The sequence below is a fragment of the Amblyomma mixtum genome, chromosome 10, assembly GCF_055824585.1.
Source record: "Amblyomma mixtum isolate Tamu chromosome 10, ASM5582458v1, whole genome shotgun sequence".
Classification (NCBI taxonomy): domain Eukaryota; kingdom Metazoa; phylum Arthropoda; class Arachnida; order Ixodida; family Ixodidae; genus Amblyomma; species Amblyomma mixtum.
The window spans coordinates 13902116-14046294 of NC_143021.1; the positions used below are offsets into that span (position 1 = coordinate 13902116).

The 144179-nt window shown below is 47.4% G+C and overlaps 1 protein-coding gene and 1 pseudogene across 1 annotated transcript; one reads left to right on the forward strand and one right to left on the reverse strand.

The window, feature by feature from the left end:
* Nucleotides 1-47320: 47320 nt before the first annotated feature.
* Nucleotides 47321-96717, reverse strand: LOC149325176 (uncharacterized). The gene is made up of 5 exons (XM_089562471.1): nucleotides 96601-96717; nucleotides 86034-86185; nucleotides 84778-84845; nucleotides 65299-65385; nucleotides 47321-47720 (listed from the first exon to the last, which is right to left on the reverse strand). Exons 1-5 carry the CDS (start codon nucleotides 96715-96717, stop codon nucleotides 47584-47586), a joined length of 561 nt encoding a protein of 186 aa, XP_089418597.1. The 3' UTR covers nucleotides 47321-47583.
* Nucleotides 96718-100150: 3433 nt separating this feature from the next.
* LOC149325177 (uncharacterized) lies at nucleotides 100151-101070 on the forward strand (annotated as a pseudogene).
* The last annotated feature ends 43109 nt before the right edge of the window (nucleotides 101071-144179 follow it).

Here is a 144179-nt window from a genome sequence, read left to right on the forward strand (position 1 = left end):
TGTAACAAGTGAAGGCGGGATAGTTGGTGGTTGACAATGGGGTGCATATTGCAACCGCGCAAAACGACGAGGGACGAAGACAGGAAAGCACAGGACAAGACGCGGAGAAAGGAAGGTAGAGCAGGGCCCATTAAACTAGAAATTAGGACATGTAACAAGTGAAGGCGGGCTAGTTGGTGGTTGACAATGAAGTGCATATTGCAACCGCGCAAAACGACAAGGGACGAAGACAGGAAAGCACAGGACAAGACGCGGAGAAAGGAAGGTAGAGCAGGGCCTATTAAACTAGAAATTAGGACATGTAACAAGTGAAGGCGGGCTAGTTGGTGGTTGACAATGAAGTGCATATTGCAACCGCGCAAAACGACGAGGGACGAAGACAGGAAAGCACAGGACAAGACGCGGAGAAAGGAAGGTAGAGCAGGGCCCATTAAACTAGAAATTAGGACATGTAACAAGTGAAGGCGGGATAGTTGGTGGTTGACAATGGAGTGCATATTGCAACCGCGCAAAACGACGAGGGACGAAGACAGGAAAGCACAGGACAAGACGCGGAGAAAGGAAGGTAGAGCAGGGCCCATTAAACTAGAAATTAGGACATGTAACAAGTGAAGGCGGGATAGTTGGTGGTTGACAATGGAGTGCATATTGCAACCGCGCAAAACGACGAGGGACGAAGACAGGAAAGCACAGGACAAGACGCGGAGAAAGGAAGGTAGATCAGGGCCCATTAAACTAGAAATTAGGACATGTAACAAGTGAAGGCGGGATAGTTGGTGGTTGACAATGGAGTGCATATTGCAACCGCGCAAAACGACGAGGGACGTAGAGAGAAAAGCAAAGGACAAGACGCGCAGAAGGGAAGGTAGAGCAGGACCCATTAAACTAGAAATTAGGACATGTAACAAGTGAAGGCGGGCTAGTTGGTGGTTGACAATGGAGTGCATATTGCAACCGCGCAAAACGACGAGGGACGAAGACAGGAAAGCACAGGACAAGACGCGGAGAAAGGAAGGTAGAGCAGGGCCCATTAAACTAGAAATTAGGACATGTAACAAGTGAAGGCGGGATAGTTGGTGGTTGACAATGGAGTACATATTGCAACCGCGCAAAACGACGAGGGACGAAGAGAGGAAAGCAAAGGACAAGACGCGGAGAAAGGAAGGTAGAGCAGGACCCATTAAACTAGAAATTAGGACATGTAACAAGTGAAGGCGGGCTAGTTGGTGGTTGACAATGGAGTGCATACTGCAACCGCGCAAAACGACGAGGGACGAAGAGAGGAAAGCAAAGGACAAGACGCGGAGAAAGGAAGGTAGAGCAGGGCCCATTAAACTAGAAATTAGGACATGTAACAAGTGAAGGCGGGCTAGTTGGTGGTTGACAAAGGAGTGCATATTGCAACCGCGCAAAACGACGAGGGACGAAGACAGGAAAGCACAGGACAAGACGCGGAGAAAGGGAGGTAGACAAGGGCCCATTAAACTAGAAATTAGGACATGTAACAAGTGAAGGCGGGATAGTTGGTGGTTGACAATGGAGTGCATATTGCAACCGCGCAAAACGACGAGGGACGAAGACAGGAAACCACAGGACAAGACGCGGAGAAAGGAAGGTAGAGCAGGGCCCATTAAACTAGAAATTAGGACATGTAACAAGTGAAGGCGGGCTAGTTGGTGGTTGACAATGGAGTGCATATTGCAACCGCGGAAAACGACGAGGGACGAAGACAGGAAAGCACAGGACAAGACGCGGAGAAAGGAAGGTAGAGCAGGGCCCATTAAACTAGAAATTAGGACATGTAACAAGTGAAGGCGGGATAGTTGGTGGTTGACAATGGGGTGCATATTGCAACCGCGCAAAACGACGACGGACGAAGAGAGGAAAGTGCAGGACAAGACGCGGAGAAAGGAAGGCAGAGCAGGGCCCATTAAACTAGATATTAGCACATGTAACAAGTGAAGGCGGGCTAGTTGGTGGTTGACAATGGAGTGCATATTGCAACCGCGCAAAACGACGAGGGACGAAGAGAGGAAAGCACAGGACAAGACGCGGAGAAAGGAAGGTAGAGCACGGCCCATTAAACTAGAAATTAGCACATGTAACAAGTGAAAGCGGGATAGTTGGTGGGTGACAATGGAGTGCATATTGCAACCGCGCAAAACGACGAGGGACGAAGAGAGGAAAGCACAGGACAAGACGCGGAGAAAGGAAGGTAGAGCAGGACCCATTAAACTAGAAATTAGCACATGTAACAAGTGAAGGTGCGCTAGTTGGTGGTTGACAATGGAGGGCGTATTATAACCGCGCAAAACGATCAGGGACGAAGAGAGGAAAGCACAGGACAAGACGCGGAGAAAGGAAGTTAGAGCAGGGCCCATTAAACTAGAAATTAGCACATGTAACAAGAGAAGGCGGGCTAGTTGGTGGTTGACAATGGAGTGCATATAGCAACTACGCAAAACTACGAGGGACGAAGAGAGGAAAGCACAGGACAAGACGCGGAGGAAGGAAAGTAGAACAGGGCCCATTAAACTAGAATTTAGCACATGTAACAAGTGAAGGCGGGATAGTTGGTGGTTGACAATGGAGTGCATATTGCAACCGCGCAAAACTACGAGGGACGAAGAGAGGAAAGCAAAGGACAAGACGCGGAGAAAGGAAGGTAGAGCAGGACCAATTAAACTAGAAATTAAGACATGTAACAAGTGAAGGCGGGCTAGTTGGTGGTTGACAATGGAGTGCATATTGCAACCGCGCAAAACGACGAGGGACGAAGAGAGGAAAGCAAAGGACAAGACGCGGAGAAAGGAAGGTAGAGCAGGACCCATTAAACTAGAAATTAGCACATGTAACAAGTGAAGGCGGGCTAGTTGGTGGTTGACAATGGAGGCCATATTGCAACCACGCAAAACTACGAGGGACGAAGAGAGGAAAGCACAGGACAAGACGCGGAGAAAGGAAGGTAGAGCAGGACCCATTAAACTAGAAATTAGCACATGTAACAAGTGAAGGTGCGCTAGTTGGTGGTTGACAATGGAGGGCGTATTATAACCGCGCAAAACGATCAGGGACGAAGAGAGGAAAGCACAGGACAAGACGCGGAGAAAGGAAGGTAGAGCAGAGCCCATTAAACTAGAAATTAGGACATGTAACAAGTGAAGGCGGGCTAGTTGGTGGTTGACAAAGGAGTGCATATTGCAACCGCGCAAAACGACGAGGGACGAAGACAGGAAAGCACAGGACAAGACGCGGAGAAAGGAAGGTAGAGCAGGGCCCATTAAACTAGAAATTAGGACATGTAACAAGTGAAGGCGGGATAGTTGGTGGTTCACAATGGAGTGCATATTGCAACCACGGAAAACGACGAGGGACGAAGACAGGAAAGCACAGGACAAGACGCGGAGAAAGGAAGGTAGAGCAGGGCCCATTAAACTAGAAATTAGGACATGTAACAAGTGAAGGCGGGATAGTTGGTGGTTGACAATGGGGTGCATATTGCAACCGCGCAAAACGACGACGGACGAAGAGAGGAAAGCACAGGAGAAGACGCGGAGAAAGGAAGGCAGAGCAGGGCCCATTAAACTAGAAATTAGCACATGTAACAAGTGAAGGCGGCCTAGTTGGTGGTTGACAATGGAGTGCGTATTGCAACCGCGCAAAACGACGAGGGACGAAGAGAGGAAAGCACAGGACAAGACGCGGAGAAAGGAAGGTAGAGCACGGCCCATTAAACTAGAAATTAGCACATGTAACAAGTGAAAGCGGGATAGTTGGTGGTTGACAATGGAGTGCATATTGCAACCGCGCAAAACGACGAGGGACGAAGAGAGGAAAGCAAAGGACAAGACGCGGAGAAAGGAAGGTAGAGCAGGACCCATTAAACTAGAAATTAGCACATGTAACAAGTGAAGGCGGGCTAGTTGGTGGTTGACAATGGAGGACATATTGCAACCACGCAAAACTACGAGGGACGAAGAGAGGAAAGCACAGGACAAGACGCGGAGAAAGGAAGGTAGAGCAGGACCCATTAAACTAGAAATTAGCACATGTAACAAGTGAAGGTGCGCTAGTTGGTGGTTGACAATGGAGGGTGTATTATAACCGCGCAAAACGATCAGGGACGAAGAGAGGAAAGCACAGGACAAGACGCGGAGAAAGGAAGTTAGAGCAGGGCCCATTAAACTAGAAATTAGCACATGTAACAAGAGAAGGCGGGCTAGTTGGTGGTTGACAATGGAGTGCATATAGCAACTACGCAAAACTACGAGGGACGAAGAGAGGAAAGCACAGGACAAGACGCGGAGAAAGAAAAGTAGAACAGGGCCCATTAAACTAGAATTTAGCACATGTAACAAGTGAAGGCGGGATAGTTGGTGGTTGACAATGGAGTGCATATTGCAACCGCGCAAAACTACGAGGGACGAAGAGAGGAAAGCAAAGGACAAGACGCGGAGAAAGGAAGGTAGAGCAGGACCCATTAAACTAGAAATTAAGACATGTAACAAGTGAAGGCGGGCTAGTTGGTGGTTGACAATGGAGTGCATATTGCAACCGCGCAAAACGACGAGGGACGAAGAGAGGAAAGCAAAGGACAAGACGCGGAGAAAGGAAGGTAGAGCAGGGCCCATTAAACTAGAAATTAGGACATGTAACAAGTGAAAGCGGGCTAGTTGGTGGTTGACTATGGAGTGCATATTGCAACCGCGCAAAACGACGAGGGACGAAGACAGGAAAGCACATGACAAGACGCGGAGAAAGGAAGGTAGAGCAGGGCCCATTAAAATAGAAATTAGGACATGTAACAAGTGAAAGCGGGATAGTTGGTGGTTGACAATGGAGTACATATTGCAACCGCGCAAAACGATGAGGGACGAAGACAGGAAAGCACAGGACAAGACGCGGAGAAAGGAAGGTAGAGCAGGGCCCATTAAACTAGAAATTAGGACATGTAACAAGTGAAGGCGGGATATTTGGTGGTTGACAATGGAGTGCATATTGCAACCGCGCAAAACGACGAGGGACGAAGACAGGACAGCACAGGACAAGACGCGGAGAAAGGAATGTAGAGCAGGGCCCATTAAACTAGAAATTAGGACATGTAACAAGTGAAGGCGGGATAGTTGGTGGTTGACAATGGAGTGCATATTGCAACCGCGCAAAACGACGAGGGACGAAGAGAGGAAAGCACAGGACAAGACGCGGAGAAAGGAAGGTAGAGCAGGGCCCATTAAACTAGAAATTAGGACATGTAACAAGTGAAGGCGGGATAGTTGGTGGTTGACAATGGAGTGCATATTGCAACCGCGCAAAAAGACGAGGGACGAAGAGAGGAAAGCAAAGGACAAGACGCGGAGAAGGGAAGGTAGAGCAGGACCCATTAAACTAGAAATTAGGACATGTAACAAGTGAAGGCGGGCTAGTTGGTGGCTGACAATGGAGTGCATATTGCAACCGCGCAAAACGACGAGGGACGAAGAGAGGAAAGCAAAGGACAAGACGCGGAGAAAGGAAGGTAGAGCAGGGCCCATTAAACTAGAAATTAGGACATGTAACAAGTGAAGGCGGGCTAGTTGGTGGTTGACAATGGAGTGCATATTGCAACCGCGCAAAACGACGAGGGAAGAAGAGAGGAAAGCACAGGACAAGACGCGGAGAAAGGAAGGTAGAGCACGGCCCATTAAACTAGAAATTAGCACATGTAACAAGTGAAAGCGGGATAGTTGGTGGTTGACAATGGAGTGCATATTGCAACTGCGCAAAACGACGAGGGACGAAGAGAGGAAAGCACAGGACAAGACGCGGAGAAAGGAAGGTAGAACAGGGCCCATTAAACTAGAATTTAGCACATGTAACAAGTGAAGGCGGGCTAGTTGGGGGTTTACAATGGAGTGCATATTGCAACCACGCAAAGCTACGAGGGACGAAGAGAGGAAAGCACATGACAAGACGCGGAGAAAGGAACGTAGAGCAAGACCCATTAAACTAGAAATTATCACATGTAACAAGTGAAGGCGGGCTAGTTGGTGGTTGACAATGGAGGGCGTATTATAACCGCGCAAAACTACGAGGGACGAAGAGAGGAAACCACAGGACAAGACGCGGAGAAAGGAAGGTAGAGCAGGGTCCATTAAACTAGAAATTAGCACATGTAACAAGAGAAGGCGGGCTAGTTGCTGGTTGACAATGGAGTGCATATTGCAACCACGCAAAACTAAGAGCGTCTTGTCCTGTGCTCTCCTCTCTTCCTCCCTCATCATCTTGCGCGGCTGCAATATGCAGTCCATTGGTAACTTCCTGCGACGTTCTCTCAGATTCTCATTTATATACCTTCCGGCCTGGCGGATGTAGCAGGCAGCACACATTAAGGGAATTTGTTAACAATGCCTTCAGAACAGGCTGCGAGCTTGTTGTCGTGGTTGATTGTGCATCTCGAAAAAAAAAAGTTGGCTTGACTTTCTTGACAGCAAAAGAGTGCTTGCAGAGGGTTGATGGCTTGGCGGGATCCGAAGATACCACTCTGACGCTCGCGCGTGCACCTCTCTTCGTTAGGTTGTGCGAAACCGTGTGAGCATATGCAATCACAGCTACCTTGCTTTCTTGGCCCGGCCTGGTCGTTAGCATGTCTGGCTTGTAACCGAAGGGTCGTGGCTTCGAATCCCGTCTAATATAATGAAAACTGATGTTTAGTCCAAATTGATCTGCTTCATAAAATTAAATCATTTAGGATTGCCGGCGACCTTTAATACTATTTACATGTTATATATTGAACATCACTTTCATTCTACTCTTTACCTCACGTTTTATGGGAGCGTTGTAGTTAGTTTGAAATGCCTGCGTTAGGTAATGTAACTTACTGTGACTTCATGACCCTTTGCGATTCCCCACGCCACCGACGCCGCCTTCTCTGCGGCACAAGCTCCTTAACGCTATGCGGTTAGCAGCGCACGAATCGTACACAGTGTGCTAATTTACCATATTTCACTGGACTCGTTTATCATATTTTCTTAGCTATCGTCTTGTGAAAACAAAAATAACGAACCGGCAGTACATCTACTACAGTTGTTACCGCTGTAACCGTGACCTAACCAGCCAGTCATTTCCCAGTGCTCCTGAAACTAGTCGCGAAATAAACAATGCCTGAATTTACATAATTAGTATTGAGGCATTTTACGGGCTTCGTCGATTTGTTATAATCTAATAACCATATACTTTATCCGCCTGTTGGCATTCATTACCAACACCACTAGCAGTGCTCTTCTCAAAAGCACCATTTAGGATTAAGAAGCCTTTATGTCAACTGCTGCGTTTACGTCTTTCTTTGTTGTTCTGCTGTTACAGGTTCCTTTTGGAATAACTAACTACGGGTACTGAAGACACCAGAATGAAATCCCCCACTGCGGTGGAAACGGCAAGCGTTGCAGAGAAATCGTGACGGCGCAAGCCTGGTTCTGCGATATTTATTACTGGCTGTTCATGAGTGGTGGGTTTAGAGAATTAATGGCCACGCATTAGTAACAGAGAACATTCACGGGGCGTATAGTTACTCTGCATTCAAATAAAGCGCCGTAGATCTCACCACATGGGCTTATGCCAAAAACTGAATTGTTTCTGTTAAACGCTCGTTAAAACTCAGTAGTATTAACAAATAAGATTAAGGGGCTTCCTGAATACGTATTGTGATCCTTGGTTTCAAAACTATGGGATATTACAACAGCTGCCCGCTATTACAAGCATGTCGTGAGCAGTTGCACAAAAAAGAACAGGGTGTTTGACCACCGTCTTCTCGAAGCTGATGAAAACAATTTTGCAATGCGGAACCAAAGAAATGTGTTATCAGATTTTTTTTTGTACTACATTTTTGTACTACAGCACCGTATAACAGCTCTTACAGCTTCCTTCGTATTATATGCTACTTTGTTTTCCTAAACTTTCAATCTAAAGCTTAAAAGATGAAAATAAAACGAGGTGGCCCTTATTAAGCCTTTTATTTTACATTAGAAGCTTTTGATGCTCTCTCAATAGAGGCCTAATGCATAGACAAACAACACACACGATATTAAAATCATGGATGAAATAAGACACTGCACTCAAAAATTATTCTGTTGGATCTCAGCGGAGGTGTAAAATTGAAAGCAGGAAAGTTATAGACTCTCGGCAAAAACGAGAAGTATCTTCTTAGCCACATTCTCAGAAGTTCTGATTTTTCTGGAAAAAATCTACATTTTTAACAAGAGGGAAAGTGAGAGAGGCTGAAATACAGATATAGTGACACCGATTATTAAGTAATTATTTTGCAGAGGCAATAATTATACAAGTCAGCACTTCACGCCTTGTGGCCAACAGCTTCATCCGTGTTTGATTTTTTTTTTAAGCGGTGAAGGGATAGCTACTAAATCACGTGTCTTATATACGTTAATACAGTCGTTATCCTTTCTCACGTGCCCACCGGCCACGTTTCCTTAGTTTAGTGAAGTGATGTAATGTACTTGAAACTGCGCCACTATTTCGCCGACTCTATCTTTCCTGTGTTATGATGGGCTGTCGCGGGGCGCAGCCTCCGAGTGATCGAAAATGAAGCGCCGGTGGGCCTTATTCCTTGGTGTTGGCGAGACCGGCGCGGCAAGCAGCGATGGACAAACGTAACTGCTCTCTTATGTAGCGACCACAAATCTTTGGAACTGTCGAAGGAAAGTATTCGAAGGTAACCCCTTCACGACAGCCTGACAACTCCCTTTACTTGAGACGCAACCTTGCTACCCGTTTTATTTATGTTTTTGTTTTTTGCAAGAAGCTTTACCGTAGACCAGAGATGTTTTGGTTTTGGTCAAGGGCAAAATTAAAACTGTCGATAAACCACAGTGATCATCACCATGGTCATCATCAACAATGTAACTATACCAGAGCAGGAAAAGGTCTCTTCTATTAATGTATGATAATCTCCGTACCAGCTACAGCTATTCAATCCGCGAAAAATTCTTCTAATCTCCTCTGCGTACCCGAGACTCTGCCCTCCCTTTATACGTCTGTCTTACCTTTGTAATCCGCCTCGTTAACCTACAGGACCATCAGGTATCTGCTGTCTGGATGCCCCGCCCGTGTAAAATTAAGCCGGAAAATAAAATAGCAGATTAAGGGACGTGCGCCTAGGAACACGAGGGCATGGACTTGGTCGTAATACCCGCTCTACATTGTGTAATAAGTCTCCCAAGTAAGCTGGAACGTGAGCCGGCAAGTGCAATGCAAAATACAGGACGTATGATAATGGCGAAAGAAAGCAGCGCTCTCTGACTGCTTCGAAATTTGACGCTTCGTTTCCGTCTGCTTGCACGCTTATCGCAGCACCAGCAACTACAGAGATCTGCAGCCGCAGCCACTTTCCGCGAGGAGTTAGCGGCACAAATGCCCTCGAGAAACAGAACTATGCTGATCAGGGAACGGTTTAGTTTACGCGGCGGTTTGCATATGCGGAACCTCATCTACGCAATAGGGATGCAATCCTGGCACAGGTTCAGGGCTTCGCCTAGTAGTTTTCTTGCGCTGGAACGCAAGCTAAAGTACGGATAACTGAAGCAGACTCTGGATAACCACAGCATCCCACTCTGGAAATCGGCCTCAGGTGGCTCACTTCCATGACAACATTATTTCCTGTGGTTCGCTGTGCCATAAGAACTTAGAATAAACTATAGATTTTCGGAACTCTGTGTTGAGCGAGTACTTTGGCTGACATTGAACATAAAAGCCTCGCAAAGTCCTTGGTGAGAAATGTCAGAAATAAGAACAGAGATAAGTTGGGATGCCAGTGAAGATGGTCTCTATAATACTAAGGTAATAGAGCAATGTATAGAAATATCGAATTCCTGTATTTATAGATACCAGGAATCATTTCACTGATTTCAAAACCTCGTCAGCCAAAAAACCATTACGGAGGAAGGTTACTCAGGTGCCTTATATAAAACTACAGGAAGATATCTACAGCGGCTCCACAGTCAGCTTAGTCCTTCATGAAGAAAGTACTGAAATCCCAAAAAGGAAAGGTGTCAGGCAGGGAAGTGCGATCTCTGCAGTTCTATTCACCGCTGTTTTACAGCAGGTATTCACAGATCCGGATTCGGAACAATTGTAGATAATAGACAACGGAGAGTACCTTAATAATCTGCGGCTCGCTGATGATAATGTCTTGCTAAATCACCCTGGGACACTGCATGGTCCACGGCACGCTATCGCTTTCGCGTGCCTCAGACCACTCGGCTAGAAAACGAGTGCGGAGTAACACGCTATCTTTTATTTTATCCGTGCGGACTGTTTCCGCACCTTTTACGGCGTCGCACCTGATGTATAAAACGAAGTGTAGAAGAAGAAAATTGCAGTGGCGAGCTTTTCTTTTCTTCCAATTAACACAGCGCTAACTTTTCAGACGAATACACAGATAGACATGAGAAGACGGGCGCTGACTCCAACTATGTTTATTGACACGTATTTTCGTTGCAAATGTTTTATTCCCCAAATGATTCCTGTTGAAGGCCCTTTTTATTTTTATTTTTTTATTATTTTTCTTGTGTTTACCTACTTACTCGCTTGTTTTTCTTTTGAAGTGTTCACAGCTGTATCTACATGTGTCTAAGTTTATGTTCCAACTTTCTTCTTTGTGACTTGATTACTGTTCCCCCCCCTCCCCCTTTATGTAATGCCCCCTGGGGCCCTTAAGGGTAAATAAATGATGGTGATGATAATGAAGAAAGACGACGGTGAGAGCATACGCATCTACGACTGACCTCAGAAGGAAAGGTCCATTAAACGGGAGGGGGAGGAAGGGGGTTAGAGGAGCAAAGTAAGGTCGCTTTTTTTTGTACAAGTAGATTAAGGTAGATTAAGCAAAAGTTGATTAAGGTGAGCAGACTGCATTTCGTGCCTTATTTATAAGCAATGTGAATTCGCTGGTATGCACGGAGACAGAGGAGGGGCTTACACACATGTCGCCTCTCGCCTTGATAAAAAAGGCTTCGGATATTTCCCGAGCTGATCTATCTTTGCTGTTGGTAAGAATTTTGATCTTGTCAAGCCGTGGCTTACAGTTCTGACCGTTTAGATCCTTGCAAGAACGGCAATGGGCGGGTAGATATATGCATGAGCCTGATGTGTTTCCCTAGGTTCGTTCCTGTAATGTCTATCTGTGTATTCGTTTGCAAAGTTAGCTCTGTTTAAATTTGAAGAAAAGAAAATGCATCACCAACTAGCCCCGCAGCATGTTTTACTAAGCGATCTCAGGTCATGCATGGCAGTTTACAAACATCCCTAAACAGAAAAGTGTATCATCGCTGTATTCCACAGGTGCTTCCGTATAGGGCAGAAAGTGAAGACTAAGGAAAATTGATCAATATTTAATATAGTTAGAGAAACATCATATTACGAATCAATTTTAGAGTGAGCCCCACGAAGAATATATTACTAGAGTACTATGCCGTGCTCCTTTGCAAATTAGTATTTTTTTCTGAGAAAAATTAACCGATAGAAATTAAATGCGGAAAGTATCCCTAATATGCCCGGATTCGCAGTAACTATGTTCGATTGGTGAACAGGGCCTGTCATTCGCACCATAAAAGCACGATAAACAGCAGCCGATATTGCAGCATATGGAATGTTAATTATAGCACAGTCTTTTAGGTGCACAAGCACTACCTTTCTCATGGTAATGTGATTGAAGAAATCTTTAATGTCAGAAGTATTTTATTTTTGTATTGCATGCCGCTCTCGTCTTAACAGGATCTTCCTCTTCCTTATGCTCTTCTGCCATAAACTTTTTTTTAACCACAGTGGGAGATCCGTTGGAAAATTCCTATTCAGCAAGATTTAGTTCATGTAACCCGTATGGAACGCAACTGCGCTGAAAATGTTTAATGAAGGATGTTCTGTAAGCTAGTTACGGTTTGAGTTCTGTCTTCAAGTAAATCAATGGTGACAGAGGTAAAAACCCCAAGAGTAAGCTTTTGTATTCATCTGCGAGCAGCGAGAACTGCTCTGTAAATACAAAGGCGGCTGGAGCAAAGCGGAACTATAAGACTTAGAGTTGCATCTGGTATTGATAACGCCGGCGGGGCTCTTGGAGAGAGTGGCTGATACGGGATCCTGACCTCTGCGCAATAGCGAAACTTCCAACGAAAGGCCCTCTCTATTTAAGCTGGAGTACGGCCGAGAAATTGCAGTCGTCTTACACATTCGCCACAGTGCAAGCACGCTACAGAAAAGACGAGCAGATATGAAGGCCCTCGCATGTTACACAATGCTCTTTTTGCTGCCGCTATTCGCGATGGGTGAGTTCTACTCCGCTCTCTAAAATCTTTCTTTTTCCAAAAACAAAACATTTGCATTCAGGATGCAAGATTCTTGTGATTACGGCAATTGTGACAAAGGTAAAGTAATATGCGCGACACAAACGTGTTCTAGTCTTGCATGTTTTTCCTTATTTTCCTTGGTTACTTTCGTCAAAATCCGCACCAGTGTCATTACAACACTCTATACGAACATAGCCTTCCAAATGTGAGCCTAATGGAAGGAAATAGTTTTAGCCTGAGCGGCCCATCTATTGTTGATAATCTTCACAAGTCTTCATGATCATCAGAAATTGGTCACCTGCGTCTTTTTTGCTTGTTCACGTTGCTCCTGCCCCAATGTTATATAGAAATTTTAAGTTCTCTCTTCACCTGTAATAGCTGATGTTTCCTTCTCAAGCTCTGTGTAAATTTCTATTATTTTGCCACAGATTAAAAGTTGTGAGATACTCTGATCACATATTTTTATTGTAAGCAATATTAGCGATTTGCTATGGATTGAGTGGGTCCATGAAGTCGTATTTTCATATTAGTTTCACACAAGTGATGCGGGCTTAAGTTTAAGGAAATATCACGCATAATTTCGCATTTTTCCTGATATTTCCAGCCCATCCGAAAGTGAATTCGACAAAATAAGCTGCGCTGCTTGTCTCTTTTTAAGATGTCGCCAATGCATCCATTTTTGCCTCCCACTCGAAATTTTTGCATACTTATTGCGTACAGAACTGCAAAGAAGATTGCAAGGACAGCACAGATTGCGCAAAAATTAATAATTATCGTATCTCAATGGTCGATATCAGTCATATAGGTGAAGCAATCAGCTGGAAAAAAGAGGCCTTTGTCCTGTATTAGTTGTAATTAAGCTGATAGGAAGCGTGAATTAAATGTAGTGTTGGATTGAGAAAACAAGATATATTGCATTCCATTGTTTTTTAAATCAGTATAGATGAGCAGTGCAAGCAAACCAACTGCGGCAGCGCTGTTTACAGTTATACTTAAGTGGTTCTTACATCCCAGCCTTTCATGCCGACAAAGCGCATCGCTACGGTAAAAAAAGTATCTCACCTGAGGTTCTGCTTGTTGATGATGATGGTTTAGTTATTTAGTTACCTTAGTGCACCATATGTTTATTGCTGGCTTTTTAGAAATGTGACTATTGAAATAAACTATATGGAATGCAGCGGTGCGCACAATTTTTCTTATAAAAAGGGGTCTCGAATGCACTGTTAAGAAACAGAATGACAAGGGTTGAAGAAAAATTGAAGGGCTCAGGAAAGGAGAAGAAAGCCCATTTCTACTTTCTGTCGCTAATAAAACACAGTTGAATCGGTATTGTTTCGTTTTGCAGCGTTCAACAATGATGCGTGTCACAACGACATCGTCCCTGTTCGTGAATGCAACGGAGCATTTGCGGTACCACGATTCGGCTACAACGCCAACACACAGAAGTGTGAGAAATTCATGTCGTGTCCTGGTGGCAATGCGAATAGCTTTGCTACACGGAAAAGCTGCCTGCAAACCTGCAATCGTGAGTTTCTCTTTGTGACATTTTCCGAGAACTACCAGGGAACATCAGGTGACCAGAGAGAAGCTCTGAATATCAAATAATCAAATAACACTGGAGAAATCAGAATCATTCCCAGTTCTCTACATAACAAGTATTGTCAGGAAATTAAACACAATTTCAAAAAGGCAACTGTGTGCACTGCGCAGACCAAGCACTGATGTACGGTTAGTCTTCAAGCTGTGCGTGTATTGGCTAGTAATTCTCGAAACCTCGACAGTGGTAATTATAAGTATTGTTCATTGATAAAGGTGATGCTAGGCAGAATATTATATATGTACGTGCTTGTTTTATCTCTACCTAAAACTGGCCCTAATGGAGACTGCATTACGCCACAGAATGCAGGCCAGAGCCAGTAGTATAAAGAACACAGGCAGCTTTTGAGAGTTCGTGCAGAGGGTGCCCGATAAAATGCAGCCGCTTCTAATGGGGATAGACGCATGTAATTTGTGTTCATAATTCTAAACACATCTGAGCAAGAAAAGATACTAAAGTTTACAGCTCCTTGAAAGGGAAGGTGGCTACATGAAGAAGCAGTTCGTTCCGTCTCTACATCTTCTGAAAATGATCACCGTCACATATGCCAAGCAGCTGTTTTTCCAATGAGTAATTGAATGAGCACGCGTAACACCAACCGATGAAAAAATGTAGGCATTGATTGGGCCATTGGACCTCGTTTTCCCTCTGGTGTTTTCTCTCGTTTTGCCACAAAAGAGACATCAGTGTTTCGAAATGACACGGAAAAATACGAGTGCTGTGCACCGTGCCACAGACTTCATTTGATGTTCGCGCTGCACGTTTTGAAGTATTTTGCAGCAGAAGCTTCCGCTAGCTTGTTCTGACGTACGTAGCTCACCTCTCCGTTTTATTGGAGGAGCATATTGGCTGTGAAATTAAGGCAGAATGCAAAACATTGCGCGAGCGTAATTTTGAGCTTCGACTTGGAGTGCTTCTGCAGTGTCATGGTTTACCATTTCTTACCGTAGTAATTTAGACCCGGTTGTTCCGAGGAAAACGGAATTTATACATGGATTTCGCTGCATTTATCATTGTTTCTCTCTTGCAGCGAGGTCAGCATGCTTGAAGGAAACAGAACACCACCGATTCAGGATCCACATTTCCTTCTTTTATGACGCCGACGAAGATGAATGCAAGAGAACGGAAACATTTTTTCGAAAGAAGACTTTTTGGCCGTTCAAGAACAGATTTTACTCTCAACAGCATTGCGAAGAGGAATGCATGCCTCGTTTGCGGAACTATGCGTCGTTTGGTCGTAGATTTTATTACTGACAGCAGATTCGCTAAACATTTTTAAAAAATAAAATCTTACTGCGATTGCATCGGCTTAATTATTGAGCCATAGAACAAACTTCCTTTCGAGAACTTGCTCTAGAGATCTTTGAATTGAGGATACATGCCAGTGTACATAAAGGTAGAAAATTTACCGTGAAATCAACTAAATCATATTGCGTATTTTACTACCTACTGCTCAGACGCATTTGGGGAGATTCTCTCTATATAACTCATGATATATTTCCTAATTCTGGTATAATAAAAGCCTGTAAAATGAAGTGATAATGGCTTGTGTTCTTATTTGCCGAGGCAGCGTAGTTATTCGAGCAAATTTGTAATTGTATTTGTAAATTCTTTTTTTTTTGCACTTTACTTCGGATCTTCTGTCCAGCAGAAGAAATGAATGATTCAACTTTGGTCACGACAGTCCAGCGTAATAATGCAATAACAGCGCTTTAAGGAAATTTTGCACACATAAATAAATAACTGGTTCCTTTTCACTTTTTTATACAAGTGTGCCTTAAAAGTGATATTTAACCTGTAGACGAACCACAGATGAAAGTACTACCATCGCATTTCAACAACTACTAATTCATGTCCTGGCCTGGTGGCAATGCGAATAGCTTTGCTACACGGAAAAGGTGCCTGCAAACCTGCAATCGGGAGTTTCTCTTTTTGACATTTTCCGAGATGTACCAGGGAACATACAGGTGACCCGTGAAAAGGTGTGAATATTAAATAATCGAATAAAACTAGAGAAAAGCCGAATCATCGCAGTTCTTTACGTAAGTAAAATATTGGCGGCAAACTAAATATAATAGCAAAAAGAGAGCTGTGTGCACTACCCAGACCAAACCCTGATGTACGAACCCCAGAAGAAAGTACTACCATCGCATTTCAACAACTACTAATCAGGTCAAACAATATTTAGAGTGAGATTTGCATTTACACAAATTTAAAAAAAGAGGGCCACAAAATTCCGGAAACTTAATACTTGCGTCAGTTGACATTCAAAACAACCTATTGACAGCGCCGCAGCTGTGGCCTAGTCGTTCGAGCACTCGCCTCACACGCGGGAGCTGCGGAGTTCGTACCCCAGCGTCGCCAGGTACCCATCGGTGATAAAATAGGTGCAAGCTTTCCCCTGCCTGGTGTTCGCCTTCTTGGTGAAATACTAGGGAAATAGACGTTGACCACACCTTGAGTGGAAGAAACGTTCGTGCCACGACTTGTGGAGCCAATGCCGAGACAGCGCGCCCACTGCGGCACTCCTATTTCTTCTAGCAGGACCCAAGCAGCCAGCGTTGCAACTGTGCCCACATTCCTGTCGCCGTAAGGGCAGTGCCGGTGTCTCCAAAAACACCACTCATTACACGGTACATATTTATTTATTTATATATTTATTTAGTTATACAAATACCTCACAGGTTCCACACTTGGAACATTGTGTGAGGGGAGGGGTTACAATATTTAGCAGACAAAAGATGGTACAAAGTGGAAAGAACAAAAGTAAACAATATTAAATACATTGGACTGCAAACAATTATTATACCGTACTTAAAAAAACCGTAATATATTGACACAGAGGAAAAAACAGCAAACATATTAAATGGCAGAGCAGCTTTTCCACTCAAACTTTACCGTGACACGCCGGTTTAACTGCGTGATCACATGCTGTGTTTTAAAACTCTTTTGCGGCGACTTTATTTGATGTAAATAATCTACATTTCATTACCTGTGTCAGGAAATGTAGCCTGAGAGGAAAATCTTAGCATTTCCTTTCCGACGGCAAGACCTATTAATTCCAAATATTACTTAATATCAATTGTATTCAAACCGGTATTAAATCAAGAATAGTAGCAAAAATATTTCTCACTTACGGCACATCCGTTACCAACTTCCTTTCGCGTGCATCGCTAATTCGTTTCGAAGACTTGATCGAAGAATATCTTGTACCGTTAAGTGAGCGGTCACGTAGGGCAAGATTGTAACACCCAAAAAGTTAGAGAGACACAGGCACACAGAGACAGGAAGCCGTTAGCTTGATGACACTAGGCCACCAAAACCAAAATGCGCTTCTAGTCCTTGTATTCATCCCAGCTCGCGGAGTCGTCGCCGTCATATCTCTACCACTTTCCGCCCCCGCAGGCAAATGCCTATGAGAGAGCCAGGCACACTCAAAACAATGGCAGGGCTTCAACCGTGCAACATGCGTGACTTCAGTTGTTTCGAAACTGAGACCACTGGCAGTAAGGCGCGCAATGCGGTAGTTTAGATCACTGGGTTAGTTCACGATGACAGAACGACCAGTGTAGTGTGGCAGCATATTCTGATGCAACCCGCATTCTATTATGGTTCGCTGAAACCAGACGAATTCGCCAGGAGTGCAGGTGATATGGCGATGGTGGCCATCGTAGCGAGCTTCCAGCAGTGTTGGGATGCCAGAGTCTGCAGGCGGGCAATTCGGCGAGCATCTTCAGCCAGGCAGAGAGTCTCCACTAAGCACGGATCGTCATCGGTGAAGAAAGGGAGGACGCTGTCGAAGGTCTGACGGGGGGAACACGCATAAAAGAGGAACAGTGGATTGTAGAGTGTTGTTTCATGTCTGGCAGTGTTGAAAGAGCAGGTGGTTAACGGTAACGTAGAGTCCCAGTTGTTGGGATTCCAAGCGACGCACGCTGAAATCATATTGGTTATTGCTCTGTTGGTGCGCTCCGTTAACCAGTTTGTTTGAGGATGGCAAGAGGTCGAAGGGGGGAAGTGAAGTGCGCACAAGTGGATGAGTTACTTGATGACGTCGGCGGTGAACAGGCGGCCTCTATCACTTACCACCACTTCTGGTGGTCCATGTTGCAAGATAATAGAATGCAGCATGACAAAAGACACACGGTACGCTGTAGGCGCGGCGAGGGCAGCCGTCTCACAGTAACGCGTGAGGAAATCCAGGCAGACGATGATCCAGCGGTTCCTATAGTGCGACTTGGGAAAAGGGTTCAGCGGGTCGATTCCGACTTTCTTAACACGATTTTAAGGCGGAAGCCTTTAGTGGCTCATACTGTCATCCGTTAACAAAGCGAGTCAGACGCGTTTAACTCGGTAAATGAAAAAGATAAAAGACAACCAATGGTTTCATCAGATAGAAGAGGAAAAAATAAACCTGGAACCCAAGTTTGATGACTCTAGGTTAATTAGTTGAATAATTATCGGAAAAATGGCGAAATTGCGTCGTAATAGCGCATACGTCGATATAACTACGGAAATGGTGTGACGTCCCATCCCCCAGAAGTCGCAACGGCATAGTGAAAATTGTCACAGAATGGCCGGAAAAACATCGCATTTGTGTCAAATTAGATGGAGAAACGTGTAATTAAGCGCAATTAACACTTAAGATCCCCGTAAGATGTACACTTTCGGTATCGATATAGACGGGAACGGCGTGACGTCGCATCCACCGGAAATCATCAGGGCATAGTGTTCTCGGCTTTCGTCTATCAACACTTTAGTCGCCAAAGGGTCCACGCAATTTTCGGAGGCGCCACAGGGCGAAGCTTACTAGTGTACCTGTATATGCTCCCGCAGGGCGCTTAGTTGCGCGAAGGTGTGCCATCATGTTCCAAGCTGTGCCAGAAAGCCACTACTCGCGCGTACAGGGGCTGTGTTCATGAGGTCGCTGTGTTGAGCGCTTGCGTTTTTTTTTTCATTTAATTGCGTAAAAATTGTACTCGATACCAAGTTTCTACACGTAACGCTGAAAACTAATCTGTGCTGTGCCGAGGGTTTGCATACAGCATGAAAAAATATCGCCAAAGATAAACAGCAAATCGTAATCATGATAAACTGACGAAAAAAGACTAGAAAAGGCCTGCGAGTTTTTTTTTTTCTTTCTAGAATAAGTAATTTGAGAAGAACAAGAAGTCCCGTTCCGGATCAGACAGCATCTGTCACGCTGTTCTTAAGGGCACTTTTACTAAGAACAATACTTTATAGCATTGTAAAGGACTGCATACGTGAGGCCTATGCATTGTTCAAATGAACTTACTGCATTGCCTAGTGCCAGAGACATTGTGCCTATCTCCAGAATTACCGGCGAAGACATGTTTTCGAAGGCGTCGCTGTGGAATGCGGCGGGCGCTACAGAGGACAGACGACCACAAACAGCCAGAGGAGAGAAGACGAGAGCCCACGTCGAGTGCTAGACGCTCACCACAATTCTCTGAGGTTTGTTGGGTGGTTGTGCTGCCCTCCCGCCCCCCCCCCCCCCCCTCCCGGACCCCCTCTTTCGGGCGCGGGCAGACAAGCGCATTTGTGTGTGCGTGCGGCCGGCAAGCGGCTTTACCTGCAGCAGACTCAACAGACTGCGTAACGGCTCGAAGTGGCGAAGGAATTCGGCGGCTGGCAGCGGAAGGGCTGCCAGCAGAGGAAGCGTTGGCTGCAGGAGAGCGCACCCCTACGTGGGACACCTGATCCCCCGACACATCCCCAACAGGCCGTCGTCTTTTCCGTCGTAATGGCGGCGGCTTCGTGGAAATTCGGCGCACGCCCCTGGCCGGCTGTAGGAGCAACGAAGGCGAAAGCCCGTTGGGAGAGGAGGACACCGAGAGAGAAGGAGAATACGAGAAGCCGGAGAGATGCGGTGGTCGCGGGCAGAAGACAACGGACAGAGGAGAGATGAGAGCCGGGCGCCTTGAAGAGAGGTGACCATGGGAGCGCTGAAGAAGCCGTGGCCCGCTGAAGCAAGATTAGCGGAGTGAAGCCCCGACCTGCCGGACGGACAAGCAGTTCTCCTAGAAGCCAGCAGTGAGCGGACTCCCAGTTTCGCCTTCAGGCAGAGAAATAAATAATGTTTTGCCACGATACCACCTTGTGGGCTCAATTCTATTCGCGTCAGCAGGGCCCGTAGACAGGAACAGGTTGGGTTGCTTTGTGACAGACCCCCGATAGGCCGGAACGTCACAGCATAGGCAAACTAATGGTTTAGGGTGGTTTAATGTCCCACTGCGACTCAGGCTATGACGGACGCCATAGTGAAGGGCTCTGGAACTTTCGACCACTTAACACGCACTGACATTCCACACTACACGGGCCTCAAGAATTTCGCCTCCATCGAAATGCAACTGCCGCAGCCGGGATCGAACCCACGTCTTTAGGGTCAGCAGCCGAGCGCCATAACCACTGAGCCACGTTGGCGCTGATGCCACAGGTGTGCATGGAAAACGTATGAAGTGTAGCCGACAGCGCTGACTCGCATGCGGCGTCGAGCTGACAAGGGTTTGCTCGGCACTGCGCCTGTGTAGTCGGCTTCTCCGCGGACTGTCGAAAACTTGACGTCACGAAAACCACGTGATCGTCTCTCAGCGAACGGCGGTCGGAGCGCCGAGCGAAAACAGACGCGAAACTCTGCTCCCTGCGGTGGCATATACAGGGACACTAAAGCATACAAGGTGTAGCACCTCTCGGATGTTTGTGACTCTAACATTGGGTATAATTGGCTACATACTTCCTCATATTTGCGCGGATCCGGGCCATACAAAGGTGCCTGAGTGCGGTGAAGTGTCCTCGCGGATTCTAGATGTCCAGCAGTTGGGTCATCATGCAAAATACGCTGTGGAGGAGCTGAGACTCTCGGGGACCACCACGACAAAGCGAAGACCGGTGGCCGGGTAGGTCTTCTTGTGTAGGAGACCACCAAGTAGACATTAAGTGCTGGCACGGGTATAGGGTCCTGCGCAGTGGTAAGGAACTGCTCGTGGCGACGGTCATGTGCTGCTCAGTGTGGAAAGTGCGAGCATCGAGAAACTCGTTGGTAATGTAATGACCGAAATCATCGGCATCACATTGTTTGGTTTGGTTTATGGGGTTTAATGTCCCAAAGCGACTCAGGCTATGAGGAGCCGTAGTCAAGGGCTCCTGTACAGACATCGCACAGTACACGGGCCTCTAGAATTTTGCCTCCATCGAAATTCTGGAGGCCCGTGTACTGTGCGATGTCAGTGCACGTTAAAGAACCCCAGGTAGTCGAAATTTCCGGATCCCTTCACTACGGCGTCCCTCATAGCCTTACCAATACATTACTTCTGTACCACTGAGCCCCGCCGCGGTGGCACAGTGGTTACGGTGCTCGGCTGCTGACCCGAAAGGCGCGTGTTCGATCCCGGCCACGGTGGCTGAATTTCGATGAAGGCGAAATTCTAGAGGCCCGTGTACTGTGCGATGTCAGTGCACGTTAAAGAACCCCAGGTGGTCGAAATTTCCGGAGCCCTTTACTACGGCGTCCCTCATAGGGTGAGTTGCTTTGGGACGTTAAACCCCAAGAAACCAATGAACCTGTACCACCGAGTTTCCCGATGCTCGCACCTTCACATTGTGTCGTAGGAAGTCGAAACCAGGAGAGGCAGTCGGCATCGGCATCTCGTCGACCAGACGAGATGGTGTAGTCGTATTCTTGCAGACGGAGGGCCCAGTGAGCAAGACGATGGATCTCGAAGATTGAGCAGCTACCATAGGGCATGGTCGGTTATGATTTTGAATGGCCGTCCGTACAGGTAAGAGCGAAAGCGCTGCAGGGCAAAAATAACCACAGGGCATTCTTGCTCGGTAATAGTGCAGTTTTGTTCACCCTTGCTCAGACTCCGACTGACGTAAGGAAATACATGTTCTCGCTGATCATATCACTGGACCAGCACCGCACCGATGCGAACACCACTTGCGTCAGTATTGACCTCCGTCGGAGCTCACGGGTTGTAATGCCGGAGAATGAGATGCGACTTTAGCGGGAATTGGAGTGGTGGAATGGCGAGTCGCACGCTGATGTCTACTCGTAGGCAGCGTTTTTCTGCAGCAGGTGCGTGAACGGGGTACGGCAGGAAAAAGACGGACAAACCAACGGAAATATCAGCCCAGTAAAATGAAACGGCGAAGCTCGTTCACAATCCAGGGTTGTGAAAACGCTGCAATGGCCGCAGTCTTCCGAGTATCCGGCCACGCGCCGTCTAGGTCGACGACGTGGTCGAGCACCAATGCTTCACGCCCGCCAAAACGGCATTTCTTAGAATTTAGAACAAGGCCAACTTAGTGCAAGAAGTTCAGGACCAGCTAAAAGTGCTCGTTGTGCGCTTCGAATGTCCGGCCAAAGAAAACATAATCTAAATAGCATATGCAGATTTGCCATTTGAGGGCCCGTAGTATGGCATCTATGAATCACTGAAATGCTGCGGGCGCATTGCACAGTCCGAATGGCATAACACTGAATTCAAGGAAACCGTTTGGTGCACTCAAGGCAGTCTCTTCCTTGTCCGCTGGGTGCATTGGTATCTGGTAGACGAGCTGATAGAGGCACACCTGAGGGCGCAGGTGGTACGGCTCTCCACTATTCGGACTGGCCGACAAGTCCTAACTGATCTAAACTTCAATTGCCCCCGAGAGCTAGACAGCAAAACCGACATCCCAGCCTCACGGAGAGGACAATTCAAGGCAGCTGCACTACACAGGAATATGCACCCCGATTTTCACCAGACCAGACGACAAGCACGAGCCGAAGCCATGAAAAGGCACTACGGCGGGCGCGAGGGCGTGTTCTATGTCGATGCTGCGGGTCCCGCGCAGGCAATGACGGCCGTCGCGGTAGTGCGCCAAAATAAAAAAAAATGGACGAACTGGAGGTCCTGGCTAGCCAGGACCTACTGGCTGCGGAAGAAGTAGTGATTGCTCTAGCTGCAACACACATTAGCTAGGAATACATTCTCACAGATTCACAGACAGCGTATCGCAATTACCTCAGGGGCAGGCTCCAACAGCTAGCAGCTAAAATTCTGCAAGGTACACCCAAAGCTACCAACCCACACAAGAACACTTAATATGGGTACCAGGTCACCAGGGTATTCAAGGGAACGAGAGCGCACATGCCTCAGCCCGAGCATTTCTCCCCCGGACATCCACTACGGATGCCGAGGAACCTCCTACCCTACTACTAACACCGACATATTTCAGCACTTAAGAGTATTCCGTTGGGTCTACCCTCCGCCGGCTAAAACACTAGACAAAGGGGAGGAAGAACACCCCCGAAAGCTACAGACCAACGCTTAAAACAACGCAGGAAGACTACACGCAATAGACAGGGATTCAGTTCACGAAAAATGCAAATTCTGCGGTCAGAAGACGCACCTGTACCATATGCTGTGGGCCTGCCAACAAAACCAGGCGGTCACTGTTAATAACCAGCCAACGCAGGAGGGATGCGAGGAAGCTCTGACCAGATCGGACGAAACCAGTGAAAAGAAACTCATCGAAAGAGCGCGGACAGCAGCCGGCGCCAACGGGATTCCGGACTGAGAGCTCCAACCGCCGCTTCAACCTCCTAAACTATTTCATTAAAATCTCATCGCCACCTTGGACTTTGACCGCTATGCTGCTGCTGTATTTTATGCTGTGCGCTTTTAGGCTGTTTGTTATTTTTGAACAAACAGCTCTTTTTTATAGCTAGCCAGTGTATCACTCGTCGGGTGAGGACATTTATCCGAGACCTCACTCCCCAAAAAGCGTGATCTCTGCTTCGTAAATGTGCAGGTGGTCTTTGAACCGGTAGCTTCACTACTAGAAGTCTCGGGCTGAGATCGCCGTGCGTTTCCGTTGACCTTCAAGGTTCAGCCAAGGTCAAACCTTCAGTTTATAAGTTTGCAGAACCGGTGGATGGCCAATAGTCAGTCCAGTGGTCAAGATATTCGATAGGGCGAGGGTCAAGAATAAAGGCCATCTCAAGGTCGTCAATGGTCAAGCTGAAGACGTCAAGGTAACGTCAAGGTCAACCAAACTTTGATCACGCGATCGACTTTGGGCTCGCCAAGGAGCCTAAAAACGGCGTTTATGTGATAGGGCGTGAGGTTACGCCATATTGAACCAATTACATGATGGAAGGAGCGCCGGCGCGCCTAGGAATAAGTCGACATGCGGCGTTCATGTGCTAAGCCGTGACGTCACCTACTCCTACACCGAGTACATAACGAAAGTAGCACCGGCGCGCCTGCCACGAAGTGCACATGTGGTATTCGCGTGCTGGGCCGTAACGTCACGCGTTCAGGCCAGCATAAATAGCAGCTCTGGAGTCTTCTAGCAGTAAGGTCATGGAGTCCGGTGCTCAACAAAGATGTCTATGCACTAGACAAGGCTGCATTGCCTTCCAAGCCTATCGAATCTACCACGATTGTGCACTGTATACAGACCCCACACAGCGTTACCTTATATGGGCTCTGCTCATCAGGGGTTGGCAGGAAACGAGGCAGCAGGCGCAGCCGCCCGCGCGCTCTCTCACCGGGCTGATCTCTCCTCCCCACCCGATAAGAAAACCGATTTTAAGTCGGTCTATACGAGGTCTGTTAGAAAAGTATCCGACCTTTGGACGTAGAAAAAAAACTTGCATAAGGGAGCGCTGCAAACCTAGTCATCTTCAAAGTAGTCTACTTGGGACTCCACACACTTCTCCCAGCGGTGCTGCCATTGTGGGAGGTATTCCGAAAAGGCCCCTTTCGGAATGGAGTTTAGCTCAGCTGTCGTTGCAGCCATAATGTTCTTCCTTGTCAGAAATCGCGCTCCTTTCAATGGCCTTTTGATTTTGGGAACCAGTCAGAAATCGCAGGGGCCATATCAGGAGAGTAAGGAGTCTGGAACTACAGGCGTCTGGTTTTTAACCAAAAAATCTGAATCAAGTGGGAGGAATGTGCAGGAGCATTTTCGCGATGGGTGCGCCAATTTCCTGTTGACTTCAGCTCCGGGTTCTTTCGCCGCACAGCATCACGTAGGCAACTGAGGACATCCCTGTAGTACTCTTGGTCATTGTTTGTCCCTGTGGGGTGCGTACTCGTGGTCTGCCACACAGAGGGCGTCAAAGAAAGCAGTCAGCATCACTTTCACATTGCTGCGCACTTGGCGGGCCTTCTTAAGTCTTGGTGACGTGGAATGCTTCCACTGTGACGACTGGAATCTGATTTCCGGGTCGTACTTGTACACCCAAGACTCATCACCAGTGATTTTGATGTTGATGAAGTCGGGGTCACTGTTTGCGGAATCCAGCATGTCTTGTGAGACTTCAACACGAAGCTGCTTTTGCTCCACCGTGAGCAGCTTCGGCCCAAATTTCGCCGCAACTCTCTCCATGGCCAAATCTTCGGTGCTATTGGAATGTACGGAGAAATTTCTCATGTCCACCTCTTCCTCACTTTCTCGGATAGTCACGCAACGGTCCCGCATCACCACAGCGTTCAGTTCGGCAATGACCTAGTCATTTTGGCATGTTGATGGCCGATAGGAGCGTGGCTCGTTCTCCACCGATGTGCGGCCATCTTTAAATCAATTGTACCACTGCTTAATCTGTGTGCTGCTCATAGAATCGTCACTGAAAGCCGTCTGAATATTTCGAATGGTTTCCACTGGGCTGTCTCCCAATTTATGGCAAAATTTGATGCAGTAGCGCTGCTCCTTTCACTCCGCCATTTTCCTTGCAGTAAAAAACCGACGAGAGCACTGCGCACTGCCTCACTCAAATGCTGCTTCCCAGAAACTGACGCTATCGGCAGGCGGGAAAAAATTCGTGCATACGCATGAAGGTTCAAGGTCGCCTGATGCAAGCGCGCTTGTTTCATATTCATCAGGTGGTCGCAAAAAAAAAATAGTCGGATACTTTTCTAAGAGACCTCGTACTTTCGGTCTATAAGCAGCCCCGGCTCGCACGCTCTGCAGGAGATAAAGATACCTGGTAGAGGCGACGATAAGACGGCACGTGAACTATTAGAAGCCTTTTACATCAGGAAGAGGGGGCATGACTGTGTGAGTGAGACGTCTGTTAATCTTTTGAACGCAGAGTACAGGTATATTGAGCACGCATTGTGAACTGACGATGTGTTTCTTTACTGCGCATGTCTCCATTTATGTATATATTTGTCTCTCTTACCTGCGAATAAATCAGATGAAGTTAGCTCCTGTCCTTTGTGCTTCCTCTCTTGTGTGCGTGTTCTTGTGCGCTTGAATTTATTTCAATATACCTGAGGTTCCACAGCTAAAAGGACAGATAACGCCGCTGGAAAATAAGGCGTTGAGTGGAACACCGTACACGAAAGCAGCATTGCCTGTGGTGGTTGCAGAAATAGGGGACCGTCCTATATTGGTGCTTAGAGATAGCGGTGCCAAAACAGTTTTGATTCGGAGAAGCCCGGTGAAGGACGAGGATCTTACAGGGGAAGCGTCAGCCGTCACTCTTGCAGATAGGACAGTCAGGTACCTTCCTGAAGCCAGGATTCTAGTGTCCCTGCCATATTTTACTGGACAGGTAGAGGCAAAATGTGTCGAACAACCAATCCACGATCTCATCTTGGAAACAGTAGTAATATTAGTAAAAGACTTTTATTCGACCATAATTTATAGGCCGAGCATGTCGACCGCCTGGGCGAACAGAAGCCGCTGTTCTTCTTCCCCTTTAGCGCCAAGCCAGTCGAGCCAGGTGGTGATGGATAGAGAGGGTGGGAGGAAGGAACCCGACTGCTTAGCAGCCGGGCAATAGAAGAGGCAATGGTCCAGGTCCGCATAGATACAGGGACAGTTGGGACAGGAAGGGTCCGATCGATAGCGATAGAGGAAAAGGCGGGACGGGGTGATAACTGCATTCATCTGAATGTGCCGAAGAAGGCGAGACTCCGGCACCGTCAATGATGGATGACGGGGAGGGTAAAGGCGTTTGTCGAGGCGGAGCTCAAGGTAGACCTCTTTAATGGTGCGGCGAAGGGTGTCTCCCACCGTCCTCCGAGGGCTTGGGCCAGGGGATCAACGGTGCCCGGAAAAGTGTGTCGCGGGCGAGCTGATGGGCCAGCTCATTGCCGTCAATCCCTGAATGCCCAGGGATCCAGCGGAGGAAAACGATGGAAGGCTGCAGTGCGGAGACCGCTCGTTCGACCTCCTGTTGGAGAGAAGGGGTCAGGGTGCGTTTCTGTATGCGGTGTATAGCGGCTTGTGAGTCTGAATAGACTGTGTACTCTTGGAGAGAGGGAAGGAGGGCAAATGACTGGAGGGCATGCGCAATGGCGAGAACCTCGAGGGACAATGTGTCTGGAGGGTGTAGATACGGCCCGCTGGTGTGGATTTCAGGAGCAGGGAGGTGTGGATGGTACAGGGCGTAGCCGCAGGAACCTCGAGGATCCACGAAGGAGGCATCCGTGTAAGCTACACCCTGGGTATCAAAGAGAGGCGAATGGTGCTGTGCGGCCGCATGACGACGTCCGGCGTGCAGGACGGGGGACATGTTGGTCGGGAGGGGAAGGATGCGAAGACTGGGAGCGGGGGTGGGAATAGGAGAGGTAAATGGGGTGGTGGTGCTGAAAAACATTTATAGTGCAATAAATATTTACAGAGAGGTGATTGGGGTAGGCCCTATTGGCCCTTTCTCCTAACAATACTAGGTGGAGCCCCTATTCCGGGGCCCCATTGGCAAGCAACGCCGCCCGCGTCCGGTGAACCAAGGCCTTTTGGGTCTTTAGATCCTGACAGCCGAGCAGGGCCGCCTCCCAGTCCTCTCTGGTGGGGTTGGGGTTGGGGGGGATAGATGGGTTGGATTGACACGCCCAAACCATGTGGAAGGTGTCAGCCACCTCCCCACAGAACTGGCACGTGCCATCAAAGGATTCGTTGAAATGTTTAAGTACCGCCGGGCACAGTACAGTGTTATTAAGAATTTTGATGAGGAGGCGCAAGTCAGCGCGATCCAGTCCCTTACAAGGGGCCGGGTAGCACCGGTGCTCCTCCTTGTAGTAATCGGTGATGTGTTTGAATGTAAGGGCCAGATTGTCTGATTGGGAGTAGGCTTCCAAGGACAGGGAGATAGCCAGGGGAGAGAGTGCGCGGGCGGCCTGATCGGCCTGTTCGTTTCCTTGTAGGCCCTGATGACCGGGGGCCCAAATCAGGTTGCGTGGAGTTGGATCTTCAGATCGACAGCTATATTCCACTATGCGCCAGGCAAGCGGGGGAGCCCAGCCCAACTCGTAGTTCCGACAGGCCCCTCGCGAGTCGGTGATGATGTGTTTCGACTTGGGAGTAGTGAGAGCAAGAGCAATGGCAATCTCCTCCGCCTGTGTTGCGCTGTAGGCTTTGAAAGTTTCTGACTGGTTCCCAAAATCAAAAGGCCATTGAAAGGAGCGCGATTTCTGACAAGGAAGAACATTATGGCTGCAACGACAGCTGAGCTAAACTCCATTCCGAAAGGGGCCTTTTCGGAATACCTCCCACAATGGCAGCACCGCTGGGAGAAGTGTGTGGAGTCCCAAGTAGACTACTTTGAAGATGACTAGGTTTGCAGCGTTCCAGTTATGCAAGTTTTTTTTCTACGGCCAAAGGTCGGATACTTTTCTAACAGACCTCGTATAGACCGACTTAAAATCGGTTTTCTTATCGGGTGGGGAGGAGAGATCAGCCCGGTGAGAGAGCGCGCGGGCGGCTGCGTCTGCTGCCTCGTTTCCTGCCAACCCCTGATGAGCAGAGCCCATATAAGGTAACGCTGTGTGGGGTCCGTATACAGTGCACAATCGTGGTAGATTCGATAGGCTTGGAAGGCAATGCAGCCTTGTCTAGTGCATAGACATCTTTGTTGAGCACCGGACTCCATGACCTTACTGCTAGAAGACTCCAGAGCTGCTATTTATGCTGGCCTGAACGCGTGACGTTACGGCCCAGCACGCGAATACCACATGTGCACTTCGTGGCAGGCGCGCCGGTGCTACTTTCGTTATGTACTCGGTGTAGGAGTAGGTGACGTCACGGCTTAGCACATGAACGCCGCATGTCGACTTATTCCTAGGCGCGCCGGCGCTCCTTCCATCATGTAATTGGTTCAAGATGGCGTAACCTCACGCCCTATCACATAAACGCCGTTTTTAGGCTCCTTGGCGAGCCCAAAGTCGATCGCGTGATCAAAGTTTGGTTGACCTTGACGTTACCTTGACGTCTTCAGCTTGACCATTGACGACCTTGAGATGGCCTTTATTCTTGACCCTCGCCCTATCGAATATCTTGACCACTGGACTGACTATTGGCCATCCACCGGTTCTGCAAACTTATAAACTGAAGGTTTGACCTTGGCTGAACCTTGAAGGTCAACGGAAACGCACGGCGATCTCAGCCCGAGACTTCTAGTAGTGAAGCTACCGGTTCAAAGACCACCTGCACATTTACGAAGCAGAGATCACGCTTTTTGGGGAGTGAGGTCTCGGATAAATGTCCTCACCCGACGAGTGATACACTGGCTAGCTATAAAAAAGAGCTGTTTGTTCAAAAATAACAAACAGCCTAAAAGCGCACAGCATAAAATACAGCAGCAGCATAGCGGTCAAAGTCCAAGGTGGCGATGAGATTTTAATGAAATAGTTTAGGAGGTTGAAGCGGCGGTTGGAGCTCTCAGTCCGGAATCCCGTTGGCGCCGGCTGCTGTCCGCGCTCTTTCGATGAGTTTCTTTTCACTGGTTTCGTCCGATCTGGTCAGAGCTTCCTCGCATCCCTCTTGCGTTGGCTGGTTATTAACAGTGACCGCCTGGTTTTGTTGGCAGGCCCACAGCATATGGTACAGGTGCGTCTTCTGACCGCAGAATTTGCATTTTTCGTGAACTGAATCCCTGTCTATTGCGTGTAGTCTTCCTGCGTTGTTTTAAGCGTCGGTCTGTAGCTTTCGGGGGTGTTCTTCCTCCCCTTTGTCTAGTGTTTTAGCCGGCGGAGGGTAGACCCAACGGAATACTCTTAAGTGCTGAAATATGTCGGTGTTAGTAGTAGGGTAGGAGGTTCCGCGGCATCCGTAGTGGATGTCCGGGGGAGAAATGCTCGGGCTGAGGCATGTGCGCTCTCGTTCCCTTGAATACCCTGGTGACCTGGTACCCATATTAAGTGTTCTTGTGTGGGTTGGTAGCTTTGGGTGTACCTTGCAGAATTTTAGCTGCTAGCTGTTGGAGCCTGCCCCTGAGGTAATTGCGATACGCTGTCTGTGAATCTGTGAGAATGTATTCCTAGCTAATGTGTGTTGCAGCTAGAGCAATCACTACTTCTTCCGCAGCCAGTAGGTTCTGGCTAGCCAGGACCTCCAGTTCGTCCATTTTTTTTTTATTTTGGCGCACTACCGCGACGCCCGTCATTGCCTGCGCGGGACCCGCAGCATCGACATAGAACACGCCCTCGCGCCCGCCGTAGTGCCTTTTCATGGCTTCGGCTCGTGCTTGTCGTCTGGTCTGGTGAAAATCGGGGTGCATATTCCTGTGTAGTGCAGCTGCCTTGAATTGTCCTCTCCGTGAGGCTGGGATGTCGGTTTTGGTGTCTAGCTCTCGGGGGCAATTGAAGTTTAAATCAGTGAGGACTTGTCGGCCAGTCCGAGTAGTGGAGAGCCGTACCACCTGCGCCCTCAGGTGTGCCTCTATCAGCTCGTCTATCGTGTTGCGCTCACCCAGTCGTAAGAGCCGGTCCGTCGATGTCGCAAGAGGGAGGCCCAGGGCCTTCTTGTAGGCTGTTCTGATTATGACGTCGAGGTTTTTGATGACACACTTCTTGATGCGGAGGTAGGGCGCTGCGTAACCGACGCGGCTTACGACGAAAGCCTGCACCAGTCGCAGAGTATCTTCATCTCGCATCCCTGATTTTCGTGCCGTTATCCTAGCGATCATTCTGGCGACTTGCTCGCTCACGAGCCGTAGTTTCTGGAGGGTGAAGAGATTGTTGCCGCTGTTATTTATGTACAGACCCAGTATCTTGAGGGTCTGAACTTCCTTGATGGGTGAGTTGTCAACGCGGATGTCGATGGTGTCCTGATTCTTGCGTTGACGGAAGACTATGAGTTCAGATTTTTCGGGTGAGCACGTCAGTCCACACGCCGCTGCAAAATTTTGAACTGTTGTTGCCACTGTTTGTAGTGGTTATCATTCCCATACTTCCCGTGGTTGTTCAGATGGATATAATGTCAGCATACAGAGCGTGGCGTATCCTCTGTAACTGATTGAGAAGAAGTGGGAGATTTAGGAGTGCAATGTTGAAGAGAAGTGGGGACAGTACTGCCCCTCGCGGAGTGCCTGTCGTGCTCATCTTCATTTGCGTTGTTTGTTTTGTGCCAGTGCTGATGTTGACGGTTCTGTCCGTAAGGAAATCGCAAATGTACGAGTAGTCTCGGTGGCCACAGTTCGTGCTGTGGATGTTGTTGAGGATTGTGGAGTGCTTGTACTTGACATTGTCAAACGCTCCCTTGAGGTCGAGGGTTGGAAGCACTCGGTTACTGTTTATGCGTGCGGGATCAGTGATTTCGCGTTTGAGTGCAGAATGGCAACCTGGGTGGACAAGTGTGCCCTGAATCCAAACATCGTGTGTGGCAGTAGCCCGTTGTCCTGAAGATAGTTGGAGAGAATTAAGCGCATGGACTGCCTTTTCGATTAGTTTATCAGCATCGAAAACTGCGCCCGGTATCCCTTACGTCGTGCGCACAAAGTCCAAACCTTTTCGCAAACGTAACGCAGTGTTAACAGCAGCTAGCGGGGAGCAACCATCTGAGCGCTGCACAAATACGTGTTCGACACGGTACTAGAAACGGGGCTACAAACCATGCTGCCGCTGGCATCAAAATACGACTTCCTTCCACGACTCGCTGCGTGTGCGACGTCGCTGTACTACCGGGAAAGGCGCAAGTTCCTCGAACAAGAATATCTCTTTGTCAGCCGACCCAGCCAGATCATGCCCCAGCAGTGTTACTGGAGGAATCTCCCACTTTGACACTTGTGCCGCCCTTCGTGTAAGAGCCACAATTCGCTACTAAGTGCTCAGTGATATGCGCTGATAAGCACCAACCAATGAGACTAAGATTGCGGGAAAAGAGCTCTCGCGCGAAGCGACCGCAGTTTGCATGGGTGAAAGCCCGTACAACCCCACAAAACAAGGGATTAAATCACGCCAGGTTAAAACAATTAGCTGCGGTTCAACTGCTGCTGAACCTGGTTAGAGACCGAAAGCTATTGCGGATCGGGTGTATAGGCGGCTTGGCGTCTGTACCGTTCAGTGTGTTCAGGACACTGGAGAGGCAGCGCGCCCACCCTGCCTCCCTGGCAGTTGGCAGTTAATGGTTGACCGCGAGAGTTTGCTTGTCTAATGAACACTGCAGCCTATTTTTTTTCTTTATTTGTTCCTCAGACAGTGTCTAAGAGGAGGCCAAGGCTAAAGGCTAAGAGCCTGACGAGGCCTTGGCCCCTTGTACAAATTTTTGCATCAACGAACAGAACTCAGGCCTAATACTTCGGCTAGTTGCAGAGAAAAAATGTAAAAAAATCTTTAAAAGGCAAAATTTTACCGTCCTGTACATCAGTCTCAAGCGATCCAAAGTTGTAAGAAAACGCGGATTCTGTAAACATATCCAGGTTTGCATACAAAGGGCACAGGCAATAGGAAACATCAAGTGCAAAACCGGCACTACAAATATCAAAACCAATACACAAGAAGAGCAAAGCCGAAAGTTGGAGGAATTAGATAACGTCATGATGAAAAGATAGCGCAGAAGGAACACGTGCCGTTCCTTTTCCGTTCCTCGTGCTCCCCACCGCGCCATCTCCCCATCATGAAGAAAAGAAAAGAAAAATAGAACACCAAAACAATTTTGTATCCAATGGCAAGCGTTAGGTACCACATTCCACGTGCAAACCGCGGAACACGTATTGACGATTAAATCGATTTGATGAGGCTCTACTAGAAACACATATCATTCAGTTGTGTATGAAATTGCTGAATTAACCAAGAAGTGTCTGCATTCACATTTAAAAACAGTAAAAGGTTTGTTGAAATCCATGTGCATCCCAAAGCTGTTTAACAGTTTAGTAGACTGAAAAGTTAGCGTTTGGCTACCATAATTAGTTCATATCATAGGCACTCTTCGTTTAGGCTCGCGGATCGGGTATGTACTGATATATTGTCCTAGATGGATATGTAGTTTGTTTCGATGGACCCACTGCGGCAGTTTAAAGTAATAGACCTGGTTTGCTTTTAGCATGTTGTACTTAACAAAAAGCGGCCCGGTCCGTAAGTTGCGCCTATCGCCTTATAGTTCTCACATAAGCGTAGTACCTTCTTTTGTGCAACAATTAATTTATTATAATTATAGGCTGTCGTCGTCCCCCAGACCAATATTCCATAACTTAATCTTGAGTAAAAAAGAGAATAATATAACACCTGTTTTAAGGACGTGGGTATCAGATTCCTGATTGTGTAGATGCTCCCAGTTATTAGCACCAAATCAGCTTTTAATTTATTAACATGCGTAGTCCAGGAAAGCTCCTCACTGAACCGAACACCCGAAAATTTTTGTTCTTTTTCTTGTTCTATCAGAGTTCCATCATAGGTTACATTTATGGTTGAATAGTCTCTCCTATTTATGGGCTTGAATATAATGCACTTTGTCTTACTTGTATTTAGACACAATTTGTTATTTAAAAGCGATCCTGATAATTTAAGCAAGTATTCATTAGCAGCTTTTTCCAAGCTTGCTTTGTTTGCTCCAGTGAAGAAGACATTGGTGTCATCCGCATATAAAACTATGTCGGTAAAGCCAGTGACTGAGGTAATATCATTGATGTACACCAGGACTAAAAACGGTCCTAGAATGGATCCCTGGGGCACCCCACACAGAATTCGCATTTTACTGGATGCTATACCATTAATGTCAACATACTGGTAGCGATCACATAAATAACTTTTAATTAAATTCAGTGCTATTCCTCGTACACCATACATATCCAGCTTTTTTATCAGAATGCGTGCTGTACAGTGTCAAATGCTTTCTTTAGGTCCAAAAATAACCCAAGGGGCAAAAGTTTCTGTTCAATGTTTTCCACTATTTTTTCTCTAATATGAATCAAAGCCATTTCCGTTGATTTTCTCTTTTGGAACCCGTACTGGGCAGAGGTAATAATCTGATGCTTTTCAAAAAACGACACAAGCCGATCACTTATAGCTCTTTCAAATATCTTCGAAAAAACTGGGAGGACGGAAATTGGCCGATAGTTATTGATATCTAATGCACAACCACCTTTATACACGGGCGTGACTTTAGCAATTTTTAATTCTTCAGGATAATCTCCAGACTGAAGCATCGCATTAATGATAAGTGCCAGTATTGGGCTAATAATAGGCGCAGTGTATTTAAGTGGCAATGCTCTTATTCCATCGTCTCCAGCTGCTGCATCGTTCTTTAGTTGCGCTATTATTGTCTCAATTTCAGCAGGAGTAGATGGCCAAAGCATAACAGATTGCGGCAGCCTATGTCCTTGTGGACAGTTATCCGTGCACGTATTTTGCCCAGCGTACTGACCAATGTTAACAAAGTGACAATTCATTTCATCTGCCAGTTTCTGCCCTTTTACATGCTGGTTGTCTTTTATTATTTCTTGCACAGCATCACAATTATGCTTTCTGTTCATAAGGTGGTTAATCATGTCCCACATTTTTTTCTGGTCTCCGTTGATCTGGCTAAACTTATTCTGATAAAATTCAGTTTTGGCTTTTTTCAGGTCCGAGTTCAGTTTATTCCTGATCTTTTTGTACTCAACAAGCAAAGCTGGATCACGATTTTTTAAAAAGCATGATACATGTTGTCCCTTTCTTGAATTCTTTTGTATAGATGCTTGGTTACCCATGGTTTTCTTATTTTTCCATTTTTGGTCTTACTTTCTCGCAGAGGGAAAGCTGTATTATAGCAGGAAAGAAACTGATGAAGAAATTTTTGATAAGCTGTTTTGGGGTTGGTGTCTTTAAATACATTATCCCAGTCTGCTTGCTGTAAAAGAAAACGAAAGTTTTCCAATGTCTGTTCGTTGATCGTGCGGACCTGTGACTTAATATGCTTCTTCTTACATGGTTTTTTGTTGCGACAGAGTCCAGACAGAGGATTGGCATGTGGTCACTGATATTGCTTGTCATCACACCAGCAATTAGATTTTCGGATTTATTGCTCCAGTGCCGCGTGTCTGCCACAAAGGTGTCAGCACTAACGCATGATATCTCTCTCAGAGCCGCACGTACTTCAAAGCGCGATTCAGGCGTGCACTGTCCCATGGAGCTAGTTATGCACCCATATTTCCTTAAAATCATCGGAGTCGAAAATGTTGCCAACGCCAAAGCCAATGAACGCAACGCCGACATCCTATGGCTTCAGTGCCGCGTTTCTGCCACAACGTTGTCAAGGCCAACGCATGCAGCGCGCATCTGTCGCTACCGCCACGTAGGTTAAAGCACAACTGAGGTGTCCACCCTCCCAGGGGGCCAGTTATGAACCTTTCCTTCAGCTGCCGCTCTTCATCGGTTCCGTAGCTTAAAGCGCGTCTAAGGGGTCCATTAATCCAGGGGGCAGTTATGCACCTTTTTTTGCTTTCGAAGCACCTGTTCTTCATCGATTTGCTATCTTAAAGCGCGACTATGTCCACTGTGGCAGGGGGACAGTTATGCACATTTCCTTTGCTTTATCTGACGGCCAAATGAAGGTGAAATCTCCACGCACAGTGACCTTTGCATTTCCTAGCATAGTGAAGCTTTCACTTCAAAAATTAGAACTATAAGCTTGCCGACTTAGCGCAATATTCAATGAAAGTTAGTTGCTCGAGACTGTCCAGTGGGGTCCAGCGACCTCCGACAGGCGTACCTTGGGTTCACTGCCCACTCTCGCAAACGGCCCAGCGTTCGACACGAGACATATCACAGCACTGCCGCGGGGATCTCCCCCTGCAGCGGCGTGCTAGCGACCCTCATTACTCTATACGCTTCATGCGTGCAGCGGAGGCTTGCTCCTTGCGCGCCCCCGGGACGGGGTCACTGTTGAGTGTGTGTATCTGCTGGAGGACGACGTCAATAAACGTCTCCTTTGTGAACTTGGAGGTTTCTTTGCGGTCAGTCGCTGACGCTCTACTCTCTACGGAGGATGAGTGCTCCGCAGCGATGCCCCAGGGTGCGTGCGTGTGGTAACGACTGATCGGGGCCCTTGGCTCGCGCAAAGCCCGAACCCGTGGTTTTTGGTGGCCTGGGCCCACTGAGAAACCCACACCACGAGCCTCATTTTCTGCTGCCCTATCTTATGCTGAAGCCATGGCATGGCCTCCGCACCCTGCACGTTTTTCTTCCTACGACTCGCCCCTGCGTGCGTTTCCCTCCTAGCGCCGTGTGCCACTCCCTGTGAACCCTTCACGCAGCTCTGACAACCGGCCCATTTGCTTCACATGTGGCCTCGCTGGCCACGTTGCATGGTTGCGGAGCCGTCGGACGCCCCCGTGCGTGTGCGACCGAAACCCGGCCGCCTATGCCGAGCCACCGACCCTCCCCATACACCACATACTGCACTCGTCGCCTCTCGACCGTCAGTTCTCGCCTGTGCACCACTCGCCCTTTCCGCATCGTCACTTGCCGTCGCCGACGCGACGGCGAACTACCTCTCCACCGCTGGAAAACCACTAGGCGCAGTTCCGGGCAGGAACTGCGCTTTCGTCAACTTCCGAAAAAAGTCCTGCCTCATTCCCTCGAAATTTAATCTAACTATCCATTGAATACTTCGCTACCCTTGCGCTTGTAGATACTGAATGCTAGAGTCTGCCGTTTGCTTCGAAAAGTTCTCTTGTCGCTTTCTGGCGTTTAACTCCGCACCGCAAATGCACAATACATGGAGCCGCTCGGTACCTGCCAGGCCCGAGTCACGATCCAGGAGGTTCTCTACGCGATCAGTTTTATTTTTTGGCATCCCTGCTCTCACGTCATTATATTTTTAGGGAGGGGGGGACTTCTTATCTCGTCATCAAGCCGTAATTAATCGCGCCCGTGTTGAAGTCGAGCTTTCTTCCCTCTGCCACGCACCGATGGCCACCAAACTTCTCCCGGGGCCAAATGACATGTTCGCAAGATACCATCATCCCGCCTTCGTCTTGTGCCCTTGTTTCCGCCACCTGTGCTTCTTTTTCTGAATGTAAGTTCTCTTCAACCTGTCTTCTCTTTTCGTTTCGCGAAGATGTCTTTCTCTCCCCTTCTTCCTCCTTACTGTACGAAGCGGCCGCACCGGTATAGCCATCAGCAATGACTCTTTCTGCCCACTGACTTTGCGCCGTGGTGAATGCTTTCGACTCGCCGAGCCTGTTCTTCCCGATCACATCGATCTAGTGGCGCCTCTATCCCCCAGTGCCGCCGCCGTCCCCGAAAGGTTCAATGTCATCAGCCTGCCTCGTTTCTTGCCCGGCTCATCGCTACCGTCTGCCTTCACTACCGCTTTCAACAGCGCCCTTTCGCCTGATCAACGCGCCCAGCTCCTAGACTTGCTGCACAGATTCCGCACTTATTTTGACGCCCAGCAACTATCGTTGAGTCGGACCTCGATTGTGGCACATCGCATCTACAGTGGTGAGCATGCGCCTTTGCGCCAACGTCTCTATCGTGTTTCGACCCCAGAGTGCCGCATTATTGAGCAAGTCAATTACATGCTCCGCAGGGGTGTGATTCTGCCTTCTATGAGCAACTTGGCTTCGCCGGTCGTCTTAGTACAAAAGAAAGACGGATCTGTTCGGTTCTGCGTCGACTACCGACGCTTGAATGCAATCATACGCAAGGACGTCTACCTCCTGCCACGCATAAACGACGGTATTGACTGCCTACATGAAGCCGAATTTTCCTCCTCTCTCGATTTACGGCTTGGCTACTACAAGTTCCCATGGCAGAGGTTGATCGAGCCAAGAAGGCTTTCGTCACTCCCGATGGACTCTATGAGTTCAACGTCTTGCTAATCGGCCTATGAACGCACCCGCTACCTCCTTTGAACGCATGATGGACATTATCCTTCGTGGTTTGAAGTGGAACACATGTATTTGCTACTTGGATGGCATCGTGGTGTTTCCTCTGACTTCGCTACCTATTTGACTCACTTTGAGACAACCTTGAAGTGCCCTACCGACGTCGCTACGCAGTGCAATCTGAAGTTGCATTTCGCCGCGCGCCAACTCACCATTGTAAGGCATTCCGTGTCAAATGATGGCATCATTCCTGAATGAGCTATACTCCGAGATGTCGCTGCACTCACGAAATCAAGCAAATCAAGTGATATCATGCAAATCAGCCGCTCTATTCGCCTCTGCACGTACTTTCGTCGCTTCGTCCCCAACTTTAGGCCCATCACTGCCACTTTTACACACCTTCTGGGCGGCCAGAACGACCTTTCTGCCTGGTCGCCGGATTGCGACGGTGCGTTTATGAAATTACGCCGCATACTTCCCTCGCCTACCATTTTACAACACTTTGACCCGGCTGCGCGTACTGAAATCTACACCGACGCCAGTGACGCCAGCCTCGGCACAGTTCTAGCCCAAAGAAACCCGGGCGCTGAAGATTACGTCGTGGCGTACGCGAGTCGGACTCTAACCAAGGTAGAGACCAATTATTCCATCACCAAAACGGAATGTATGGCCATCCTGTGGGCGCTTCAGAAATTTCGACCGCACTTCTACGGGAGTCAATGCGATGTGGTTAAGGACGACCACGCTCTTTGCTGCTTATCTTTGCTGAAAGACCCCACCGGTCGTCTCGCCCGCAGGTCGCTCGACTGCAGGAATATGATATCCGCATCGTTTACCGGACTGGGCGCAAGCACTCTGATGCCGACGCTTTATCCCGCTGGCCGGTGCCGCCTGATGTGTGGCCGCCTGCCTCCAGCTCCGCCTTGACTTCTCTGCCTGTTTACTACATGCCTGCAGAACAACGCAAAGACCCATGGCTGGCGTCACACGTCGATCTCCTCACCAACATGTCGCCCCCGTCGGCCGCTCGTGCTCTTCGTCGTCAAGCGCAGCACTTCGCTCTTCGTGACAGTCTCGTCTACAGACGCAACTATATTCCAGACGGCCGCAACTGGCTGCTTGTCGGACCTCGTCACCTCTGTAGCGGTACCTCCGCATCTTACCACAACGACCCCACGTGTGGACATGAGGGAGTGTTCAAGACTTAAGAATGGTTACGACAGTGCTTTGACTAGCGTGGTATGCATACCTTTGCCGACAGGTATGTGTGCTCGTGTACCGACTGCTAGCGTCACAAGCCTCCTCCTCCCTATCCGCCTGCTTCACTGCAGTCTCTCCCTTGCTCAGACCGCCCATCTCATCGTGTCGGCATCGATCTGTATATGACTCTGCCATAGACACCAGAGGGGAATCACTAGATAATTGTGGCCGTCGATCACCTGACTCGCTACGCGGAATGTTCAGCACTTCCGGCCACCACCTCAACCGATATAGCCTCCTTCCTTGTTGGCCACATCATTTTAAAGCGCGGCGTCTCGTGAACTTAGCGATAGGGGCAAGTCCTTCTTATCTGAGGATGTTGGAGCGCTGCTCCATAAATGACACGCAGTCCACCACACCACCAGCTCTTACCAACCGCATATCAATGAGCTCACGGAATACTTCAATCACACACTGGGTGATATGCTGTTAATATACATCACCTCCGATCGCTCCACATGGGACCGGATTCTAACATTTGATACATATGCCCAGAACACCGCTGTTCGAGCCACCACCGGATTCTGTCGTCTTTCTCCTTTACGGTCGCGAGATTTTGTCTGCGCTGGACACCATACTGCCTTCAATGCGGACATTTCAGACTACACCTCGGTTTCCGAAGCTGCCAGGCACACTGAAGAGTGCCGCCAGCTGGCCCGTTCGACGAACATCGCAAGATCAGTGCCACAGGAAACCCCACATCAACAAGTCACTCAGCCCACACCTTCTTCCCTGTGATCGCGTCTGCCTGTGGGTCCCTTGGACGCCAGCAGGCCTGTTCAGCAAGCTGGTAGCCAACTATCCCGGTCCCTATCATATCATTCAGCAGACTTCTCCTGTCAACTACCTCGTTGAACCTTTGGCCCACTCCAGCGACCTTCGCTACCGTGGTAGTGAGGTCGTCCACGTCGGCTGCCTGAACCCATATTATGGCTCAGCTACCATTTCGTCGCCTTGAGTCGCCAGGATGGCTTCTCCTTTCTTGCAGTCGCCAGATTGCAGTGAAAGAGTCGCGATGAAAGGCTAGCCGTAGAGGAAGACAAGATGTGTGGCCGCCCAATAGACCACTAGCTCCAAAACCATAAAATCCCTGCTGCGTTTCTGACGGCTACCAGAGTGTTAAATCCCGCCGTACGGTACGTATGTACACGCGCGGACAAAAGTAAACGGAGCACGCAACTGTCTTCGAATATTTTTCGTGCGTCACCTAATTGAAATTTCCAGAAGTGGTGCACGCATGCTGGTAGCGTAGGTTGATGGGCTTTCTTGTAGATAAACAATGCTACTACATTACCAATGGAGAAGGCGTGCTTGCAGTTCGAACGCAGTAGCGCGCTCCGTTTACTTATGGCCTCGCCTGTATACACGTTCCCACTGCCACTGCCAACTTCATCTTCATACATATATATTCTTGATCCGTAAATTGTTTCTATCTGCGAACTCCACAAATAACTCTCCGCTGCTGTTCCTAAAACCTATGCCATAGTCACCTACCGCCTGGTCTCCAGCTTTCTTCTTGCCTACCTTCGCATTGAAGTAGCCCGTCAGTACAGTGTACTGTGCTTTTACTTTGGTCATCGCCGATTCCACGTCTTTATAGAAGGTTTCAACGATCTGGTCATCATGGCTTGATGTAAGGCACGTTGACGGGATAGTTGGTTTTGCATCTTGAAACTTGGAAAAAACCACCTAGGCGCAATTATTTCACAAGGACAAAAAGAGACGTGGAGACAACGGACAGCCGCCTATGATATATGGGACACTCACATTAGTTATCTATGCAAGAAACTATCTTCAATTGCCGGAGTTTTGTCACGCTATCGCAGCATTCTTTCCCAGAAGATAAAACTTCAGAGCTAACAAGGAATGTTTAACTACCATTTATTTTATTGTCCCTTAGTTTCGTGTGAGCAAAATAGAACTGCGCGAAGACGACGGGACAAAAGTAGGCACGAGTACACACAGACAAAGCGCAGACTCATGACTGGCACGTTGACAGTGCGATGAGGTTAACATAGGTGGTTGCCGCTTGTCACTTGTTCATAGGAAGAGTGGTAGAGCCCAGAGTAGAAGAAATGTATTGAAGTAAGACATGATGTTGGGCTATTCCGTTCATGGTGACGGCAAAATAGAAGTGCGCGGACACGAAGGGACAAAAAAAGGCACGAGCACGGCCTTCGGCCTTACGCTGTTTCAATCATATCATGCATAACCAACTCGCCCATCAGTTCGTGCTTTCAAGCACACACACTTCGCGCAGTTCTATTTTGTTGTAACCATGAACCGACTAGCCCAACATCATTTCTTACTTAGTTTGGTGTACAACCATAAAAGGAAATTTAAAAAGGCTTCTCACGATTCAGAAAAAAATGATCGCCACATTGGAAATATGGAACCCATGGCCCCTACAATAAATGCTTCTAGGTTGTTCGAAATCGTAATCATCAGACTGATTACGCGTGCTGCAGAACAAAGGCCTCTCCCATGTCTCTCCGCCTAAGCCTGTCCTTTTCCAGTTGCGCCCAAAGTATACCCGCCAACTTCTTAATCTCATCCTCCAACCTAACTTTCTGCCGGCCGCTGCTACGTTTGCCTTTTCTCGGAATCCACTCCGTTACCGTCAAGGAGCAGCGGTTATCTTGCCTTCTCATTACATGCCCTGCCCAAGCCCATTTCTTCCTCTTGATTTCGTCTAGGACGTCAATAACCCGTGTTGTTCCCTCACCCACTACGCCCGCTTCCCACCTCTTAACGTTGCAGCTAATAGTTTCTTTTCCATAGCTCGTTGCATTGTCCTTAACTTAAGCTGAACCCTCTTTGTTAGCCTCCGTGTTTCTGCCCCACAGGTGAGTACCGGTAAGATACAGCTGTTGTATACTTTTCTCTTGAGGGATATTCGTAAACTGCCATTCATGATGTGAGAGAACCTGCCATATGCGCTCCAGCCCATTCTTATTCTTCTAGTTATTTCCCTCTCATGATCCGGATCAGCTGTCACTACCTGCCCTAAATAGACATATTCTCTTAATACTTCCAGCACCTCGCTACGAATGGCGAACTGCTGTTCCCTTGTTAGAGTGTTGACAATTCCTTTGGTTTTTAAGGCGGAAGCCTTTAATGTCTCATCGTTGTAAGCAGCAGTTGTCGACAGAAAATGTCACGCTTTTCAATTGGTGGAAACGGTCGTGACGTCACAGTGCGGGAATTTCAAACGGGGCCAATTGTACTTTGGCTAGTAACCATGCAACCAATTGAAGGGATCGTATAGTGATGCTCCAAGTAAGTGGGACTGAGCTTAGTTAATTGCTTAATTACCCAATTAGCCTAATAAGCTTTACTAGTCAAGCCATATAAATAAATAAAACCGATTATGAAATTGGTCGAGCTCAGGAATCGAACCCCGGTCTTCGGCGTGAGAGACGAGGATGCTATCCACTCCGCCATGCCAGCTCGATGGTTTGGAATGAACAAAGGCGCGTCTAGTGAATACGGTGTCTTCACTCACTCTCATTCTCCTCCATTCCCTTCCGGCGAGGTTTAGGTGTCCACCGACAAATGAGAGACAGATACATTTCCTTTCCTCAAAAACCAATTTACCGACCAGCGAGGCGTAGAACCGAATGGGCGATGGCGTTCTATGGACTCCTCGGCAGCGTTGCAAGACGCTGTCGCGTTCCACTCTTAGGGGCGAAGCTTAACGTCTTAACCACGCATCAGTGACCACACTTTAGGTCAAAAAAGTGCCCCCCTGAATTTTGTGAGACAGTTACTGCGTAATTTCCTTTCCTCAAATACAATTTTCATTTTCTTCATTACGGCTCCTCTTTATCTATCTTCTTTCACTCCCACTTCCTCCCTTCCTCTACGGTGCGGTTCAGGTGTCCACCGAGATGACAGAGAATTACTGCGCCATTTCCTTTCCTCAAAAAGCGTTGCGTTCAAAGGGCAAGGCATCCGCCGAAACGGGTGGTGGGGTTCCGTGGACTCCCTGGCAGCGCTACAACACGCTGTCGCGTTCCACTCCTAAAGGCGAAGCTTAAGCGTCATTAGTTAGCAGCTAATTAGTATTCAGGCATTAATCAGTAATTAACCATTAATTAGTGATTTGTCATCACTTAGTAATTAGTACTCAATTATATGTGACGCCACCAGTGCCACAGAAACAGCGAAGGTGGTGCGGAAAAGGCTTCCGCCTCTACCCACTTTAGACAGTCAAAGTGCCCCCTGAATTTTTTTGCACGTTAATTTTCAGCCCCGCCGTTCTGCTCTGCCTGTCTAATTCATTGCTCATGCATTGCAGTTCATGTCCTGAGTGACTTAGCAAGGCAATGACATCAGCGAATCGCAAATTACTCAGGTATTCTCCATTAACTCTTGTCCCTAACTCTTCCCAATTTAGGCCTCGGAATACCTCCTGTAAACAGGCGGTGAATAGTAATGGCGAGATTGTGTCTGCGTGACTGACACTCTTCCTCATTGGAATATTATTGCTGACATTATGGAAAACTACGGTAGCTTTGCAGTCGCTACAGATATCTTCTAAGATTTGCACACCAAGATTCTGCAATTCCTGCATGACAGCTGAGCTTTCCACTCAGTCAAATGCTTTCTCGTTATCAATGCAAGCTATATATAGGGTTTGGTTATAATTTGCACAATTTTCTATTACATGATTGATAGCGTTAATTGTCGAGCATGTTTTACGAAAGTCTGTCGAATCATTTGGTCGATTGAAATCTAAGGTTGTCCTGGCTGTATTAGCGAGTACCTTAGTGACTACCTAGCAGGCAATGGACACTAAGCTGATCGGCCTGTAACTGTTCATACCCTCTGTCTCCTTTCTTAGGAATTAATATGATGCTAGCGTTCTTCTAAGCTCCTGGTACGCTTGAAGCCACATGGCTTTGCGTATACAGGGTGTCTAGTTTTTCTAGCTCAAACGTTCCTCCATCCTTCAACAAATCTGCTGTTACCTGATACTCACCACCTGCTTTCCCCCTTTGCATTGCTCCTAAATCTTTCTTTACTTCCTCTTTCGTTACTGTCGGTACATCCCATTGCTGTGCTCTACTGCCTCTCTCAGTAGCGTTCTGATTACATTCGCTACAGTATAGATTTGTGTAGAGCTCTTCGGCTACTTTAACTATCTGATCGATACAAGTAATGACATTGCCCTCTTTGTCTCAGCGCACACAGCTGGCTTTTACCTATGCCTAGTTTCCTGTTCACAACTTTTAGGATACTTCCGTTTTTTAGAGCATGCTCGATTTTCTCCATGTTAAGCTTCCTTGTGTCGGCTATCTTGCGTTTATTTGTTAACTTCGATAGCTCTGCTAGTTCTATTCTGTCTGTGGAGTTAGACGTCGTCATGCTTTTGCATTTCTTAATCAGATCTTTACTCTCCTGAGATAGCTTCCTGGTTCCTGTCGAACCACCCTACCAACTACTTCTGCGGCGCACTCCGCAACGATAGCTCTGAGATTATCGTTCACTGTTTACACGTTACGGTGGTCTTCTTCAGTTAAAGAGAAAAATCTGTTCTGCAGTGAAATCCTGAATTCCTCTACTTTCCCCTTTAACTCTAACTTGTTAATAGCCTTCCGCTTCACCATTTTCCTCCGTTCCCTGTTCAAACCTAAGCTAACATGACACCTTACCTTTCTGTGGTCGCTACAACGGACCTATCCGACGACCTCCGCATCCTCTACGATGCCAGGGTGAGCGCACAGTATAAAGTCTATTTCATATTTAGTCCCACAATTGGGGTCTTCTACGCCCACTTCCTGTTTGCTCGTTGCCGGAAGAAGGTATTCATGATCTGTACATTATTTCTTTCCGCGAACTCTACCAATAACTCTTCCTTGCTATTCCTAGAATCTCAGCCATTGCACCTATCGCCTGATCTCCAGTCTGCTTCTTGTCTACCTTTGCATTGAAGTCGCCCAGTTCAGTGCACTGTGATTTTACTTTGGTCATTGCCAATATCACATCTTCATAGAAGCTTTCAACAATCTGCTCATCATGGCTGGATGTAGGCGCGTAGGCCAACACCTTCTACAGCTGGTACCTCTTATTAATCCTAATTACGATAGCTGCCACTCTCTCGTCAATACCATGAAACTCATCTGCGTTGCTAGCTATATCTTGATTGATGAGGAATCCCACACCTAGTTCTCGTCTGTTTGATAATCCACGGTAGCTCAGTACGTGCCCACCCTTTAGTACTGTATACGGCTCATCTGTCTTCCTAACCCTACTAAATCCTCTCACATCCCATTTAATACCCGCTAATTTCTCTAACAGCACTGCGAAGCTAGCCTCAGTGGATAAGGTTCTATCGTTAAACGTTGCCAGGTTCAGTTTCCAGTATGGGCCTGTCCGGAGCCAGTTTACCTAAAACACATTTATGAATTCCGTTTGGTGAAGATATTCTACTTTTCCTCTCCTGTAGTTACTAACCACATAGCCTCATTGGCTGGTTTACTGCGCCGAAGCACTAATGTACCCGCTAAAAACCTGGATGTATGGGAAATTCCTAGTTTCCGTACGTTTTACGAACGCCAAGTTTTGGCTCACAATCTTCTAACATTGCTTAACAAATTCATGCACATAGCACGCTTGCACCGAAGAATGCTCAGATATATATTTTTGGAACTGTAGAAAGGGATATGTTGTCTTATGTGTGGTCACTGTTAATAATTAGGAAACTTGATTTTTATTCAGTTACTTCTTTTATAATGATCATTGTTAATCAGGTTTTTTGGAGCTCAAATAATTAGCATGTGGTCGCATGTGTTCACTGTTTTAAGATGTAATTATTAGTTTTTTGATCCAGTTATTTCCTTTTGCACAGTACAATGTTTTTTTTCCCGTTTTGAATTGTTTTTCAACTCATTATTTGATGATTATTGGTTCTATATCTTTTGGTGCTATAGCTGCGCCTTCTATTCGACTGCTCCTGTCTTTAATTGGTCTCTTGGCCCTTAGTCGAGCCTCTTGAGTAGCTTTTAGCCCAGGAGGCCATCCAGCTTCTTGCTGGAAAAATAGAATTGATTGATTGATTGATTGATTGATTGATTGATTGATTGATTGATTGATTGATTGATTGATTGATGGACGGATGGATGGATGGATGGGCGGGTGGGTGGGTGGGTGGGTGGATCGATCGATCGATTGATTGATTGATTGATTAATTGATTGATTAATTGATTCATTGATTGATTGATTGATTGATTGATTGATTGATTGATTGATTGATTGATTGATTGATTGATTGATTGATGGATGGATGGATGGATGGATGGATGGATGGATGGATGGATGGATGGATGGATGGATGGATGGATGGATGGATGGATGGATGGATGGATGGATGGATGGATGGGTGGGTGAGTGGGTGGGCGGGTGGGTGTGTGGGTGGGTGGGTGGGTGGATGGATGGATGGATGGATGGATGGATGGATGGATCATCTTCTTCTTAGACTTTCAACAAAGCGAAAAGAGGCGCAGTATTTTAATCACTTCGTTTTGTATTCAGTCAAATTATATCCACTGGCAAGAATAATGAAGTGTTCTCTCAACATCATTTCGCCGCTCGAGCTGGAACGTTACCGCAGCATTGAAGGAAGACAAGAGGCATTTCTACTAATGTGCAAAAATAATTATTAATAAAAGAGTAAAAATGAAGAAATCTTAGGAAACGAATGAGATTAGAATCGAAAGGCTCAGCGCTTTTGATTTTCTAAAAAAAAGGGGAGGCCTCGTCTACTCAAGGGACGTGAACACCAGTCTTGTGTGGGAGCGCAGTAGATAAATGATACATTATAGCGAGCGATATTCTTGGCTACCTATTCCCTTCTGTGTCGGGAGCTTTTGGCAATGAGCAAACGTTGCCATAATTAAGTTCAGCTACCTATTTCGTTTTTGTAGTGAGATAACAGTAATGACGAATTTTCTTCTAACGTGAAGATTGTCTTTTGCTGCCTAGGTGCACCGGGATCAGATGGCATAACGATTGTTTGCATTTCAAAGCAACTTTTTGAATGCAAAATAAGAAAAAAATGTATAAAATGAAAATCACGCGAGCAAGATATGTAGAGTCTGCGGACAGCGCTACATCGCCACGCTTCAGAACACGAATCACTGAACATACAGCCCTAGAAAGGTTCGCAATATCTGTGTTAGTTTTTGACGACGACGTAGCAGAATATGTCCTGTATCCTTAAGCAAGTGTAGCTCTCCAAGCTGGAAATAAACAGGTGTGACTACCATGGTCTTCACTCTGATCCTGTGTATTCGCCAGACTGACACTGTGGTTCAGTAAAGCGGTATAATTCGGCGTAAAGCCTACTCCTCCTTCTTGTCATTAGAGCAAAGGTCCCGGCGGTACATGTTGACGGCAACCCCGCAAATGTCACTGAACTTCTTTCTGCATTCCGCTGGCACGTCGTCTTCTACTCCCTTGGATACGAGAAGGACGCAATCTGGAAAGAGTGATCACACCAACTAATTAAAATAAGGCGGAAGTCCATTGCCTATGCTGAAGAGCATGTGACGTGGCCACAGTATGAGCCTTCTTTTAAAGATAAAATATTGAGTCCACGCCTAAAACACAACGACTGGCTCCGACGGACGCGTTTAAAGCCAAATTGTCGTCTCCGTAACAGGTTCATCTTTCTCCAATTATGTGCGATGCTTCAAAATATTGCGTATTAGGAGATCGGCTAATATGTGACTTTTCAAAAGAGGAGAATTTTCTGAGTGCGTAATTCCAGGGTGTCTTCAAAGTATGCTGAAACCTAGTGCTCCTCGTAATGTGCCCGTAATTTTCTCCATCCCCACCCCTATGACTATACTCTGCTTTTGTAATGAGTACTGTGGTTACTGTGATTATTGTACACTGGGTCATGCGCACTCTAATAAACAGTTTGCATAGCATCGCTTCTGCTCTTCCTCAAAGTATCGCGGACTGCAGCAGGTTCAAGATAATGTCAGAGAGCCGAGGAGCCGAAAATATACCTTGCTAAGTAAGTAAAAACATTTGGCTTAAAAAAAATTTCTCAGAACCCTCTACAAGTTCTTGAAGGATGTAATAAATGCTCGCACTGCTCGCGGCAAAACCTCCCTGTGTGCGAGTAAATTATCTATCACGCTTTCACGAAATAAACACTATCCTCGTGAAGAGTTGTACTAGAGGAGAAGTGATTTTATGCCCATCTGGTAATCACTTCAGTAGGTACGGGTTTATTGCGTGGGAAGCCAGGTAAAGAGGTTGTGCTTCGTCTTGCATCGACATGGGGTGCCTTGAACTTTTGCACCCAGGTAGGAGAATACGCTCCATTGAAAACACGAAATAAATCTTTGTTAGCACAATTTTGAACAATGATTTCGTGCCCTTACTGTTCCTAAAAAATCCCTCGCTAACCCCTAACATTGCATTCTTCGGCACATCCACACAAATACGCTCCCCACCAACGACTGTTCTTTATTCTTCTGTCTTTGAATTTTCCCGGCATGCCCATTTGAACCGAACCAAGTCAAGTCAAGTCAACTTTATTCCAGACATGTAAAGCAAATCACATGGCTGAGGAGGAGGGAATAAAAGCCGCAATATTGCGGCTTGACAACGTTCCCTTCCCCTAAACTACATCAGCGGCAGGGATAATGAAAGCATATAAAGCATACATACAAACATACAAAGCACTTAGTTCACAATCTGAACATAACAAAAAAGAAATCGAAAAAATAAGAATGTACGGTTTATCCGCAACCGGAAAAGCAATAAACATAATATATCTTACATCACATACAAAAAGAAAAGGCATTTCAAAGCAAACACATTCCAACACAAAGAGCAATCAAGGCATCGCAAAGGCAAGGCTAGCAAATATTATAAAAATAAAGTTTCCATCTGTTGGTTCGCAGGTAAACCAACGGAATAGCTGGGTAGGTTAAATTGATTAAGCAAAGTAGGTAAGGCGTAATTTAGTGTCTGAAATCCGTAATTAGTGCGAGGACGTGGAACATACCAAACTTCATGATGGCGAGTTAGATGAAAGGGTGTATTTTAGCGTAAATTGATAGTTTCTTCTAAGAACGGCATTCGACGTTCGGACAAGGCTTTGTACAGTTGGAGGAGGCGAAAATCATAAAACGAGGAAACTTTAATTATATTATATTTTGAGTATAAAGGCCCAGAAGACGAAAAAGAAGGCACATTTGCTATTGCTTTCAGCGCGGTTTTTTGTACCGTTAACAGCTTGTATCTATTGGTGCTGTAGTGCTGCCCCAGATTAAGTTACAATATCTTATATTGGATTCAAACAGCGCGATATACAAAAGAAGCTTGGTTCTCTCAGGTAGCATATATTGCAGTTTTCTAAGAATTCCGACTGTACGAGACAACTTGGTCTGTAGATGCTCAATATCAGCATCCCACAGCATGTATTCATTAAAATAAACACCCAGGGATTTGACTACCTTAGCTATTTCTATGTCATTCACCCCCCATCTCAGAGGATTTTCTGTGTTATAATTCGTGTTTTTGGCTCTGAAAAATTGAGCTTTTGTTTTACTTGAGTTAACTAAGAGAAAATTTTTGATAGACCACAGATGCAGTTTAGCTAAGACTTCATTTCCTTTTGCCACTAAGCCATTTACGTCTGAGCCTGTTAAAAAGAAAGTGGTGTCGTCTGCATACATTACATATTCAACTTCTTTATCTATATTTCTTAGATCGTTAATATATATATTGAATAGCAGCGGACCCAGTAAGCTTCCCTGGGGAACTCCATGTTTAAGAGGCCTGTAAGCAGAGTGAAAATTATCATCAGTGACAAACTGCTCGCGGTTGCTGAGGTAATTGGAAATTAAATAAAGCATCTTATCCCTAATACCGTATGCAGAAAGTTTTAAGAGAACGGTAGTATGGTTTATTCTGTCAAAGGCTTTTGAGAAGTCTACAAATATTCCTAAAGTGATCATTTTGTTCTCGATGTTCGCGAGAATGAATTCTTTTTGTCGGAGCAGTGCCAGTTCTGTAGATGAGTGCTGCCTAAATCCGAACTGTTTCATTGTAATGACATTATATTTTTGAAGGAAATCAGACAGGCGTACAAAAATTATTCGCTCTAAGCCCTTGGAAAATATTGGCAAAATAGATATAGGCCTGCAATTATTGAGGACACCTTTAGAACGGCCTTTGTGTAAGACAATCACTTTTGCCTTCTTCATTTCAAAAGGAAATACACCTGTATCTAGAGCTAAGTTATAAATGTGAGCTAAAATTGGAAAAATATTATCTATAACATGCATAACTGGTTGCATTTTAATTCAAAATGGGTCTTCACATTTACTAACTTTCATACGCCTGAAAGCTGACAAGACCTCCGTGTCGTCACACGAAGTAAGGAAGAGAGTATTGGACTTATAATTGTCTATGTAATCAATAGCACTAGGATCATGTCCAGAATCTACAAGCGAAACGAAGTAGTCATTGAATTTGTCAGCTAGGTCTTTACAGGTAAATGTAAACCCTAGGCTAATCCTGAACATCTACTTTTTCTAGGGTCCCGTCGCCTTAAACTCATCACGTATCGTGAACAAAATCACCCTTTTCTTTTTTCTGATTAGCCTTGGCTTCCTTTCTTTTCATCTTCCCTGAGAACTGTAACTATAGGTAATGCTTTTTTGTGTCGTTTGTTTTGTTTTCTCTTCTGTTGTATAATTGTGCATAAACTCAGTATAATTGTTTACCGTAGTTGAATGCATTGTATCATATTATGTTATTAGCCACTGTATGCCGCCAATTGTTGAGTTCGGATGCCCGTGGCGTATTCAAGCAGTGCGAAGACAGTTTTAGTATGGACACCCTGCGATGATGTACTGTACGGTGGCAAATCAACATTAATATTATTATTGTCACTGCCCCCTATCCACAGCCCTCGCCCTCCCCATAGCGGGCCATGATATACGCTCCTACCAGCTGAGGGACCAGCTGGCACTGGTGACCGCGCAGCAGGACTGGCTCAACGCCTAATTCTGAGTCGTAAGAAAGACTACACACGTATAAAAGCAGCCATGTCCCACCAACACAAGTGCCCCAGCGCAGCCTGTATAATGATTGCGAAATGCCTCGGCAACTGTGGGGACCGGGTAGGTTCGTCTTCGTTAATGAGATGACCTACCACAACACTCGAGAGCCATGGAGTCCGTCAGGAGTAGAGATTCTTCACTGATTACGTAAAGTTCCCCCTTTTCTTGCTAATCCCGGCGCGCTCGCCGGCAGGAGGTTGAAATGGCACCCACAGGATGAATGCAGTGTTTATGTGCTCTTTGCTCTGGGGTGAGTTCAAATAAATGAGGCATATATGTTCGAGACCTGTGCTTAGTTCTATCAGTCAGCCCGTGTCGTACAGCCGCCAGCTCGGGTTGTTGAAATAGATGTCACACGCATAGCCAAGCGCTCAGGTGGGGTAGTGGTGCAGCCACCACCCCTAATCATCTAAAGCACGCTAAGTCTGTCCCGTACATTTACTCTGTCCGACCTTTCCGGGAGCTTTCTTGCGGAGCGGCGCGGCACGTGAAACCGAAAACATATTCCGTAAGAGAATTAAAAAACTCCCGCACGTGTTTAAGCTTGTTTGGGTACACATTTGTGTGCGAGAGACACGAAACTTCCCGTCTGTCCACATGACGCTGGCATCCAGCCAGGAAACTGCAGCTACCTGAAAACTAAGAGTACACTGATGCTCCGCCTTAAAAGTATGACCTGAAAGCTTAAATGTTTATTTTTTTTTAATGCAAAAGCATTTCTAGGCTATGTCGGTGGGGCGTGTCACCAAAACGTGCCCACAAAACGTGTCAGCAGGAGTTGTGACATTCTCAGAAGAGGTAGCATTAAATGAGTGGCTCTAATCGAAACAGGATGATGTGAGGATGCTGCGCAATAAAGCAATATACCGATAGTATGATTAGTTATAGAGCCAAAACTGTTGATAAAACGTCCGACTAGCGCGAACGTCGATATGAGTGGACGGGAAAGCAACCGTAGATGGCAAGATGATACAAAAACAACCAAAGGAGTGAAAATAAATTTTTAGATAAGTTTAAAGGGACACTGAGGAGAGCTCTATTCATAGTTTTTTATAGCAAAATCCGATAGTTCGGCATTTCGTGGCTTTGTTGCCACTTGGCCGGCAGCGAAAGATGCCTTTATTTCTAAGAAATTTGGATTCGAAGTTGAAAAAGTTTTTCCCGCCGCTCTGACTCAAACTTGGGATTCTCCTATGACGACACAGGACTAAGTGACGTGCACATGACGTAACGCAGACTCCGTGATTTCTGCAAGCCAGCAGTGCGGCCCAGCAGCAGCCGAAAAGAAAGCTACCGCCGGCCGCACGTTGAAGGCATCTATCGGCTATTGCGGCTGTCGCTTCGTTTACGTTTGCACCGGCGTTTTGCCAGTGTTCCAATGGACCCCGTTCTCGAAGTGGTCAACGAAGTTCTCGCAAATAGACACCTTTAGCATACCGTGTACTTTGTTACCGTTAGCGGAATACCGGGAGCCCGCATACCGCTGTGAGCATGCAGGCGCTGATTGGTCCCGGCGCTGCAGGAGCGCGCGTAGCTGTCGGGTACGTGGCGCCATCTGGCGACGTCAAGAAGATTTGCGCATGCATTTGCATGGCCGGGCTAGAGGGGTGACGCCCCTCTAGCCCGGCCATGGCATTTGCTGCGCCTCAGTGATTCGTGGCTTCTCGTGGCCTAGTGTTGCTAGAACTATTGGTTCTAGCAACACTGTTTTGTCCTATGACGTCATGAAGCTTGTACTTGCGAGTTTGGCCTGTGGCGGCGATGCCTGTATTTTGGTTCTTGCTCTTTTATACGTTACAAGAGCTTTGTTGTCAGTATGAATGGCGTTTTTGTAATCAGGAGCTGGTATTCTGTCGATACAAGTCCACTTCAATTTCTCCTCAGTGTCCCTTTAAATGTATTTTATGGGCAATAATTATTCCAACAAAAAATTTCATTGACACAGAATAATTAGCTAATTATTAACCAGCGAAAACCATTGAATGGTTTAATAGGCTCGACGGGGATACAGTAAGTGGACGCGAAATCAGCCATGGCGCCAAATTTGAAAAACTAAAATTATTGATTAAGATAAAAGGTAAAATCAAAATCAATAAATCGATCTTTAATTAAAGCGTAAAGTAATTACGCTAATTCAGTAGTTAAATTAACAAAAAAAAATATAATGAGATACAAAGAGAGGAGGTGAGTGCAAAGGAGGCACCAATGCTTTCGCATTCTCCCAATTGGGGTCGCAGTAGTGGTCTCTAATTTTATCTTTTTTAATTCTTACCTTTTTATAATTACACTCAGGCAGTAACATACATCAGTAGGCATACTGATTTAATTTGAAAGAACGTACCTCAAAGGCCTATAAGCAACTTGTTTGACTCGCAACCCATTAGCCTGATTTAAATAAAACCATTTTTTTGAACATCAGTGATTCTGGGGGGCAGAGTCAAAAAGCCAGTTAGTGGCTTGACGGGGACTGTGCCCCCCTTACAATGTCAAGTCAAGTGAAGTCAGTTTTATTTACATCATTATGATGTGGGCAGGCTCAGGCAAAAAGCGAAAGATTTTCGCTTGAGGGAGCCCAAGCCCCCCTACATGGCGTGCAGCAAGGGCAAAAAATTTAAAAAAAGTACAAATCCACACACGCTACCAAACAGAATATAATACAGGAATTTCAGAACAATCGATATAAACTCTTGGTACATGCTCATTAATACGCAATACATTGGTGTTAACATAGATGCAAAAGTCATTCGTGTCACACTTTTCACACAAAGGGAATACAGCGGCTTACAAAAAATGATTTATTTCTTAGAGTTTGTGTACTAGATGTTTCAAGAGAAAAACGTTCAAAGATGAATTTGTTTAGTGACCTTGGGACTGCATGACGCATCATCTGTCGGCCGTGTTCTGTACGGCAAAAGGGAATGGTCCAACGTTCGTGTTTTCGAAACGAGTATGGCGTTGAGTTTGTTTCGAGGGATGACAATGCTCTCAAGAAGTTGTCACAGTGAGAAATGGATTTTTTATATCTTATGGCTTTAGAAGTTGCAAACAGGGGCTCTAAAAGAACCAGTTCAAGAATGTAACAGTAATACGCACATCAAATACCTTGTTGTTTACTCATTTTAAAAACAAAATGGAATACATTCTTCAAAAACATTTAGAAGTTGCAAACAGGGCCTGTAAAAGAATCAGTTCCAAAAGAAAACATCACAATAAATATAAAAAAGAGAAAAAAAATAAGCGAAATGCAATCATCAAAGGCTGACGCCATTTTGATTCGGCACCCATCATCCCGGGTAACTCTACTCGGGGACTTTATTATTCGTCAATAAACTGGGCATCAGCATCGCCATGCTGCACTCCGTATTTTTCGCATTACCAAGTTAATACCCCTGCCACACGGCAAATTTAATGTCATTCCCATCGAATGACATTTGTTCCACTTAATCTCATTTTTTATGCGCGCTGCTACACGGCAAAAACTAATGTCATTTGCAAATGATGGCGATTGCGATGGAAAGAGAGTACAGCATACAAAAATTTCGATGTATGCTTCAATACGTTGCAAAAAGTATTGCTTTGCTAATGGAAACCGATTTTAAAATCTTCATAATAACGTGTTGATCACTGCTGTCCACCACGAATCCAAGCCAAGCCAAACCTCAGCCAGCGGCGGCAGGCAAATGGCGGACGTCATTTTGTGAAATGCTCTCTATGGTGAAATTAGACAGTATTAGCTGTGCGTCTGCAAAAGCTTTGCGCATGCTACGGGTGCACCTTGCGCGCACTGCCGCCCATCCCGAGGTTGGGAGTGACTCGCGCAGCGCGCGAGAAGCATAACATACTGTGGCGCCATCTAGATGACAGCAAGTCAAACCTCCTAAACTGAGTGCCGAAGAAACGTTTTTCTCTTTTATTAATGGCGGTAATGAATGCATTCGAAGGCTTTGTTTCTTTTTAAATGTAAATCAATTGAATGAAATGAAAATGTAGATTCTAGTGCAAAGCTGAAGAAATACTTCACTCGGGGTCGTTGCTATGACGACATTGTACGCCGTATATAGTTAAGCCTAGCATCAAGAAATTCTGAAAGTTATCTCACAAGCGACTAATATTTCTAACCTATATTGTTATGGAGGGATGAGAATGCACAAAATAAAAGCGAATACAATCGTTTAGAGCAAGCTATCGCGTCGAAAACTGCAGCGGCGACGCAGTATTCGGTCCGAAGCGGGCGAGCTGGGCGTCGCCATGTTGTGAATGTTAACCATGCAAGGCTGGTAGCGAGAGTGAGTTTTATTTTTTCCAATTCTTTTCGGCATTTTTATGTACATAAATGAACGACCGCACAATCATACGGACGCGGAAATATTACAGTGCTTGTGACGTTTTTGTAATCGTGTCCTTCGGTGTATATTCTCACCAAGTCTCTGGTGTCCAGGGAACACATTAGCTCGGAGATCGCTAGCTAATGAGTTCTGTAAACTCATTCGGTACCTAATGTCGTTTTCATCGAATGACATTATATTTTCTCGTGTGGCAGTAAACTAATGTCAATTTGAACGAACTTCATTCGATGGGAATGACATTAAATTTGCCGTGTGGCATGGGTATAAGTCTTACCCATGCCGTTAATAGTCCAACGCGAATGCCACTCATTTCACATGGACCACCCTTCTAAAGTAAACATTATCAGTTGTAAAACCAATGCATTTTATCATTTCTTTCTTCCTCATACCCTGGCTGAGTGGAATGGCCTTCTGTACGAAGTCACCCTGACATTTTTCCCTTGTAATACTCAGTTATCTTCTTTCCACTTCATTTTGTTCTGTGTGTATTTGCTACGCTTGTGGCTGTGCCACCTACTGTCTCTTTATTTTAGTCGTTTATTCTAGCATTCAGCTTGTTCTTCTTCTACATATGTTTGTTTTTTTTTTCTGCGCTTGTATGAGGCGTTTTGTATTTATCTTGTTTTGATGTAGGTTTTAGTTTGCATTGCTTATTCTCGCTGTATGTTATGTCCCTCTCCCCTCTTTAAAGCTTCTGCGGTTGAGTGTCATAAAATGAAATGAAATAAGGTTACGCTGTGTGATAAACTGCGTACTGTATGATGTCAATATGGCGAATCTCTGATGCTCTGGTTTAAGATGTGGAGAATACGATATCAGAGCAACTAATTACGGTGATTAGTACGAGTACAGGTTATGTACACGATACGCGATTCGTTCGGAGTGAGGATTAGTTCTCATTGTTAGTTCATTGGCATCATCAGCCTGACTATGCCCACTGCAGGGCAAAGGCCTGTTGTGCCGGTACACAAGAAAGGAGACCACCAAACTGTTTCAAATTACCGTCCTATATCTATTACTAGCACGTGTTGTAAGCTATTGGAACATATTGTCGCTGGTTTCATACAAGAGTTTTTGAAAGACCATAGCATACTATCACCTTTTCAGCATGGTTTCAGGAAAGGTATCTCAACTGTGACTCAACTCGTTACAACTGTACATGAGCTATCCCACATACTTGATTTATGTGGACAAACAGATGTGCTCTTTCTGGACTTCAGCAAAGCTTTTGATAAAGTTCCCGATGCAAAGTTAATATATAAATTAGATAAAATTGGACTCCGATTTGGTATCATACAGTGGATTTGTGCTTATCTCAAAAACAGAGAACAGTTTGTTGATGTTAGAAATTGTACTACCAGTGCTCGTCAGGTCACCTCAGGAGTGCCTCAAGGCAGTGTGCTAGGACCATTGTTATTTTTAATTTATGTTAACGACTTGATTGATGTTATTCCTGGTAATGTGTCCATTCGGTTATACAGGGATGATTGTGATATCTTTAAGAAAATTGTATCCCGTGATGATCATTATGTGTTTCAGAGATGCCTTGCAGAAATTACTGACTGGTGTTCCAATTGGCGAATGGAGCTCAATGCGGAAAAAACTGCACTTTTACGCGTAACAAGAAAAAAAATCTGCTAGCAGTTTTTCGTGCCAACTTGGATATAGAACTGTTCTCGACGTCGACAAATACAAATACCTTGGCGTTACTCTTGATAGTAAGGTTACATGGTCAATACATATCTCGGATGTTTGCTCAGCTCCGCTAAAGAAATTGTGGTTCATAAAGAGAAAGCTTAAAAACGCGCCTGTAAGGACTAAAATGTTAGCCTACAATGCAATAGTGAGATCGAAGTTAGAATATGCTTCCGAACTCTGGGACCCGCATACCATGAGGGACACTAAAGAACTCGAGCGAGTCCAGAGCAAAGCAGTGAGATTTATTTACGGGAAATATGCCAGGAAGGATTCACCGTCCTCAATAATGTTACAAAAATAGAATACAGACACTCGAAATACGCAGAAAAATTAATCGTCTTGTACTACTACACAACACTCTTTCAGGAAAAACTAATATGACGCCACCAGCTTCCGTATGTCGGCCTTGTACGAGGAGAACACGACACAGTCATGAGTATTTCCTTGCACCGATCTTCGAGAAAACAAACGCTTACAAGTACAGTTTTTTTCCTCGAACGGTGAACGAGTAGAATTCACTTCCCATTAGAGTATTTAACTCTAGCGATTTCATGGCTGCATTGCAAAATCATTTTTGTGCAAATTAGCGATGTTGACGTTCTCATTTTTGCTTCTTTTTGTGCATTATGTTCATTTCATGTCACATTGTATACGATTTTCTGTGCTTTCTTTTTTGTTTGTGATATGCCTCTCCTGCTTGGGCCAAAGTATTGGCCTGCAGTATTACTAAATAAATAAAAAGAAATCTAATAAACCCTGTTTTTTGCCAGCTGCGGCCAGCATATCTCAACAGACTTCTGAATTTCATCAACCCACCTAAATTTCTGCCACCCCCTTCTACTCTTGCCTTCTCTTAAAATCCAATATGTTTTCCCTAATGACTGTCAGTTATTTTGTCTGCGTATTACATAGCCTGGCAGAGTCCATTGCTTCTTCGTAATTTCCGCTAGGATCTAATTAGAAAGCGTTTGGTGCCTGACCCACTCTGCCGTCTTCCGATCTCTTAACTTTACACCGACAATTGTTCTTTCCATAACTACCTGCGTTGCCTTTAACTTAAGTTTTGCCCTTTTCGTTTCCCTCCACGTTTCTGACAGATAGGTATGTACCTAGATAGGTATGTACCTGTAAGATACAGCTGTTATATACTTTTCTCTTGGGGGATATTAGCAAACTGCCATTCATGATCATAGAGAATATCCCAAATGCGCTCCATCTCATTATTATTCTTCCATTTACTTTAGTCTTGTGATCCGGATCTGCTGTCACTATCTCCCATATTGCCACGTATCATTGTAGTGTTTGTTCGTTCACGCTCAAGGCTGCAGGAAAGGGTTGCTATCACTTTTGTTCGTGGCGCGAGAAGCGACCAGACTAATCTCGATTGATCGCAGCCATGAAGGGCTGCATCTAGGTTTTTCTAGATTACTGTAGATGATCTTGTCCTGTTATCTGGAAGTTTCCTTGCCGCCTTTAAATTGAGCGATGCCGCGAGCGGCGGACATTCGTAGTTCGACGACCGCCGAGCACGCGTGTTGCTTACGCCGCCGCCGAGTGATTCAGTTCTTTTGAGGGCGCAAGTCAGCCCAAATAAAGAGCTTCGTTTGCAAGTATTTCTGGTGTCTTCCTGACCGCTGGACTGCCGTCACTACAACGTGACATCTGGTGGAGGTGCGGGGTAGCCTCCCATGTTCCGGACACCCCCTACAAGTCGAGACGCCAGCCCTTTGAGTCATCTACCGCAGGACCTGAGTCCAGTCCACCGCGCAAGCCGACGCCTGCAAGGGGACGCACCTGAGTTCGGGACCCTGCTGGACCCTACCCGGATGCGAAAGCAAGTACCAACGTCCATCATGACCTTGCCCCAGACGACCACACCAATCATTCTGCAGCAGCCCCGGGTGCCACCAACCTTCGACGCTTCGCCTGGCGCCGACCCCGAGGAATGGCTGGAGCAGTTCGACCGTGTGGCTGTCTTCAACAACTTGGACGACGCCATGAAATTTAGGTACGTCTTCTTCGCCCTGGAGGGACCAGCAAGAGTCTGGTTCGAGAATGAGGAAGCCAGCCTTGCCAACTGGGAAACCTTCAAGGAACAGCTTCTGAAGACCTTCACAAACGTCGTGCGAAAGGAGAGAGCCCAGCAGCTGCTACAGTCTCGCATACAACACCCAAACGAGACCGTTGCAGTGTATACTGAGGAGATGAAGCGTCTCTTCCGGCGTGCTGACATGAACTTGAAGGAAGAAGAGAAGGTGAAGTTGCTTATGCGAGGAGTTAAAGAGCAACTATTTGCCGGCCTCGTTCGCAACCCACCGAAAACCGTCGCTGAATTCGTAGAAGAGGCATCCACAATGGAGAAAACTCTCGACGCCCGAGCCCGCCAGTATGACCGCCAGCAGCGCTTTTTGTCAGCAAGCTGCATGGACACCGCTAACAATGATAACCTGCGGGAGGTTATACGTGAATTTGTGCGAGAGGAGCTCCGACGGTTGCTGCCAACGGGAACGCAGCCGCAACTTTCATCGCTCACTGACGTCATCCGGGACGAGGTTCAACAGGCCTTGGGTGTGACGCCGACACCCACGCAGCCTCTGCAGCCCCCAGCCATGACTTACGCCGCAGCTGTGTGCCGTCCTGCACCTCGACGACGGGACCCAAGCCCCTATCGCCCTCAGCCAGCTACGTTGGACCGCCGCCCACTCGCCCCAACCCGCCCGTCCTACGAGCGACGCGCGCAGCCGAGGAAATGCGACGAGTGGAGAACTCCCGACCAGCGCCGCCCACTATGCTTCCACTGCGGCGAAGCCGGTCACGTCCTCCGGCACTTCCCATACAGAAGACTGGGCATCCGAGGGTTCTCTTACGACGCTCCACGACCCCGACCCGGCCAGCGACCAGCCGAAATCGAGGAGTTTTTACGTCGGGAAGAATACTCATCGCCGAGCCGCCTATCACGTTCCCCGTCGCCATCGTCCCCGCGCTTTGTTTCTCCTAGCCGAGGTTACGCCGTGCGTGGACGCTCCCCCAGCCCACGAAGGTTAAACTAAATAAAGCAGCCTCTGGAGGTGAGGTTGCTTCTAAGCGCAATGACAAAGATCCTCCATCGACGAGTACTCAAGACGATGCCTCAACTACGACGACAACACCGACGACGACAACACCGACGACGACAACACCGACGACGACAACAGCGACGACGACAACGCCGACGACGACGACACCGACGACGACGCGGCCAGACTTGAAGCTTTTACCGCTGCCCAGTGAAGTAACGTCGCAGTACGCCCACCGCCGCCTCACTACTCGACGAAGCCGAGATCGGACACCGAAGACAACGTACAATACGAGAACGCGAACAAGTGACCTTCAAGTTACGGTCGACGGTCACGCGGTTACTGCCTTGGTGGACACGGGAGCTGACTACTCTGTCATGAGTGGCCCACTCGCTGTCCGACTCAGGAAGGTGACAACAACCTGGGATGGCCCGCTGATCCGCACCGCAGGTGGCAACCTGATTACGCCGTCAGGACGCTGCACCGCGAGAGTTACTGTAAATGGGAGAACCTATGCGACAACCTTCCTGATCCTACAGCAATGCTCGAGAGACGTGATTTTGGGAATGGACTTCCTGAACGAACATCGCGCGATCATCGACCTTCGATCTAAGTCGATCAAGCTTTCCACGGAAAAAGCCATACCTGTTGCGACGAGCGCGACTCATCACGTTGCCTTAAACGTCCTTGATGAAGCATTGAGCGTGCCGCCCCGATCAAGTGTTCTCGTCGGCATAGGTACTGGAGACATCGAAAATGCCGAAGGTGTTATCGAGGGGAACACCCAGTTACTCCTGGATCGAGGATTGGGCGTCGCGAGGGGAGTCGCCGAAATCCGAAATGGCCGAGCCCAGGTGTTGCTAACCAACTTCACCGAAGAATACCGGCATCTAAACAAAGGTACGACGATCGCTTTCCTCGACGAGCTGGCAGACATCAGAGACGTATTTGCCCTACCCGACCAACCTGCAGAACTATCTGAACAAGGCCATCAACCCACGTTCGACATCAGCCCAGCATTACCCCGGAGCAGACAAGACCAAATACGCAGTCTTCTTCAAAGGTACACCGATTGCTTCTCATCAGCATCGAATGTGCGACGAACCCGGCTTGCCAAGCACCGCATTGTCACAGACGAACACGCACGACCACTGCGACAGAGCCCCTACCGCGTATCGCCGTTAGAACGCCAAGCTATCCGCAAGCAAGTTGAGGAAATGCTTCGTGACGACGTCATCCAGCCATCGAGGAGCCCCTGGGCAGCACCGGTCGTCCTAGTGAAAAAGAAAGACGGCACCCTTCGCTTTTGCGTCGATTACCGCCGCCTGAACAACATTACGAAGAAGGATGTCTACCCCCTCCCCCGCATCGACGATACACTGGACCGGCTGTGCAACGCTAAGTACTTCTCATCGATGGACCTGAAGAGCGGCTACTGGCAAATTGAAGTCCACGAAAGAGATCGCGAGAAGACTGCGTTCATCACGCCAGACGGACTCTTCGAGTTCAAGGTGATGCCATTCGGCCTCTGCTCTGCCCCAGCGACGTTCCAGCGAGTAATGGATACGGTGCTCGCAGGCTTGAAATGGCAGATTTGCCTAGTCTACTTAGATGACGTTGTTGTCTTCTCCTCAAGCTTTGAAGACCACCTCAGAAGGCTTCGGATAGTGCTGTAAACGATCAAGTCTTCAGTCCTGACACTGAAACGAGAGAAGTGCCACTTCGCTTACGAGGAGCTGCTGTTCCTTGGTCACGTCGTAAGCAAGGATGGAGTTCGCCCAGACCCCAAGAAGACGGCTGCGATCGCAGAGTTTCCACAGCCTAATGACAAGAAGGCTATACGCAAATTCCTTGGATTATGCGCTTATTACCGGCGATTCGTCAAGAACTTTTCGCGCATCGCTGAACCTTTGACCGAACTTACCAAGGCTGACGTGCCTTTTAAATGGGAAAGGCCGCAAGAGGAAGCTTTCAACGAACTGAAGCGCCGCTTACAGTCCCCTCCTGTGCTCGGGCACTTTGATGAAAACGCCGAAACCGAAGTTCATACCGATGCAAGCAGTGTGGGCTTAGGAGCGGTCCTCGTTCAGAAAAATGGCAGACAGGAGAAGGTTATCGCGTACGCCAGCCGTTCACTGTCGAAAGCCGAGGCCAACTACTCGACCACCGAGAAAGAATGTCTCGCCATTATTTGGGCCACGTCGAAATTTCGCCCCTACCTGTACGGACGACCATTCAAGGTTGTGAGCGATCACCATGCTCTGTGCTGGCTAGCCAATTTGAAAGATCCCTCCGGCCGCCTTGCTCGTTGGAGCCTGCGCCTTCAAGAATTCGACATAACTGTAGTCTACAAATCTGGCCGCAAGCATTCCGACGCAGACTGCTTGTCGCGAGCCCCCGTCGACGCAGCACCGGAAGAGGAAGACGACGACGCTTTCTTAGGACCGGTAAGCGCGAGCAGTTTCGCGCAGCAGCAGCGCTCGGATCCTGAGTTGCAAAGCCTGGTTGATTATCTGCAAGGCAAGACCGCATCGCCTCCCCGAGGGTTCAAGCGCCAACTGTCGTCCTTCGTCCTTCACAATAATGTCCTTCTGAAGAAGAACTTCGCGCCCAACAGGACAGTGCATCTTCTTGTCGTGCCCAAAAATCTCAGGCAAGAAATTATGCAGGCATGTCATGATGAGCCGACTGCAGGGCATCTCGGGATTGCTCGCACGTTGCACCGCATCCAGAAGTACTATTGGCCGCGGCTAGCTACCGACGTTTCGCATTACGTGAAAACGTGCCGTGAGTGTCAACGACGCAAAACGCCTCCGACTAGACCAGCCGGACTCCTGAACCCCATACCACCGCCAACTAAGCCCTTTCAGCAAATCGGGATGGACCTACTCGGCCCCTTTCCTACTTCATCATCAGGTAACAAGTGGATCATCGTGGCCACCGACTACATGACCCGCTACGCCGAAGCAAAAGCGTTGCCTAGTGGTACCGCAACAGAAGTTGCAAAATTTTTTGTCGAACAAATTCTCCTCCGACACGGCGCACCCGAAGTACTCATCACAGACAGAGGAACAGCATTTACAGCGGAACTGACGCAAGCCATTTTAAAGTACAGCCAGACAAGTCATCGGAGGACAACTGCCTATCATCCGCAAACCAACGGACTCACAGAGCGCCTGAACAAGACCATCGCAGACATGCTCTCCATGTTCATCGACGCCGAACACAAGACGTGGGACTCTATTCTGCCCTACGTGATCTTCGCCTATAATACTGCCACCCAGGACACAACCAGGTTTACTCCATTCCAGCTGGTATGCGGCAGGAAGCCCACAACAACACTCGACGCAATGCTCCCGCACGTTTCCGACGAAGACAACCTCGACGTCGCCGCCTACCTTCATCGCGCCGAGGAAGCCCTTAGACTTGCACGGCTTCGCATTCAAGACCAGCAGCACACCGACGCCCGACGCTACAATCTGCGCCGACGAGACAAGCATTACAAGCCAGGTGATCGGGTTTGGATATGGACGCCAGTTCGCCGCCGCGGATTGAGCGAAAAGTTGCTGCGACGCTACTTTGGCCCGTACAGGGTTCTCCGTGGCATCGGTGACCTCGACTATGAAGTCATCCCCGACGGCACAACAGCATCTCAGCGACGCCGCCCACGCCCGGAAGTCGTACATGTCGTACGCCTGAAGCCATATTATGAACGCTGAAGGACTCGAAGTTTCATTTGCCGTGTTTATTTTCATTTTAAAGCATCGAGACGATGCTTCTTTGGAAGGGGGGTAATGCCACGTATCATTGTAGTGTTTGTTCGTTCACGCTCAAGGCTGCAGGAAAGGGTTGTTATCACTTTTGTTCGTGGCGCGAGAAGCGACCAGACTAATCTCGATTGATCGCAGCCATGAAGGGCTGCATCTAGGTTTTTCTAGATTACTGTAGATGATCTTGTCCTGTTATCTGGAAGTTTCCTTGCCGCCTTTAAATTGAGCGATGCCGCGAGCGGCGGACATTCTTAGTTCGACGACCGCCGAGCACGCCTGTTGCTTACGCCGCCGCCGAGTGATTCAGTTCTTTTGAGGGCGCAAGTCAGCCCAAATAAAGAGCTTCGTTTGCAAGTATTTCTGGTGTCTTCCTGACCGCTGGACTGCCGTCACTACAACGTGACAATATGAAGACGCATTTCCTTGCCACTTCCACCATCTCACTACCAGTTGCAAAGTTCTGTTCGCTTTTGAGGCTATTGTACATTAGTTTGGTTTTCTGCGTATTGATATTTAGACCTACCGCTATGCTCTTTCTGATTGATTATCCGTTGCAGTTCATCTTCTGAGTGACTTAGAAAGCAAATGTTATCAGTGAAACGTAGATTATTCAGGTAGTCTTGATTAACTGTTATCGCAAACTATTCCCACTCCTGGCGTCATTCTTTTAAGATTTGGGAATACCGTTCCTGAACTAATACGCACACCGGCTCCTTTTGTGTTTGTTCTACCAGCTAGCTCAATCATCTTTCATGTGACCAAATGTGGTGTGTAAATAAAGATGTTTTTTTTTTCAACCATGTAGCCACCTTCTGTAGCGCTCTCTGGGTATGTGGGCGGGGGGGGGGGGGGGGGGTTGTGGCACCATTGAATAAAGAATAAAAATTGCAAAATAATACGTTAACAGGCGTACCCTAGTTCTTACGAACCATAATGCATTAACGAGAATATCTGGCTATTATATACTTCATTTGCAAACCCATGAAGAACATTGGTTTCATCGAGCCCACTGGCATGCATTTTGTTTAACTTTATCATGTTTTCAACTGGCTCAGTGCTGTGCCACTCATCCAAAAGATTTTTAAAGATGTCACTCACGCTCCCCGGTGTGGTAAGGGCCGTCCACGACGTAGCAGTTTTTGTGGTCCGTGTAGAGAATTATTCCAACATCTTTTCTTGCTACGTCTAGAATGCAAAACAGGAAAAGGAAGTCGTACAAGTAAGAAAAGTACGCTGCTTTTATATTTCACTCGAGAACAAGGTACAATCGCCAGATGAAACTGAAATTTTATTAACCGCAGGAAGCAAATTACACAGTTCGATATATTAATCAGACTCTTCCAAGAAACTAATTGCTAACTAATTGCACATGCGACCAGTTGGGGTTCGGGATTGTTTTCTTTTTGTGCAAAGGTTTCAGGGGTTGTCGAATGAAGATGGCTACGGCAAGGTTTATTTTGATGTCAAACCGTTGCTCACCTGCTTTTGAGTTAATTTCACTATGCAGTTCGGCAAAGAAGTACTTCAAATAGGCACCACGTTGTCTCCAAGGGCGACATTCAACCGGACGACCTATACCGCTTGTGGACATTTTGCCTCCATAAAAAGTACTTCATTTTCAATCGCCACTTCTACAGGTAACGATTCAGCGCAGAAACTGGATCCTGTTCCGTGATCTGCGCTAACCTCGCATTAGAAGCCAATCAGAGAGCAGCTGCCCCTACGTTTAATCTGGACGCGAAGTTGTTCCGCTTTGATGTCACATGCAGTCTGTCCTGTGGCGCCTGAATATATCAAGCGTGTACAGGGTAATTTTCTGTGGGAGAAGAAATGAATAGGCAATTTCATTTTCAAGATATCATCGGCGAGAGAACAAAAAACGTCACAGTCATAACACAACGTACTCTGACAGAAAAAGGAAAATACTTCATCTTTCAGTCGGCGCACCGTATTGGATCCAACTTTCCTGTTACAAAGTTGCTCTCTGCGAGCGCCTTAAGTTCTTGCTTGAGCACGAAAAAGTGTCGTTACAATATTGACAAGGGAAAATAAAACCTATAGACGACGAATTTCCCGCCAAGGTAGTGAAAAGGTATGAGTGCTACCTAAGAGGTTATACACAAGAACTTGCGGCAACGAAGCGGCGCTCATAGAGTGACCCTGGCATCCGCCATTTTGCAAGGAATTAAACCTGTGTCGCACTGAAGGTAATGATGAGATAGCATTTAAGTCACTGTGGCGAGAAAAAAACGGTGTCCACCAGGCCATGTCAGGAAAAAGGGAGTGGCCCATCTGCCTACCTTGGCAAGTGAAAATTGTAGCAATTGAAATTAATTTAATTACATTGCGACCTGCTCATCGTGACAGTGAGCATAGACAGCTTTCCGCAGAGACAGACAACTTTCAGCAAAACAATCTGTGCAGAAATTATTACCATACTTGGCGCGGTGGCTCGGTGGTAAAGGCGCTCGCCTCCCGAGCCGGAGCACCTGGGCTCGATCCCGACCGCGGGGGCCGCGCTTCGATGGAGGCGCAACGCAGAAGGTGCCCGTGTTCTGTGCGATATCAGTGCGCGTTGAAGAACCCCAGGTGACCTCCACTACGGCACCTCTTTCTTTCTCTCTTCTTTCGCTTCCACTTTCCTTCCTTCCCTTAAGGCGCGGTTCAGGTGTCTATCTAGATATATGAGACAGATACTTCGCCATTTCTTTCCTCAGAAACCAATTTACCAATTTTACTTGTAGTGCGCTTAGTGATGCTGCGTTGCAGAACGGTCATTACTCATGGCTATGACTCCGCGTCATATTCAAGACTCCTTTCTGTAAGCTCTATGCACCTTACATTACATGTGGGGCGTTTGGAACTTGGTAAGAAAAGTTCAGTTGCAAGTGGCGGGGGCTCACATGTACCGTCTTTGTCAAAAGTAACCAGGCTGCATGGTTTGCTTCTAGCTTGTATAGTGGAGCCCTTGTGGCTTTCCTAAAGATCAAAAGGTGCTCGAAGGTAAGCAGACCCCCAGTCCTTACCTTTAACGAGAATTACAGCTTCAGGGAAGCTTCAAGGACTGCACTGCACGAGCTAGAAGTAACCCATGCAGCCTGGTTACTTTTGAGAAAGACTGTACAATATCGTTATTGAGGGGCCCGGCCGGCAGCAAAAAGACAGAAAACAAACAAGGCACAATGCCCCCTTTTCACGCATGGTGTGCACAAAGAGAGAGAGAAAAGGCGTTTTAGAAACGTAAAGGATTAAACAAGCTGGTCAGACGTGTTAAAGAATGGCGCAGCATCAAGTAACTAAAACAGCAAAAGAGCGCAGAAATGCACAAACGCCAACTTTAAAGGTTATTGTTTCGCTGTCACTACGCCGAACTTATAATAGGCAACACGCTACAAAAAATAAACGAAAACAATCATGCACTTGGACGCGATATGCGAAGCAACACATCATGAAAATGCGCACAGGACACAACATGACAACCACACTATGCTGAAACGCAGCATGCGCACAACCATGTTGCGAATGACAAACTAGACAAAACATGAGGTAAAATACGAGAAGAAGCAGGCTAAAATTTACAGGAATCACGAGCATACCATCGAAAGATCCTAACGGAAATCCACATCGTAAAAAAAAATGAAGCGAGTGATGAAAAACTACTAAAAGCGCTAAAAATTATGAGAATGAAACCTAAAACGCCAACAGAACACTGCTAAAGAAATCTAAAACTCACTGAATAACAGGACTCATAAAACAAAACTACAAAGCCAAGAATAACACGGCTAAAATTTGATGCCAGGCGAATGAAAGAAAACTTGGCGCTAAAGCACAAAAGCATGCTGAACGAGCTGGGGGCCCCGGCATGAAAAAAAGAACAAAAACAAAAAAACACACCTTTGTTAGGTCTCCAGACACGAGGGCGCTCATATTAGTTGAGGAAGGTTGACTTTTTTTCATTAGGCAGATTGATCCTACACCGGACTTCTCAGCTCGCACTATTTCTTGCGCCTCTATAATTTCACGTGTAAGCTGACTTAGTGCATGTAAATAACAGAGCACTTCTTCAGCAGCACCCTGCAGTTGCAAGATCTGCAGTGCTCTGCTAGATGGCCGTAAGTTGCCGTTTGCAAATTCCTGCGATGTTCTGTCCGACGCTTATTGACAGCCCTTCTTTTAAAGAGAGAGAAAGAGAGACTTTAATGAAATAAAGAGAATTTAGCCGGCGTTTAAAAATCGCTGGCATGCTACTTCCCGTAGGGATGGGAATTTGGGAGATAAAGACAGAAGGAGAGCAGTGTGGAAGACGTAAAAAAAAACGAAGAGAAAATGCGGCCACGAAATGGGTACTAAGGATGCAATGGCGAGTATTGATGTAACCTATGGAATGATGGAGTGCATAGTCCGACAAATGGGCTGACGAAGTTCACTGCATGAAGAACGCATGAAGGTAACGTGCAAGTGAACTTAAAGCTTATCGAGATGTCCAATGTCTTTTAAATATCTAAATATAAAGTTCATTGCAAGTCTCTGTTGCCTAAGGCAGGCTAAGGGACCTAACACTTTGTCCATTGTTAGGGGCACTGGGCAGAGCTTCTGCATGCAATGTTCATAGTGCCCACGCTCGTTAGCATATGCAGGGCACTCAAGCAAGATATGTTCCACTGTTTCTATCGAGGCACAGTTCTCACAATGCGGACTGTCGATTTCTCCAAAACGGTATCGCAAGCCGTTTTTACATGCAGCATTCAGGCTAAGTCGATGATAAAGTGTTTCCAGATGTCGAGCAATTCTGGGTGAGAGTCTTTATCTAAGATGTTGGTCGATTGAGTGGAGAAATGGGTAGTGATGTATCGGCAAACTCCAAAGCCGATGCGTTTCTTCGGAAGCAAAACTTTTAGCCATTTGGGACGCATCAGATTTCGTGAAAAAAAATCGAATGTATCTCCGATGTTGATGGCCCTTACGGGCCCCTTAATCTGCTTTTTCATTAGCCTGAATGCCACAGTGAGCAGGTACCCATTTAAATGTTATGCAGTGGCCTGCGGCAATAGCTAAATAATGTAGATACCCGGTGTCCAGGGAAACTGGCTGGTGATTCGTTTTCTTCAGCAGGTTGGCCAGGATCTGCAGAGATGCTTTTGAATCGGTGAAGATAAGCCAACGGCCGGGGGTTCGGCGCATGACGTAAGAAACAGCTTCCTTAATGCCGTGAAGCTCAGCTGCCGTAGAGGACGTCCTCCGCTGCAGCCGGTAAGAAAGGGCATGGCCTGTTGAGGGCACATAAAGGCCACAAGAAGAGGTTTCTTTAGTAGTTGAACCATGCCTATATTCCTCCGTTAAATAGGCGAGAGTAGCTTGCAGAAGCGCTGCCTGTGGCATGCGGCGCTTTGCATTCACACTTGGAACAAACTTCTTCACCTTCAGAGGAGAGAGTGTCCATGGAGGAAAGGCCAGAGATAGTAGTTTCTGAGGCTGATTAATAGTAGGAAGGGGCAGGAGCTGCACTGCCTGGCCAAAGCTAGAGTTGCTGTGAGTTAGGTGGACACGGTGCAGGAAGTGCTTCTTCCCTTGCAGGACATCGCGGAGATAGGTACGCATAGTATCCTGGGCGGCAATCACCTCTAGTGAGAGACATCCTGCCTCCGCTACTGCTCCTGATGAAGATGAACCCTTTGGGAGGCCAAGGCATATCCGTAGGCAGTTGTTCCGTGCGGCAAAGAGAGTCTTATTGCTTGATGTAGATAATCTTTGAAGCACTGGTAGAGAGTAGCGCAAGGTTCCTTCAACGTAGGCTTTTTCAAGCAGAAGCATTGATCGGCAGTTGCTACTGCACCTTGTTCCCGCTAAGAACCTGAATACTTGCGATGCTGCAGTGATCCTCTCGCGGAGTTTTTTTTTATCTGAGGTGACCAGGACAGATTATAGTCAATTACAACACCCAGGAATCGCTGAGACCGTACATATGGTAGCGATCGTCCGCCTAGGAGCAGCGGATATCGGGTCATCGTTTTTCTTGTAAACGCCATTGCAACACACTTTTCTGGCGAGAGACGAAGACCTCTGGAAGCCAGGTACATCGAAATGTGCAATAGCGCTCTCTGAAGACGTTGCTGGGTGATATAGCGCGAACGTGATGCGGTCCAGATGCAGATATCATCAGCATAAATTGTTATGCGGACCCCTCGCGGAAGGTTTCGTCTTATGTGTATAAGGACAATATTGAACAGAAGAGGGCTGAGCACCGCTCCCTGTGGTACGCCCCTTTCCACTGCGTGAAAGCGTGTTGGACCGTTCGGTGTGGTCGTAAAAATTTGTCGTTCTTTTAAATAATGCCCAATCCATTTGTATAGCTTTCCTCTAAGGCAAAGGCTGCGAGAATTGCATGGTGAAAGGCAGATTCAAAGGCGGCCTTGATGTCTAGGAAAACGGCTGTCGGAATGTACCCAGCAGGAAGGTACTCCTCAAGTGATGAGACGAGGGCGATCATATTGTCAGTCGCAGACCTGTTTTGACGGAACCGTTAATTTCTGGGGGAACTCATTTCGGCTTTCTAGGAACCAAGTTATGCGTTTGCAGATCATGCGCTCCTTGAGTTTACCTACGCAGCTCAGTAGGGCAACGGACCGGAATGATGCGTAGCTTGTTGGCTGCTTACAGGGTTTCGAAACGGGCACAACTTTCGTCAGCTTCCATTCCGTGGGGACCTCACCAGTCATCCAGGAAGCATTGTAATACTCCAGGAGTCGAAGACGGGAGGTGTGGGGTAGCTTTGCAATGGCGTCATAGGTCACTTCATCATTACCTGGAGACGTGTGTCTGTTTGTCTCCGCAATAGCTGTGGATAGTTCTTTCATCGTGAAAGCAGGTCTAACGCTGGCACTGCCGCCTTTAGGATGCCTGTTTGATCATCTGCGGAGAGTGTCCAATGCCCCGACACTGCCGACAGTAGCCTGCAGTATTCTTCTGAGACTTCTTTTCTAGATTTTTGTTCGTGAAGGGAGAGTGCAGCGAAGGGGTGGAGTTGTTGAAGTGGCGTGCGCATACCTCTAACTATCCGCCAAATATTGGTTACTGGTTGGCGCACATCCAGCGTAGAACAAAAGCCACGCCACTTTTGCCGACTGAGTTTATCCATGTAACGTCGAATGTGACTTTGTGCCCGTCGGCATGCACGTAGGTCATCGAGGCTTTTTGTGCGCAGAGCTTTCCTTTCAGCTCGCCTGCGTATAACGCAGAGCCTTTGAATTGTGTCATCATTTGAAGGTAGGCTATCATTTTTAGCTATAATTTGTGTACTCGCTCTCAGCCAATACGCCATTGTCGATACTAATTCCTCATTGCGAGTTGCCGCAGTAACTCCTCTGCTTACAGCGTCCTTGTATGCGTCCCAGTCTGTACATTTTATAAGGAATTTCTTTTGGTCCCTCTGCGCATGAAAACACGATATGAGGATTGGGTAATGGTCGCTTCCGCGTGTCTCCAAATCAGTGCACCAGCCAAAGTTGTGGGTGAATGAACTTGTGACAAATGTCACGTCGATGCTGCTGGTAGTCCTTCCTGGTAGTCCCTTCCTTTCTTGCCTATGTTGCAGGCACCACATGTTAGAGAAATATTGTGAACGACGCCTTCTGTACAAGTTACGAATTTGTTCTCACGGTTAATCATGCATTTGGGCTTCGCTTTCTTGACTTGCCAGGATTGATAACAAAGGGCAGAAAGTTTTACAGGAGCGGAACATACCACGCGCGCTACTTTCATGGGTGCTCCGATCTTTTTCCGGTTGTGTGAAACAACATGAAGGCATGAAATCACAGCAAACTTGCTTTTCTTGAGCTCCTCCTTTCCTAGGCCTTGAGTCGATCCTTTTTTTCATTACTCAGACGGGTCTCTACTTTATGTTTATTCTGCAGGCCTTCAGAGACTAATACAAATAAAAGATCCGGATAGACCACAGTCTATCTGAATCTCCACAGTCTATGTGGAGAAATAAACTTTCATTTTCAATATCTTTAGGCGCCTGACCTGCCTACTGAAGCTCCTGTTCATTGAATAATGACATGATTTCCTGACAGCGTCCGTGAAGCAGTGTAGTCAGCAGTGTAGCCCTACTTAATAGCATGGATAGGGCTGACTGTTACGGCAGGAGACCTTTGTTTGCTATGGGTTCAGAACAACAACAGGTGTGGTTCCCCTTGAAAGTGAGACGCAGGTCCAAAAACCTCATAGAACCTTCAGCTGGAAGTTCATTAATCAGTAGAAGTTGTTCTCAGCCTGTCGCGAACTTACTCAGCATCATTTTGCGCTTCCGAAATCACTAAGTAATCATCCACATAGAGAAACGCTTTCATCATGCCCGAGCCAAGTTGCTTCGCCCGAGCGGAGTCCCGACGGGTCAAAACCAGGTCACGAAGAACCGGGGCAATACACGAGCGAGCCAATGCACATACCTCTTTTTTGCAAGTAGATCGATTTGTCATGATCGACGAAAGTGGAGGTGAGATAGAATTGCAGGAGTTCTAAAAAGGCAGGTTTGTTCACACCAGCGGCGTTTTGGATTCTTTCCGTGCCATGGCGGTGTATGCACTCTTCTTCTCCTGTCTTCTTCTTTCTCGCCTTCGTCGGCGCTAGCTGCTGGGGCACCAAACCCCAACTCTCTTTCTTACACAGCCAATTTCTTCGGCTTCTCATTCAACATGAGTTGTTTATATGTATCCTTGAGATCCAGTGTAGTGAAAAAGAATAAAGCGACGCGAAAATGTCCTCAATGTTTGCAGTGGGCGCTGCTCAGTTATACAAGAAGGAATTATTGTAGTCTTGAAACCGCTGCAGATGCGAAGGGACGGTCTCTCTTGCGTAGCGGAACGATTGGCGGTGCCCACTCATATTGTGAAACTGGTCATAGTATGCCTTCATTCACTTCAGCTCTGTTTCAGCTTTCTCACGAAGCGCGTACGGTATTGGCCGTGCTTTGTGGAACTTAGGATGCGCGTTTTCTCTTAGGTGGAATTTCCCAGGTGGCCCCTGAATGTTTCCAAGCCCTGGTTGTATTAAATGAATTTCGCAAAGGCTAGGACCTGAGCAGCTTATAACAGTCAGGGTAGCAGGAACAGTCTACGCCGCGAAATATGCTTGGAGGCGCAATTGACCAAGGATAGGCAGCTTAACAAAACACGTTGCGGGGCTAGTTGGTACTCCATGGTTTCTTGAGGAAGTTTTTTTTCGGCACTACAAAAACGAGGACACAGAAAGAAAGCAACACAGAGGAATACTCCCACTAACTTTAATGAAGTTCACACATTCAACATTTGTCTACAACAAAGGACCAGAGCTCATGCGGGTGGGAAATCTCGGGTAGATTAGGGAAAGTGGACAGCAGCTATTGCGACTCTTTCCCTGGAATCCACCCTCCTGAAGTCGTTCCCTCCCATGATGCAGGCGAGCTTTCGGGGCGAGGTAGCTAAACTGCGCAAAGCAGGGTGCCCTGACTACGTATTAAGGCGAAAGCCTTTAATGTCTCATCGTTGTAAGCAGCAGTTGTCGACAGAAATGTCACGCTTTTCAGTGGGTCGAAACGGTCGTGACATCACAGTGCGCGAATTTCAAACGGGGCCAATTGTACTTTGGCTAGTAAGCAGGCAACCAATTGAAGGGATCGTATAGTGATGCTCGAAGTAAGTGGGACTGAGCTTAGTTAATTGCTAAATTACTTAATTAGACCAATTAACTTTTCTAGTCAGGCCATATAAATAAATAAAACCGAGTAAGAAATTGGTCAAGCTCGGGAATCGAACCCCGGTCTTCGGAGTGTGAGACGAGCATGCTATCCACTCCGCCATGCCAGCTCGATGGTTTGGGAAGATCAAAGGTGCGTCTAGTGAATACGGTGTCTTCGCTCACTCCCATCCTCCTCCCTTCCCTTCCGGCGAGGTTTAGGTCTCCACCGAGATATGAGAGACAGATACATTTCCTTTCCTCAAAAACAAATTTACCGACGAGCGAGGCATAGAACCGAATGGGCGATTGCGTTCTATGGACTCCCGGAAGCGTTTCAAGACGCTGTCGCGTTCCACTCTTAGAGGCGAAGCTTAACATCTTAACCACACATTAGTGACCGCACTTTAGGTAAAAAAAGTGCCCCCCTGAATTTTGAAGGGTGTCCACCGAGATATGTGAGACAGTTACTGCGTAATTTCCTTTCCTCAAATACAATTTTCATTTTCTTCATTACGGGCCATCTTTGTCTTTCTTCTTCCACTCCCACTTCCTCCCTTCCTCTACGGTGAGGTTCAGGTGTCCACCGAGATGACAGAGAATTACTGCGCCCTTTCCTTTCCTCAAAAAGCGTTTAAAGGGAAAGGCAACGCGCCGAACGGGTGGTGGCGTTCCGTGGACTCCCTGGCAGCGCTACAACACGCTGTCGCGTTCCACTCCTAAAGGCGAAGCTTAAGCGTCATTAATTAGCAGTTAATTAGTATTCAGGCAAAAATCAGTAATTAACCATTAATTAGTGTTTTGTCGTCACTTAGTAATTAGTACTCAATTACATGTGACGCCACCAGTGCCACAGAAGCAGACAAAATGGTGCGAAAAACGCCTTCGCCTCTACGCACTTTAGAAAGTCAAAGTGCCCCCTGAATTATTGACAGAGGTGACCGAGACACTCTTCCAGAAGGTTAAAGGGAGACCGAAAGAGAGCGAGGAGATAACAAAGTAGCAGCGCCAAGCCATTTGTTGTCCCCTGCATTCATGGGGTGTCTCACAACTTGAAGAGGGTTGACAAGAAGTACGGCGTGCCGCTGGTCTTCTCTGCGTCAAGTAAACTGGCCAAGGTGTGTCCCAATGCCAGCAGTTGCGGCCCTGACAGTTCTGGCTGCGCGACGAAGCACACAAAGCCATACGTGGGCTGTGACACGGGTGTGGTATATGAAATCCCTCTTAAATGTGGCAAAGTATATATGTCCGGCAGACTGGCCGCTGCGTGAACGAACGTGCCAGTGAACATAAACATGAACAGGGGTAACGTTTCGGACTCGTTTTAAAATCTACCCGCCCGCTGCCGCTCCTGCAAAGATGAGAACGATCAAAACTGTGAACCACGACTGGAGCGTATTAAGATTCTTAGAAGAAGTCAGGAGAGATTACCACGCCAGTTGTCCAAAGCGTTTTTTATCAAACAAAAGGGCTGCGCGTGCATCAGCACCACATCAGTCTCCCTGCGATAGAGCGAATTCAGATGATTAAATAGACAATAGCATGTAGTCGGCTCTCCGTAATCTACCGGAAACTTCCCACCCGCATGCGCACTGGACCTTCATTGTGGATAAATCTTGAATGTGTCAGCTTCATTAAAGGTAGCCGGAGTCAGCGCCGGTCCTGTGTGCTTCTTTTTCTCTGTGTCCTCGTTTTTGTAGTGCTGAAAAAAAAACTTCACCAAGAAAGCAATAGGCAGCTTGTCAAGGTAGCAGCAAAGCTTTTGTTTGCACTCCGATAACCCGGGCCAGCTTAGGCGATGCTTGAGATACACTTCCTGCGGAATGATACAGAACAGTGATCCCGTGTCAATGATCACATTGAGCGAAACACCACCCCCGGAAATGACCCTGGGGAATGATTGGGGAAGACTTGGCTTTTCCTGTGTTTCCTGCAGTGTCAAGACGGTTAAAATATCACCTTCCTCAGTTTCAGGCGCTGTTCTGTTGGACTCAACAGCGTAAGCATCCCCATCACGCCTGCGAGAGATCCGAACACAGGGTTGTGAGCGGCATTTTCTTGCCGAATGGCCGGTGTTTTCACACCGAAAGCACTGCTCTCTTTTATAGGGGCATTCTTTTGCCTGATGATCACGGTTTTGCGCAGCGTGCGCAATCAATACATCTTTGAGTTTCAGCTTTGGTACGGTTGTGATAGTGGCGTGACTGGCAAGCTAATTTGCATACCGTTGCCTCATTATCAGGCTGTGTCATGGCGCTCACTTCCCGTGCGATACTTTCCGCTGCGGCAAGCCCGAGCGTCGTTATTGTGAGCAGCGTGTTCTGCACAGCGCGCTCTGGGATGTCACAAACGATGTAGTCACGCAATATACGGCGAAGGCTGGTGCCGATGTTACACTCATCAGCAAGCTTGCGGAGTTCAACAACATATTCTCGGACCAATTCGCTTCCAGGATGGTTTCTTGTAAAGAGCTTGAAACTTGCGGCCATCCCGTTGCAATTTGGCGCGCATTAGGCCTTAACGAACTTGTCTACGTCTCGGTAGTAAGGTTATTTACTTTCCGGGGAGCGCATTGTCCGGCAAGCACACCTATCGTCTTCGCTGATAGTGCAGAAACCAAGAGTGTGCTTTTCGTATCCTCTGCCTTAACAACATTCACTTCAAAGAATGCTTCCAGGTGAGTCAAGCAAATATCCCACTTATCTTGGTTTTCGTCGAAACTTGGGGAGCTGAAGTCGCAGTCATAGCCATGACCACTGACGCACCGTAGACGCAGCTATTTCCACTGCTGCGGGGACGCACCCCTCGTGGCTACTGTTGCAGCGGGTAACGGTGATGAAGCCGGCCCGAGGGGAAACGCAGGACGTTTTATTTCGCAGAACAACGAACTATACAAAGGCTGCTTAACTGGTGACCAAACGCAAAGGAGCGTATCACGTTCGGCACGTGTCAGCCCAGCGCGCTTTATCAGTAACGATTCTGTTCTGAGTGTTTTCATCTGGTTTTGCGTTTACTGTGTATCTCTCTGAGCAGTGAAAACGAATTCCTCTTTTTGGATCTGTACGGCGGCTTCCTCCATGCAGAAGCTATGTAGGGTCCTCAATCGAGACAGGTGTACGAAAGCACCTTTTGTTGGTAATTTAGTGTCCTTTATTGTCTTGTACGAGGAACCCAAGAAAAAAAAATTCGCTGTGGCTTAGTTTGGTTAAGGCCGGTAATTGCGAAATCAATATCCGTACCTACGCCATGGTACAGCTGGTAGTGTAGCTGGTGGTGGTTCTTGTGGTTAGACTTGTGGTGACGCATCGGTTATACAATCCAATCTAATCCAATCCAATCCATTCCATTCCAATTCAATCCACTCCAATCCAATCCAGTGTAATCTAATGTAATGTAATCTAATCTAATGTAATCTAATCTAATCTAATCCAATCTAATCTAATCCAATTCAGTCCAGTCGAGTCCAATCCAGTCCAATCCAATCTAATCTAATCCAATTCAGTCCAGTCGAGTCCAATCCAGTCCAATCCAATCTAATCTAATCCAATCTAATGCAATCAAGGTCAAATGAAGGTCAATGGTGGTCACCGCCGCGGCACGATGGTGTTCACCGCCGCGGCACGGCAAAGGCGTGAATGTGCAAGTAGTATTGCTTTCGCAATAAAAAACTTCAACTTCAAAAAAGTGGGCCGCTTCTGTTATGGCTTCATTGCAGTCTTTTCAATCAAACAGCTAAGAAAGCTTTGGGGCCCTCTTCCACGCATCACCGAATTGCTGGAACGACTTTGGAACAAGTATTAGTCGTCAACGAACCTCAACAGCAGCTACTTGGAGATGTAGTTTGCGAATAATATCGAAGAAACACTGCCCACATCCCGCTAGACATTCTCATCGAGTTCAAGGTAATTATGTATGAACTGTACTCTACATCAGGAATATTAAAGCATGGCATTGACACGGATACGTAGTATTACCTTAACTCAAGTTGAAAATCTGCCTCGTTTATGTGGATGCAATTGTGGTCTTCGCACCCAGTTTCAAAGAACATCGAAGGATTGAGCGTTGGATGTAGTCAAGTCTACTCTATTTGCTCCGAAGCCCGAAAAGAATCGCTTTGCTTACACGGAGCACTTGCTTCTCGGCGCTTTGTCAGCAAGGACTGAAAGCGACTCGACCCTGCAAAAAGAACGGCTATTGCACAGTTCCCGGAGCCTCCCATCAGAAAGGTGTTCCAAGATTTTTTTGGGACTATGTACAGGGTGTGTTGCTGGGCTATAGTTAGTTTTTGTCAGACATCATTGAATCACATCGCTTGCAGACGAAGACACAGAGAGGTGCGTGTGTCCTCTCTGCGTCCAAGTCTGCAAGCGCTAATTCCACGATGTTTGGGACTATCTGCGATTTCTAACGTCTGTTTGTAAAGGACTTCTTTTGCATCGGTGACTCCCTGACTCACCTGACAACAGCAGAGGGCCCATTCTGATAGAAAGTGCCACAAATTGAAGTTATCAACACCCTTCTGTGTTTATACCGAAGCTGTCAAAATCTGTGTCGTCCGTGTCCTTATTGAGCTCTTTTCAAAGAACTGTTACCAACTATCACAAAACAAGCTACTGCATCAAGTGCTCATCACCTACTAGGAAACAGCATTCATTGCAGAGCTGACGTAAGCCTTCTTGCAGTAGAGTCAGCAAAGCTGCCAAAGGACAAGGCGTACCATCTGCAGACAGAAGTCACACGGAGCGCTTGAACGAAGCGACCGCCGACATACTTGTAATGTCTGTCGGCACGGAGCGCAAGACCAGCGATGTCGTACTCCTACACAGAGTCTTCGCCTAAAGACGGCCTTGCTCGGGACCACCTTTATACCGTCTTTTCGGGGGGATCCATGGCAGGGAAGCAAGCACCTCGGCCGGTGTTATGGTGCCAAACATCACCGGAAAAAGATAAGCAGAACGTCACCGCCTACCTTCAGAGCGCCGAAACCCAATGGTCTATTCAGCAGCGGATCGAAGGCTAGAACACAGCGACGCCCGACGCTACAACCTACGATCGCGCTACGACGAGTACAAGTCACATGACAGTCTTGAGCTTGACACTAATCCGCCGATGCGGACATCGTGAAAAAGAACTACGCCATTATTACGCACCTTACAAAATGCTTCGAATAATACGTGAACTGGACTCTGGGGTCATTCTCGAAGGAGCGGCAGCATCGTAGCGGCACTGCACACTTCCAGAAGAGGTGCATACCATGCGTTTGAAACTTCAATACGGGTGGTAATGGCCACTGCAGCTGTTATGTTCAGCTGCTATTTTGGTTGTGTTGCTCTTCTTGATGAATGCTAGCGGTTGTGCTTTCTGTGTGCCATTTTAGCTCTCCCTAATAATAATAGTGCGATCAAAAACAGCAGTCATGAGTACGTTACTACTCTTTCCCGCGTAAGAACGCATTAAAATGACGGAAAAATATTTCAAGATTATCGATCACATAGTAATATTGTCACTTAGTGTTGATTGCAGTCTCGAGAGCAGGAAGGCAGCGAAAATGGCTTTTAAACAAAACTCTTCATATGGGCTGACTTGCGCCCGCAAAGAACTCAGTCAGCCGGTGGCGGCGTAGCAACAAGTGTGCTCGGCGGTCGTTGAACCGAATGCCCGCTGCTCTCGGCCGTCGACAGTTGAAACCTGACAGTGAACTTTCGAGGTAAAGCGTGCAAGGTCGCTACACCATTCTGAACCAACGCTGAATTGGCTCCGCCTGGATGCGATCAATCGAGATAAGTCTGGCCGCGTCTTGCATCCCAAAGCGAAAAAGAAGCGTGTAGGCAGCTTTGAACAATGAACAGACAAGCACTAAAAAGATTCGCGACAATATGTTTAAATACTGATTTTTATCACAAAAAACATTCGCAACTTGAATAAATTACCTAAATATCTAGTGAGTACCCCAAGAGCTGGATTGATTGTATTAGCTTGAGAGCCTTCCGTGCATGATCTTCCTATTGTGTTCTTATTATGTGTATGTCATTGTACGAGGTTCTTCTGCGATTTCTTCGTTTACTATGCATTGTTATTTTGGTTATTTCCTGCGCATACAGAAGAATAAATAGAGCGTAAGGGAAGATCAACTATCACGAAAACATGTCATTTGGCAGAATGGGAAACATATTCTGAAACAAGGAACATTTCTCATAATTAATTACATACAATTCCTCCGTCTGTAGCCGAAACAGAGTTCTCAGGCACAGAACTCCATCTGATAAGTATCATTCATCGCTGGCATATAGCCGAACAAAAGAGTCATCGAACGACTGAGGTTTTGGCGATGGTTGATTCTATGGAAGGAATTCCAGCAGAGCTTCATGGTATGAAGCAGTAGTCAAATGAATGAAGGAAGCACTGTGCTATCTTCACAGTGAAGCCGCTTTGCTTATGGTTTGGAAGCTTAATGAAATCTGCATTCTCGCAGCATGAAGGAAGTGCTTTGTGCTGTGGTACCCACGGTATCTACTGCAGGGTTTTGCCGCTGACTCCTATTGGCCTCGCTTTCAGGTGTTTGAAATGCAAGGGCTTAAAATAATAATCTTTGAAGGCGAAAGTTTTTAATGTCTCATCGTTGTAAGCAGCAGTTGTCGACAGAAATGTCACGCTTTTCAGTTGGTCGAAACGGTCGTGACGTCACAGTGCGCCAATTTCAAACTTTGTACTTTGGCTAGTAACCATGCAACCAATTGAAGGGATCATATAGTGATGCTCCAAGTAAGTGGGACTGAGCTTAGTTAATCGCTTAATTACCCAATTAGCCTAATTAGCTTTTCTAGTCAGGCCATATAAATAAATAAAACCGAATAGGAAATTGGTCGAGCTCGGGAATCGAACCCCGGTCTTCGGAGTGCGAGACAAGCATGCTATCCACTCCGCCATGCCAGCTTTTTTTTTATTTATTTCCTGTCTTTGGCTCATGAAGCCTATAAAATAAACGTATTGCCTCCGTCTTTTGGGACCTCCCATACAGTGCTCATACCTAAAACGGATGATATAGAGAAATTACAATTGGTTGCAGCGTATCGACCCATAGCACTCACTAATGTGGACTACAAAATTTTTATGAAGGTATTGGCACGCAGACTGCAGACAGTGATATCGGATATTGTTGGACCCCACCAGACATGTGGAATCAAAGGGCGCTCAATTTTTTCCAACATTCACAAAGCGCGCAGTGTGCTTGAAAGCTGTGATGATATCAATGGGCGAGTAGCGATGCTTCAGATTGATCTTGAAAAGGCATTTGATTGTGTTTCTCATGAAATTTTGTTTGCCGTTTTAGACTATGTGAACGTCGGTTCAGTTATCCGTAAGGGTGTAGCCCTGGCGTATCGAAACTGCACGACGAGGCTGATTGTTAACAAGAGTTTGGGGGCCCCCATTAGCGTGCAGCGTTCGGTGCGTCAGGGCTGCCCCCTCAGTCCTCTCTTGTTTTGTATTTACATCGAAACGCTGTGCATGAAAATCATAGAAAACAATAGTATTAATGGCTTTAGGTTACAAGCAGCTGAAGTTAAGCTGCTGGCCTATGCAGATGACGTTGCAGTATTTACGGTTGATCAGGGGAGCATAAGTGAAGCTGTCGGGTGTGTACGCGCGTTCAGCGAAGTCACAGGTAGCGGGGTTAACTGGTCCAAGTGCCTTGGGCTCTGGCATGGATGGTGGCCATCCCACCCGGACCATTTCGCCAACGTACCGTGGGCGACGACCCCGGGCAAGTATTTGGGCGTTCCGCTCGATGCTTATCGCGATAGCGAGGACTATTGGAAAGAGCAAACTAAAGACGCACGTGACCGAGCTGGGAAATGGAAAGGCACCAACCTTTCAATTTTCGCCAGAGCTACAGTCTGCAATATTTTTTTTTTATTAGCAAACTCTGGTATGTGATGCAGGTTTTGCATTGCTCACGTGTGAACGTTCAGAAGCTACACAGGATTTTTGCAGTTTTCATATGGGCGTCCGAATGGGAACGTTGTAGCAGAACGAACCTGTTCCGGCGGGTAAAAGACGGGGGGGGGCTAGGGCTAGGGCACCTCTTTTTAAGGCAGCTGGTGAACCGTTTTTTGTTTTTTCGCGACGTCACAGACCCGTTCTTGCGCACCGTGTGCCAAGTGAAGCTGCGGCGATTGCTGCCGGAGTTTGTGGTATCCACAGAAGAGCTCTCTGGTGGAACTTTTGGTTACTACAAAGAGATTGTAGCAAGCGTTCGGTTTCTTTCGGCACGTTTTTCCACCGATTATTTGTGGAAAAGCAAAAGGAAAAAGTTGTACAATGATCTTTGTGATATTGTTTTCCCAGAACCCATGTACAGGGCCTTGTACAGTGGAGGCCCGGGAGGGGATGTTTTAAAAAGGGTGAAGAAAATGAAGGTGCCACCAGGAGTAAAGACTTTCTTTTTTAAGTTACACACCGGGACGTTACCAGTTAAAAAGTTTCTAGAGGGAAAGGATTTCTTTTTACCGTGGGGATCGAACTGCTTAATTTGTAAACAGCCTGAAACAATAGACCATGTTTTTTTGCATTGCTGGGAAGGGGTTTATTTTTGGGACGTGTTACAAAGGACCATAAAGAAAGAGCTACCACTTGACGCGCACGGAATTCGCTATTTAAGCACTGATAATGAGGATGGGGCACCTTTTGATCTCATAATGCTCTTGGGCCTCCACTGTATATGGCGCTCCAGAATGGCAGGCTACCATTGTCACAAAGACGCACGACCGGCCCGAATTTATTTTCGGGAAAGCGTGGACTGGTTTCTTGCAATCCAAAAAGCAGCTGCGGAGCCTCCCGAGTGGCTCTCAAGACTAGAGCCGTTGTGTATGTTGCGGGAATTTTAAGCAGCGGAGCCCTGGACTGAGGGCAACCGACCACTGATTAGAGGCGGACGACTTCGACAGAGAAGACTCCTGGGGGTAAAATCAAGGAGAAAACGTCTCTGAAGATGCTCCCAAACCGCAGGAAAAAGGACTAGAGTAAAATAAAGTTTTTCCTTCCTTCCTTCCTTCCTGACGAAGCCAGTCTCGTGCTGGCTGACCACGACAGTGTCGTATGTATATAGCGTTGTGTGTATTTTTGTTGTGCATTGTCATGTGCTCCGCCATGCCAGCTCGATGGTTTGGAATGAACAAAGGCGCGTCTAGTGAATACGGTGTCTTCGCTCACTGCCATCCTCCTCCTCCCGTCCCTTCCGGCGAGGTTTAGGTGTCCACCGAGATATGAGAGACAGATACATTTCCTCTCCTCAAAAACCAATGTACCGACGGGCGAGGCGTAGAACCGAATGGGCAATGGCGTTCTATAGACTCCCTGGCAGCGTTGCAAGACACTGTCGCGTTCCACTCTTAGAGGCGAAGATTAACATCTTAACCACACATCAGTGACCGCACTTTAGGTCAAAAAAGTGTACCCCCCCCCCCCCCTGCATTTTGACGGGTGTCCACCGAGATATGTGAGACAGTTACTGCGTAATTTCCTTTCCTCAAATACAATTTTAATTTTCTTCATTACGGACCATCTTTGTCTTTCTCCTTTCACTCCCGCTTCTTCCCTTCCTCTACGGTGCGGTTCAGGTGTCCACCGAGATGAAAGATAATTACTGCGCCATTTCCTGTCCTCAAAAAGCGTTTAAAGGGCAAGGCAACGCGCCGAACGGGTGGTGGCGTTCCGTGGACTCCCTGGCAGCGCTACACCACGCTGTCGCGTTCCACTCCTAAAGGCGAAGCTTAAGCGTCATTAATTAGCAGTTAATTAGTATTCAACCATTAATCAGTAATTAACCATTAATTAGTGATTTGTAGTCACTTAGTAATTAGTACTCAATTACACATGACGCCACCAGTGCCACAGAAGCACTGAAAGTGGTGCGGAAAACGCTTTCGCCTCTGCGCACTTTAGACAGTCAAAGTGCCCCCTGAATTTGTTTCCTTCCCTCCCGTGCACTAGCTGCGCTTGAGATACAGCAGGGCTTCACCAACTTTCCCGTCGCATTTCGCGTAAGTTTTGTTTCAGCAAAATTTCGCGCAATCGGAATTATCGACAGAGCAACGAGATGGAAATGTGCGCTTTCAAAGAATAGTGAGCATTAAGTCTCATTAATATACAGGCAAAACGATCAGGCACTGGGAGTATGCCATGCGCTCTATTTTCGACAGGTGTTTCAGTTCACCAGTAGTAGTGGTAATGAGCATGTATTGTTTTTTCGGCTTTCAGCTTGCGCCTTAGACTTTCTTGCCGCAGACTCCGTGACGACTCGCTGCAAGAGCGCTCAGTGTTAAACCATTCTGAGACTGCGCTCCCTTTCTGTCGTTTTTTGTCGGATATCTCCAAGGTTGATCGAGCAAAACCAGCAGGTTAATGTAGTCCAGACCGAATGTAATATGACATGTATGAGATCATACCGAGGCCAAAGAAACCCTGCTAAAGACCTTCACTAAGTTTGTTTTTGAGTTCGGTTAATCCTGCATGCTTCGCTAATATGCCTTCTTGCTATCAACCGCTCGCATTCTCTAAGAAATATATTTAGTGCCCTCCATCGGCATGAATACCGAAGGTAACACCGGCATTGAACCACCAACTTTCATTTTGAATGCGCTCTTGTGCTTTTTCTAATCCATTATATATTTTACCCCGCAAAATTTGAGACCTTTCTGCACTCTCCCAGGAGTATGTAGGTAGAAAGTACAACACTATTTGGGTAGTACTTAATGCACTTTACATAACAGATATATGAACACAACTTTGCTTATAAGAGCAATGTAGGTCCCTCATAATTATGATAGTTCTGGCCGACATTCATACAAAAAAAAAATGGGCACTTACCATCGTCTGTGTAGTACACAAATTTATCCTGTGTATCTCCTGATGATATGTGGAAACTGACATTTTTCCTGCAAGCCAAAAAAAAAATGTTCTTTGCCACACATAGGTTAGCATTTACCGCTGTGTAGCAAGGCGACTAGACGAACCAACCTATTAATGATATAGCATTACAAGCCCCATGATCCGAGATGCGTCGTCGGTCATAAAGTTCACCGACTGGCTGGAGGGAAGTGACGATTTCCCCAGGCTGAGGGTAGTGACGTGCGCAGAGTGACGTCACCACACCAGAGGTGACGTCGCTTCAGCTCCTCCTAAGTTGCCGATGGCATATATTCTGTACTGAATGCTCTAATTGGTAGATTGTGATGCCTACGCTAGCTTGTAGAATATGCCTTGTCTTAATTACAAAATTTAGCCGACGTTTCGTTTCGTCATCTGTGTTCTAGCCTGGCGATTTCTTGGCCCGCTGCTTCTAAGAGAAGTTTCAATTTTCGCCAAATTTTCTCCCTAGGCAACAAAATAAACAAAAGGTATTCATTTATTTTCAAAATTCCTTGGCTTAGCTTAAAGCGTCAGGTAGGAGTGGATGGTACAAGAGGCCTCAAGCAGGGAGGAGAATATAAAAACATTTTGTGAAAATAATTTTAACACAAACAGATAAGGAAATTTCTCCTTGTTTAAATACTTAAGAAGAGATGGACATTAATTAATCTTAAACATTTAAATAAAGAAAGCAATAACAACGGTGCAGTCGTTGAACAGCTTGCCTAGAATAACAGCACAAATATGAACACCTTCATGTAGTTGTGCAGTGACCTGAACATGAATCAAAAGCATGAACCTGGCCAGGACAGAGCTTATAAAGCCACAATTACCAACCTATGCCGCATCAGTAAATCACAATAAACATATATGAAGTAGAAGAAAACCACACGGAAGAATCACGACAAAAGGAGGCGCTGAAAATATGCGTCCTTCTTTTCGGCTGAACTCGCATTGCTCTGATCAAAGCTCCTTTTTGAGGCCTTCTTGCTGACGTTTGTTTCATCTTGCAACAGCTCCGCAGCGTACCGGAGGTTTTTGCTGGTCCCTAGGGTACTTAATTTCAACCATGAGTGTCTACGTTGACATTCTATTATAACTGTTTTTTTCCGCGTCACATAAAATGGAAAAGTTGTTTTCCTGTTCTTTCCGAGTAAAAAAATGATTTTCGCAACTTCTCCAACGCCAATACATATTTCAAAAAAACTGTTTACTTTTCTGTTCCATGGTGCCCTTTAAATAAGAACACATAGGTGGCTGTTCTGGACTTGCGGTTAATGCTCGTTCGCTCCAGAGTCAAGCATTCCATAATGGCGTCATTGTTGGAGTCAAAGATGGCCACGAGGTGAGGAAATGTAGCAAATATCTGTGAGAATGAAAGAGGAAAGTTAAAAATGCACATTGCTCGGTTGGAGAAGGCAACAACATTACGTCTTTTCTTCTGCAGAGGATATACGAAGGAAATTCTTTAGCAATGCTCGGTAATAAACGCTGCGCTAACAGAAGAAAATTGCCATTATTTCAAAGAGTCAAATACTGGTCCCATTCGCGACGTATGAGACATACAATATATGCCCTATGTTTTAAAACGACCCCCGTATTAAATTACGATCAAGGTGTTTGCTTATGCACGTTTTGGTTGCATTGCTGTCTTGTCGAGAGGAGAAACTCAGGCCCCACCTTGAGGGTACGACGCAATAGCGTTATTGCCTTAAAGGGCAACTGCAGCACTTTTTTGAGAATTTCGCGATATTCAAATCTATACAGGCTGTAGGTAAAGCATGCCAAGTGTTTTTGCACTAGCATTTAAAATAGCGACGTAATTGACAATTGAATATTGCGCTTCTCCCCAATGCAGTAGAGTACTGCAGAGAAACTCAGCGTGACGTCACGGAAGGTATAAATTCAAATTACCCCTGTCGTCGGCCACACCCTGCCCCGACTCGTTAGACGCTGCCAAATAACTCTCGGCATGGTTTGCCTTCGGTGGCGTTCGTTTTTTTCCCTTCAAAGCAGGCGTTTGTGCGTTGGGAATCTACCGATACATTCTATGACGTCATCATACGCCCCCCACTTGGCGTTCTGCGCTGCGGAGAAGCTTGAATGGCGTCCGGAGTTTAATCGGCGATTACTTCACTATTTAAGGCGCTAGCCCAAAAAGACTTCGCATGTTTTACCTGCAAGTTTCACACATTCGACCGTCTTAAGCGCATTGATTTCTAAAACATATGCAGTTTCCCTTTAATGCACATATATGCTCATCTCATCATTCCCGACTTTACATTCATAGATAGACCCCACCTGGGACCGTGGTGCAGTGATTAGTCGTTACGCTCTGTTCTGCGATGGCAGGTCCTGCCACCCAGGTTGCTCTTCCCGAGCAACCTCTCCCGATCAATAATTTAACTGCCGAAAGCCACGGTGGTCAGTTTGCTTGCAATCGGGTGGGCAGTTTGAGCTGACGCCACAAGGCCACATTATCTAGGTATCCCGCCTAGGTTGGTTCTCCGGGAATGTTTGCTCACATCGGCCACGACGACGTCGGATTTTCTCGAGGACGGGAGCCTTAACGCTGTCGCAGCAACATATCTTGCCGTAGACTGCTCAATACTGGCCAGGCAGACCACCAAAAAAAATACTACTTAATCTGGAAGCTCAGCAGGAAACGGCGTATATTTCTCGCTGTTCTATGCTTAGCGCGTAAGTATTGATTACATAGCAGCAATAAGTGCATATCGCCTACATTTCCCTGCCATGTGATACACTGATTGCCCTTCGATGAAGACGGGCGGAATGTTTGACGCGAAAAGCTTCACTAGGCTAGTCAACACCGGGTCTGGCTTGCGCCGTGATCAATTTTAGACACATCTGCGCGTGCGCGAGTTCGCCGCGCGACGTCACTGGAGAGGCGCACGTGGTCGGCGGAGCCGCCGCCGAGCGCGGCTCCGTCGGTCGACCTTCGCCGTCGTTCGCGCGCTCTGCGCGTGCTTACCGAGTGTGCATCGGCGCGCGCTCGGCTTCCTCGTATGACGATCACCAAAGCTTTTTGCTGATATCCAGGCTTAACCTAAACTAAGCCATAGCCAATTTTTTTTTAACCGTTTACACATTCTCGTTTGAAAAAGCGTCATGGATACGTCGGCGCAGTCTGCACAGGTGCATTGTGAAGGAAGATGGACATTATATACTACGCTCATGAACTGTCTTTCGCGTAGCGGCGGCCGGTAGCCACATTTGGCCTTTAGATTGACTTCTGACGTCATACCAGGGAGAGAGATAGGCGACCAAGTAGAGTCGTCGCGCCCGATCCCGGTCCTCCGGGACCGGGATCGCCATAGGAATCGAAAGAAACCGAGATCTACCGCCAGTAGAGGCGGTGGAGATTGCAATAGCCATTGCCATTGCACGACCAGGCGTTAAAGACGTCGTAAGCGATAGCAAAGCGGCGGTTAGGAAGTTTAGCAAAGGTAGAGCCAGCATTCATGCTGGCAAAAATCCAGGGGGGCGGTTTGTTGACCTAAAGTACTGTCAGGCGAAAACCGTGTAGCTGCTTGTGTCACTGATGCGTGGTTAAGATGTTAAGCTTCGCCTCAAAGAGTGGAACGCGAGAGCGTCTTGCAAAGCTGCCAGGGAGTCCAATGGATGCCACCGCCCATCCGGCTCTATGCCTTGCTCGTCGGTAAGCTGGTTTTTGAGGACAGGAAATGTATCTGTCTCGCTTATCTCGGTGGACACCAGAACCTCGCAGTAAGAGAAGAGAGGAATATCAGAGTGAACGAAGATGCCGTATTAGCTATACGCGCCTTTGTTTATTACAAACCATCGAGCTGGCATGGCAGAGTGCTTAGCGTACTCGTCTCGCACTCCGGAGACCCTGGTTCGATTCCCCTACTCGACAAATTTCCTTCTCGGTTTTATTTATTTAAGTGGTCCAACTAGAAAGGTTAATTAGGCTAATCGGTGTTTACGATTGTTCTAATGCCGCCCATCATGTCCTGTCACTCACTTGCCAAGTGATGGAACTCTCTGGAATGCTCGACACAATGTCTACGAAACGTCTAAGTATTAGTGATGGGTAATGATAGTTAAGCACGACTTGCATATTTCGTGACACAAGTTAATTTATCGTTAGTGATAGTTATCATGACCTTAATAGTACACTGATTAATTAGCGTAACTTGAAGTGCAGGTGCAGTGCACAGTCGCATGCCACTTTTTAACTACTACTAATTACAAATTTGTCATTTAGTCATTAAGTACAATGATATAATCATGAAATCCTTTTATGTCATGTTTCGATGTCTTTCAATCGACCCGATTAAGTATCGATTGGCTATTGACTGACATATGCTCATATAAGGCATGCATCCGAAACGCGGACACATTTGCCAACACATCTTGGTCACGACAGTATGAGGCATTAACGACTTTCGCCTTAAAGAATGAAAGAAGGGAGCGCCGGGAAATGAAATTTAGTTTTAACGCGACAGCGTGAAGGGCTCCGTGGCGCAGAAAAGTCGGTGTCGTCGTCGGCAGCGTTGGCCGTTAGCGAAAAATCCTAGAAGCATTAATAAATAAAACCTACTTGGAAATTGGTGAGTTGGGGAATCCAACCAAAGGCATAAACTCCCGCCGGGCCTGTGAACACTATTTTGCAGGGGAAATATCACCTCTTGCCTTCCAAATTCTAAGACGGCCTCCCGCCGATCCAACTTGCAGAAAGGTAATCTGGGCTCTTGGCCACGACGGTCTACGAGGCAATAAGGCCGCTGATGCGGCCGCCCGAGCGCTCACGCACCGGGCTCCTCGCTCTATTGGCTCAGAAGCTCATAAACCGCTTCCGCGGTTCCGCAAAATCTTAATTTATTACTGCGAGAGCCACCGCCTCTACCCGGCACCTGCCAAGGGGCTGAGTAAGGCGGAGGAGCGAACTCTGCGGCGCCTGCAGACAGGAACTCTTATCTTTCCTGCCATTGCCAAACACTTCGATCCGAACACAGATGGGCGCTGCCCTCACTGTGGAGAGATCTGCGATATCTTTCACATGGTGTGGCCATGTACTCAGAATCCTCACCTTCCCCCTACCCTCACCCGAGAGACATGGCAGACTGCCCTTGTCAACTGCTCCACACTGGAGTCCCATAGGGCTCTTGTAAACCGGATGCGAGACGGGGCCTCGTCGTGCGGTGTCCCGGACTAAGGATATCGGCCATGTAGTGGAGTCTTCTGATCTCCATAGTCTCTCTGAGTATTAAAAAAAAGTTTTTCACCACCACCACCCCCGGAGTGCGAGACGAGCACGCAAACCACTCTGCCACACCAGCTCGATGGTTTGGAATGAACAAAGGCACGTCTCGTGAATGCAGTGTCTTCGTACACTCCCATCTTCTTCCCTTCCCTTACAGGGCGGTTCAGGTGTCCACGATGTATGTGAGACAGATACTGCGCCATTTTCTTTCCTCAAAAGGCAATTTACGGCCGGTCAAGGCATCGCACCTAAAGGGCGATGGCGTTGTGTGGACTCCCTGGCAGCGTTGCAAGACGCTGTCCCGTTCCACTCTTAAAGGCGAAAGATTAATACGCATATAAGGTGATGCCTAAGCTCTCTTTCTTCTTTGACTCCTACCTTCTTCCCTTCTCTTACGGTGCGGTTCAGGTGTCCGCCGAGATATGTGAGACAGATACGGCGCCATTTCCTTCCCCAAAAACCAATTTACCAATTTATCGCTCTTGAAGGCGCAGCTTAAGCTTTCTCCAAAATGAAAGAAGGGAGCGCCGGCAAATACCTGCCGCGGTGGCTCAGTGGTTAAGGCGCTCATCTACCGAGCCGGACTACCCGGGTTCGATCCCGACCGCGGCGGCCGCGTATCAGGTTGCATGCGCCTGTCACAAAATACAGGCAGCGCCGATAAACAACACACCAACACCGGAGCTGTGGGAGGCTGGGCTGTCCAGCTCGAAGCCTGAAGAGCGGCTGAAGCTGATCGACAGGGTTCGCAAGACTGCAAAGGCCACTGGGGCCCCAGACTGAGGGCTCCACCTACGCTGAGCGGACGCTTGTGACAATAAGGTTTTTCATTCATTCATTCATTCATTCATTCATTCATTCATTCATTCATTCATTCATTCATTCATTCATTCATTCATTCGATGGAGGCGAAACGCAGAAAGCGCCCGTGTGCTGTGTGATGTCAGTGCACGTTAAAGATCCACAAGTGGTCGAAATTATTCCTGAGACCTCCGAAACGGCCTCTATTTCGTCTTTCACTCCCACCTTCCTCCCTTCCCTTACGGCGCGGTTCAGGTGTCCGCCGAGATATGTGAGACCCATACCGCGCCATTTCCTTTAATTAAAAACAAACCAATTTTAGCGCCAAGAAAGAAGAAAATGAAAGGCACAGTAAGAGTCTAACTTCTCCGACGCCACTTTAAACGCGCCATGAAAGAAGGGATCGAGAGGGAATTGGAAAGAAGATAGAATGGAGCGCCATAAATGAAGGATTCGGAATAATTTCGACAGCCTGAGGATAATTAACCTGCAGTGACATCTTACAGCACATGGGCACCTTTTGCCTTTCGTTTCAAAAGTGCGGCTATCACTGATGACACATTCCGCGGAGTGACTGGGGCATCGCCCGAAGAACTGAGCAACCGTGGTGCTTGAGTAGCACTGCAGCGAGGTGCGAGAGTAAAAAGCCAGGGTGAGAGGAGGAAGGAACAATAGTACCACGAGAGGGAGCAAGAGGAACTAGCGCTCGCGTCTAATCTGCCGCGGCGAGACAGAAGCAGTTGGAGGGCTAAAGGGTGAGGAGGAGAAGTGCAGAAATAGAGCAGGTGTCGGGAGTGAGAGTACTTTGCGCTCGGGGCGCTGTTTCCCCTCATTCGTGTTCTAGCGGTGTAGACTGCCTCCTCTCTCGCGGTCCCTCGACTCCGGATGCCGCAACTGCTAGGTGGCATGCGTTACTGCCAAGTTAAAATAATCGTACGATAAAAAGGGCCATAGCGCTGTCGTCAAAATGCCGCATCACACTATACAATCATCATCATCATCATCAGCCTGACTACACCCACTTGCAGGGCAGAGGCCTCTCCCATGGCTCTCCAATTAACCCTGTCCTTTTTCAGTTGCCGCCACTGTATCCCCGCAAACTTCTTAATCTCATCCGCCCACCTAACTTTCTGCCGTCCCCTGCTACGTTTGCTTTCTCTTGGAATCCACTCCGTTACCCTTAAAGGACCAGCGGTTATCTTGCCTTCGCATTACATGCCCTGCCCAAGGCCATTTCTTCCTCTTGATTTCAACTAAGATGTACTTAACCCGCGTTTCTTCCCTCACCCACTCCGCCGTCTTCCGATCTCTTAACGTTACACCTATCATTTTACTCTCCATAGCTCGCTGCGTTGTTCTTAACTTAAGCTGAACCCTCTTTGTTAGCCTCCACGTTTCTGCCCCATAGGTGAGTACCGGTAGGATACAGCTCTTGTAGAGTTTCTTCGTGAGGGATATTGGTAAACTGCCATCCATGATCTGAGAGAACCTGCCATATGCGCTCCACCCCATTCTTATTCTTCTAGTTATTTCCCTCTCATGATCCGGATCTGCGGTCCCTACCTGCCCTAAGTAGACATATTCTCTTACTACTTCCAGCACCTCGCTACCAATTGGGAACTGCTGTTCCCTGGCTAGGCTGTTGAACATTACTCTGGTTTTCTGCATGTTAATTCTTAGCCCCACCGTTCTGCTCTGCCTGTCTAACTCATTGATCATGCATTGCAGTTCTTGTCCTGAGTGGCTTAGCAAGGCAATGTCATCAACGAATCGCAAATTACTCAGGTATTCTCCATTAACTCTTATCCCCAACTGTTCCCATTCCAGCCCCCGGAATACCTCCTGTAAGCAGGCAGTGAAGAGCATTGGCGAGATCGTGTCTCCCTGCCTGACACCTTTCCGTATTGGAATTTTATTGCTGACTTTATGGAGAACTATAGTAGCTGTGCAATCGTTATAAATATCTTCCAATATTTTCACCTAACAATCTTCCACACCCTGATTTCGCAATGCCTGCATGACAGCTGAGGTTTCCACTCAGTCAAATGCTTTCTCGTAATCAATGAAGGCTATATATAGGGGCTGTTTATATTCTGCGCATTTCTCTATCACCTGATTCATAGTGTGAATGTGGTCTATTGTCGAGTATCCTTTACGAAAGCCTGCCTGATCATTTGGTTGAATGAAGTCCAAGGTTGTCCTGACTCTATTAGCGATTACCTTAGTAAATACCTTGTAGGCAACGGACAATAAGCTGGTCGGTCTGTAATTCTTCAAGTCCTTGACGTCTCCTTTATTATGAATTAAGCTAATGTTAGCGTTCTTCCAAGCTTCTGGTACTCTCGAGGTCCCAAGGCACAATCTCGCCTCCGTCCTTCAACAAATCTGCTGTTACCTGATCCTCACCAGCTGCTTTCCCTCTTTGCATTGCTCCTAATGCTTTTTTTACTTCCTCCTTCGTTACTGGCGGGGTGTCCCATTGCTGTGCTCGACTGCCTCCCTCAGTAACTTGGTAATTATATTCGCTACTGTATAGATTTGTGTAGAACTCTTCGGCTAATTCAACTATCTTATCCATATTGCTGATGACATTGCCCTGTTTGTCTTTCAGCGCATACATCTGGTTTTTACCTATGCCCAGTTTTCTCCTCACTGATTTTAGGCTACCTCCGTTCCTTAGAGCATGCTCGATTTTCTCCAAGTTAAACTTTCTTATGTCGGCTACCTTGCGCTTATTTATTAACTTCGATAGCTCTGCTCACTCTATCCTGTCTGTGTAGTTAGACGTCCTCATGCTTTGGCGCTTTTTAACCAGATCTTTAGTCTCCTGAGACTACCTTATACCTACCTTATACAATCACCTTATTTAAATGATATAGCATTTGGAGCGCCATATAGGCGATATTGGCAGTGTCTGTGAGAAGCCTTCCTTTTTTAGGTGGTGTTAGGATGATCTGTATCCTTCTACTAGCCACTTGCCAACCGTTCCACTTTCCTCTTGCCCATCATCTCTCCCCTCTTCACTTGTAGGGGGAGATGAGGGAGAGGCTGGAAAAATGACCTGGCAAAGAACGAAATTGACTGAGAAGAAAACTACTGAGAGAACAACAGCCATACGTGCAAAAGTCTCCCGAAGAACTAGCTGGAAGAACCAAGCTCCCAGAAGCTGTTTCTTCTGGCATTGCTGGGAAAGAGCAACTTGGGTCACACAATCTTCACCTATAGCTGTGTCTGTTACAGGCGCCTGTTAGTGGAGTAGTGCATAGCTTAACCTCTGCGACAGGAGTGGTTTGAGGACTTGCCGCGATCTATGAATGAGGCACATTTTGCTTAGTTGCATAGTCGGAATTGGAATACGAGTCATCATTCGGATAGATTGGCCAGTGGAAGAAGGGCGCTGTCGCAATTCTTCCCCATGAATCCAGTATAACGCCCCGAAGTATTTTAATGGGCTAGCATTACAATACCCATTCCGCAAAAATTGTTCGTTGTTTAGTGCGTCAAAAGCTTCGGTTGGCAGATAGAAAAGTGGAGAGAGAGAGAAGTCCTTCGCTTCGCTCCCAGAGAGAGGAAAAGTGAGAGAACGCAGAAGGGACGTGTGTGAGACTGGTGGAGAGCCGAAGCAGTGGCCTTGCAGTCGAGCATCAGCCTCGCGCTCGGGAGGTGCTGGGAACGATCCTAAGCGCCGCTGGGTACCCGGCGGTTTTTTAATAGGAACAAGATCTCCCCAGCCCGGCTTTAATGGGGTAAGACGTTTGGCAAAAAGGTCGTGGACCAAAACTGTTGCCTAACCTGGACCGGACCTGGACACTGCGGTCGCCAATCAGAGTCGGTTGGGAGCAGTGGGTAGGGTGCATAGCGTGTCACACTCTGATTGCTGGACTGAATCGGTGGAGAGGACTCGGGCTTATGCATGTCACGTGAACATTGATGGTGTCCTCCTACAGCTCACCCGGACTGAACCTGTCAGCGACAGCAGCTGCTCTGTCCGGGGCCAACACTACTAACACGAAAGCGTAGGAATCCTACTGAGCAGAGAACGCTACGTCGTCGCCGTCAACAGTGACGAGCAAAAATCCTTCTATCTGGCAGCCTACCTGCCACCTATGTCACGCGACCTTGTGGTATCGTCACAACCTGGACCTCATAGAAGGTTTATGTTTTATGGGATATAACGTCCCAAAGCGACATAGGCAATGAAGGACGCTGTAATGAACGGTGCCGGAAATTTCGACCACATGGAGTTCTTTAACCTGCGCTGACATAGCACAGTACACAGACTTCTAGAATGTTACCGCCATCAAAATTCGACCGGTGGTAACCTGATGATGGCAATGGAAGCAAACTGCCCACCATGGCAGGTAGCAGCTACATTAATAATTGCCCACGTGAAGTGCAGCCTTGGTCCCTAAGCCTTACCGTTGGCTGTGTTTAAGCCATGCCACCTGCCGGTGCAATGAAGCACCGCTTAACGGTGGCACCGCTGCGACAGAAGTAGAATGAGGACTCTGAGCGATCAATGAATGCAGCGAATGACGAATTTGAAGAATTCCGCCTATGCGGGCATGTGGACAGAACTTACGTAATGGAGAAAGAGTTCTTGCGCCGGAGGGATATCTAGTGCTATATTGTTGCACGCTTAAGGGAAGGCAAAATGCTATCTAAGGGTGAAATCAAAAACATTATCCGTATCAGTAGCCAGGCCGCTGGAGGGACAAATTAACGCTATCGCGCAGTACCCTTACATTAAGCTTATGTGTCCCGTCATGATATCTTTTTCTAATTCACACGCTGGCACATCAATCAGATTCATCCTCTATATGTTTTTTATGGATGGATGACTTTTTTTTTGCACCCACTGTTCAATCAAGTGACCAGTTTTGGGAACATATTTGGTGGGCCCCTCAAGGCATAAAATAGTTGTAACTGTGGCGACTTTCAGAAAGGAAACATGCAGATAAATACCGTTTTTATTCGGTGTTTCAAGGAAACCTGCCATTTATTTTCCTCGGAAAGATTATTTAAAAATTAGCGATGGGCCTAGGTGAATCACCTGGTGTATATAAGTAAATCATTATTGACATCTCACAGTGCCTTGACAACAATATGAACGCATACAGAACCGCGGAATTATCCAGTATAATTTATGTTTACGTAAAAGATGTCAAAATCATCCAGGAGGCACAAAAACTTTTTCAGATAGATGTCCCTAAATCCCAGCACCGCAAATGTGTCCTATAGCAATAGATCCCTCGTGTAAAATCCAACACGGACTCGTTAGGGTAGTCGAAAAACGAGCAAAATCTGCCAACCATCCTTAACCACCCAGTAGCGAAAGAGCTGAGTTTTTAGAATGATCGCCTTTTTATTATGGATTGCGGTTCGTTAACTTAAAACGAACCCCAGCATGCGCATCACATTCACCTTGAACATCTTCAGCGAATGAAGTCCATGGTAGAGAGAGGGCAGGTAGATGAGTTTCTTGCAAATACAGTGTCAACAAGGAAGGCAGAAGTCTCATTGAGCTTGCCAACATTTCGCCAAAACGAACAAAAATGCTCTTATGGGAACAGGTTTTCCTTCCCTTGTTTACGTTTTGTTTTCGACGATATGCAAGACACTTGCGACTATGGCCGACAATCATTGCTAACTGGAGACATTAGCACTTAGGTGCTTGACTGCGCTGGTACAATGCTTAGAAATGCAGTAAGTATACAAAAGGGCACAAGTACCTCGAATGCATCCAGAAAGCTGCTCTGAACCACGGGAGATCCTACAACTGCCTTCGAGCTTCGTGAAGATAACAACAGGTAAGACCCGGTGAGAAGTACAAAGATGACGGCTTTCATTTTGTTCTAAACGTGGCCCGTAGAACGGTACTAAGAAACAGGCTGAACAGGAGACCACACTTTATACCTTGTGCACACAGCTTTGTCTGCCTAGTGAATGCGACAGCTTAGCAGTTCACTGAAGAGGAAAAAAATGCGTCTTGGTTTATATGTGGCGCCTTGGAATTCAACAATTACGAGAACAAAAAGCAATTTTCCTCTGCTGTCGCTCTCGTCGAAAATTGTTGAGCTGCATCGTTAAAAGTTTTTAATAAGGGGGTTATTATTTCCAGCTACTAAAAGGAGCCTCACTTCAATTACGGCAGCTGCCACTCAGTAGGGAGGCACTGATAAGCACTGCTGTCTGAGGGTAAAATTGCCATGTGCTTTTGGTTCTTTTTTTCCAAAATCTCAATTGTGGCAGAAGAAAAATATTTCCGACCCTTCACAACAGGATGACATTCGCCTGAACGACTGCTTGGCCTGTAACTGTATCGGCCACTGCTGTTCATATTTCGAGAAGAGTGTCCGCTGATAAAGTGTATTTTTCTGACATTTCCCTGAATGGCAAGAGCACTGTTCGTACACCAGTCGGGACAAATTGCGAGGCTCGTCGTGAGGCTATCGCCTCCCCTCCCCAACCACCTGTGGAAAAAAGTAATGAAGGATGACTAAACAAGATATAAGTGAAATTCAGCTACTCCAACATTGAACGCGGTGGTATTCGTCTTAGCAATAAAAAGGCAGGTAGAAAGAAATACCAAATCTAATTTCTTTTTCATCGTATTAAAAACTCTTTAGAATTGAAAATTATGAACTATGTGTACAATAACGTATTTTTTTCCTTTTCTTGATGTACTTTTGTCGTTTAATGTTTCTTGAATTCGTTTCTACATACGCGATTTTATGACTGTCTTTTATCGTTGTTTTTAACTAGCAACCTCTGTCTTAGTATTTGTTTAAACTACCTATTTTATGTCAGGAGGTCCCCTAGACGGTTTTTAACCATGGGACCTCATAGAATACCGACTTCAATAAATAGTTTTGCTTCTATTATTGTTGTTCAATAAACATGACTGGAATTGAATAGTAAGAGGTTGAGGGTGTTTTTGCGTCTTGGGCGTCGCCAGCCTCGAATCTGGTCATCACGGTACCTGTCAGGTAGAAGAAAACGTTCGTCAAATTTAAAGTCGGGACCATCGTGTTTTCAGCGCTCACACGTTCGTATATGGCGAGTTAGTCGTACACATGGACGGCGTCAATTCTACTGAAGGTCCACGGATCTCGCGAGTAAAGGCCGATTCACACGACGGACCGTTCGTCCGCGGCCCGCGCACTACGTGTTCATGCGTCAGCACATTGAGAGGCGCGCTGAATGGCTGGATGGATGGCGGCCGACAGCGCGCCTCTCAAAGTGCTGACGCATGAACACGTAGTGCGCGGGCCGCGGACGAACGGTCCGTCGTGTGAATCGGCCTTAAAAGATAATGACCGCCGAGGATGCGGATGCCGATGGAGCAACCCCGCCGTTGGGCATACCTGAAGAGCCGTGGAGGTGATGGACACTACGGTGTTCCGTTGTTTCTGTAGCTTTACCGCTCTCGTGCGTCAGTAATGTGAGGTAGAAATGTGCACACAAGCGGTAGATGTATTCACAGCAAAAAAAAAAAATTCAGGGGGCACTTCAGTTCTTTAAAGGGGTGCAAGGCGAAACTGGCGCACTGTTTGGCGTTGACTTCGAGACTGTTTATGCTGTACTTATTTGACTACATACTTTGACTGCCAACTTCGGCTGCTTCTTTAGCACGATTCTCTCTCTGCTTCGATGAGTTCGGTTGTATCGATGGCTCTGTTCGCAGTAATGCGTTACGTAATGTGGTCACCCACGGACGCCTTACGCCCTCTTTCAGAGCGGACGACAACTGTTTTATTAGTTGTCGTGTGCTCCAAAAGGGGGCGTCAGGTATCCGTGATTGACCGCATTACTGCGAATCCGCGCACTCTGATGTCATAACCATTCCGACCAACCAAAAAGCGTGACACCCCGGCTGAGAACCTTCTGTCGACAACGATGAGGCATTAGCTTTCGGATTAATAGCTGACGCTGGTGCATGCCGAAAACTAAGCGCAGGCGGCGCCCGCAACAACACACTTCCTTACCAGCACCACAGTTAATCGGCGCAATATCGGAAATGTACCAGTACCAAGATGAGGGCTACAAACCCTTTTGTCTTCTTCATCCAGGTTTTTCTTGGATTGCTGCCTTTGCTGGTGGGGCAGCCACCGACGCACTACTACGCATCTTTATCGGACATTGCGGCTGTTTGCATCGATCCCGTCAACACGTCAAGTCATCCGGCCGTATTCCAAGATTTCCACCACAGCCTTCCCAGCGGCGCCACTGCTTCGTCGACGGAAGCAGCAGGAGCATCGGCATCAGCAACACCGGACTGTATAAAAGAGCCGTGCCCAGGTGGTCGAAATTTCCGGAGCCCTCCACTACGGCGTCTGTGATAGCCTTAGTCGCTTTGGGACGTTAAACCCCATAAACCAACCAAACTAACCAATAACTCTCGTGATCAACTTAGTCTTCAACAGCACGTGGCAGTGGGCGCGGCGGCAGTACCAAGATGAGAGCTACAAACCCTTTTGTCTTCTTCATCCAGGTTTTTCTTTGATTGCTGCCTTTGCTGGTGGGGCAGCCACCGACGCACTACTACGCATCTTTATCGGACATTGCGGCTGTTGCATCGATCGCGTCAACAAGTCAAGTCATCCGGCCGTATTCCAAGATTTCTACCACAGCCTTCCCAGCGGCGCCACTGCTTCGTCGACGGAAGCAGCAGGAGCATCGGCATCAGCAACACCGGACTGTATAAAAGAGCCGTGCCCAGGTGGTCGAAATTTCCGGAGCCCTCCAGTACGGCGTCTCTCATAGCCTTAGTCGCTTTGGGACGTTAAACCCCATAAACCAACCAAACCAACCAATAACTCTCGTGATCAACTTAGTCTTCAACAGCACGTGGCAGTGGGCGCGGCGGCAGTACCAAGATGAGAGCTACAAACCCTTTTGTCTTCTTCATCCAGGTTTTTCTTGGATTGCTGCCTTTGCTGGTGGGGCAGCCACCGACGCACTACTACGCATTTTTATCGGACATTGCGGCTGTTGCATCGATCACGTCAACACGTCAAGTCATCCGGCCGTATTCCAAGATTTCTACCACAGCCTTCCCAGCGGCGCCACTGCTTCGTCGACGGAAGCAGCAGGAGCATCGGCATCAGCAACACCGGACTGTATAAAAGAGGCGTTCCACGAAGCACGCGGCAGTCTATCTGCACGAGGCAGCGGTGGTGGCCAGTAGCTGGCCCGTACAATTTCCTTTTCATCCTTCTCTCAGTCACAACAACAACAACACAACAAGCACGCGGCAGTGGGCGCGGCGGCAGTACCAAGATGAGGGCTACCAACCCTTTTGTCTTCTTCATCCAGGTGAGCACACACTACGGAAAATGCTTGCGTAGCAACAATGTTTGCCTTCTTTTGCTGCCGTGCCCACGGCCCCTGCTTGATTTGATGTGTAGTTTATGTGTTTCACTGCGATTCTTGTTGCCCCTGGGGGGCGACATCGAGGCGAACCCCGGACCAGATAGTGCGATTTCGGAGCAATTGAAGTTGATTGCGGCAGACATACAGGAAATAAAGAAAGGAAAAAATGTAACAAACCAGAAGCTCAACGTTATTGAGAAGAAGCTGGAAGAGATGGGAAGCCTTCAGGAAAAAGTCATGGAATGTGTAGAAAAAGTAACTGAATTGGAGCAGCAGCTGTCAGTAATGACAAAAAAAATTGATGATTCAGAAAATAGAAGCCGACGATCAAACCTGATTGTTTTTGGCATAAAGGAGCAAGAAGAAGAGTCTGACGAACAACTTCAGACATAGTAACAAAAGATATTCTTGAAGATAAGCTAAACGTGACGGTATCAGGTATAGAAAGAATACATCGACTCGGTAGACGAAAGTCAGACAGTGAAGGCAAAGATAGACCGGTGATCTTTAGGTTACTAGACTAACGTGATAAAGTGAACATTTTAAAGCAGTGTTCTAAACTTAAAGGATCTACCTATTCGATTAGTGAAGATTTTTCACAAAGTGTCCGAGAGGTGAGGAAAAAGCTGTGGAATCGAACCAAAGAAAATCGTGACAGGAAAGAAAAAGTGCGTTTGACGTATGATAAAGTTCTAATTAATGGTTGTCTTTCCGCCTGGGACAACGATAGCAACGACATCGTTGAACTAGAACCAAAAAACGAAGAAAGCGAGGTAGAGCACAGCATGGAACCACGGGCCACTCGGTCAAGGGGCCGCAAACGTTGATCAATCAGACGTGCGCAGTCTTATCAACGAATACGACGGTCCAGAATCTTGCAATCAGGTCATGATGAATGAAGTAAAATGTAACGAAATATTAACAAACACGTCTTTTCGTTGTCTCCATGTGAATGCGCGGTCTGTCGTGAATAAAACTGCTGAACTTGAGTATCTGTTTAACAAACTAGACAAGTTTGAAGTGCTTATGATTACGAAAACCTGGTACTCTTGTGATGAAGAAGTAATTAATATGCCCGGGTACAACTCGTTCTTCATGAACAGATCATTAAATCGTGGTGGCGGTGTTTGTGCTTTAGTAAAAGAGTATAAATTGTGACCTGGTGCCAATATTTTGTTCTGTCACTTCTGACTACGAAATGGTTTGCTTAAATTTTCACCGTACTATTATTGCGGTTTGTTACCGGCCTCCTGATGGCCGCACTGCAGAATTTTTTTCTTTCGTTGACGTATTTTTGAATTTTGTGAACTCTAACAACTTCTGTGTCATTCTAGGCGGCGATTTTAATGTAAACCTGCTCTCCGATAGCAACATAGCAAAAGATTTTATTTTGCTGCTCTCCTCAAACGGCTGCATTAACACAATTGGTACGCCTACAAGAGTTACTATGCATACAGAATCACTCATTGACCTCTTTATTACTAATTTTGATGAAAAGAGCGTTGTGTCCGCTGTCTTTTATTTTGATCTTAGTGACCATTTCCCAATATTGCTAGGGGGGAAACCAGGTATGAAGTACAAACCAGCGCGTGCTTGCTTTCATCAAGCGATTACTGAGAAAAACCTTGCTTCTTTCAGACAGGCTGTTTGAGATGTAGCTTGGTCTGACGTGCTGTCTATGACAGACGTGGAAGCCACTTATGAAAGCTTTCTTGATAAATTTAAAGCACTTTACACCGCACATTTTCCGTACAAGGCGCACGTAAGACCTCGGAAAGGGCGCAAGGAGTGGACGACGTCACAATTGCTCAAGGAGATACAATCTAAAGAAAAAATGTACCAAGACTTCATAAATACACGCGACCCCGATCTATTAGCAAGATACAAAGTCCTCAGAAATAAGCTAAACAAAAAGTTAAGGCGTGCTAGGGATTCGTATTACTACGGCAAATTCGAATCATGCCACGGTGATTCTCGAAAGTTATGGAACCAGATTAACAACGTTGTTTTACGCACACCCCAGACTAGTCCTCCTCAAGGAGTACTTATTCAAGGACGAAGTGTAAATGGGCAGAAGCTAGCAGAGGCGTTTAATCAATATTTCGTCACGCGAGAATACCTAAGTTCGTCAAACATGCCATATGATGCCCACATAAGTCAAAGTAGCGATTCTATGTATTTATGTCCAACTACATCTTCCGAAGTATTCCCTGCATTCATGAACATGAAGAACAGCAGATGTCACCATGCGGATGATTTGCAGATACGGCCTTTGAAGCATGTGTTAGATATTCTAGCACCAATTTTAGCACATATATTTAATTTAAGTTTGGAATACGGAGTGTTCCCACAGCGCATGCAAATTGCTAAGGTGACAGCTTTGTATAAGAAAGGTGATAAGCTTTGCGTTTCAAATTATAGGCCAGTTTCCGTGCTGCCAATCTTTTCCAAAGGGCTGGAAAAATTTATCCACACGCGAATATCATGTTTTTGTGACAAACACCAAAGAATAACAGATTCGCAGTTTGGTTTTATCAAACATAAATCTACCGAGACAGCATTACTAAGCCAAAAAGAGTACCTCTTACAGTGTTTCGAGGAAAAGAAACTTGCCCTTGGCGTTTTTATAGATTTTTCGCAGGCTTTCGACTACATCAGCCACAACATACTTTTGACAAAACTGTTCGACTACGGTTTCAGGGGTAGTGTTCACGCGCTTCTTACGTCATATCTTGCACATCGCTTTCAGTTTGTTGATATTAATAGCTGTCGATCCTCAGTAAAAAAAGTACCTGCTGGCGTACCTCAGGGAAGTATCCTTTGACTGCTTCTTTTTAACTTATATATCAATGATATCGTTAATCAATGCCTGCCTGTGAAGTGCGTTATGTATGCAGATGACGTCTCACTGTTTTTCTCATCAAGCGCATGTGAAGATGCGATAAACGAGGCCAATAGGACACTAAGCACACTCCATCAGTGGTCCCTTAATAATCTGTTGAAAATTAATGTAACTAAAACTAAGGCAATTATGCTCAAACCAAAAAATAAAAACGTTATTCTACCATGCGATCTTAAGCTAGGTTTGGAAACGATAGAGGTTGTAGATAATACTAAGATATTAGGAGTTCATTTCAACAGCCAGCTAAGCTGGGACAATCATGTTAACGCTGTCATCAGTAAGCTTTCTCGTGTCCCAGGTATCATTAATAGCCATCGTCACTTACTTCCATGCAAAGTTAAACTTCTCCTATATAATTAGCTCTTTATGTCCCAAGTGAACTATGCGCATTTAGTTTGGGGAACAACTACAGGTACCAATAAAAATAAGATTTATGTTTTACAGAAGAAGGCTCTGCGTGCAGTACTTAACGTCGGTTCTCATATAAACACATGCGATTTATTCCACCAGTTCAATGCCATAAAAGTATCTGAAATGTATAATGTTAGGCTAGCTGAAAGATACGAGAAGGACATAAAACAAAATATGAATTACTTGCGTGACACGGCACACCTGTCACTAAATGTACAAGTTTATCCTATCAGACACAGCGAACTGTGGCATATTCCAACCTGCCGCACAATATATGGTACACATAGTCTAGCAAACACGTTGCCCCGTCTTCTAAATAAGTTTCAAACTGCACAAGTTGATCTTTCACGTGCATGCCGCCAAATTATACACGATGTATGTGCCACTTTATAGATTCATTGCTTCTTTATCCCTTCACTGCTTCTTTATTTCTTTCGTTTCCGTATAGTGTTGACCTAACTTGAGTAACCGAATTCCTGTTGTTCGATGACGTGTATTTTTCTGTTTCCTTTTTTGTTACCATTTTTTGTTGTACAGTTCATTCCTTGTAATTTTTCTAATAATACGCAAAACCATTTTTCATAACTATTGTTTGCATTTTGAGATGCTATTTGTTTAAAACATTTATGTTACCTGCTGCCCTGCAATGTAGGGGCCGAGGGGCACGTCAAGCCAAAATTTCTGGCTTTTTTTCCTCGGCCCGCACCATGCGTACATGGGAAATAAATTGAAAAATTGAAATTGAAAATGTCGGCCTTACAAAGAACCGGAGCGATACCATCCATTTTCAGTATTGGGCCAATTACCGGCGCTGCTTGAGCTCCTCCCGGCGTTCCAAGCTTGAGCGTAGCAGTTCGTCCTAAACACTGTCCACCTGTACGGGCGCGACAATAGTGTTGATATTAGTACAAACTTGGATTCTGTTCTCAAACTATTTACAGATGATTGCGTGACACGCATACATATTACGGACCCTTCCCACAAGCATGTACGGTCTGAGGGAAGCAAGAATAGCTGGTACAATAAAAATAATTAATAGCCACAAGAACCAAAGTAAGCAGGTTCACTTCCACATGTAAACCAGAACCATTCCATTACACTCTCATCAATATGCCCCCAGAAACCATACACACCAAAACTATCCCTCTCCAGCAGCGTGCCTACGCTCTTAGCAGGGAAAGGACTCTCCAATATCTCTCTAATAACGGTGTCTTTTGTTAGCTGCGGCCCCGGTATCTCCGCAAACTTCTTAATCTCATCCACCTAAGTAGAATTTCTGCCGCCCCGGTTACGCTTGTCTCCTCTTGCAATCCGGTCCGTTGCCCTTAAAGACCACGGTTATCTTCCCTTCGCCTTACATGCCTTGCACAAGCCCATTTATTCTTCATTTCGACAAGGACATCACTAACCCGCGTTTCTTCCCAGACGAACTATGCCTTCTACTTCCAGTTAACGTTACAGCTGTCGTTTTCCTTTCTATAGCTGGCTGGGTTGTCCTCCATTTAATATGGAACATTTTTGTTAACCTCCACGTTTCCGCCGAACAGGTGAGTGTCAGTAAGATAAAAGTGTTATGATTTTCTTTCGGCAGCTATTGGTAAACTGAAACTCAATCTCAGAGTCTACCAAATCTGCCACACCCCATTCCTATTCTTCCAGTTATTACACTCTCGTGATACTATTTTGCGACTATGTTCTCTAAATAGATATATTCGCTTATCACTTCCAGCGCCTCGCTACTAATTGTAAACTGTTCTTCCCTTTCAGGACTCCTGAACATTACTTCGGCTTTCCGCATAATAACTTTTAGACCACCTGTCTACTTTGCCTGTGTGAGTGATTTTGGATTAGAATTCATCACCTGAGTGACTTCTCAGGACATTGTTATTAGCGAATCAGAGATTAGTCAGGTAGCCTCCTTCAACAATTATCTCTCATTTTTCCCAATCAACGACTCTCATTACCTGCTGCAAACATGAAGTGAGTAGTAATAGCGAAATCGTGAGTTGCTGCCTGACCCTTCGTTAGTTCGCTTTTATTGCTGACTTTATGCACACTATAGTGACTACGCAGCCGTTATAAATATTAGATAGTTTTAGCTGAGCGGGTTTACTGTCCGCTCCGCTCGCAGTTCCCAGCGGAGCCACAGCGGAGCGTCGCGCAAGAGTAGAGTTTTAGCGCTGCGTCTTCCCCGTCCGCTCAAGTGAGGCGACTCGTTGCGCCCCCTAGCGGTGGTAACTGGACTTGCCAGAAAATGGTTATATGTAAGCCTCTCTGATATATGCGTGAATAAATAAATAATAGCTGTTTACGTTTGCTGTGTGCTTTCTGGTAACAACAGAGATTTGGTTTTAGCAGTGAAGCTTTCGTATTACAAAACAAATTTAAATGTCTGCCACTGCGAGAGCCAAGCCAAGACCACGCAAGTCACCCCTCGCAGCGTGCGCGTGTGCGCATTTGTAGCGTTGTCTAGCGTGTGCATTCATCCTCTACGCGTGCGAGCGTCGATCGTGATCGAGTGACGTTCGCAACTTATCCGACACCGCCTGCGATCTGTTCGCCATGCCAAAAAGTCGTGGACTAGTGGTTTGAGCGCCCGTCTCAGCTGTGGGAGGTGGGTGGTTCGAAACCAACCCACCGCCGGGCACCCACCGGTCAAAAGGGTACAAGCGTCCCCCGGCCTGGCGCTCGGCTTCCTTTAGGGGTGTACGTTTGGGAGAAGTGAAAAAAAAAGGGCCACAAATTGGGCTTATGCCGCACGAGGAGGACTTATGGTTGCTTGGCAGGGGAACTTATCACTCATCCGCCAAGGCAACTGTTTGGTCTAAGACCCTTTTCCCAAGCATTTCACCCTAGAAGAGCCGAGCACCAGGCCAGGGGACATCTTGTACCCATTAAAGAAACCGGTGGGTACCCGGCGGCACTGGGGATCGAACCCAGCACCTCCCGAATGCGAGGTGGATGCTCTACCACAAGGCCACGCTTTTTTTTTTCTTTATTGACCACAAGGCCACGCTTGCATCCGCCTCGCATTCGGGAGGTGCTGGGTTCGATCCCCAGTGCCGCCGGGTACCTACCGGTTTCTTTAATGGGTACAAGATTTCCCCTGGCCTGGTGCTCGGCTCTTCTAGGGGGAAATGCTTGGGAAAAGGGTCTTAGACCAAACAGTTGCCTTGACGGATGAGTGATAAGTTCCCCCGCCAAGCAACCATAAGTCCGCCTCGTGTGGCATAAGCCCAGTTTGTGGCCCTTTTTTGTACCGAAGCGTGGCCTTGTGGTAGAGCATCCGCCTCCCATTCGGGAGGTGCTGGGTTCGATCCCCAGTGCCGCCCGGGGTACCCAACGGTTTCTTTAATGGGTACAAGATTTCCCGTGGCCTGGTGCTCGGCTCTTCTAGGGTGAAATTTTTGGGAAAAGGGTCTTAGACCAAACAGTTGCCTTGACGGATGAGTGATAATTAAGTTCCCCCGCCAAGCAACCATAAGTCCGCCTCGCGCGGCATAAGCCCAATTTGTGGCCCTTTTTTCACTTCTCCCAAACGTACACCCCTAAAGGAAGCCGAGCGCCAGGCCGGGGGACGCTTGTACCCTTTTGACCGGTGGGTGCCCGGCGGTGGGTTGGTTTCGAACCACCCACCTCTCGCAGCCGAGACGGGCGCTCAAACCACTAGTCCACGACTGCGGCAAGACCCGCGCTGGCGGCCGCCATGTTGAGTGTTTACGTTTGGTTCGGCTAGCGCGAGCCCAGAAGGCTTTGCGCCAGGCCCGCTCGTCGGTCCGCTCCGGACTCCGCTTGGCTCGCGCGGCAGCGGGGCGGAGGAGCCGTTCCGCTCGCGCGCTCCCGCCTGAGCGCTTCGCGCATGCGCAGTAGCGCTCCCGCTAGCTCGCTGAGCGGAGCGAGCGCACAAACCCGCTCAGCTAAAACTCTCTATTGTCACGAAGTGGTGACTACAGTCCGGCGAACAGGGCAACAGCGAGAATGGCTTCCACACGAAACTTCGTTTCGGCTGACTGGCGCCAGCAAAGAACTGAATCAGTCGGCGGCAGCGCAGCAACAAGCGTGTTCGGCGGCCGTCGAACTTAATGCCCGCTGGTCTCGGCGGTGCTTAATTTAAAGCTGATAGCGGACTTCCGAAATAAAGTGTGCAAAGTTACCAAAACATTCTGGAACAACGTGGAATCGGCTCCGCCTGGATGCGATCAATCGAGATTAATCTGGTCCCGTCTTCATAAACAAAGCGATAAAGCGACGTGCCGGCAGCTTTGAACAATGAACTAACACTACAAAGATTCGTGGTAATACCTGTATGTTCCATTATTTTTACCAGTGCTAACGTACACGCTGAGTTTTATTGCCTGCATGACTGTCGCCGTTTCGAATGAGTCAAATGCTTCTTCACAATATATGAAGGGTATGTGTAGTGTTGGGTTATATTCTGGACATTTCTCGATCACCTGACTAATAGTGTCAATACAGTCTATTGTCGAATAGACTTTAACGCACGCCTGTGTGATCATTTGGTTGACTGAAGTGTAAGGTTGTCCTGACTCTCTTAGTGATTGCCTTCGTAAATACCTTGCAGGACACTGACAGGAAGCTCATCGGACTCTAATATTTCAAGTGTTTGACGTCTACTTTCGTATTATGAAACTGATATTAGCGTTCCTTGAAGCTTCTATTAGGTTCTAGGTCATAAGGAACTGCGTACACAGGACGGATACTTTTTCTACCACAATCTCCCCGTTGTTCTTCAATAGTTTAGAAGAACTTTTTGTTGGGCTAGATGGTGCATGCTGTTACCCCATCAGCTGCTTCCCCCGTTTATAAATGCGACTGTTGATAGAACGTCGAAAACAATTGCCTTCTGAGACGTAACCCTCTTTTAGCAATCGCATGCATAACGATTTTGATGTATTCTAACTTAGTGCATTCTAACGCGAAATAGTCCTTTTGTATTTTGACGCCTCATACTTAAGAACTAAAAAGGAGGCTGTACAAAGTAAACCCGCCTAGTTTCTACCTAACGGCTGTAAGATTTCTTGAGGCCTGTGGATCGGCATTTCGAGCGTGAAATGCTTGTGAAAAGGGTCTTGGACCAAGCCGTTGCCTTGACGTCCCAATGCTCCGCTCCACCGTCAAGCAACCACAAATCCGCCTCCTCAAGAAAGCGAAAAAGTTCATTTGAGCCCAGTAAGTGCGGCATTTGTGAGTAGATGGCATATTCTGTCATTTTACAAGGCACACCAGAGAATGAAATGGGTTGGTAATTGAACGGTGATTATCTGTTGCCTCATTTGAAGAGTGGAACGGCCTTTCCTGTTTTCCGATCACCAGGAATGATTCCTGATGACAATGATGAAACACAGACAAAAGGTGAGACATAAATATGCTGCACACACTGATTCCACATTTTCAGGACTTTTGAACTAAGCAGGGATATGCCAGCAGACGTTGGAAGTTCAAAATCATTGACTAGGAATGAACTGGCTTCTATAAAGGTGACACATTGCATGAAGATCAGTAAGTTAAAGTGTGCTAATATGAAGGCGCGTGAATTTCAGCGGTGAAAAAAAGGTGCGAATGCATTACTGGATATTTCTGTACCATCATGATTAGCAATCACCCCGTGTGCGTCTTTTGTAAGTGCAATATCGAGAGAATGTTCAAGATTAAAACTTACCAGAATTGCTTGGGATTGTTGATGAGTAGGTTTTGTAACTCATGCTAATGAAATGAGTATTTGGCTTAACAAGCGGAAAGTAGCAACGATTTTTGGCTTCCAAGTATTTATTCCATGCAATAGGCGTGTCGTTGCTCTTCCCTGTACAAAACAAGCGTTTCTTTTGCTTTGGTAATCGTTTTAGGCGCCCTGTGAACCATGCTTTGTTGCGGTTGGTTTGAAATGTTAATCTCGGCACAAATACATTAGTGAGATTATTTATTTATTCTTGAAGATTGTGGGGACCTGGCCCCCATAGCTCGAAGCAACACGTTGCGCGCCAAGACCACGTCATTCTGTGTTTTTCGGATGCGAGAGGGTACATCTGTGTGCTACTCAACCACGCATGTCCGACAAGTTCTTCACCGCCAGCACGGTGAGCATGCGTGTGCCCTGGCCAGCTTCTAGATAAAGCGCACATACCTCTGCCCGAGCATTTCTCCCACGGGCACCCAGTGCGGATGCCATGGAACCTCCTACCCCACTACTAACTTACAATGACATACTTCAGCACTTAAGTTATCCCGTCGGGTCTACCCTCTGCCGGCTAAGACACTAGATAAAAGGGAGGAACAACACCTCCGAAAGCTACAGACCAACACTTACAACAACCCACGAAGACTGCATGCCATAGACCCGGAGTCATTTGACTCACAATGCAAATTCTGCGGGGAGAAGGCGGACCTGTACAATATGGTATGGGCCTGCCTACGAAATCAGGCGATCACTGTTAATAACCAGCCAACGCAGGAGGGGTGGGAGGCAGCTCTGACCAGCTCGGACGAAAAGAGTCAAAAGCAACTCATCGAAAGAGCCCGGACAGCAGCCTACGCCAAAGGGGTTCCGGACTGAGAGCTCCAACCACCGCTACAACCCCCTAAACTATTTCATTAAAATATTTTCACCACCTAGATAAAGTCCGGGAGAGCAGCGCATGGAGGAGATCAGCGCGGGAGCGCTGCTTGGACACATCGTCGTTGCGGTGGCGCGGACCAGCCACCGGCGAGATGTTCACGGTTCCCGTTCGGCGGGAGTGGCGTCCTTCTCGACTCCTCCACCGTGGGCTACCGCCAGCGTGAGAGCAGTACCTGCTGTACCTGACCTGAGCGACTGCAACTCGAGCAGCCATGTGACTGTTGTAGCCTTGAGGCTCAGGTCTCTGTTACTCTGTCACGCTGGTGCGTTGTTTCGCGTGGTTTCTAGTCACGAGCCGCTGAGGTGTCAAAACAAGCGAACTGAATGGTCTCGAATTCATCCCTAGTAGCCGCAAAAGGTTTCCACTTATTTCTGATTCCAGGGTCACTGAAATTAGCATTAAATACTTCCTACTAAAGCAAACGGAGGTTAACTTCGCCCGTGTTCCTCCACTTGATCCACAGCTGTAGTGCAATCAACATTCCTGGCTCAGGTAGCACATGTCAGCCCGGATTAGCGGGAGGTAAAATTACGCCGTTTCGCCAGCCCTTTTTTCAGTTTGGTTTTGCGGTTCAATCAGTGAAGTGTCAAAGGACATCCCGTCTCTGGAATTGAATTATCCGGCAAAGTCCACGCGAAAACAAAACTACGGCAAATAAAGAGAGGGCATTACACATGAGGTTATTGTCCCATATTTCTCCTAACGGGACGGTGTCTCGCCAGTTACTAAAGACAAGAACGACTGAAAGTCAAGTGCTCGCTGCATAATTATGTCGGGTGTTTCAGCGAACACTTTCAACATTTTTCGAAAATAGGTTCTTTGGGGTAAAAACATGGCTTCTACGGCATAGTATTACCAGTGTTGGCGGACACCAGAGAAAAGGTGAATCGGCATAAGCAGCAAGCTGGTTAACTAATTCTAATAATGAACTCTTTAACTATTAGTTAGGCGCCTAGTTGTAATTAGAGATTTATAGCCGGTCGTTAGTAATAGCCATGCCAGTTTTTATATTTTTTAAACGCAATTACCCTCGTTGCTGAGGCTCGACAAAATTTGTTTGCATCATGCAAAAAATACATGTGCTTTCGAAAGCACGCTGGCAAAGCAATCCCTTCAGGGCACATAACTAGTCGAAGAAGCCAAATTTTGTGGAACGACATCGCCAAGGATAATCGCGTTTCCGAAATTATAAGAACTGATATGGCTATTACTAGCGAGCGGCTACAAATCTCTATTTGCAACTAGGCGTTAAAAAGGTAATAAAATAAATAGGAAAATAAAATAAAAAGGTAATAAACTTTAGCTACCCAGCTTACTAAATAGGATTTCCCGGTTTTCTGGTGTCCGTGAACAGTGGCCATACTATGCAGCAAAAGGCGGAAGAGGAGAACCCAATTATGCACACGTACCCTGCGCCGTAGTGATCGTCTCTTTGTAGGCCCACACGCACCCTCGGTAGCACGGCCAACCCGGCAACGAAGGGTGCTGATTATGAAACCTTCATCTGCGAGTGGGCCGCGCAGTTTGTAGCACGCCTCCAAAATATTTAAAATGCCATTTGGACATTTTAGTTTCCAAAGCAGGAAGGCGCAAAAATAAAGCACAGTGACGACAGTTATGCGCGTGCTTGGCAAGCTACCTACAAAGTTGCCGCCCGAGGAGGCCCGAAAGTTTCGCCACACATTCTATTTACAAAAACGTGAAGCATTTGCGCCGAGCTGCGGGAAAGTCAGCGATAGAGGCGTCACCTGTCCGCTCTTCTGGTGCTTCACAGTAGTTTCTAACGTAGTTCAAGAAACGAGGATACTCGTTCTGCAGAAGCCACATGCCTTCGTTGGTGTTTTAAATATTCACAAAGAAGGAAAAGCGTCTTACCTGTCTTACAATGTGTGGACACCTAGACCCTACCTAAAACCTAAGTATTGACAAAGGGTTGAGGGGGAGATTGATATTTAAAAATTTAGATCTACCTGACTTTTTCTCTGAATTTCAGGGTAGTATGCATCGTAAACATTTAAAACTTTCAGAGCGTTAGGCTCTACTTCTCCCGGCTCGGGTCTTAAAGCTATAATGCAAATTTTGACCCGGTGGTTGTCATGGTAATCCAGCGCTTGTAGTGTCTCCCCTCTTTTCTGTGTTTTCTGTCTTAGTTTGCGCTGTTTTTTCCACCATGAATTCACACCAACTAGCCCAAATGTCTGCTTTGCTGTAATCCAGGTGGTTACATAATGGCTTAAAATAATAACAGGTGGCAGCGTGATAACCGAGCACCACAACCCGATTGCAAACTATATCGATCCGGTATATATAACCCTATCTGGCAGGCGTCAAAGTCGGGCCACTTAGACCTTACATTGTGTCAACCGTTTGGTGCAGGATGTTGCGGATGGTGTCGTACGGTTGAGTATTTCATCATCATCATCATCATCATCATTTATTAACCCTTAAGGGTCCCGCTGGGACTTTACATAAGGGGCAGCATAAACTTGCTAGTTAGGTTGGAGACTTGTTCACGGCAAAGATTCCAACCGGTGACCCATGTTAGGTGTATTGACGATCATTATTCCCTTGCTGCCTAAGCATTGGTTCATTTTTTTTTCAGGGGAAGTGAGCCACTTTTTGGTAACTACCGTGCTGCTAGACTGAGCGCTTCTGTCTGAGATAAAACACCGGCTACTCAAATATTCCTTTTTACTTTTTATCTTCGTTTACTGCTACCTCCCATGTGCCCGCAACCACGCAAAAGTGTGAAAACAAAATGATGCAAAAGTAGGAACCGAACAAGTGGAGAACGTAGACATGCGCAGCGAAGACTACACTTAGGCGCGTTTTGGGAAACATCGCCCGAAACCCTACGCCACTAGTTCGTAGCCCGCTAAAGCTAACCGCTCGTACGTAAAACTACTGCCACTCCGTAGTGGGTAGAGCCACATTCCCTTGTGTTAAACCACGTGTTCCGTATTTATCCGTCCTGGTTACAAAAAAAATTGCCAGTAGTTTAGCTCCGGTTAAACTTGGTAAATTGCGTAAGCAATGGTGTACGCGTTCTTCTGGTGATTCTTCGGCGCGCTGTCCTCGCCTGGTAGCATTGCGGCGTTCCTGAGCAGTCCGGTGTTGAGATTCATCGGTGACCGATGACGTGGTACCACTCCGCGGGGTAGAACGTTGTCGCCGAGCTGCATCCTTAGCACGACGCTTTGCAAGACGTTCTTCACGCTGTTCTGGAGTCTCTTCTGCACATTGTCGCTTTCTTGCTTCTTCCTGTCGTTGTCACTTCTCCTTAGAGGACTGCATAGTAAAGCATTCACGCCAAGGCAAGCGCGCATTTATAGACGTTTAACAGCGCGGGAGTATGGGCGCCGCCATATTTGGTCACGTGACCATTCCGCCACGCTGCCAGGGAGTCCACAAAACGCCACCGCTCGCCCGGCTGTACGCCTTGCTCGTCGGTAAATTGGTTTTTGAGTAAAGGAAATATGTCTCGCATATCTCGGTGGAAACCTGTACCTCGCCGTAACGTAACGGGAAGGAGGAAGATGGGAGTGAACGAAGCCACCGTATTCAATAGACACGATTTTATTTATTCCAAACCATCGATCTAGCATGGTGGAGGAGTTAGCGTGCTCGTCTCGCACTCGTCTCGTCGCAAGAACGGACTACGTGCCGGCGAAAAAGGAAAGAGAGCTTCGTTTCGCGCATATATGATTTCCTGTTCATGAAAATGCAGACAAGCCGATAGCTGGGCGAGTTCTTGTTGTTGTTTAAGACTTCATTTGTGCGCATATATAAAAGGGAAGGGTGATGGCATCAGGCAGAATGGAGCTCTTGAGCCCCGGCTGCCTCCGCAGTCCATTTGCATGCCGCCACTTGGACGGCTGGGTCTGAGCTGCGCATCAGTGCCTCCCACTGCTCCATATTTTCAATGTTGCTATGTCGTTTGGCAAGATTTGAGCAACCTCACATCATATTCGTGAGTTTGGCTGGCTGAGAGCAGAATTTACATGTACCCGTGTACTTGTCTGGGTAAATGTGCGAGTAAATTGTGGGATGAGGGTACGTATTTGTCTGTAAGCGGCGCCAGGAGTTTTCTTGGGCTTTAGTTAGTGTTTTCCGGCCGGCAGGATATTGTTTGCAGGCCAGACGGTAGGCTTGCGTAAGTTCCTGGTATGCGGTCAGTAAATCGTTGTGGGAGCTACTGCCGCCCCCGCTTTCTCCCTTTGTCCGGTAGGCTAGTTTGCTTGTTCCGGGTAATTTTTCCTGGGCGTGATCTGTGAGCTTAGAGAGCGTCAAAAGCAGTCACGGAATAGTATACTGCGAAATAAGGTGACGTTTCTTCTCCTTAGCACTTCATTTCTTGCACCTTGCTTATTTTCACATTGCTTGTACGTTCTTTTCATCTACGCATTTTCTTCCTTTGCGTGGTGACCAATTAAATGACATCAGACGTACAACTCGCCCATTCATTCCTCCCTTCCAGGCTACGAATGGGCGAGTTGTACGTCTGATGTCATTTAATTCGTCAGCACACAAATGACGAAAATGCGCAAATGAAAACAACGTAGAAGCTAGGTGAAAACAAGTAAGGTGCAAGAAATGAAGTTCTAAGGAGGAGAAAGTTCACCTTCTTTCGCAGTACGAGGGGGTACCCAAAAGAAACCGGACTAAATTATTTGGTCGCTAAAGCTTCTGTGGTACCGCGTTTTGCCACTAGGGGCGCATAGAACGAACATTCCAGAGTCAGTAAGCCGAGTACCGTCGTTGAAGGAGGTCAGACTAGTTTATGCAGAGTTTTAGAGTGACGACTCTATTGTCTGAATGTCGTTTTTGCAATGGCTGATTTTCGTGAACAGCATGCGCCGGTGAAATTCAGATTTTTGCTCGGTAAATGTTGAATGGAAACTCTTGAAATATTAAGAAATACGTACAAAGACGATGCCATGGGGACAACTAAAGTGTTCCTGAATCGAATCCTGAATCAAAGCAACAATCATGCCAATGGAAAACTTCAAATTCACCTCGCTTCAAGAAAGCTCGTCAGGTGGAACCAAACCTCAAAACAATGCTGATTTGTTTTTTCGACGTGAGAGGAGTTGTCCATTGAGAATTTGTTCCGCAGGGTCAGACAGTTAGCCAGGCTTTCTACTTGGATGTTTTGAAAAGATTGGGCAACAGTGTGCGGTGGAAGCGGCAAGATTTCTGGCGGTCGGGTGACTGGTTTTTCCATCATGGCAATGCGCCTGCTCACACAGCCCTGTCTCAACGACAATTTTGGACCAAAAATGGCATGACCCCTATTCCTCAACCCTCATACTCTCCCTACCTTGCCCTGGGCTACTTTCTTTGTTTCCTAGAATGAAAAAAATAGGTGAATGGAATGCGTTTCGCTTATGTTGCGGAGGTGAAGAAAAAAACGACGGAGGCACTGTCAAGCATCACAAAAGATGAATTTAAACAATGTTTTGAAAAATGGAATGAAAGATTCGACAAGCCTATCATTGCAAGTGGGGAATACTTTGAAGAAGATTGAAGGTCTGTGCTTAAAATGTGAACAAATAAGTTCAAACAAAAATAAGTCCGGTTTCTTTTGGGTACGCCCTCGTATACTATTCCGTGACTGCTTTTTACGCTCTCGAAGCTCACAGACACCGGCCAGGAACAATTACTCGGAACAAGCAGGCAGGAGTGCAATATTGCTAAATTCGTTGTGATGTTTTGCGTTAAAGTTCTGCAGATTTTTCATTCGCAATAAAATCGTACCGTTGTACTCACAAATCCAAAAGACTCGAGGTCACTGCCTTACATGCTCCTTTGTATATTTTAAAAACATTGCTCAGATCCTAGCGTTGCATGTATCTGCAACACTTAGAAAGCTGCATCAAATGTGCTGAGCTGTTATGAAAACGTTAGCGTCAGTGCTGTAATTGATGCAGGCTTTGTCAAAACTGGTAATCTAGACTTTCTCCAATCCTTGTCGCTATGGTATTCTTTAATCGCTTTTGACGAGTTGTCTGCTAGCATTGCAAAGGTGATATTTCATAACTATAATCAGGTATCGGCCAACTGGGCATGCCTTATGCAACAGATGGTTATCCCTTGCTTGCGTTTATCATGAAGAACAAGTTACTAATGCATAATAGCTATGCAGCAAATAAGTTTTCACTCTAATGTTATAACGTTAATTTCTTCCTCGGTACATTCTTCTATATTGTACCAGCAATCACATATCCTCCTGCATAATCACCCATTCTTGAGGAACATTCTCTAGAGTGCATAATTGGACTGTTCCATGTTATTTATCATTAAATTAGTGCACACAAAGTATTGACTGACTGTGTGTTACAGACGCCTTTATACCTGTCTCTAGCATAACATTTCATTGTTCCACTCATTGGCCACTTTTGCATCCTCTCAAATCATTATTTAACTCTGTTAACTATGTGATACGTGCTGCGAAGCCCCTCCATTATTTCAGTGCTAAACTGATGCAGTAAGTTGCTTTCTTCCTAATACGAGTGCAGCTTGAGACGTTGAGCAGTGTGCACATGTGCCGTCCATAACAAAATGAGCATACCGCGCAATCAACCTCAGGAAGCCATTTCAGAATCAAAACTGCCTCTGTCGCACTGTTCTATTGCATTTATCTAGGCTGTGGAGTCGTGGTGCCAGACACGGAGACCAGCTTTGATACTCCTGCTCCTAGTGCCGTACATCTTACCTGCTCTTAATGAAGATCTAAGCAGCGCTCTGATAGATCAGGTGAATAAAGTCACTTCAAACCTACACTTTTGGAGTGACGTACTTGCAGACTGGCATCTACAGTGCTTAGCAAAATAACGGGCTGTCGCTTGCAGCATTTGCGATCGTCCATATTATCCTGTACATGGTAGTGCTGTTCCAAGTTTTTATTATCTCATAGTTGTATGTTTGCATCCGGTGCTTCAAGAACATTATTTATTTTTGGGAATCTGTGAATTGCCTTACAGGCTGTATGAAAAAGCGTTGTTTGAGACAATATTACAAAGCGGTTTATATTAGAAGTAACATTATGTAAGGCTTATAGACATACCATGAAATATTCAAAAAGAAACAAAGTTATTTTAAAGTAGCTTCTAACCCCAGTAGCACAAATGGGGCTCGGAATTGCGGGCCCTTGTGAGCCCAGCATGGGCAGCCCATGGGGGTGGGGATGGTGAAAACTCTATTTCCGACAGGGGAGTTTGGGGCACAGGTCCGTGGGCCACCGCACGGCCCCACTGCACTAAAACGTTCAAGTTCCGGAGGCTCATGACGCTGGCAGCCCGGCCTGTGGCGATGGCTTGCTTGGCCGGGTCCTCAGAATGCACTAGGGACTCCCAAGCCTCCCAAGTGGTAAGGTGCTCCAGGCCCCGCGGGTGAGGCTACGCCGGGCAGAGGAAAAGGATATGGTCTAGAGTGGCTTTGGTGTGGTGACAGAGGGTACAGGAGGGGTTTGTGTAGACATGGTGATAGCGCGAGCGTATATAAGGGGAGGGTAAAGTGCGTGTTCGGAGCCGCCACCAAAGTGTCTGATGATAATGGTCGAGCGAGGGATGGGGTCGAGGGTTGACCTGACTCTTGGCTTTGTAGGCCTACGTCATTTCACTTAATGAGTGCATGCGCTACCGCGAGAACCCCAAGTCGGAGGCTGCCGGTGCCCGGTTGAGAGAACCTCGGGCTAAAGCGCTGGCGGCCTCATTTCCGGGATTCCCGGAGTGGGCAGGCACCCATATCAACTCCATGTGGCGGGGCGGGTGTGCGGAGAGGGAGTTCAGCATGCGAAATGCAGGGACGTGAACTCTCCCGCTAGCAAAATTTAGTATGGTAGTTTTAGAGTCGGATAGTATACATCGAACGTCTCTGCGTGTGATGGCCAGGGCAATGGCGGCCTCTTCGGGCTCCTCCGAAGTTGCAATAGGGGATATGTGAACGGTGGCAATCGGTTGGAGGGAGGGGTTCGTGATGGCTACAACCGCGTCCTCGCCCGTGCATGCGGCATCCACCCAAACGGCATACGGTTCTGTGCCAAAGTGTTTGTGCAGTGCCAGTGCGCGAGCCCTGCGGCGGGGTTCGTGGTAGGTGGGGTGCATGTTTTTGGGGAGAGGCTTAATAAGTAATTCGCGGTGAATGTGGCGGGGGACCTGGAGCTGTGTGGGATCCGTGGCTGGTAGGCGGATACCGAGGGTGTGTACGATATGTCTGTCGGCGGTGGTTTTCGCGAGACTCATGTATTGTGCCTTTCGGTGGGCCTCGATAAGTTCCCCTATCATATTGTCACGTTGTAGTGACGGTAGTCCAGCGGTCAGGAAGACACCAGCAAGACTTGCAAACGAAGCTCTTTATTTGGGCTGACTTGCGCCCGCAAAAGAACTGATTCACTCGGCGGCGGCATAAGCAACAAACGTTCTCGTCAGTCGTACAACTACGAATGCCCACCGCTCGTGGCATCGCTCAATTTAAAGCCGGCAAGGAAACTTAGAGATAACAGGCCAAGATCATCTACAGCAATCTGGAAACGCGTAGAAGCAGCTCTTCATGGCTGTGATCAATCGAGATTAGTCCGGTCGCTTCTCGCATCCCGAACAAAAATGATAACACCCCTTTCCTGCGGCCTTGCACAACGAACGGACACTACAGTGATACGTGGCAATATTGTGCAGGCCTAGTTGGAGGTGTTTTTCGGTTGAGGTACTTAGGGGTAGGTGTAGTGCTGTCATAGATGCTGTTCGGATCATGGCATCCAGGGAGGAGATTTCCCCGGCCTGGAGTTTCAGGTAGGGGAGCGTGAAGAGAAAGCGGCTTAGGACGAAGGCATGAATGAGACGATCTGGATCATGCTCCTTCATGCCCCGGTGGTTTGCAGAAACTCGGTGGATTAGGTTTGATAGCGACACCGTTGTCTGCTTGAGTTTCCGTATGGTGAGTGTGTTTTCCCGTTCGGAATGTGGAGGCCCAGTACCCGGGGGGTGTTCACGCTGTGTGGTGTCCCTTCTTCATCTCTGTCCTGTCGTTTGCGCTGTAGTTATGGGTGTTCGAAAAGCTTGCCCAGGCATGAGGTTAGGGAGATTAGACGGAGATTGGGAGGTGTAAGATGTTTGTGGGGCTTTGGTATGAATAGGATTTGGCGCGACGCCAGGATTGGGGGAGTGTGCCTTCCTGCCAGCATTTGTTGAAGTACCCCGTGAGTGGGGCGATCGACTGATCCTCTAAATTGCGAAGCACAGTATTCGAAATCCGGTCAGCTCCTGGGGTTGAGTTAGAGCGGAGAGGAAGGAGGACCGCTCTTACTTCTGCTTCCGTGATTTCTGCGTCGAGGTTGGCATTCGAAGCGCCTGTATGGGGGCCAGGGGGTTTAAGGTACCGGGAGTTGTTTGTTTGTTTCTAAGCATATCGATGAGCGCGTCGAGAGAAAGGTCGGTCTTCTGTATAAGGCGTGTGACGTGGGGTTGTGTGGCTGTTTTGGATTGCGTGGGGTCAATTAAGTGACGGGGGAGTTGCCAGGTACATTTGGAGGAGAGATGCCAGCCAAATTGTCGCAAATCTGACTCCAGTTGGATCGGCAGAGTTCCTCAGCGTGCTCAGTAATTTGTGTTTGCTGCGCGGCCAGCCTCTTTTTAAGAGTCCGATTGAGTTTTTGCCCTTTCCAGCGCTCTAGGATGCTATGGTGTGCCTCCCATAGATGGGCTATGTGAGTGTCAATGGTGGGCGTGTCTGATGTTGTTACAAGGGTTCGCGTGTGTGTTGAGACATAGCTGATGAGTGATGCCACCCACTGGTCGATGTCTGTAATTGGAGCGTCAGGGAGGACCGCTCGTGCGGAGCGGAGCGCGTCCCAGTTGGTGATTTTGTGTGTTAGGTGACGGGTGTTTCTTTGTTTATACGGCACTGTAACGAAGAGGATGTAATGATCGCTCCCTATTGTATAACGGGTTGTTTCCCACGTAATACCAACAAGATTGCGGCTCAGTGTCAAATCCGGGCTCGCGTCCGCGCTGACACTGTTGCCAATCCTCGTGGGGTGTTAAAGTTGTTGTGTATTGTGAGGCGGAGCTCTTGTACCAAGGACCAGAGTCGCCGGCCTCGTCCCGTGGTGGTTGCGGTAGCCCCAGTCAGTATGCTGACTGTTGTAACCCCCTCCGATAATCAATTGGTGCTTGCCTGCAAGACGATGGAGGTGTCGCAGTAGCGTTTCCAATGAAGTAATCGGATGAGACGGTAGGCGGTATATATTTGTAATAAAAAAAGGATGGCATGCAGTGTGCATCTTGTATGATTTCTGTGATCACACAAGACGTCTCGGAGGTGACGTGATGGGTTTGCTGTGCAATGGATCGATATATGAGTGTGGAAGCCCTCGGTGTATACGTTGTGGCCGAGTGAGCAGATGTGTAGCTGGGCAGTGTGGCACGGCTATGCGCGTCTTGAAGAATAATGGTGATGGACGTGGGAAGTGTGGGGAGGAGCAGCTGGAAGGGTGCGCGCTTGCCCCGGAAGCGGCGGCAGTTCCATTGCAGAATTGATAAGGAATTAGGAGGTTGCCCCGCCATACTGGAGCTTTGGTGGGGTGAGGGTAGGTCGGTTGGGTGGGGAGTTGTGTTGGGTAGGCGGGCAGGATTGATGTGGCGGATTGAGGTGTAGCGACGGAAGGGCCTGCTCTATTCTTTGGAGGCGGGTGTCGTACTTTGCAAGGCTCATCTCAAGGGTGTGCACCATGCACGTAAATGCCGCTTCAATTTGTTGCTCGAAGCATTGGGAGAGGTGGTAGCGCCGTCCTTGTTGTCTCTTCTTGTCCTTGTCTCCTTGCGCTGCTATTTATTTATTCAAGTCATGTACCAACACGCCCAATTTTCCGCGTGGTCGATAAGGTAATTGAATTTTACCTCTAGACGCGCGTCCATTTCGGCGAATTTCGGCTTCGGTGTGTTGTGCGGGAGGAACGATTGGTTTAAGCTGTGGAAGGATGGAGGTGGGGGTCTTGATAAGAGAGGTAAGAGGACTCACCTCCTCTCGCAGCGTTTGAGGGATGGGGATCGGGAGCTTTCTGGCATTTTTGGTTCTGCCTGCGACTCTGTCCGCCAAGGAGAGTTGCCTAGACTGCTGGTGCTGGCGGCGACGAGACGATGATCGAGAGTTGCTGGAGCGACCGACGTTGGTTCGGTCCGCGTCTTGGTCCTATGTGCGGGAGGTGTGCTGCTGCGGTGAAGCGGATGGTGAGCGGCGTCCCCTGCCTTTACATCCTCTGGTACCCGTCGTGTGTGCGCCTACACATAGTATGCAGGCTGGGGTGCATGTCGGGGTGTCCTCTCGCGGGTGGGGGACGCCACATCTTGGGCAGTTGTGCGTGCGCTGAAGCGTCCACACATACGCGTGGTGTCCTGGTTGACGACAGTTGCTGCAGGCGTCCAGGTGTCGTCTGTATTGGGTGCAGGTGTGGAGTCCACCTCCGTAGGAGATGGTTCAGGGCACCGGAACCCTCCCCCTCCCCGGAAGGTGATAAGTATCGAACGGGTGTGACCCATCCGACGAACATCGATTATGTCGGCCGTAGGATTGCCCGCGATGAGGCCTTCTAGAACCTGTGTGGGGGTTTCCTCCCAGTAGGCGTTAGTGATTACACCTCTTACTGCACAATCCGGGGGGAGGGGGGGGGGCGATGTAGGCGCTGACGGCGTAGGCCTGGATTCTAATGGGGAGTTCCTTGATTGCGACCAGGCGGGGCGCCCCATGGGGGTCCGATGTGACATATGTGCGGGATTTGCAACTCGGCATCGCGCGGGACCCACAGCGGGCATGCTACATAGGACCAGCAGGGAACCCTTATGATATGCATCCATAAAATCGATACAGGGGGCTTTCCTCGGTCCTTTGTGGGACCCATAGGCGCAGTAATGGGCTTTTCAGAGGGGGCTGAGGGGGGGGGGGCTTAGGCGGCAGTGCAGCGGGGCCCCACATGGACTAGCCCATCTCAGACCCTGATGGGCTAGCCCAAGCGCGCCTCACATGGGCTAGCCCAAGCCCGGCCCAAAGTGCTAGGCCACGCCAGGCCCACAAGGGCTAACCCATGCTAGGCCCACAGGCGAGCACACAGACAAAGTAACAAGACACACACCAGCGCTCAATTCAGCGCTGGTGTGTGTGTCCACTCTCTTTCTTGGTCTGTGTGTGTTTGCGCTGTGGAGACACCATTATGAATCAACACTAATTGATCCAATCTGCACTTCTTCCACAGGCAAAACTGTCCGCTTTCGCTTCTCAACCGGTTTTCCTTGCGACGATCGCTACCCCGCCCCATTTCTTCTCACGGTTAGAGACACCTCGGTGCGCGCTATCTTTTGCCCATCGAACCAGAAACATGATCTCTGACGCATTCCGGGAAAGGTCTACTGGACAGTCGCAGGTATTAAAGGTGCACTGAAGAGGATTCTGAACTTGTCTTTTTGCCGCGGGAACTCGATCTACACGTTCCTAGCATTCTTAGAAACTGCAACTTATTGCCCTGTATGGCCGATTTCCCTAATTAAATCGAATTAACGTCCGGCTCCCGCCCTTTTTTTTTAATTCTGCCTCGTACGATGGGCGGAGTCGACCAACGCGTGGAGTGCCTTTCACCCAATCCCGCGGCGGCTTGCCGCTCTGCCATCGGCGGAGTAATACGTAGTAGTCCGTAGTAGCAAATAGTCCGCGCGTATTTTTATTTCTGCGGGCTTATTTTGCAGCTATATTATCTGCGAATGAAACTATTTATTCATGGAAACCTAAAAAACAAAATAAAGCGAAAGCAAAGCCTCCACGGAGCTGGCTGAAAGGAACTTCACGCGTTGGTCGACTCCGCCCATCGTACGAGGCAGAGTTAAAAAAAAGGGCGGGAGCCGGACGTTAATTCGATTTAATTAGGGAAATCGGCCATACAGGGCAATAAGTTGCAGTTTCTAAGAATGCTAGGAACGTGTAAATCGAGTTCCCGAGGCAAAAAGACAAGTTCAGAATCCTCTTCAGTGCACCTTTAAGCGACAGCTTAAGGAGCTCGTTCAGGTGAAATCCTGGCGCCGCCTGTCGTCAGTCGGAAAAAATCTCACAATTCCTGTAAATAGAAAAAGAAAATAGCGAGAAGTACTTTGATTTGGGCTAGTTGGTTCATATTTTGAAAGTAGTTCGGACGGCGCGAAAACAACAAAGACAAAGGAGACACGAACACAACAGGACGGGCGCCAACTTGCAACTGAAGTTTATTGCACCAGACCCCTACATTTTATGCATCACCCCAGCCATATCTCGCAAGCCTATCACACATCAAAACGAAATTGTCATCAAAAGTCCTAACACCGGAAGTAGGCGCAACTATTACAGACAGATATGCATTCTGTACTATACACATGATAACATTTTCCTTATTTTATAAGTCTCGAGATTAGAATAGCGCGCAACCCACATGAAAGCAATTCTTTCTGAAAAGAAATACAAACGCTTGAACAAGGCAACCAGAGCGCAAACTCAACAATCCTGATTTAACACCAATTGTGATAATGAAAGAATGACCAACAACAAACGCGGAAAATTTTTGGTGGACATGAAAACGTAAACCTTCGGGAAACCTCCCAGCGTCAATGAACTATTTCTAGCGTCAAAATCATTGAGAAAACCTCCCAGCGTCAAAGAAAAAACGTAAAATCTAAAGACAGCCTTCGAGAAAAGCCACCTCAGCGTCACTAATTGAAATTGAAGGCCTACTCACGCATGCGCTTCCCGCTTTCTTAATAAAAAATGCCTCCACTACTTCCCGCTCAAATCTGTCTTTACCGCTCTTCAAAAAAACTGTTTTGCTCAAATCCGGACTACACCCTTTGCAAGTCTTGCAGTGGTCAGCAAGGAAACTTCCATGTTGTTGGCGCACATTCCGCATGTGTTCGCTGGCCCGTTCATTAAAACATCGACCGGTTTGCCCTATGTACACAAGACCACAGCTTAGAGGAATCTGATATACCACTTGTGATCTGCATTTCGTGAACTGTTTTTGATGTTTAATGTTCTGCAGCCATCTTGGGGCCACATCAGGCGCATTTGCAAGATTCTCAAGTCTGAGTACTGGAGGCAGGTCCGCATGTTCCAGGATTGGGTACGTGTCCTTGTTTTTCTCGGAAGAGACCCGACAAAAGAGCACCGGCGGCTAGAAGAATTGAAAAGGTTGTCGGGAAGGACTACAGAGTTTCTCTGGCAACGTGCGGTGACGAGCCTGCTTCGCCAACATAAGGAACCTTCCTGCGTTCGCCCGAGCAAGCTTGTCGTCCTTGGAGATGCGGTTCTTCCAGAAAAAGTGAAAGAAGTCTTGGAGAAAGGCCCAAAGTTCTGCTTCCCGGTTCATGCCAAGCGGCAGGAGTTGCTCGGCATGGTTAGAAGGGTGGCCGGCCATGCGACGGAGCGTGGAAAAGAGAGGATTATAGATGACGGTGTCGCCTGCCTGACGAGGTGCGTCGGGGCTAACCCCCCGAAAAACCCGCCTCTTGAAAAGGTGTCCAGTGCCCTCAAAGAAAAAGGTCTCCTGGCGCTCCAAGCAGACAAAGCTGGTGGCTTTGCTGTCCTACCCGTGGGTTTGTTCCACCAAAAGGCGGTTGCAGCCATCAACAAAAACTTCAAACTGGTCAAGTTCAACGCACGAACGAGAAAACGACAAGCACTCAAAATCTTGGATGACTTGCACCTGGATGCCATCAAGAAGCCAGCAAAAGATGAAGAGAGGGGCTTCCTTCAAATATTCTTCACGGTAAAAACCCACAAACCTGGAATGCCACTAAGATCCATAGTATCGGAAAAAGGAACATGGCAGTGCGTTGTCAGTCGCTACCTACAGAAGCACCTCGGTTCTTTGGTGGAAGATGATCCTTTCATGGTTCGCAGTTCTTCGTACGTCGTGCAGCAACTGAACGTTTTGCCCTCCCTCGAATACACTGGTTTCTCCATTGATATTGAAGATTTATACTAATCTGTTCCTCATCATGGACTCCTAAGCGCGGTCAGAGAAAAGGTCATCACAACAGGTGAAGTTCAATTTCAAAATGCAGCTGGGATTAGCAGTGACAGTTTTGTAGCCTTATTAGAATTTTACTTAGGCTCGACCGCCATTTCATTTGAAGGTAGCTTCTTTGTCCAGAAAAAAGGTGTAAGCATAGGGTCTTCAGTGGCACCTGTACTCTGTGATATTTTATTGTCAGCTGTTGGGAACCAAATTAAAAGTCATCTTATAGACCCACGTGTAGTATCCATTTTTAGATATGTGGACGATTTTTTGGTTATCATGAAGAATGTTCATGAGTCCGATCTAGCTTCGGCAGAAAGTGTGTTATCAGTCTTCACCAATAACAGCCAGGGCCTCAAGTTCACGTGGGAGTTACCAGTGAATCGTGAACTGCAGTTTTTAGACGTTAGATTGGTTTTCATGAAGGATCACCTATGCTGGGCATACAATCCCAGATCAAAGAAAGGGCTGTGCCGTTTGATAGTGCTCATTCAAAACTCGTAAAAAGAGCAATAATCGTTAATTCCCTTCTGAGCGCTTTAAGAAAGTCGTGCCATCACAGGATGTCATCGAGCTTTGCTGCCCAAATTCAGAGGTTACATGAAGCCGGTTACCCGCCCCATTTGATTTTGGCTGTTTCTGAAATGTTAGTTCAGAGATTGAAGCGGCCTCGGGATGAGAAACTTCTAGAAGCAAGAAAAAAATCGGTCCCTGTGATTCCCTACATGCATAAGGTTTCCCATGGCATTAAAAAAGTAGCAAGCAAACATCAGGTGCAGGTTGTGTTCTCGGCCCCATCAAAGTTGTCAAAGATTTGCACTATGTCAAAACCTGAGAAGAAACGACCGGTTTGCCCTATTAAACATCAAAAACAGTTCACGAAATGCAGATCACAAGTGGTATATCAGATTCCTCTAAGCTGTGGTCTTGTGTACATAGGGCAAACCGGTCGATGTTTTAATGAACGGGCCAGCGAACACATGCGGAATGTGCGCCAACAACATGGAAGTTTCCTTGCTGACCACTGCAAGACTTGCAAAGGGTGTAGTCCGGATTTGAGCAAAACAGTTTTTTTGAAGAGCGGTAAAGACAGATTTGAGCGGGAAGTAGTGGAGGCATTTTTTATTAAGAAAGCGGGAAGCGCATGCGTGAGTAGGCCTTCAATTTCAATTAGTGACGCTGAGGTGGCTTTTCTCGAAGGCTGTCTTTAGATTTTACGTTTTTTCTTTGACGCTGGGAGGTTTTCTCAATGATTTTGACGCTAGAAATAGTTCATTGACGCTGGGAGGTTTCCCGAAGGTTTACGTTTTCATGTCCACCAAAAATTTTCCGCGTTTGTTGTTGGTCATTCTTTCATTATCACAATTGGTGTTAAATCAGGATTGTTGAGTTTGCGCTCTGGTTGCCTTGTTCAAGCGTTTGTATTTCTTTTCAGAAAGAATTGCTTTCATGTGGGTTGCGCGCTATTCTAATCTCGAGACTTATAAAATAAGGAAAATGTTATCATGTGTATAGTGCAGAATGCATATCTGTCTGTAATAGTTGCGCCTACTTCCGGTGTTAGGACTTTTGATGACAATTTCGTTTTGATGTGTGATAGGCTTGCGAGATATGGCTGGGGTGATGCATAAAATGTAGGGGTCTGGTGCAATAAACTTCAGTTTCAAGTTGGCGCCCGTCCTGTTGTGTTCGTGTCTCCTTTGTCTTTGTTGTTTTCGCGCCGTCCGAACTACTTTCAAGAAAATAGCGAGCGTTTGGGTTCGAACCCAGCCCCACTGCTCCAGGTGGGCACGCAAAGCGTATGCCACGAAGATTTTTTTTTTTTGTTCTTCATTGCCCGTAGGCCACGAAGGGTTGTTGTTTCAGGCGTGCTTGAGGAACGCCCATTGAACGCGTTGTCCGGTGTATGGTTTAGAACCTGTGTTTGGGATGTGTTTCTGGTCCTACAGTAATGAGAAAAACAAACAAATATTACTATGCTGATTACGCGTCCCAAATTGGACGGAATGAAAAGGGGTGTTATGGTGCTTCACTATACTGAAATAAATGGTGTGTATGTGTAGAAGTGGCGTAGTATAGCGTGCTCTGTAAGCTAGATAAAAATTAATGATAAGCAATCGATAAGTGGGATTGTGATCGACGATCGTTATTGGTCATGTGATTGTGGATGGGTAATCGCTAAGAAATAAGAAAAGAAAAAGGAGGGAAAGGAGCTACCGAGAATCTCACACAGCTGAAGGTGTACGTCGCATTACTTAAAAAGAGATAATGAGCGCAAAAGAACACCGGACGAAAGAGAAGGCACGGACAAGCCATGCGTCTCATGACGGCTGGCCCTGAGCATTGGAGATGCTCAGTATCGCGAATGCACCTCACGCCTTTCGTATTTGAATCAATATTGTTTTGCAAATCTGTGTCGTAACATTGCTGCTGTGCCAACAGGTTTCTGAGACGATTCCAATGCTTGCGTGGTCATCCTCCTTTATTTATGGCGCATTCCGGAGCATGGACGCGCTGTGTGATATTTGTTCAAGGCCTTGAGCCACTCCCCCTCAGGACGCTTATCGCTGATTGCTCTCGCACGTACACACCATATGCCTCTGTAAAGAAAGAATACAAACCATAAAACTAATTTTAGTCATGTTACCATGAAGGAAGAGCAATTTTGGTATGTCACTGAAAGAAAATTTTGCGGTATTTCGTCCCTCTACGCTGTGGAATCTAAAAGTTGCTAGTTAAAAAGACACTGAACAGCTAGAACGTTTCTGTTGACGCCGAGCATATAACCGAGACGGAGGCAGTGCTTAGAGAGCACAGTGATTTGAAATGCGTACTTACGTCCTAGCACCACGACGTCGCCGTCATAAAATCCGCCATAACCGCCGTGGCCTCCACCACTCAAATATCGGTAAATATTACTGTTCACCACTCACGTCTTTCGGAGCCAAGTCATTCATCACTGAAACAAGGACGACAGGTTTCCACCATACTTGCACTGGACGTGCGCATGGAAGGTGATGTCATCTTCAATCGTGGATTGATCAAGGCAACATGAGGAAAGGAGCAAAAAACTGTATAACACAAATTCAACGAGGACTAGCGAGAGCCAGCCTGTTTTCGCAGCTACCTTCATCGCCTCACACTCAGCCCAACCGCAGGAGAGAAGAAAAACCTGTTCCAAACAAACGCAGGAAAGGCCGGGGAGCACTACTGCATGACGTCACCGCGCAGCGACCGGACACAGTGAACAAGTAGAATCGCAGCCCCCTCTCCACTTCATGGAATCGTCGCGGGGAGTATGGTCGGGAGGGCGGCATAAAATGCTCGGTAGTGGGTTGTAGAGTGAGCGCCTCCACGCCATTTCGGGGAAGGGGGCTGGGTGGGACAGGACAGACACAGAGGAGCCCTCGGGGAAGGAACAAAGGCAGACAGAAAAACCAGGGTTGAGCAGGTTTTTTGTTGCGAGCGGACGCAGGAAAAGCAGGGAAGGCGGAGGTGAGAGAAAAGAAAAAAACTTTTAAAAAAATTTCGCAAAAACGGGTTACTCGTGTGACGTTTCTACAGGTACTTTTTTATTTTGTTCTCTCGAGCGCTGTACCTTTTCGCTAGGCCGAAGCGTCGCCCTGTAGGGAACACCCCGAACTGCTGGCTCCGTTGAGTTAACCTTTTCTTGTTCGTCGATAGATATGCTCTGGGCGATTTGTGATTAGTATCTCTTCCTGATAGGGTGAAGGGTGGAGCCGTTCGTGATGGCGCTTGGACAAGTTGCGTTATTAATGGGCGATCACTTCACGAAGAAGCGCAAAGAATGCCTGCACGAAAACCAAGAATTTTCTGTCTTCATCGACGCGTCGCTACAGACTGCTGCTAGAGGACATCAAGAAAGCTGCTGCAATGAACGTGACAGTAACAAACCTTTTGCAGCCTGTGGCGCAGTCTCCGGAGGCTCGCTATGTTCATCAACCAGTCGTGAAGTCCATGCGCCACATGTTGCATGGAGACGAAAGCGCTTGTAGTGCTGGCGTAATTGAAGTTCATTGAGACAAGCAAGAAACCTTATGCTGGCAGCTTTTTCCGCGGCGACCGTAGCACACCAGAAAAAAATGCAATGCGATAAACGCAAAAGAAGCACGAACAGATCTGAGAAGCAGGTTCTTTTGTTATCACGGAGTTTAAAGATCAGCTCTTCATCAGAGTGAAATATGCAAGATCTCGCTCTTGGGCACGCTTCACCCTTTTACCTCTGATGCAGGTTATGGAGGCAGGCTCAATGTGAGAATGACAACTAATGTACAGCCTTTGTCAAAAGTTTGGAGCCCAGGGGGTGTGCTTCTGAGCCGCACTGTGTGGTTCGTAATGCATCTCCAGCGCTCCAAATTTGCTGAAGGTAAGAAGACTTCTCGTCCTTCCTCCTCCAAATGGGTAGGGCTGCCACGAATGCTTCTGGAGTCCCACTACAAGGCTTAAAAGCAAACACCCTGGGCTCTAAACTTTTGACAAAGACTGTACGTGGGGCTGTCGATAGGTGTTGCCCGGCAACTCGCTAATGACGCACGACGTTTCTGCACTATGAAGCCCAGAGTAATCTGCGCCGGACTTACGAAGGCTGCTGGCGGATATGTATTAGCCGTTTGCCGGCACACACGGCATTTTTTTCCACTGAGCAGCTCACGCTTAGCCCTTTTCTACCAGATATGTACGATATAGGCTGGAAAGATGTTCGAATCGCAAATATGCCCATGCCTGCGCCCATGTAGTTTCTATGCAGGACCCATGTGGGCTGCAGGCGGGAATTCTGGTGTTAGCCCACACACAGCCCAATTGGCTCCGTCAGGGTGCTGCACAGGCAGCCCCTGTTGGGTGTGCCCGCACTTTACCATCATGTAGCCCCACATCTATTATGCACACGAACTGCGCACAGCCCATTTTAACCCTTTCATGCCCGATTTAGAATACAAGTGGTGAATACGTCGAAATTGCAAATGCGCCTATAGACCAGATTTTTTTACCCTCGCACGCAGGCTGCGGACGCGCGCCTACTCTCGACGCCAGTCGCCATCTGTCGGCGCGCGCGGCCCGAGGGACTGCGGGTCGCGCCGGCGCCGCGCATAGAACGCATGTTTACGTGTTCGCTTCTGCCGTTTTGTGCTCCATCAGCTAACGTATGAGGGTGTGTGCTGTGCGTCACTACTCACATTTGCCCTCTTCCAGACAGTGCTGCGGTTATCTTGTGCGCAGTTACTCGTTAACGTGACATCCGAGGGTAGGCGACCAAGTAGTGTACGGACTGGAAACCGGCACTTCGAAGCAGATTTCTGCGCTGTCGTGTCGTTTGTTGTCGCCTTTTACGTGCGATATCATCTATGATAATATTATGCATTAGAATGTAGATCTATTGACTTGACTCAGTGGAGTAGTAACTGGATAGGCGAGCTGCAGACTGAAGGTTGTCCCGACGGAGCGCGTGTTTTCGATCACCAGTACGTGTTCAGCATCCTTGCGCTGAGCTTGCTCTTGTTCCCATTCAGAACATTTCATGCACAGGATTGTAAGCACGACCGCTACCGATTTCAGCTGCTTTTTCCGCACACATGTCAGAGGTATCTGGGGGGTAAAGGTTTTGTTGTGTCCCCTTATTGCTTTTGTGTGTGCGCGCCCCCGCATCCTCCTCCTAACGACCACTCGCATCCTCCTCCTAACGACCACTTGCCCCTCGTCGCACGCTGTCGCCAGATGCCCCCCCACGGTGCGCCCCCGCACCCTCCTCCTGTTCTGGGAAGCCACTCCCTCCCGTGGACGCTTCTCAGCTCCCTCCTTTCTTCGGGCGGCCAGTTCGGCTGCTGCCTCGGTCGACGCTGGTCGCACCCTCATCGGCTTAAAATAAACGAAGTCTAAAAGTACCGTGTGCGTCTTTCGCTGCATTCAACACAGCGACCGGACACGACAGTGGCGACGAGAAAGTGGATTCGACCCGCGCTACGCAACGCTATTGACAAGCCATGGCTACGCGAGGGTTTCCCAATCAGATACCAGAGTTCAACGGCTCATCGTGGTCATCGTGGGTTGGACGCCTTCAGTTCTACTTTGAAGCTAACAACATCACAGACCCAGCCTTGAAGAGGGCCAACCTGCTGACGCTGTGCGGGGAGCAGACCTACGATACTGTCTGCGCCCTTATTCAGCCAAGCACACCAGCGGCAGTGTCTTACGACGACATCGTAAAAGCGCTGCAAAAGCACTACGACCCAAGGCCATCCGAGGTCTACAGCCGGGCTCGCTTCCAACGACGAGATCAACTGGGAGGAGAAACTGTGAGCGCCTACGTAGCCGCGCTCAAGAAGCTCGCTGCCGACTGCAATTTTGGAACGCTGTCGACAACAGCTACCGGGCAGGAGGGAGACGCAGCTTCTTCTGCTAACACCACCATGCTTCCCTTGGACGTGATGTTACTCGACAGATTTGTGTGCGGACTGAGTGACGAGTCACTGCAGCAGCGCCTGTTCGCTGAGAAGGGCCTCACATTCAGCAAAGCTTACGACATCGCCGTTCGAGCGGAGAGCGCCGGTCACCAGCAGAGAGGGATTCGCCGGAACACCGAGCCGGTACACCAGACAAGCAACCAGGTGCGCAAGCCTTCTGTTGTTGTAAAATCGGTCAAAAAGGCACAACGCTGCTGGCGGTGTGACGACCAACACAACCCCCAGGGATGTCGATTCCAGTCAGCCACGTGTAATTTTTGCCACAAGCGAGGGCATATCGAAAGAGCATGCATTACGAAACGGAGACTTGCCAAGATAAAGTCACCTTCCCAGCCTAATAACAGCGTCAACGCCTCAGAGAATACGCCGCTATCTGATCTCCATGGAACAACATCAGCAACACCATCTGTGTTGTACGACCTGAACACCATGAATCTCGGCACGCGACCGAAGATTTTTACAGAAGTAAGCGTACATCACCAGCTGATTAAGTTCGAGGTGGACTCCGGCGCAGCCTGTACTCTGATCAGTGAGGACACGTTCCGAACTTCATGGCCATCTGACGCACCCGCCCTGCAACAAGACGACACGCACCTGCGAACGTGGTCAGGACAGAATCTGCCACTATTGGGCTCTGCCAACGTGCAGGTTAACTACAACGGCCAGACCCATACGCTACCTCTGCTTGTTGTGAAGGGCACAGGATCAAGCCTTCTAGGGAGAAACTGGTTTTCTCCACTAGGCGTGATGATATGCGGCATACACCAGACGCCGAGCCAGAACATGGTTGAGCAACTCCAAGAGAAATACGAAAGAGTATTCTCGGAAGAGATTCCAGGAAACGAAGGGCCCCCGGTCACACTGGAGTTGTTGGACAACGCGCAACCCAAATTTCTGAAGGCCAGGCCGGTGCCGTTTGCTCTCCGAGATTCAGTTGAAAAAGAGTTGGACAAACTGGAGCAGCAAGGTGTCATCGAGCCGACGCAGCATTCAGAATGGGCCACACCACTTGTCGTAGTTCGCAAGAAGAACGGAACCATACGCCTCTGCGGAGACTACCGGAGCACCGTCAATCTTGCGACTAAAGCGTCCTCTTACCCGCTACCGACACCTGAAGAAGTATTCAGTGTACTGCGTGGCGCAAGAGTCTTCAGCACATTGGACCTCACCCAGGCGTATCAGCAGCTGAAGGTGAGCGAGTCAACTGCTGAATTATTGGCAATTAACACACTGAAAGGCTTGTACAAAGTCAAGCGACTGCCTTTTGGCGTAGCTGCAGCCCCGGCCATATTTCAAAAATTCATGGAGACAGTGCTTCAGGGCATCCCAGGAGTTTGTGTCTACCTTGACGATGTCATCATCAGTGGCACTTCCACTGAAGAGCATGCAGTGCGCCTAGAGCTCGTTCTCGAAAGGCTAGCAAACGCTAATTTGTGCATAAGCAAATCGAAGTGCTGTTTTGGGGTGCCAGAGGTGCAATTTCTGGGACACCGAATTGATGCGGAAGGCATTCACCCTACCGAGGACAAAGTGCGAGCGATCACAGAAGCACGAGCTCCAACAAACAAGCAGGAGCTACAGGCTTTTCTCGGACTCTTGACGTTCTACGACCGGTTCTTGGAACAAAGAGCTACCGTGGCCAACGACTTATACCAACTCCTTCGGAAAGATGTGACATGGACATGGTCGCCACGCCATCAGCAGTCATTCGATGCCCTTAAAGACCTGATTCGAAGATGTACAGTCCTCCGCCACTACGACGAAAGGAAGCCTCTGCTTTTGGCTTGCGACGCATCACCGTACGGAGTCGGCGCGGTTCTATCGCAAACTGACGAGCAAGGAAGGGAAGCTCCCATCGCCTTCGCCTCACGTACGTTGTCGCAAGCAGAACGCAACTACGCGCAACTTGACAAAGAAGGGCTAGCCATCGTCTACGCGGCGACACATTTTCACCAGTACATTGCCGGCCGGAAGGTGACCTTTATAACCGATCACCGACCGCTATTGGGCATTCTGGGACCACAAAGGCCTATGCCACCAACTTTGTCTCCGCGAATGACACGTTGGTGCATCAAACTCTCAGCGTACGACTACGCTCTGGTCTACCGCAATGGGAGTAAACATCAAAACGCCGATGCGCTAAGCCGTCTGCCACTAGACGCAACTGTTGACGAACCATTTCCACCAGGAGACGTTCTGATGTTCGAAGCACTGCCAGAACCTCCGCTTACAGCAGGCACAGTTGCAGCATCTACGCAGAAGTGCGCAGCTCTCCGGCTAGTTTACACAGCTGTTCAACAAGGCAACGTGCATAAACTCAAAGGGGACAACTTCGACGCTTACCGCAGGCGAGCTACAGAGTTGAGCACCCATCGCGGCTGCATCATATTTGGGTCCCGAGTTGTGATGCCGAGAGAACTACGCGCACAAGCTATGTCTCTCATCCACGCCGGACATCGGGGCATCGTTGCAATGAAAAAGTGTGCCAGAAGCTACATGTGGTGGCCTGGCATTGACAACGACATCGAAACAGTGGTGCGAGAGTGCAAGCCTTGCCAGAGCAGCCGGAGCGCCCCGCCGAAAGCTCCTGTCCCAGAATGGGAAAAGCCAGACACACCATGGCACACACTGCACATTGATTTTGCAGGACCAATTGAGGGCTGCACTTTCCTTGTGGTCGTAGATGCCTACACAAAGTGGCTTGAGATAAGGCAAATGGGACAGACGACTTCGGCAGCAGTCATTGACAACCTCCGATCACTATTTGCAACGTTCGGCCTGCCGCGCAAGGTAGTGTCGGACAACGGAACACCGTTTGTGTCTGCGGAGATCCTCAAGTTTTATCGCGACAGCGGGATCTCATCAGTTACATCGGCCCCCTACCACCCAGCGACAAACGGACAAGCCGAGCGCTACGTAGCCGAGCTAAAACGCGCCCTTGAAAGAGATCAGACAGGCTCGCTGCAGCGCCGCCTTGCGCGCTTTCTCTTCAAGCAGCACACGACGGTTCAGAGCACAACAGGCGAGACCCCCTCGAAAATGATGTTCGAGCGTGAAATGCGAACCCAGCTCACAGCCATCCTCCCCGAGCCAAAGGCAGAGACGTTCCGGGAAGAAAAAGCAATTCCGCGCTGCGGCACGCTTAATGAGGGGCAGCGCGTCCTCGCCCGACAGTTTCTGAAAAAGCCACGCTGGGAGGAAGCTACAATTGTCAGACGCATAGGCCTGCGCTCTTGGCTCGTCAACATACATGGCACAGTAGCACGCCGACATCTCAACCAGCTGCGTAGATTTACGACGCCGTCTGAGAGCTGTCCGCCAGCGGAGAGAACACGTGCACCATCTTCCCACATAGCCTGGCACCTCTTCCCGGAAGAAGAGACTTCGCCCAGGACAGACCTAGGAGACACAGCGAACAACAGCCAGCCTACAAGTGTTTCTCCCCCGAGCGCACAAAGCCAGCGCGCCTCCACGCGTGAGCGCCGACCCCCTGCACGATACCAGGCAACTTTCTAAGGGGGAAGGAAGTGTTGTGTCCCCTTATTGCTTTTGTGTGTGTGCGCCCCCGCATCCTCCTCCTAACGACCACTCGCATCCTCCTCCTAACGACCACTTGCCCCTCGTCGCACGCTGTCGCCAGATGCCCCCCCACGGTGCGCCCCCGCACCCTCCTCCTGTTCTGGGAAGCCACTCCCTCCCGTGGACGCTTCTCAGCTCCCTCCTTTCTTCGGGCGGCCAGTTCGGCTGCTGCCTCGGTCGACGCTGGTCGCACCCTCATCGGCTTAAAATAAACGAAGTCTAAAAGTACCGTGTCCGTCTTTCGCTGCATTCAACACAGCGACCGGACACGACAGGTTTATCTATAGTATCTTTCTGCTGTTGGTATCTACCTTAGCTTGGTTTGGTTTATTAAGGTTTTACGTTCCAAAGCGACTCAGGCTATGAGGGACGCCGTAGTGAAGGGCTCCGGAAATTTCGACCACCTGGGGTTCTTTAACGTGCACTGACATCGCACAGTACACGCGCCTCTAGAATTTCGCCTCCTTCAAAATTCGGCCGCCGCGGCCGGGATCGAACCCGCGTCTTTTGGGCCAGAGCAGAGAGCCGTAACCACTGAGCCACCGCAGCGGTGCGGTATCTACATTATTCATAGGAAAATATGCGCGATTTCATTACAGTTTCCACACTTAGCCAAACGCCTGCGCAACGCTCTCACACGCGGCGAGAGCTCCTGAATAACATAACGCGACTTCGGACCTCAGAATTAGTGAAAGCTGGATTAGCTGCTCATATCTATTCAAGCTTTTATAAATTAAGCGAAAGTACGTTTTTATGCACCAGGTTGCATAAACCATGACAAAATTTATTTTCTGTTGGCGCTGCGACTCAGTTGAGCTCACAGCGGTAATTTGTTGATAAACTGGCGCGGCGACAAGAAAGCCGTTTGTGGAAGGGGGGGGGGGGGCTTTATGGCCGGCAGGAAGGAATAAGAGTGCATGGGAATTGGAACTGCATACTAGCCGCACACCTAATTCTTGATATTGAATAAAAAGTTTCTTTGCGGTGGAGCACCAAGACGGAATTCGATATAAGCACGAGCGCGTTCTAAGCGCCGGCACAATTAACCTGAATGTCAAACTAAATGTCATTAAAACGCGTCAATGTTATCGCTTTGATAACGTAAATACTTCCTGCAACACAGCCACGCAGCGGAAGTATGCTCGACAATGTTTTTTTAGCGCCCGAAGCGCGGCTATATGCAGGCGCGGCCGCGGAACTGCCGCAGCCCCGCAGTCCCCAAAGAAACGCCCGCACCGCGGCGCGCCAGTCGGTGCAAAATGGCCGCGCCCAGGAAAGGCTCAAAAATCTGGTCTATACCCAGCCCACGCGGAACCGTCGCCGGTGTTGCTCAGGCCGCCCAAACTGCATGCCTGAAACGCTTCTCCACTGTGAATCCCAAAGTTTAGCCCCTGTATTTCCTACGTGGGACCCATGTAGGATGAAGACGGGAGTGCTAGCTCTTTGCCCACACAGAACCATTGCGGCTCTTTCACGGTGTTGTACAGGCAGCCCTTTCTGGGGTTACCCGCACATCACCTTGATAGAACCCGCATCTTAGCCAGCATGTATCTGCGGTGGGACCTACGTGCGCTGCCCAGTCAGTTTAAGCCCATGCCTAGCCGACGAAGGTCTCATTCAGGAACGAAGTGGCCAGCCCAAATATTTTGTGCCAGCACTGCACCCACGATGGGCCCATGTGGGTTTATTGCGGGCATCCACCAGCTCTCATTGGCCCATGTCGCACTGGCATGGACCTGCCACCTTGTTGTACTGGGAATGCTTATACATTATAGGCAATTTTGAGATGAAGTGCCCTTGCGCAAGTGATTGCTTAGAGCTTGTATACAAACAAATACAAGATGAAAACGAATGCAGAAGGAAAGTAGTACCTGAGTGCGTACAACTGGGAAGAATGGCTAGTATTTTTAAGCGGAGTTGACCATATATTGCTTGAGGTGCCGTATGATGGGGATTTCCTAGCCAGCCACCTCACATGGTTGTCGGAATTTTAATTCACGCACTACCTTCCAAGGCTTTTCAATAATGTTGGCAGTAGAGGCCTGGTAGAGGCCTGGTGGCCTGGTAACCTGTGTACTCAATGATTGTGCAGAGCTCAAGATGTTTCTATAATACATTGAAGTATCAAATAAACTACAACGAAACATAGTAGCGAAATGTTACGGAGATTTGCCTCAAACAATTAGGACAGCTTTTTGTGCAGACCTGAAAATAAAAGTCACTTGTTGCCGTCAGAGAATGTGCTAGTGGATACAACCAGCTTGTGAGGAAAGAAAAAGTACAGTAATTGTCCCGGTGTGCACAGATGAACCACGTTCACAGGGCACAAAAAGAAATCACTCTAACGTAAGGCTCTGGGTCAACTTTGACAGGCTGCGCTGCTTTCAAGTGCACTTTGCATACAGTTTCGTGCCTCGTTGATATAACTCAAAAGAAAAATTGTCCATGAAGTGGGCCATCTGTACTAGAAAATTATTAACAAAACGAAAAAAATCGGACCTTTCTGAATAACGCGTGCTTCTCTTATAGTAATGTGGAGTGAATTGCTAATCACATGAAATCTGCACATGTGCATTATCGTAGATACCGCTAATACAAAATGCAGTGCAGTTAGAAGCACAATATAATCTACGAGATGCGTGAAGGCGTCTCTTGGCAAGCTATATCCTGCTCTTACTGTTCACTGCCCAAGAACCAGTAGTACATTTTGTCCTGTGGTGGTGGCAACACCCTGGACAACGAAAGATCAGAGTGGCTAGAATTAAAGGGATTTGCGCCCAGAAAGAACTGAACCGCTCGGCGGGAGCGGCAGCAACAAGCGTGTCCGGCATTCGTCGAGCTGAATCCCTGCCGCTCTCTGTCACGCTCAATTTAAAGTTGACAAGGAACCTTCGAGATAAAGCCCGAACAGCGACTGCTACCATTTGGAACAATGTAGAATCAGCTGCGTGTAGCTGAGATCATACCAGATAAATCTGGTCCCATCTCGCATCACAAACAAAAAGATAAATCGTAGTGCCGGCGGATTTGTTCGCGAACAAAAAACAGTACGAGTCTTCATAGCAATATCTCTGGTGCCGCGGTGCTCAGGCTAGCCCGGACTTCCCTTGTTAGCGCGCCTGAGTCTTCGGGATGAGGAAGGATTGAAGATTTGGAGTTGAGAAAACGAAAACATGGCGGCTTAATGTCCCCGGTACGAAGCTATTGACAAAATAAAGGTTTGAATAACAAAGGAAGAAAGATCAAAAATAGTTCATGGCGAAGAGCGACGGGTTGAGCTTTCTTCAGACTGTACAGAACGTCCATTCGCATTCAATGCCGAGCTTAAAACCCCTCAAGTAAAGCCTCTCCTTTAGGACTGCAACCATTCAAACACAGGGCACATTCCTTCAGGACGGCTGTAAGCCGAACAGCTGAGCACTGCAGCAGAGAAAAAATGATGCACGGACTGACTGCCCAATCAATATTTCAGTTGGCGGAATCGCTCGCTGCATGAGTCAGGCTGTGGGAACGGGAAAGGAGGTTAACAACTTTGCTTCTAACTTCTATAGTGAAGTAACGCTGGTTGAGGCGGTTTTCTCTCGTTGAAAAGGCATATGCGCAGTGTGACGCCGCAGGCGTCCACTTAAACCAACGACGAGTGTCCACTGATGAGTCGTCTGATAACGAATACGAGCAATGGTTTGATTGCCCCGTCTCGTTGTTGCTCCTAAATAAGAATGGGGTGGAGCGCATATGGCTGGTTATCTCAGATCATGAATGGCAGTTTACCAATATCCCTCAAGAGAAAAGTATACAACAGGTGTATCTTACCGACTCACCTATGGGGCAGAATCGTGGAGGCTAACAAAGAGGGTTCAGCTTAAGTTAAGGACAACGCAGCGAGATATGGAAAGAAAAATGATAGGTGTAACGTTAAGAGATCGGAAGCGGGCGGAGTGGGTGAGAGAACAAATGCGCGTTAATGATATCCTAGTTGAAATCAAGAGGAAGAAGTGGGCTTGGGCAGGGCATGTAATGCGAAGGCAAGATAACCGCTGGTCCTTAAGGGTGACGGAGTGGATTCCAAGAGAAGGCAAACGTAGCAGGGGGCTGGAGAAAATTAGGTGGGCGGATGAGATTCAGAAATTTGCGGGAATATGGTGGCCGCGGCTGGCGCAGGACAGGGTTAATTGGAGAGACATGGGAGAGGCCTTTTCCCTGCAATGGGCGTAGTCAGGCTGATGAAGAGGATGATGTTGATAGACAAATGCTGATCTGTGAAGTAGGACCCAGTAGTGCTTCTGTCGCTGGCTGGGACAACAAGGGGAAACTTCAGTTTGAAAAGTAGGCTTAGGGCCCTTAAAATTACATGGTAACAAAAGTTTTTAAAGCATTCTTTTATTTCACAGTGCACCCAAGATGTCCTCCTTCCGCGAAGAACAAGAAAAGTTCATCCTTGACCAGGTTCTTAACAAACCAAGCGCATTTCGAAGTGGATGTATAGTTAAAACACCCCGAAACGTGCGCATGGGTGTCTCCGGACGTAGTTGCGCGATCTTTGGAAACACATGTAAGCATAACACACCACGTTATACAGGGTGTTTTATTTAAAGCTTACAATTTTTAAAAAGAGGCTTTTTTGTTTAGAACAGCGCTTTTTCGCGCATATCAGTGTCGTCGGTAGAGTATACATCAGGATAGAGCCAAGATGTGCTTACAACAGCAGGCTTGGTAACTTATATTGCTCAGTTAACTTTTTAACAATTGTTGTTTGAGTACTTAATTATTGACAGACAGGTACCGGCCCGTAAGTAATATCCATATCAGCTTTCAGAATTTCAAAAACGCGGTTACCCTGGGGACTGTGGCCCAACAAATTTTGGATATTTCGACGAGTTACGTGCACTGGAGATGTTGCTTTGCCTGCAAGCTTCTCGAAAGAGGATGCAGTTTGGCGCGATGTACCCAAAATTTGTTGGGCCAGAGCGCAGAGGGTATTTGCGTTTTCGAAATCCTAAAAACTGATATTTATTTATACATACTGCAGCCCTATTGGGCTATTGCAGGGGTGGGTGTGAACAACAGTGTAGGAAAACATGGAGCACAACAATGGCAAACATCCGAAACAGTACGAGTGAAAACAAGAAAAACGAAAAAACTATTCAATAGCCGTTAAAAACAGCTCTAAAGGAAGAGAGCGAGTAGAACCGGGTAAACAATTCCAGTATTCGATTGCACGTGGAAAAAAACTGTATTTAAAAGTGTCCGTGCGGGCAAAATAAGGCGTGATGTTTAGGCTGTGGTGACTTCTAGTTTTAGATGGTATAGCAGGGATTAGGTAATCATTTGCAGGGGTCCGGCAGAAAGAGTTAATAATGCAATACAAAAATTTTAAAGACTCAGTCCTTCGTCGAGATGAGAGTGGTTGCAGGCCCAGTGATGAAAGTGCTGTGGAAGGCGAAAAATCTCTACCAAACCTGTGACATATGAAGCGAACGGCTTTCTTCTGCACTGCCTCGATTTGGATATCAATTACGGTGAGGTACACGTCTCTCAATAATTACAGAGCCTAACAGTAATAGTCAAAAGTTAACTGTTCAGTATTAGTTAACCAGCCTATTAGTTAGCCTTAGATGTATTTGGATGTACTACACCGCTGACAATGCTATGCCAGAAAAAGTGCTCTTTTAACTTAAATAGCCGATTTTTCAAAATTGCGGAAAGTCTGATGTGAAACACCCTGTATTTTACGTTTGACGCAGCTCCTATGGGGGCGGCCCTTCGTTAACATTTGGCAAGCGCTTTTCGAAGTAGCGTTGATCATTTCGAATCTAGTTGTAGTAGTAGTAGACTTTCATTCAGCCATAATATAGAGGCCTAGCATGTCGACTGCCTGGGCGACCAGACATCGCTGTTCTTCCTCCCCTCCAGCGCCAAGCCAGTCAAGCCTGGTGGTGATGGATAGAGAAAGGGGGGGGGGGGGTAGGAACGCGACTGCTGAATAGGCAACAGAAGAGGCAATGGGCCAGGTGCGCATAATGCAGGAGCAGTTGGGACAGGAAGGGTCCGATCGAAAGCGATCGATATGCGATATATATATATATATATATATATATATATATATATATATATATATATATATATATATATATATATATATATATATATATATTGTAATAAGGGGGTTTATTTGGAGGACCTGGTGAACGTGGTCACTGAGCGCAGCCGTCCAGACGCTGCTCCGCTGACTCTGCCTCGACCTCCTCGTCTTCAACTAGTCGCAGAGGTCTGCTGCGGGTCACCTTCTTCATCACAATCACCCCTCGAGCAAAGAGGGAGCCATCCTGGCGACTTAGGGGGCAGACAAGATGGCCGGATCGTAGTAAGGCTTCAGTCGCTGCACGTGAACAGTCTCACGCCCACGGCAGCGGAGGTCGGTAGGAGGTGTGACAGGCTCGACGACATAGTTCACTGGAGAAGTCTGTTGAATTACACGGTAAGGGCCTTGGTACTTTGCGAGCAGCTTTTGGGACAGGTGCGGAGCGGCGGGAGGAACCCACAGCCAAACAAGAGAGCCAGGTGAGAAGGTGTTGACCGGCTGGAGGCTTTCGCTGCGAGATTGTTGACGGAACTGGTGTTCCGACGTAAGCGATCGCGCAAGGCGCCTGCAGTCTTCAGCATGCTTCGCTGCTTGCGACACGATAGTAGATTCGGAGGGATCAGGGCTGTACGGGAGGATAGTGTCAATCGTTGAAGAGGGCTCACGTCCATGGAGAAGAAAGAACGGCGAGAATCCGGTGGTGGTCTGGGAGGCCGTATTGTAGGCGAAGGTAACGAAAGGGAGGACGTCGTCCCAATTAGAGTGGTCTGACGCAATATACATTGATATCATGCCTCCAAGAGTGCGGTTGAAGCGTTCAGTGAGACCGTTTGTTTGCGGGTGGTAGGCACTGGTGGTACGGTGTAGAGTCCGACACTGTCGTTGGAGCGCTTCGACAACTTCGGACAGGAAAACGCGGCCCCGGTCGCTCAAAAGCTCGCGGGTCTTCCTCGTCTTCAACTAGTCGCAGAGGTCTGCTGCGGGTCATCTTCTTCATATATATATATATATATATATATATATATATATATATATATATATATATATATATAGAAGAAGGGGTCACAACCTTGCAATTATCTTAATTTAATACCGACAGCTGAGGAAGGACGGTCCTCCGTCCGAAACTGTCGGTATTAAATTAAGATAATTGCAAGGTTGTGACCCCTTCTTCTACAAGTCTTCCTGGCCCATTGAACGACAAGACCTCCTGCAACTATATATATATATATATATATATATATATATATATATATATATATATATATATATATATATATATATATATATATATAGGTATAGATACCGCACCAGCAATCCTTTTCTGATCGCAGTGTCGTGCCCCACTGACCTGCCTGATTGTTTCCGGAGACTTGTCATGCAACTTTTGCCTCAATGCTGATCTGGTGTGCCTCTTGCTTATCTTGTCGGTTAACGTAGAGCTAAATCCGGGACCTCAGAACGGCGAGACAACCGCATCGCTTGAATCCATTTCGCAGACTCTTGCTCGCTTAGAACTGTCCGAAAGCACCGTTCTTGCCGAACTCTCGCTAATCCGCTCTGCTCAAACTAACATAGAAGGTATGGTCGGCCGGCTGTCTTCCCGTCTCGACGCACTGGAAAAAGTTGTCGAGAATAATCAGCTCAACGAGCAGAACTCTTCTGGCATCTCCTAAACAAGTATGGAAAAAATTTCTGCGGAAGTGAAGGTTCTCACCGACAAATGTGATGATACAGAAAATCGCCTCCGCCGATCCAATTAGCTTTTTTTTTTCGGGATTAACGACGCTAATGGGTAAAAGTGGACTGAGTCGGAGTCTCAAATTATTTCTTTTTGCTCAAAAAGCTTGGCCTTACCGTGAACCCTGATGATATAGAACGGGCACACAGGCTAGGGCGCTTCAAGCCAGGAAAGAATCGCCCAATAATTGTAAAATTTACGCGTTTCAAGGAGAAATCAAGGATTCTGTCTGCGGGACCGAAGCTCAAAGATTCGTCCTGTGCTCTTCGTGATGATTATTCTGCAAGTGTGCGAGCAGCCAGGAAACTTTACAATTACGCCCAACGAAGAAGCTCCAACTTCAAGATCATATTCGACAAGCTTGTCATGAATACATATAAACAGCGCTAAACGACAGGACTAGAAGAGGAGTAGACAAACAGCGCCGTGTTTGTCTACTCCTCTTCTAGTCCTGTCGTTTAGCGCTGTTTATATGTACTTTCGCCATGGAACACCAACTCGCCCAATCTACTGTTCTTCTATTGTCATGAATGACAGGCACTTTCGATACAACGCAAACACGAATTCTGTCGAGGAAGTGCAATTATAGCCATTGCCGCCCGCTTCCAGGCTGCCTCCACGCCCCCCGCCACAGTCCCTACGCGTGCGTCACTTCGCACTGACTTGTCAGACATTAGCCGTCCTACTAGCCAACATTCGCAGCTACCTGCCCAAGAAAGACGCTGCAGATGCCTTCCTAACTGATAGCGGTACAGATATAGCTATACTTACTGAGTACTGAGTACAAGCTATACTTACTTCCATAAATATCCCCCCCTTACAAAAGCTTCCATTTTCTCAGATGCCGCCTGTTACTATCACTGGCAACGGTATTGCAAATCTCATAGATAAGCTTAAGGTTTCAAGCGCCCCAGGACCTGATAATATTCCTTCAAAGGTACTGAAATGCACTAAGGATATCTGAAGCCAGTTTTTGCAAATAATATTCGAGCAATCGATTGCTACAGGTTCAATGCCGGATGACTGGAAGATGAGTCGAGTAGTTCCGGTTTTTAAAGCACGTAAGCGGTCCGATCCTTCTA

What these genes read in the sequence shown, in the direction of transcription:
- LOC149325176 (XM_089562471.1), bottom strand. Translation starts at nt 96,717, where the DNA reads ATGAAAGCCGTCATCTTTGTACTTCTCACCGGGTCTTACCTGTTGTTA. An exon ending in GCTTTCTGGATGCATTCGAG is followed by an intron (nt 86,186 to 96,600) that starts GTACTTGTGCCC and finishes TCATTCTCACAG; the next exon opens with ATATTTGCTACATTTCCTCA. An exon ending in CCCTTACCACACCGGGGAGC is followed by an intron (nt 47,721 to 65,298) that starts GTGAGTGACATC and finishes CACTCTTTCCAG; the next exon opens with ATTGCGTCCTTCTCGTATCC.